At 41.5% G+C, this 117,405-nt stretch overlaps 5 protein-coding genes across 10 annotated transcripts; all 5 read right to left on the bottom strand.

Annotated features, from left to right (window-relative positions):
• Positions 1-5,326: 5,326 nt before the first annotated feature.
• Positions 5,327-19,641, bottom strand: raver1 (ribonucleoprotein, PTB-binding 1). Of its 3 annotated transcripts, XM_033645947.2 has the most exons (15): positions 19,248-19,641; positions 18,175-18,241; positions 16,031-16,500; positions 13,360-13,551; positions 12,795-12,915; positions 12,606-12,706; positions 12,403-12,474; positions 11,928-12,006; positions 10,800-11,002; positions 10,601-10,682; positions 10,334-10,476; positions 10,080-10,151; positions 9,843-9,977; positions 9,598-9,663; positions 5,327-7,124 (listed from the first exon to the last, which is right to left on the bottom strand). In XM_033645947.2, exons 1-15 carry the CDS (start codon positions 19,569-19,571, stop codon positions 6,978-6,980), a joined length of 2,274 nt encoding a protein of 757 aa, XP_033501838.1. In that variant the 5' UTR covers positions 19,572-19,641; the 3' UTR covers positions 5,327-6,977. The 3 variants fall into 3 exon arrangements, with proteins under 3 accessions (XP_033501838.1, XP_033501839.1, XP_033501840.1); XM_033645948.2 differs by lacking the exon at positions 12,403-12,474 and having other exon boundaries at positions 11,928-12,009; positions 19,248-19,640; XM_033645949.2 differs by lacking the exon at positions 12,403-12,474 and having other exon boundaries at positions 19,248-19,640.
• Positions 19,642-25,187: 5,546 nt separating this feature from the next.
• tyk2 (tyrosine kinase 2) lies at positions 25,188-36,672 on the bottom strand. Of its 2 annotated transcripts, none has more exons than XM_033644950.2 (24): positions 36,533-36,672; positions 35,803-36,005; positions 35,583-35,703; positions 35,364-35,496; positions 35,105-35,268; positions 33,843-34,218; positions 33,565-33,750; positions 33,088-33,245; positions 32,873-32,993; positions 32,601-32,784; positions 32,352-32,458; positions 31,629-31,796; positions 31,405-31,492; positions 31,021-31,148; positions 30,495-30,630; positions 29,015-29,166; positions 28,764-28,914; positions 28,593-28,684; positions 28,320-28,509; positions 27,849-27,967; positions 26,286-26,458; positions 26,083-26,200; positions 25,860-25,970; positions 25,188-25,767 (listed from the first exon to the last, which is right to left on the bottom strand). In XM_033644950.2, the coding sequence occupies exons 2-24, from the start codon at positions 35,993-35,995 to the stop codon at positions 25,624-25,626; spliced, it is 3,513 nt and encodes a 1,170-aa protein (XP_033500841.1). In that variant the 5' UTR covers positions 35,996-36,005; positions 36,533-36,672; the 3' UTR covers positions 25,188-25,623. The 2 variants fall into 2 exon arrangements, with proteins under 2 accessions (XP_033500841.1, XP_033500842.1); XM_033644951.2 differs by having other exon boundaries at positions 36,505-36,641.
• A 3,926-nt stretch (positions 36,673-40,598) lies between these two features.
• On the bottom strand, positions 40,599-46,349 carry cdc37 (cell division cycle 37 homolog (S. cerevisiae)). 2 transcript variants are annotated; one of them, XM_033645426.2, is made up of 9 exons: positions 46,258-46,349; positions 45,953-46,147; positions 45,415-45,696; positions 43,672-43,777; positions 43,461-43,576; positions 43,189-43,311; positions 41,957-42,139; positions 41,794-41,865; positions 40,599-41,685 (listed from the first exon to the last, which is right to left on the bottom strand). In XM_033645426.2, exons 2-9 carry the CDS (start codon positions 46,058-46,060, stop codon positions 41,545-41,547), a joined length of 1,131 nt encoding a protein of 376 aa, XP_033501317.1. In that variant the 5' UTR covers positions 46,061-46,147; positions 46,258-46,349; the 3' UTR covers positions 40,599-41,544. The 2 variants fall into 2 exon arrangements, with proteins under 2 accessions (XP_033501317.1, XP_033501316.1); XM_033645425.2 differs by having other exon boundaries at positions 45,953-46,326.
• A 1,563-nt stretch (positions 46,350-47,912) lies between these two features.
• cmc4 (C-x(9)-C motif containing 4 homolog (S. cerevisiae)) lies at positions 47,913-48,687 on the bottom strand. 2 transcript variants are annotated; one of them, XM_033645669.2, is made up of 3 exons: positions 48,565-48,687; positions 48,425-48,484; positions 47,913-48,331 (listed from the first exon to the last, which is right to left on the bottom strand). In XM_033645669.2, exons 2-3 carry the CDS (start codon positions 48,480-48,482, stop codon positions 48,195-48,197), a joined length of 195 nt encoding a protein of 64 aa, XP_033501560.2. In that variant the 5' UTR covers positions 48,483-48,484; positions 48,565-48,687; the 3' UTR covers positions 47,913-48,194. The 2 variants fall into 2 exon arrangements, with proteins under 2 accessions (XP_033501560.2, XP_033501561.2); XM_033645670.2 differs by having other exon boundaries at positions 48,425-48,644.
• A 2,316-nt stretch (positions 48,688-51,003) lies between these two features.
• LOC117268330 (hemicentin-1) lies at positions 51,004-83,766 on the bottom strand. Its single transcript, XM_078161664.1, has 22 exons — positions 83,609-83,766; positions 80,430-80,705; positions 80,029-80,355; positions 78,649-78,885; positions 77,374-77,601; positions 77,025-77,288; positions 73,211-73,477; positions 72,954-73,115; positions 69,806-70,015; positions 69,383-69,625; positions 64,871-65,072; positions 62,766-62,770; positions 60,389-60,487; positions 59,487-59,762; positions 59,034-59,360; positions 58,019-58,282; positions 57,600-57,755; positions 54,515-54,724; positions 53,734-54,000; positions 51,936-52,268; positions 51,561-51,815; positions 51,004-51,480 (listed from the first exon to the last, which is right to left on the bottom strand). Exons 1-22 carry the CDS (start codon positions 83,664-83,666, stop codon positions 51,473-51,475), a joined length of 4,674 nt encoding a protein of 1,557 aa, XP_078017790.1. The 5' UTR covers positions 83,667-83,766; the 3' UTR covers positions 51,004-51,472.
• Between the last annotated feature and the right edge of the window lie 33,639 nt (positions 83,767-117,405).

Here is a 117,405-nt window from a genome sequence, read left to right as displayed (position 1 = left end):
GCGGTGTTGTTTCAGTGCATCAGAACAATAACACTGTGCTGGGAAACATTGCTTTTTATTTCCTCTATAACCAGAAATGGTTATCTTGTTTTGTAGTGCCACAGTGATATACAATTACACAGAGGATCGACTGGAAAAGATGAAAATGAGGAGTGTAACAATACCCAAGCTTATTTCAGGGAGATAAGGCTGGAATTTAAATCCCTACTATAATTTAATCTTGTTTGGGTTTCATGGTTCAGACAGAGTGGTTTTCACCCGCTCCTGAATTAAAGGGACAGTTCACCTCCATTTTTTTTCCCTCCTACCTGTGGTGATATTTTTCAGTATAGGTGGCACTCAGCTTGTGGTGCTCAAACTACCAAAACGGTACAATTGAGAAACTCAACAGCAATGTCTCTTTCCAGATATCATGACCCGGTTACTCAAGGTAATCCACAGACCTTGTTGTGAGCAGTTTCATGTAGGAACTACTTTCTTTCCACTGAATTACACCCGCCAACTGTATCACTGTGCAGAAGGAAGTGTGCATCTACTGTTAGCTCATCTAACACCACGAAGCTGGCTAATGTTTGGGCCCTGACACACCAAGCTGACGGTTGTCTGTCAGTCAATGTTGGGCTGTTTGAGAGCATCTGTCGCCCTAGTTTTGCAGCAGCAGTCCTCAGCCCTTGTCAGCTTTTTATCGGCAAATTCAGCACGTTGAATCGGCGTCAGAGACAGTGGAGCCCATCAGTGAATGAAATCACTCTGATTGGGTTTAGCTCAGTTCATGAGAATAGAAACGTAAGTGAGGAAAGCAAACGAATGGCTAAAGTCAAGAGAGTGTGAAAACGAAACAAAGCAAAAGTCTGTATTGGTCATTCAAAAAAAAAAGAAAAAGAAAACCAGGAGACCAACACAATGGATTCAAGATGCTGGTTAGCAAGCTAGGACATCAACAACACAACCTGATGTTAAGTGAACAAAGTGATAAGATACTTACCGTGTGCTAGCTAACAACAACACAAATGATTACAAACTGTTCCTGCTGAGGAGCTCACTGGCTAAAAAAAATCATGTTATTTTATGTAACAAGTTTGTTTTGATCTCACTCCCTCTTGACTCCAGCCTTTTGTTTACTTTCCTCACTTTCATTTTTCTTCTTATGCTCTGAGCTGAACAGCCAATCAGCCGCTGTTTACGATGCTGATTCAACATGCCAAAAAAAAGTCAACAAGGGCCGGCAAGTGCCAACGGTGCGTGAAAAAATGCAAAAACTAGGGCGACAGATGCTCAACAACGGCCTTGGTGTGTCTGGACCTTTACAGCACAGCTGAGGAGGACGCCATTAATGATTACATCTCGTGCTGTCACAAGCCTCTTGTCCATGAGTAGATGCACGCTTCCCTCTGCGCAGTGGTATGGTTTGTGGGAGTAGTTCAGCAGAAAGAAAATAGCTCCCACATGAACCCACTCACATCAAAGTGTGTGGGTTATCTTGAGTAACAGGGTCATGATCTCTGGAAGGAGACATTGTTGCAGCACAAATGGCCGAGTGCCATCTACCTCCATTATCTTGGAGAGAAGGCAGACATCTCTTCAGCCAATATATCCAACACTCTGCAACTCACACCAGAAAAATCTAGATTGATAAATAGCGCTACAGGTAATACGAAAAAATATGTATTTTTGATTTGGGGGTGAACTGTCCCTTTAAGTGAAAGGCAGACTTGTAGCTTTCTCCAGGGCTATCGTGATGCTCTACTGTTTTATAGACTGTTTGTCACAGAGGGGAGAGGACTGATTTCTATGACTAATCCTGCTATAAACAGCTCCTGTGACATAGGCCTATCCTATTTTGTTACTCTTTGTTGCTGGTATACTGAAATCAAGCCGTAATATATCATGGCACATGTGGATTTAGTGTATATTTTACATGTAGATTACAATGAATCTATATAATTTAACACACTCATTCCTATTAGACGCTCATAGGCAATAAAGTGAGAGGAAGCAGTAACATTTTCAGCACACATAAATGCAAAAGATACATGACTTTCCCTTCATTTGTGCTTTTGTGATTGCTGATAAATGATGCTGCAGTGATCTGCCTTCAGAGCTCTGCCTTCCTCTCCTCTCTGTATTTGGGAAAATCGCAGGTTTCAGCAGCATTCACCAGCAACTGTGCAGGGTGACTGTGTGGGTGGAAATATGAAAGGCAGAAATCTAAATGTGTCTGACACAGCGTCCACCGAGCCTCGGTGGATCCCTCTGAGAACTCTGGGTAGACTGGCTGCAGGTATGAGAACATAATTCAAGGGTGCCTGAAGCATTACAGACAAATATTACAGAAATAAACCCAGCGGCTGGGAGAAACACATTAATATAACGCCAGCAGGTCCAAAAAACAAGCTCGATATTTTTTCACAATGTTCTCATTTCCATTGTCCTTTAAAGATTGATGACAAAGAACAGGAAAGTTTCTCTGTGAGACTTATTTCTAAAGTGATACGCCAGGTCAGAACCAAGCATAAAGTACATTTTTTTGCTCACTGCGAAATGTCAGAAACAATATCAGCGTTAAAAAAGGGAGTTTCATGACCAATTTATTGCAGTCGTGTTTTTGCCCATCAGGGGAAAGCTCCATCAGCTGGAGGCTCGGTGGGTCCATAAGAATAACAGCTAATCAAAACCTTTCATCCTGATGGCTGCTGAGAGGAAAAGGAGCTCTCTTGAGCGCCTCCTGCCCCCGAGCACCTCAGTCTGAATGATGACGGACAGTAATGCAAAGGGCTTAGTGTTGCCACAGAGCCAATCACCTTAAAGCTCACTTTGACCTCCAGGGTCTGCTCAACAGAAAACACAGAGCCTGTAAGAACACAGCTGACATTTAATCCTACTCTTTAGTTTCTTTTTTTAATTAAATCTGAATGTCATCATTCTTTACAGTCTTATCAGAGTGAAATATATTTTCACTCAGGGCTCAGTTTGACACATTCCTTCGGTTGTTTTTATTTCTCGAGCAGCCTGTTATCAGCCCATATGGCTGATAACTGACTGAGTGAGACTGATATTGAATTATTCATTCAGGGAGCACAATTCAACCTCTCAGCAATAACTTGTTTAACATTCATACAGGTCACATTCACAGCTCTGATAAGAGCCTATGGAGCCATGGGTGGATTATGAGACAATTGGGCCTCTGGCCACAGATATGCAAAGGGTCCCACCACCTCTCCTGCACAGGAGCAGAACACACAGACTTCGTGGTGGTTTGGCATCTTGTTATAGTCTCTTTGAGGTAATTCTGTCTCTTATTGAGGTAATTTTGATTCTTCCTGAGGTGATTTTGTGTGTGTTTTTTGGCTGGTATGCATCCCTTAATGGTTGTTTGCCCATTTTTCTAGTTACTTTGCTACTCTCTTCAGTTCCTTTGCATCTCTTTGTGGTCATTTTGAGTCTCTTCCAGGTCAGCATGTGTCTTTTTGAGTGACATTTTGCAAGTAAAGGGCAAGGGTGCTCCTGGGCCTGTGCCCAATAGGCCTGCTGAGTAATCCATCCATATAGGCTATATAGCCACCCAAGGCATCTGCCCAGTAAATGTACAGGAGGTGTCAAAGGCTATGAGGTCATTGTAATGTTATCACTTATAAGAGAATATGTGCATAATGAGTGCATAAGGTATTAGCCTCCAGCTTTATTTCTATGTCAGGCAACAAAACGAGAGCTCTTGCAGACAAGTTTACACGCAAATGTTTGTATGCATCCTCTCCTTTGTTTTACTTCATGCTTTCTTTACGTCGCACCCATTCCTCAAGATCTGTCTGCAAGTGTGCAGAAGCATTAGTTTTATGGTTGGTTGCCAATCCAATAAAGCAAAACATCAGCTGGCTGTGCATGCAATCACTGTTTTTGGGAGGAGGCATATCAGTTCTGGTTCATTACTTGATATGATCACTACTGTGCGCCTCTTCATAGCTCAAAAGCACATTAGTTGGCCAATAAAAAATTTTGTATAGTATTTTTATTACATTGCAATTTTAGGGTTGTACTACTCAAATGTTTTTGATACTGTGAAGCCAGCAGAAAATATTTGACTTTTCCCAATAGGATGCATGCTTAGATTATGAGACAAGGGTCCCCTGGGCACAGACATGCAAAAGGCCTCATCACGTCTCATACACAGGCGCAAGAAAGACTTAATGGTGGTTTTGTTTCCCTCTCTTTTCTTTTTGCATCTCTTTTTAGTTGTTAGGCATTTCTTTGTGGTCGCTGTGTGTTTTTTGGTCATTTTATGTCTCTTTGTGGTTGTTTTGCACCTCTTTGTGGTCATCTCAAGTCTCGCCCTGGTCAGTATGTGGGCGCTTGTGCCTGGTAGGCCAGATCAGTCATGGATGGATTACTTAATGGGGCTCCTGGGGATCAACCTAGGAGCTCAAAATGTCAGGGACCTGCAAAATGTCCCTCAAATTAACACATACCGACCTGGGAAAGACTCAAAATGTCCACAAAGAGACATGAAAAGACCACAGAGATGCAAAGGAACCACAAAGAGGCAAAACCACCACAAAGTTTGTATCTTGCTCCTTTTTAAACGAGCTGGTAGGGCACTTTGCATATCTGTGCCCAGGGGCCCACTGTCTCATAATCCACCCATGTGTTCAATAATCCATGCATGATAAGATGACACAATGACACGACTCTTACTGCTCTAAATAACACATTACGATTTATTTTGCTTTTTAGTATTGACTGTAATTTTCCAATATTTTCAACTGTTGAAAAGGTTCTCCGTGTCTCGATACTTCGTCTTTGATACGAGTTTTCACATTCAACAGAAAAATAATCAGATGCAGCTCTTTTGGCATCCTGGGTTTCAAGGCAGAAATTTAAATCAAATTATGCAAATATGTTAAGAGTCACTTAACTCAGCTCTAAAATTAATTTGAGAACCACAGCCGAAAATTAAAACTCTTAAGGCAGTTTTGCTTTAAGAGCAAATTATGTACTCTTGGAAAGTGCTGAACCTAACACAAGGGCATGCCCCGAGAAACAAGTTATTTGGGTAAAATACAGGAAGGTTTTCAAGTTAGAGGTCCAGTGTGTATGAGGGGGATAGATTGGCAGAAATTAAATATAATAAATATGTTTTCTTTAGTGGATGATCACCTGATAAGTTTTTGTAACCCTAGAATGAGCCGTTAGTATCTACAAGTTTTAGCTGGTTGCAATCCTCACTGCTACATGCCACATAATCCTACAGTTTCTTTAACCCCCAAAATGTCAAAAACAAGTATCACACACCTTCAGTCTACAGCTTTTTTTAAATGATGAGTTCACAACATGAGTTTCAATAACATTTACTTGCTCACGTCACACACATACAGAGACAACCATGGCGGTACAGATGAGAAGATGGCAGTTAGAATCAAATCGATCAAAGCAAATGATCATCATACAGTACGGCTGCATCTCTTGGTCCATACACAACATGAGCGGTCTGCTGTGGCGCCACTCTCGATCACATCAGCTGTCAAGCGTACAAGCAAACGACGAAAACACGGGAGAAGCAGCAAATTCATTCAAAACACCAGACCGGAAGCAGGTATGATTAAAGAAAACAAAAGTTTTGGACTCAGGGAGGGGAAAATGATCAAGCTTAACTATGTACACAGCAAATAAACACAGAAATGGTAAATGTAGATGGAAGCCAACACAGGGCAGGATGATGTCACAGAAAAAGAACACTGTTAAGGCTCAAGTGTAGCTGCATTTCCTAGCAGAAGTCAGAGGTAATGGGTTTTCACAATCAAACTGTCAACCAGATAATCATACAAAAAAAAAAAAAAAAAAAAAAAGAAAAAACAAGGACAGTCATGTCATTGACCAATCACCTGCCACTAGCTTCCATTAGCACCTCCCCAGACTCAAGAGATGGCACACAGTGCATGTCCACCGCCCCACCCACCCAATAAAACCAGAAGTGTGGTGTTTGGACTTTAAGACATTCAAAATTTTAACTTAGCAGACAAAACGCACATAAAACACAAACAATATTCAACTCCTGGACATATATGAGTGAGAGGAGACTCGAAAATGGCATCTCAGAGAGGTGAGTACAGATATTGTGACCTCCAAGTGCATCACTCGACAACCAGTGTAGAGAACAGACTCCTTAAACAAGCTGGAGGGTGCGGATCAAAAGACGAACAACGTGGAAAAGTAAACATGCCAGTATAGTAAAAATCTTCACCTTCATAATACACAGGCAGGTACACACAGCTATCATTGGTGGATGGAAAGCTGCACGTTAACCTATGAGGCGAGGCCTGAATCTGGAAATAGAGCAAAATATACAACCCTGTGGAAGGAGGGAAACAACACCACAACACCATCTCATTACACAAACTACTGAACTTTTTACATGGAGTTAGAGAGGCTCTTAAAAAGTAGAGCCGTTTAAAGTAAAGCTTTTTTAATACTACGCAAGTCCCTTTGCCTGAAATTGTGGACAGCTTCACTTGAGTGGGATGTCAAACAATATAAAAAGCAGCCTATAGCTGCCACTGAAAACTGGCCAAACTATCTGTAGCTCTACACCACACTCAACACGGGAATAAAAAAAATGCTTAAGAGAAAAGACTTCATTTGCTAGTTAACCATTTTTTCTCACTGTACACGTTTTCAACAAGAAATTAAGTTAAATTTAAAAAAAAAAAAAAAGAAAGTAAAAACTTAATTTACCTACACACTAAAATCATATATACACAACAAAAAAAAATACAACCACCAAGAATTCCTATGGAGTGACACAACTGTCCAGATAGCTACAGGCTGCGCTCCCCGGCGCCCTCCAGGGGTCACTCACAGGAGCACACAGGAGACAAATCCAAGGACCACCACGCTATAAAGTTCATTGGAAGAGACCAGAGGAGATGCCACTGTGTCCTGGCTGCTGAATGGCTACTCCTACAGCAAGAAGCCTTCAGCTGTAGTTAGAAAATACGCTTTCGCTTTAGGTAGGAGTCTGCGTAGTGGCCACCGAGGCCCTGGGAGTGCTGGCCCACGTAGCCGCCCTCAGGGCTTGGCTCTGGAGATGGGATCAGCCGGGAGAACACACGCTTGTGGCTACCGATGGGAGTCTATAATTGGAACAAAACAATAAAATTAAATTAATAAAAAGGAGACTGGTCTACAGATAAAGAAAAGAGAACTTGAACATGAGCATGTGTGGCTTGTGATGTCCATCTGTCTGTGGTTAGAGCAAGTGTTCAATCCTTCAGTATCGTCTTTATGTTTAACTATGTGGAGTCATAAAGTTTCACTATGCATTCTGAGAGATTGTGGTGTGACTTGAAATCATATATCGTGGCTCTAGTTCCATCATGAGATCATGAAACCCCTCTCCTGAAATAACAGCAATGAGCCACACATCCTTGCATATAAATTTTGCCCTCCTGGCTGTGATGGAATTTTTATAAGCTCCTGGCGAGGGGCCTGCTGAAGCTAAATGAGCCGACTAGGAGGGAGTCAGATGAGGTCGTGCAATGCTGTCGCTCCACTCGTCTGTGGCAGCTCCACTGGCTCACTTGGGTGGCTAATGTTAGCAGATGACTCAGCAGATTTGTCGTCGAGGAGTAAGACAGTTGCTTTGTACAAAATCGATAAACAGCTTTGTCTGATGATTATGTTTTCATCTATGGTGTTTATTTTAGTTTAGTTTGGTTTATTAAGGATCCCCATTAGCTGGTACCGTAGTAACCAATTAGTCTTCCTGGGGTCCACAAACCCAAAATACCAAATTTACATCAAATACATCAAATTTTGGGTGTAAAGCCCAAAATACCACACACTCCTTTTCAGATGCTTTGGTGTTGCTATTGTCCGTTCACCAAACAATGTTAGCATCTTTGCCTTCAGGAGGGCATGCAACAGGTCGGGCTGACAGTGAAATTTTAGAGCGCCCTCTGCTGGATCACAAGGCAAACTACTTTAAACAGTCCGCTGGCTTATCCACCGTATTCCTAGCCCCCATGATACCTTGCGTGAATTATGGGTTCAACTGCTGGTGCAGAACTAAACTGGTGATTTCTAATAGTAACAGTTTGTTTACAGTGCTCTATTCTTCTTTCCAAGAACAACTGGGAAATAAAACATGGAACACACCACCTGTTAAAGCTCAAACGGGATTATGTGATCATACCTCTGCCATCTCAAAGCAATGTTTTTTTTTTCCTTTTCAACCGAGCACGCTAGCTTTGCATGTTAGCTTGCCTTGCTCTTTAAGATGGCCAGAGCTAGCTTAAGATAACATCTGCTCCTTCTAAAGATGATTTCTGATTTCCGATGACTTATTAAGAGATGCTAACACATTCGGCAAACATTTAACATAATTCAGTATAGACTGTAGCGCTGTGTAAAGTGAATAAATGTGATGTTTCCCAGCTAATCCTCCACTCGTCTACGCCAACAACGCAGTTTACACGTGTTTTTTTTTTTTTTACTTCTGATTTATTAAAAACTGTTCTGAGTGGGGCGTCGGTAGAATAGTGGATAGTGCCGGCGCCCCATGTACAGAGGCGATGCCTCGCTGCAGTGGTTACAGGTTCGACTCCGGCTTGCAACCCTTTGCTGCATGTCAACCCCCACTCTCTCTCTCACCCCATTTCAACCTGTCCTGTCCATTAAAGGCAAAAAAGCCCAAAAAAATAATCGTTATAAAAAAAAAAAAAAACAACTGTTCTGAGTAAAACATGAAGCTGAATTTAGCAGCAGACTTTAATAATAGTAATATAATGTTGTGGTAAAAGAAATAACTTTTGGCATTCATTTCTCCTAATGATAAAGGAAATACAGTAAATCACTAACACATTCTCAGCCCTAATGACTAAATACACATTTCAAAGTATGTTGCTGAGGTTATTCTATAACGAGCAATTTTCTAATGTAGGTTGAAAATGAAGTCAGACGGGGAAAGACAGGGATATCATGTACTAACATTGAGTGACGGAACTGTCAGTCTAGGTGTCATTCTCTTCTGTAAATACTGATTTAATACTTTTACGCCAACTCTTGTGGTTATATTTCTCATATCAATGGTGCCTTTGGCAACAGGAACAATCCCGTTTTGTTCTGGTTACATGTTCACCAAACAGTTGCCGAAGACAAAAATGTAGCTTAGACTGGTTGTTAGTCGTTACAGACACGGACAGTGCAACAGGTACCAGAGCTCCGCAGAGACATTTTAGAAAATGCTATGTTAAGATAAGAAATATTTAAAAAAATAAATCAGTATTTGCTAAACTGAAGGTAAATTACTTTTGAAAAGAACAAGCGTTGGCGGTTAGCCACTAAGAGTAGCCACCAAGACTAACCACAGACAGTCTATGGGACCAACTAGCTTACTACTACTTCCGCTATCTCACAGGAAGTTGCACTCATGATCATTTCTACAGTAGTGCCCTCAGGAATAAGGTGGATAGATGTTAAAAGAAAAAAAAAAAAAACAGCCTGCTGGCGTACAGAGTGTAGATAAATGTTTTTTTTGCTCTTATAGACTACAAATTTTGACCGATCGCTAAAAAAGAGGCAAAGACAAGGAACTGTATATATTACCTTTACAGCATTCCCCAGGCCTGGGGGGTAGTTGGTGGTGTGGCTCACCGGTGGCATTCCCACAGCCTGCGGACAAAACAACAAACCTTCACTGACCTCGGCTTCTTCTATTGAGGGTCGTGCACTCACAACACAACATTAATTATTGACCAGGGGCTTATTCTTGGAACCTTATCTAACCTAACAGTTTCAAACCAGGCCGGAGGTTATTTTCAGAAAAACAAAGTCCAAAGCTTTAGGCTTACCCTGTTCAGATGGGTGGTAGGGAGGCTGCTGTTACTGGACGCCTCGGGCCCTGAGCTGAAGTATGAGGACATGGGTTCACTGGGAGGGTAACTGTAGTGGGAAAACCGCTCGCTGTAGTCAGGGTGACGAGAGAGCTGCAGAGAGAAACTGTGTTACTATAGGACAGTACGCTTTATGTAGTCCAATAACATTAAAAATATGCTCACGCAGTCTTGAAATGGTCGACTGAACAATACCTGCTGACCAAATCCTGCCAAAGCTCCAGTATCAAGGTTCTCCTGCTGTTCATACAAGTGGGCCAGAGGATCCTAAGGAGAAACACCAGATGGGCATCAGACCAGATCACATCAGATATATCTATAGGCTGCTACATGAGCAGCCAGGCATTACACTGTACATTCATCAGGTCATGACATCATGAAGAGAAGCCGCATCTATTCATGTCATACTCTGAAAAATAAGAACAAAGCAGTGGGAACCTGGTGGTTACCTGATGTAGAGGAGTATATTCTGGGCTGTAGGAATCCTGGTAGCGCAGGTTGTAATTAGGCTGTATGCTGTGGTGTGCATGCTGGTTGGACACATTACTTAACGTCGGCCTCTTCCTATAGGGGTGAGGTCTGCAGCTTCCTCCTGGAGTAGGAGAGGGCGGACAGACATTACATGCTGAAATCTATTTACCTGAGTTGATGCGGCAAACAATAACAGACTGCCAAGTAGGAAAATCATACAGTGCATAATGTAAGAGAGATCTCACCTGAGGGAAAAACATTGCTGACACTGAGGAAGCCACTCTGGGGATGGTTCACATCTTTGGGAGGATCTCCTAGTATAGAGACCTGACAGGGAGGGGAAGACGTGATTCATTTTTACCACTGACACTTGGGTGGAGAGCTGAAAATTAAAAAAAAAAAAAAAAAAGAAAAGAAAAAAGAGGAAATGACTGTGGACCTTACCCCTTGTGCTGTGAGGCCATCTGCACCCATCATGCCACCCATCAGGGGCATGGAGATGCCCTGCAGGGTGGGAGAGGAAGTCTGGGGGAAAGTGCATGCTGCTGTGGGGGACTCCTGCTCCCTCGCCAGGGCTCTGCCAAGTGGCATTGGCTTCAGCGGGGCCAGAGGATCTGTCTGAAGACCAAGACCGGGGACTACACCACCTAGGAGAATTATATAGAGGAATGATTATAAATTACTGCAATCTTTAATTTCTGACAAATGTTATCATACCTATGTGTGTTAATATTTTGGGGATTCCAGTACATAACATCAAAGCCTGACTGATGGTCGGGCACTCAACACTTTTTATAAGTGCCGCTCAAGAGAAATTGAACAGTCATACCTTTAGTTTATGATTCAGCAAAAGGTTTTGAGTTGTCTCCATGGTAACGAGACCCCCTGCATTTTTTTCAATCTGAGTCTATTTTTGTTGCATTTAGTGAAGCATAATCTGCACAGACAGCTGTTTATATCACACAAATATCCTGCTGTATATGCGTTTTAACTTACTAGCTGTATTTGCATTTATTGATCGGCTCCCAGTCTGTCTGTGAGCGGTAGATTCCCCTCACTTGCTATGGTGAGTGGGGAAATAAAATCAATTAATCAATAAATAAAAACACTGATGATTTCCTCCCATGGTGCTGACATGAGAAATATTTTGGTTCAGTAAATGTCTGCTGTCAGTTGGCCTGGTGATGGCAGGTTAGTCGGACACTGTCCTCTCAGCTCCGCAGAGACGCTGACTGTGGTTCAGAGTCATTGTGGAATGAAAACTACAATCTACTGAATGACAAAATATGACATTGCCGCGGCATGGCAATTCTCCAGATGCGCAACATGAAAGAAAACTGTTGAGCATAACTTTTTTCTGTTGAGCAACATGCATCAAAAGTGTAGAGTGCCCTGCCATAAATCAGGCATTAGACTTGTCTTGCATGGTGACCAAAATACCATGACCAATGTAAAGACGAGAAACTAAGATTAACAAGCAAAGAGGGGTACAGATGTTTAGCATCATGAGCAAAGCAAAAACATGTAGTATGTGTCTCAAGGAGCTACGGCTGGATTCGGCGGATGCCAAACCTTGGGGCAGGTCTCCGAGCAGATGGACTCCCTGCTGGACAGGCAGAGCAGCCAGAGGATTCTCCCCAATGAGTCCTGCCTGCTGGCCAAAGGAGAGAGCAGAGTTCAGTGTCACAAGAGGGTCACGCAGCCTGGCACAACGCTTGAGCGATGAAACACTGCCGCACTCGACGAGCACACTTAATCAGCAGCACCGAGGCTTACTCACCACATATGAAATTATGTCCTTACAGAGTGGGTATTTACACTTTTTTTGTGTACAATGGAGCACACCTACCACATCACTCAGCACCACTCAAAAGTACACCCCCCCACACACAAAAACAAACCTCACAGCTTCCTAGCGAGAGCTTACCCACCCAGGCATTGCATTTTTCTATCACCAGTCACACAAAAAGAACAGGATCCATCTGGCTTCAGCACCGCCATCACCTCACACACCAGCAGCAAGAACACAAACACCATTATCACTCACACAAGCCACTAGAGGGTTTTCTTTATTGTGCAGCACCTGAGCCCACAGAAGATGATTCCCCAGAAAGGCTTGCTAATGGTAAAGAAGGAAAAGAGCAAAGAGTGGGGAAAAAAAGGGTGAATGAATGAGAGGATGAATCAAAACCAAGCTGAGTGGCAAGGAGGCACATGTCAGGGAAGGCAGAAACAGAAAGGTAGCAATACCTGCTGGGCCTTGGCCTGGTTCTGAAGGAGCAGCTGGAGCAGGGCGGCGGAGAGGGCGGGGTTGGCCAGCAGGGGCATCGCAGGGGCCGCTCCCAGGAGGCCTGCGCACAAAGAGGACATCAGGATCCACTGCACCAGAATAAATCCTCAAATAAAAGCTTTAATTAAGAGCTAGTGAGAACTCCTCACCTTGTTTGGGTCCCTGTGACAGAGGGTTGAGCAGCATCTTGAGGGTGGCAGGGTTATTGAGGCCTGTAAGTATCTGCATGGCTGTGGGATCAGGGAGGAGACCTTTACCCCTATTCACAGCCTTGAAGGGAGGGACAACAAGACAGGCAATCAGCACAAGAGCAATGGCAAACGGGCAACTTTGGACATGTAAATATACAATATAAATTTGACCAAAGGAGTTCTTTGGTTCTCTCAAAATGACCATCTGTATATCAATTATTCAATCCATGACAAACTGTTTTTCTCTCACGCCTCTGGTGAGCGATGTGTCCAAAAATAGAGAAAATTATCGATTAATTTAAGTTTAACAGCAGCAAAACATCTGTCTAGAAACTCACACAACTCGTGCAGTAAAATACAAGTTTCATATATCCAGTCGTGTGCTCAGTACTTCGCAGACAGACGAGAACGAAAAGTGAAACTTATCTAAAAGCATTTTACCTTGCTTCACAAATTTAACATATCATGGGGTGAGTAACTCATACAAATGGTCATTTGGGAGGTGAAGCATTCATTTTAATACCATGGTCTGGGCAGCAATCAGAGCAGCCAACATGCTTCTTCCAGGCGGGCCAGGGGCACAGAAGGACACCCTGATGTGTGTCCCGCCCAGCAGCCTGCCATCAGTGAGTCGCTGCGCCTCTTCGGCCATCTCAGCTGTGGCAAACTCCAACACTGCAAACCGCCGAAAACTTCCATCTTGTCCCTGAGCCAACTGTGGAGAGAGGGAAAAAAAAACAGTCAGTCTAATCTCACAGACACACTCTGCTGCTAATAAATACAGCACACACACAGGGTAAGGGTTGACTGATAGGCTTTTGGTTTCTCACTACACCCTGGACATTGAGCACAAACAAGTGCAACATCTAAAAGCACATTCATGTTGTAAATGTCCTCTAAAACCTCTGAAACACACCAGAATCACTGCTCAAACAGGAAAAGGCTCGTTTCTGGGCTTTGTCTATTGATAATATAGCGACTCGCCTAACAGGTGGCACCATTTTCTAACATATAACTGCCTCTCATTTAATACTCAGATGATTTACTGTTCCTCCAAGTCCAAATAATTAAACCTGCTGAATGCAGCAAGAGAGATGACCATAAATGATGGAGGAATGCCAAAGAACAGGTTTTAGAACACAAACTTTCTACTCATAATTGTGACTCATTCGCAGCCTCCAAACCAGCCATCAACTGAATTTTATTTCGTACCAGATAAGATCAGATCAAATCTGAACATCAAACCATCTGTTGAATGATCACAGTTGCTCATAGACAGGTACTATTCTGACCATTAAGCTTTTAAATTTCATTTTAAAAAAGGGCAACACCACTTAAATTGAGAATTTCAATATGGTTTTTCCTATGGCCTAGGAAAGTACATTTAATATTTGTGAACATGAGCTACTCCCTCTCAAAGCCAGAAACCAAAGTAGTAAGGCCCTGCGTCTACCAAAGCATTTTTTCCCTAGCTGAAAATGGGTGGCGCTCCTTAGCATATGTTCAGCTGTGAGCATTTGAAAGCGCTTTGGAGGGGCAGCGTTTTATTCGGTTGACACGCTTGGGTTGCAAAGATATGGACAATCTGTGGAAGTTAAAATGTCAGCACAAGGTAGAGTGCTGCCTCTGGATGACAGGAAGGCTGCAGCACGTGGAGAGAAGACAGACCCACTAGTCTGTGGGGGCCTGTGAGAGTCAGCGTATTAAAATATATATACACATTTCTCCTCCATTGTTGTTGTTCAGCACTTGTATATGTAAGATGTGAACGTTGGTCTTTGTGGTATTTGTCCCATCTCCACTCTGATTGGATGGCTTGGTAAAGAAGTGGCCGTGACAAGCAATATTTTCCTTCAAGGTGAACATTTTTCCACTCGGTACACAGAAAAAAAACCCACCAAACATGCAGCACTCAGCACAGAGACTCAATCACCCATTTCAGGTAGAGGGAGAAGCTGCAGTGCTGTGCTGCCTCAGGCAGGTAGGACAGGAACACTTTGACAGTGTACTGTGGCGTTTGTAGCAAAGTGTAAAAACACGGTGCTTCCTTTGTTAAGAATTTAAAAAATGCACAGCTCTCAGGAAAAGAAGACCACACACAGTTACTGCTTTAACGTAAGATCTGTAGCCTTCTCCCATCTGTAGCTTACAGTCATGTGTGGATACCCACTATTAAAGTTGATTTCCCACCTGAAGAGCCAATCACCAGGGCTGCGTGTTTGAATGTTTGTTTTCTTTTTTTATACCCAAATGAGCTTTATTCTATTGTAGAGATCTCAGTTCTGAAACAGAAAATGTACCCATACACTCAGAACACTCCCCTATGTGCTCTCAGTGTCATCCATAGTGTCTTTCCCGAGCCATTGTCTACAGAGCAGCTCTAGACTTTATACCCTATGACATCACACAGTTTTAGCACTCATTTTTGGAGAGTTTATTACATTGAGTAATAGTTTTGGACTGTCTCAAACCATAGGGTTAGCATGTATTAATTTTAAAATGGGCTTAGTTTCCCTTTAAGACCCTTTAGTTACCATCAGGCACTGGATGTGGCGTCATGAATGAATACCACCAGGTTTCAACAGTTCACTGAACTATTTCCCTTGAATCATCACAGGGTCTTTAATCATCACTGCCTTTGCCACAATCCTAAAAAACCCTGGAACCAGCAGAAAAGTACCACTATGTGCATCATGCTAAAAAGGACACCCCTCTCTCTCATTCCAGAAAAGCCGGCTGAATGACACCACCTGGGGGAGTCAGCTGGTCATCGCCATAGAAACCAGCAATGCTCATTGCTATAGAAACTTTGAGTGGCCACAGGAAAACTGGGGTAAAGGTGAAAGATACTGAAAAAAAAAAAAAAATCAAATATGGAATACAATTTTACAATAGACTCCTGCCATCTGCCACCCTTTAATGTCAGTGCTACAACTTTCAGATCCACATGGCGGGACATAATGTCTATCAACATAAAAAACCTGGGACAATTAGATGTTTGGCATTTTAATAGTTGCTGATTCATTTAACTCATCTGTTGACCAACTGATTAATAGACTTACTGTTGCAGCTGTAAAGTACTATAACATTCATCTGTGTTGTCATGCAGTATCTGGCTAATGTATCCCTGTGAATCAAACCTGTAGCAGTGTGTGGCAGAAAGTAGCAGTGTGTTTATGTGTGGTGAATTTGACCTGGCAGAAGACTGGCGCATGGGTGTCAGCCAAAGCGTTGCGGAGGTCTTGGGCTGTCAGCAGGCTCGGGGGCAGGCGGTCCACACACAGGCATTTAGAGTGCAGCAGTGGGTATGTGAGGGAGCCCACTTCAGTCCAGTGGACATACAGCATACGGGAGCCCAGCTGTTTCCCTAACAGCTCTGACTTAGCCCTGGCGGCTGAGTCCTTCTTCATGTACTCTACAAAGCCATAGCCCTTGGAGTGCCCCGAGGAGGCGCTGTACACCAGAAAGCAGCGCTCCAGGTTACCAAAGGGTCGCACCAACTCCTCAAACTGCTGCTGGGTGAAAGCGCGGGGCAGGTTGGCGATGCATAGAAGAGCGTCTGTCGGCTGCAGCTGCACAGAGATCTCCCTGTCCCGCAGCACATGCTGGTGGAAGTCTTTGATGGCACACTGTGCCTGTTCCCCATTGAGCAGTGTCACAAATGCTGAGGAAGACAGGGGGGACAGAGGGAGGAAGGGAGACAAACACAATTTGGTTTAAAGTGAGGAAGTGACCTGTGTTCAGTCAACATTAAGAGGAAGATTTTCACACACAGCAGGTCTCGGGGGGCAAACCTTGGCTGTGACACCATTTCTCCTTTAGCAGGTCTGACAAAAGGTAACGCTGGTGGCACAATGTCACCGCACACAGGCTTTTATGTCACTGCAACGTTTCTCTTATTGAGGCTACAGTGGGTGTCACCATGTCTGACAAGAATCAAAGCCACTTTATCTGACTGAGCATCACATTGATACCTAAAAAGGCACATCTAGACCTGTATGAGTTTTAATGTCATTGCCATCAACTCTCAGAATGCCTACCAATGTTGACAGATACACTAGAGCCCCATAGTGCACTATTCCATGCCAAAAAACCCATCCTGTTATCTATGTTTTGGAAGAGAAGCAGAAGGGGAGGATAAAAGATTTTTGCAGTTATGTCTGAAAGCCGCATACCAAAAGGGAATGTCATCTTTTTACCAGGCAACTAGACTTCATACAAAAGCACATCTAAACGTGACTGTTATCTGCCACAACAGTTTGGTAGATACCAGGCATTCCCTGAATTTGCCATCTGGCTCGAGCAATTATCTGGCCCATTATTATCAGCGACTAAGCCAATGTTCCTGTTTTAAAGCTTTTTTAATGTCTGCTCTTCCTGATATAATTGAGACTTCAAATGGAAACCTGATCTTTAATGCACGTAGACAATCGTAAACAGGCAATTGCCCTGAATTGAGACGCAGCTCACATTTTTGGGGCATTCAAGGTTGATTCACCCCCTTAGGATAATTTAAGACTGATTGTTTTTGGTATTTTAATTGCAGAAACTATTTGCCTGGGTGCATACTTTGTGTTGTGACATTGTGACAAGTGAGTTCCACAATCTGTCGACAAAATAGACAGATTGGTAACAGAGGTATATGAACGACTATGCTATGCAAATAAAAGTTTTGCTTGCCTGCCATCTATCAGCATTCTTGGAATATGTCAGGAGTACATTTGTTTACCTTCAATTTCCAATTTTGTCCAACTTGTTCCAGCCACATCAAGCATCACTGATGTAGAAAATGTTCATATAGTCTGGCTTTACAACCCCTCAAAAATTGTACTGAGTAGATTAGTTGCAACATGGCAGCTACAGAATTCACTTGAAGGGAGAGACTCACTGGAAAATGCTGTTAGGGTAGCCAGATGACCTTTCTTGCTAGCAAACTCCCACAACAGCTTGCTGTCTCTGCCAGAGTTAGCACACTGCGGTGTACTATACAGACTACAGTCACACCTCGAATACAAACCAACACAAAACAACTGGAGCATAGTGTAATCTAGTGAAGGACGAATGATTTATTCACCACTGGTGATGAAAAACTGGAGCACATACACCATCTACTTGTCTTTATTGAAGGGGAAAAGTAACTTCAGTTAAAAGCCTTTCCTTTTCATGAGCAAAGACCTTCAAATTGTTAAGGAATTTGTTCTCATCACGGAGAAATCCAGATAACCCAGGTTGTTTGTAAGACTCAGATCTACATGCTGTTATTTTATTAAACATCTATAGATTTCTGTGATAAATCATTTACTCCTTCAAAACATGATGGACAAGCAGTTAGACCAACCTGTGCCCTTGTATTTGTCCACAAAGCAGTACTTCAAGTCATAGTTGCCCAACAGCTCATGGACCTCCTGTATAAAAGAAAGAAAAAGAAGACACTAATTAAATCCAGACATATAAATTAATCAAGGCTCAGTGTGTGGCAACCCTTTACTCAGGGTATCACACAAATCTGACTTTCTAAGTAGTAGATTTAGGCCATCATATAATTGTACATTGCTTAATTGTTTCACATAATTAACTCATTCATATCCATTGGGAACTAGCAACAAGTTGCACCTGTGTGTGTGGGAGGGGGGTGAGAGGTGAATAACTGACTCATTGTTGTAGGAGAAATTGTTCTGCGCTGCTTTTGACCATTCACAAACAAACGGCGATGCTGTCTAGCATTTTCTGAAACGTTTTGTCTCCACACCTTCCACCTTTTGTTATATTGCAACTCACATCTCGAACTGCCACTACTCCCCCCCACCCCTCTGTGAACAATGGTACCGCCCGCAGGCCCACCGCTCCCCACGAGTCAGGCACGTTCCAAAAAAATGTGGCATCATGAGTAAATCACTGGCTGGTCGATGCAACCAAACGCCAGCTTTAACAACAGATGGGCTAATGAAAAAAATAACTCCCAGTGCACCTGTAACCCCTTATGTAGGAAGTATAATCACAGACAGATTGGCTTGGAGGCTTGAACAGTGGAAAACAAAAATCACGAATATCAAAGTTATTAAATTGTTACCTACCAGGCCGGACCTGCAGGTCATACAGGCCACAGATGACCATTATTGACAGTTATCTGACCACCTGGCAGTTAGCCTAACAACCCAAAGAAAATAAAACAGCACTCATAGTGTTCGCTGGCTGCCATTTTAGTGCGTTTTACCTATTAAATAAAGTAGTTGCAGCTTGAATAAAGCAAAAATATCGTAATATTCTAACTTTAAGACAGCTAACGAGTTAAATGGCTATCATGCTAACATAGCTAGCATGACAGGCGTACTGGAGCTAAGCTAACGTTAGCCAAACGACCCCGTCAATCAATCCATCATCCAATGATTGGTAAGTACTTATCAATCATACCTGATTGCTGACGTCGGAGGGCAGATTCTTTATGATTATTTTTCTACGGTTGTAAAACTCCCGGCGAGTCCTCTCCAAGCGGCTCTCAATCTCTTCGGGGCTCAGTGATGTCAAGTCCTCGTCGACCCTCCGCTGACACTCGCGTTCAGACGCTGAGTCCTCCTCGCCCGGTTCGAGTTCGGGGTACCGGCGGTCCCCGGACATCCAGGTTTCGTGGTCCGCGGCGAGGTCGTAGTTTTCGTGAAGCGGACGAGGGGCGAAGCTGAGCCCTGTGTCTGTGCTTTCATCTCTAGCAGCTGTGCTAACAGACACGACGGCCGCCATCACTCAGTTCGGTGGAAGTTTTATCGGTCTGGAAAGTCAGCCTGATTTGAGCAGTTTAAACAATACACACATGTCCCCAGCACCGCTTCTGATTGGACGAGAGGAGGACGCATTTTCCATGGCTACGACGTAATCGAGGGCGGGGGCGGGGCTACGTTTGCTCTGGATCATGACTGCTGCAGATCCGTCAGTGAAGCTAATTTTAGGGATCCACAGATGTCAGCCAAATGACAAACAAACAAATAAATAAAATACACATTTATAATTAACAGTTTTAATTAGAAATAAACTCACAGCTATGAGCAATCTTGCATTTATTGGATCAGATTTAAAGATTTGGATTATAAATATGTTGAAATCTATATTTAAAAGTCTTGGATAACAAATGCTCCCAGTCATATGCACAGTTTTCTTTTTCACGTTGATGCAGTTTGCTGTTTGTTTCGAATTATAATCTTAAAGGGATTGTTAAGATTTTTTTGAAGTGGGGTTGTATGAGGTACTTACCCATAGACAGTGTATAGATGTCGGTTGGCACATCTCCAGGTCGAAGAAGCAGGCTGAAGTCCGACATGGAAGCTAAGCAATGTACTGCTGTGGATGGGGTCCAGCAAACAAACATATTTTAGCCATCTAAAAAAAATCCCCAGCTAAACAAATCTGTAGCACTTGATGTGTATGCATTATTGAGAATATTTTTTGCCTTTTGACCTCTCTGTCAGGGAACCCATTGAAAGAAAGAAGCTGTTAACAACTATGTTTATGTCAAAGCCAACAGACTGACAAAAAACAGTCATTTTAGCTCACTGAACACAGCAGCTGCTGGTCTATCGCTGCCTCCATCATTTAGTTTGTTTGTGTGAAGCCCAGTTTCCTCCAAACACTTTCGGCATAGTACCTTTGGAACCAAAAGTAGTCACTCACTGCTCCATCCAGCACTCACTGTATTTCATCCTTTATTAGGCTGCACCTCGTTTAATGTCCAAAGAACAAGGTTGCATGCTGACATTTTCAGAACAAAATAGAACAGGCTGCAGTGAGAGTCTTTCTCCATGGGATATTTAAAAATAGCAGGTTTGTGCATTCAGTCCTTCTCAGGCAAGCTCAGGGGTTTAGTGTTGTCGGAGCCCACAGGAACAATGCTCTGCAAGGCTTTATTTTTTTTTTTAATTTTAGGTGTGCTAATTCAATTCAATTCAATTCAATTTTATTTATAAAGCCCAATATCACAAATCACAATTTGCCTCACAGGGCTTTACAGCATACGACATCCCTCTGTCCTTATGACCCTCACAGCGGATAAGGAAAAACTCCCCCAAAAAAAACCCTTTAACGGGGAAAAAAAACGGTAGAAACCTCAGGAAGAGCAACTGAGGAGGGATCCCTCTTCCAGGACGGACAGACGTGCAATAGATGTCGTACAGAACAGATCAGCATAATAAATTAACAGTAATCCATATGACACAATGAGACAGAGAGAGAGAGAGAGATGCAGGTAATGACAGTAGCTTACAACAACATTAATGAAAGTAATAATATTATAGTTATAGTTCTGGCTACTGTGGTACAATATGTTGAAAGTATGTATTAATATCTGACAGTATACTTGTGTGACAATAGTCATATGTGTATAATAACAGTAGAAGTATGACTAATGACTAATGATGGCAGCAGGAGCAGGAGGTATCTGGCAGGACCACGGCAGCAGCACAACCACACACGTCACACTGTCCAGGCACCGCTGCGGTATGAGTTAATCTGAGAGACAGTGGAGCACAAAGGCTCCGGAGAAGAAGCCGAGTTAGTGACATCCAGAATGGCCGAGTTAGCAAGATGCAGTAATAGGATGAGAGAGAGAGAGAGAGAGAGAGAGAGAGGGAGAGAGAGGGAGCCCGGTGTATTATAGGGGGGTCCTCCGGCAGACTAGGCCTAAGTCAGCCTAACTAGGGGCTGGTACAGGGCAAGCCTGAGCCAGCCCTAACTATAAGCTTTATCAAAGAGGAAAGTCTTAAGTCTAGTCTTAAATGTGGAGACGGTGTCTGCCTCCCGGACCATAACAGGAAGATGATTCCACAGGAGAGGAGCCTGATAGCTGAAGGCTCTGGCTCCTGATCTGCTTTTGGAGACTTTAGGGACCACGAGTAACCCTGCGTTCTCAGAGCGCAGTGTTCTGGTGGGATAATATGGCACTATGAGCTCTCTAAGATATGACGGAGCTTGACCATTTAGAGCTTTATAAGTTAACAGTAGGATTTTAAATTCAATTCGGGATTTTACAGGGAGCCAGTGCAGAGAAGCTAAAACAGGAGAAATATGATCTCGTTTCTTAGTTTCTGTTAGTACACGTGCTGCTGCATTCTGAATTAGCTGGAGAGTTTTTAAGGACTTACTAGAGCTACCTGATAATAGAGAGTTACAGTAATCCAGCCTTGAGGTAACAAAAGCGTGGACCAATTTTTCTGCATCTTTTCGGGTCAGGATAGGCCTAATTTTTGCAATATTACGCAGATGAAAAAATGCAGTCCGTGAGGTTTGCTTTAAATGAGAATTAAAAGACAAATCTTGATCAAATATTACTCCGAGGTTTCTTACGGTAGTGCTAGAGGCCAGAGCAATGCCATCTAGAGAAACTATGTCATCAGATAAAGAGTCTCTGAGTTGTTTGGGGCCAAGAACAATAACTTCAGTTTTGTCTGAATTTAACATCAGGAAATTGGTGCTCATCCAATTTTTTATGTCTTTAAGGCAGTTATGGAGTTTAGTTAATTGATTACTTTCTTCTGGCTTCATCGATAAATACAACTGTGTATCATCCGCATAACAATGGAAATTTATAGAGTGATTTCTAATGATGTTACCTAAAGGAAGCATATATAGAGTAAATAGGATTGGTCCGAGTACAGAACCTTGCGGAACTCCAAAACAAACTTTGGTACGTAAGGATGATTCATTACGAACGTCAACAAATTGAAAACGATCAGATAAATAAGATTTAAACCAGCTTAGTGCAGAACCTTTTAGGCCAATTAAGTGATCCAGTCTCTGCAGTAGAATTTGATGGTCAATTGTGTCAAACGCCGCACTAAGATCTAATAAAACAAGAACAGAGACGAGTCCTTTGTCTGAAGAAATCAGAAGGTCATTTGTAATTTTAACTAGTGCTGTCTCAGTGCTATGATGCACTCTAAATCCTGACTGAAATTCCTCAAATAAATTATTATCCTGGAGAAAATCACACAGCTGGTCTGCGACTACTTTCTCAAGGATCTTTGACATAAAGGGAAGATTAGATATTGGTCTATAGTTGGCTAACACCTCTGGATCCAGGGTGGGCTTTTTTAGGAGAGGTTTAATTACAGCTACCTTAAAAGACTGTGGTACATAGCCTGTTAATAGGGATATATTGATCATATCTAATATATGAGTGTTAACTAAAGGAAAGACCTCCTTAAGTAGCCTAGTTGGGATGGGGTCTAAGAGACACGTTGATGATTTAGATGAAGAAATCACTGCGCTCAAGTCTTGAAGAGAAATTGGGGAGAAGCAATCTAAATATATATTAGATTCTACAGCTGTGTTTGAGGTTAGATAGGTAGGCCTACCATCTGAGGGCAGGAGGTCATGAATTTTGCCTCTAATAGTTAGAATTTTGTCATTAAAAAAGCTCATAAAATCATTACTGCTAAGGGCTAAAGGAATACTAGGCTCAATAGAGCTTTGACTCTCAGTCAGCCTGGCTACAGTGCTGAAAAGAAACCTGGGGTTGTTCTTGTTTTCTTCTATTAATGCTGAGTAATAGTTTGCTCTGGCATTGCGGAGGCCCCTCTTATAAGTTTTGAGACTGTCTGTCCAGATTAAACGAGATTCTTCCAGTTTGGTTAATCGCCAATTCCTTTCAAATTTTCGCGATATTTGTTTTAACCTACGGGTTTGAGAGTTATACCAAGGAGCAAACTTTCTTTGCTTTGCTAATGGATCCACATTGTAAACTCATGCACTGAGTAACATTACAAGTAAATGTTCCACCTTAATTGTTGCTGGCAGTCTGCCCAGTTAATTATTTTTCAACTGATGCAAGAGGCAGCAAAACATCGTTTCATTTAACAGTTACAGTTTACTAATATGTAAAACTCTCCATGGTATGTACAGTGGTTACATAAGCCTCAAAACCAGCCACAACTCGTGCCTGAGCAAGAGTGACTCTCTGCCATCCTGCAGTGCTCACAGCTCCACCTTTTAGTACCAGATCTAGGCTATGTGTTAGTATCCCACAGACGGGTGACCAAAAATGGGGACGGTACGAAACAGTCCCCATTGGTACAATCCACAACTTGTCACAGTGGAAACGGGAAAAAAAGCATACTCAACTAAACTGTACCATACCGTGCTGCCTAGTGGAAAGGGGCTTTAATGTGTAACTTTCATTGAACTGAACTAAAACTTTTAAATGGCCAAGACACACAGTAACACAAGCAAACTAACTGACAGAGGCAGTGGTAGACCAGCAGCTACCAGCAGTGAAAATACTTTCAATATAGAGTACACGCTATCTGGTAATATTTTTTTAAAGTAGGACAGTGTTTAAAATAAGTACACTTCTTCGCTTCTATGCCAGACTCAAGCCTGCTTCTCCAAACTGGCAGTGTGCTGATTTACACCTACTGTTGGTATGACACCCTATACTAACCTAATTCCAAAAATTTGAACTATCCTTTTAAGATATTGGTGCATGTATTGAAATGTGCTACATTCATGGTTTCCCTGCATAATCTCATTTTTAATACAGTTGGCTGGACAGTTCCTACAATGCACACACAGTCCCAGCTGACGGTGGCCACACTGAGGTCTGTCCAGTGACACATTCCTCACACTAGCCATTGGTCCTTCAAACACATAGTACGACGCTCACAGCAGGTCTGTTATGTTGACAGTGTGGTTGGAACATCACTGGCAAAACAAAAGATCCTTCTGTAGCTGTTAATTTGCATTGAACACGACTGTGGCTGTCTAGACAACTCTGTCCAGTGGATTATGTAGAACAAATGTCTGTAGCAGTGTTAAGGTTGAGACTATGTCCATGCATCAGGTTCTACCTGGTGTATGAGGCTTGGTCTTTCTCAAGCTGTATGCAAAACAGTATAAGTCTGTTGCACTAGGCTGCTCCTAACGTGCAGCCGAACAGGATGGGAGGTGTGTCAGATGGTTCTTTATTGGTCTGTGACGCATCTGTGTAATTTAGCCTGTCTCATTCCCCCTTAGCTCTATGTGGTTAACATTAGAACAAATTAGTCCAGTGTCAGGGCAGCAGTGTTTTTGATGATTTTTGTGTTGCTCTGCAGCAAGATTGTAGGGGCATTATTGCCAAGAACTGCACTGGTGTGTGGCATGTTTTAATCTTTCGCAAGACAACACCACATTAGAACAGACTGTTCCGCAGGTCAGTGACCCGTCTGAAAAAGAAGCTTGTTATAGCACATCTTTTAGCTTATGTGAGCTCTTATGCAACAGACGTAGCCCTGTTTCACATCCTGTACAACAGTTTCATCCACTTTTTGACATGTGCATCAATCTGTTTCAGTCTTTAATAAAAGGGCGTGTGAAAAATGGCTTCGCAGATTTTCAATTTGTTCTTTTGCTTTATACAAAATCAAGAAGGCAAAGGTAACATACACTCAAACAATGTACAAAAAAACATAAAATGAAGGATAGTTATCTCCCAACCTTACAGAAATTCTTAATACTTACTGTGATATATGCAAACCTATAACATTTGAAAGACAAAAGCTGACACTCTGCCCCAGGTATCACCTTTCTTCATAAAGTTTAACTAATCAGTCAAGTAAAAAAACTCACACTGATTGAGTTTATCGTCGTGTTAATATCATACATGAGAGACAGCAGTCTATCAAAAAGAAACCAAAAGTATAAAGATGTCTATGTAAATGGAGACAGTAGGCATTGCACAGCAGGAGTCACATTACTGACTGTAATATATGGTTGTTATAGTGGTGAAGTGATGACACGTACACAAGAAGATTTTCCCGAGTCCCGATCAGCAAATCTGAGCCAAGGAAAAGTTTATATTAGACTGCCAGTTGTATGTTTGGCGAATAGCCTCAAACTTTTCGATGAGGTCGCTGAATGATGGCCGCTGTGCCGGCTCTGTAGCCCAGCACTGCTCCATTAACAGCTTCACCTGGTGGTAAAAGAAAAGAGAAAGTAATTTTGAAAATATCCAGCTACTCATAAAGTCAATAAAATGTCAATAGTATATAATGGGCATGCTACCTCATGCGGGCAGTCTTTGGGACGAGGTAATCGCAGCTGTTTCTCCAGCAGTTTTATGAGTACCATCACAGTCATCTGTCCCTGGGTTGCCTCCATCATTTCAAAGAACTTCTACAACAAAATACAAACAAGTATATTGCACATTTAACTCAGGGATTCAAAGTTGACTTCATTAGTCTCACATGAAAACATGCAGGTTTGAGCTAGAGGAGTGCTGACGTACTATCGGAGGGCTTTGGCGATGTTCACAGCGGGTCAGGATCTCATACAATGTAACGCCGAAGGACCAAATGTCAGAGGAAAAGGAAAACTTGCTCTCCTTCAAGCACTCAATGGCATACCTATACAGTACGGAAAACACAGTTTAACGGCCAAAGTCACAGCACAAAGCATTGAATTACACTGTTAGGTGCTGCATGAACTCACCAGAACACTGGACTGTCCCCGTCCTCACGGACACGATAGTAGATCTCGCCTTCAGGGATGTATTTGGTCAGGCCAAAGTCTCCAATCTTTACCAAATTGTCATTTTCCACTAGAACATTACGGGCGGCCAGGTCTCGATGGATGTATCGCTTCGAGTGCAAGTACTCCATACCCTTTAAAAAAGAGCAAAAGAAATACAAGGTGGATGCAATTACTGAGAGGGTGAGGCAAAATGTGGATTTCAAACCAAAAAAACTGGTAGTCTTCTGAAGTTTCCTCTAGTATATAATTTTTAGCCATTCTAGCAGTTAGCTGTCAGTCGCTCGTTCCACCACTTTGGTCCAGACTGAAACATCTTAACAGCAATTGGACAGATTGACATAACATTTCATGCTGACATTGATGCTCCCTGGATGATGAATCTTACTGACTTTGGTGATCCCCCGTCTTTAACATACCACACTAAGATGGCAAACATGACAAAAACCATACCTTCAAAACACTGTAAGCATTGTCATTGTGAGCATGCTGGCATTCGGATTTATGATGCAGCCCCACAGAGCTGCTAGCATGGCTGCCGGCTCTTATGCTGTGCCGAAATTCGATACTCTCAGGCTATTTATATGCAAAAACAGTTTGTGAGATGTTTTAGTATGTCCAAAACCTTGGTATGAAACCAGTAGTACGTGATTTGCATACTATTTTGGGTGAAATACTACAGTTGACACACACTGGAAACTACACTTGCATAAATATCCCACAGTGCAATGCAGTCAATGAAAATGTTCTTAACAGACCGCTCTGTAATGTCAATAGTGCTTCAATTTGAGTGTAATTGTAAGATTTCATTTTGCTAGACATACTATGTTTTATATTAAATTATCTTTATATTGCCAGTAGAGCTGAGGTTTGCACAGGTTACCATGGTTACACATCTCCAACTGACAGGAAGGCTCTGACGTGGTAATTACAGGTCAATATATCCAAAATGATACATACTACTGTTTATGTACACAACAGTATGTTGACTGATACAGTACACATATTGGGTATGTAGTGCCTCGTATGCAATTTCGGCGCCGCACTTGTCCACTTAATGTCTTCCAAGTTTTATTAAACTTTACATGACAAAGTATAATGTACTCTGTTAAAGGCATTGTTTAATATAAAGTATATTATAAATAATAACATGTAAATTCAATGATAAAATGACAAATTTAAAATGTCAGGGCAGGCTTGAAATTTACTGACTGGCTGACGAGGATGCAGATGATGCGACAATCAACAACATGCTGAGTGATTTCTTTCCTATTTACTGACAGAAAACACAGTTTAACATAATGTGAGTGCAACTAAACTATTCAACGTGAAATGAATTAATGACAATACACCGAAACCTGGAGTGCAACAAAATGAAATTAAATCTAAATGTGGTGCATTATTTACTCATGGCAATTTCAAGTGTACTGTAAACAGCTTCCTCTGAAGGAAGGAGAACATAAACAGACATCTCTGCAGTTTGCACACAGCACCAGGAATATTAAGAAGACCCCCTGAACTCACCTGACAGATCTGCTGAGCAAACATAAGACACTGTTGCATTCCCAGTTTACGTTTGGGAAGGTACTCTCGCAGACTCCCCAGGGGAAGGTACTCCATTATCAGCTGCACCACTTGTCCTCCTGTCAATGGACAATGGAACTGCTTTCATCACCCTATTTCCATTACTTTTCAAAGGCAAGAATGACCTGTTGTCTATCCTGGTGCTGAAAGGGCTGTGGCGCTCAGCCTGCTGTGTATCGAAAACTCAAAATATTGACAAACAAGGGAAACGGTGCTGCACTTCGAATAGATTTTTTCAGTATTTACAGAGGAACAGCAGGAACCAAAAATCGATTCCCTGAATCATCCACTGAACACTCCAAGCTAAAAAAGAACACTGAGCAAGCACTCCTTTGCACATGCAGATGCTGTATGTTGCCGTATATCTCAATAATCATATCTGAGATAGGCAGATGACAGCTGAGGACTCACCCAGCTCAGTACAACAGCCCTTGTACTTGACAATGTTGCAGTGATAGAGGGACTTCAGGATCTCAATCTCCTTCATCCAGCCCTCAGGCACATGACCGTTTTCCTGTTTCAAAGCCTTCACTGCCACACGTTCTCCTGTCCCATCATTGGTCGGGTCATACAAGTAGAGAGTCACCTTCCCAAAGTGTCCCTGCAGACAGAACAATGAGCAGTGGGTTACATTCTAACACGCAGGAGAAAGAAGACAAAAGGTGATGTGGTGTTACAACTCACCTCTCCTAAGTCCCGCATCTTTTTCAGGTACCGTTTATGGAATATGCTAGGGTCTGTGTCAGGGAGAGTTTCGCTGGGGGATATATCAGGATCTGAGTGCAGAAAAAAAACACACATTATCAAATGCACTGAGAAAGGATGAAAGCAAAACAGAAATAAAAGGTGACTCACTCTTGATCATGATTTCGGTGAGCTCCCTGAGCACAGTGCGGAACGAAGGCCTCTCCACGGGCTCGTAGGTCAAACACATGCTGATGAAACTGGCCAGCTCCTGTGAGGATGGCTCAGCTAAACGGCCCTTTTGCTGAAAAAAGCGCTCTTTCTGTTCAGGGTGGAGGGAAAGGTTACGGTGTTACAGTTCGAAGTCAGATGGAAAAAATGGGCAGTTGCAGCTTGTGGCTGAAGAAAAATAAAGAGCTTACTTCAGACAGCGTGCTGCCACTCATGGGAAGATCGCCATTGTTGCAGATTTCAAGCAGGGTGATGCCAAAGCTCCACTGGTCAGCAGCGTTGCCAATGGATGCACCGCTTTCAACACACTCAGGGGCAATCCATGGGATGCGCTCAAGACGCTCTGCAGTACAGAACAGGGATAATTGAAATGATGTTGAAATGATGTATTAACATGTAACATGTTGAGGTGATCTCAGGCTGTGGGTGCTCTGGTTAAACTTTGTTGAGGAAGAACAGTAGAATTTAGTTTGAGGAAACTGAGCAAGTGTTGGAAACTGTTGCTCTGCTTTTATATTGAATGACCTCAGCAGACACAAAAAATTAATGATATCAGGTCACAGACTGCAGAGAAAACTAGTCAGGATGGTTGAAAACACATCTGAGCTTTTTGATGGGGAGTCTTTTTTTCTGACAGCCAAGGGCTACTTTGGTATTTTTCAACCTGGACCCTATTTTGCTATGTTTTGTGTCTAAGTGACTAATGGGAACATCAATTTTTGAAACAGGTCCAGTATTGAGGGAGAGGATTGCAGCCGGCAGCCTCAAAACAAGCACTGGCAGGCTCAGATCATTATATTAGCTTATGGGAAGTATCCATGCAGAGAAACCTTACCTTTTTGTACAAGATTAACATCCTTTTTGTTTAACCAGAAATAGCGCTGAAATCACCATCACCACCTCCACCAGACTACATTTAAATAAACACTTATTAGAGTGTGTATAGAGCCAGCATACTGTCACATCTAAGTGGGTGAAGAAAGTGTTTATTTCTACTAAACCAGAGTTGGTAATTGTTAGAACAGTGGAAATATGTCCCAAGATGGCTTTTTTGAGTGTTAGTTTGTTTCTGTGAATAAGTGACTAAGGAGTGTTTTACTATGATTAAATTACAGTTTATTTAAATGGAGTCTGGTGGGTTTGGCGATAGTGATTTTGAGGCTGTTTCTGGTTAGACCAAAACAACCTTACGCTTTCACAAAAATGTCTATCTCTGTATGGATACTTTATGTATCTTTAAAATAATAATCTGAACATATCACAGGCAAAAACAAGCAGTTTTAGTGGATGTAAATTGATGGTGAAACATGCCCTGAATGGTTACATTGCATCCTGTTTCATCGCTGCCATCTGAAGCTGTCTGGCTCAATACTGGATGTTTAAAAAAATGTTTTTCCCATTAGTCAGTTAGACATAAAACAGAAGAAAATAGGGCCTAGGTTAAAAAATACTGAACCTACTCTTTGAATGACACATTGCGAGATAAAACTGCAAGACAACAGGAAATAAGTCACAGGAAATGGTCTGGTTGAAGTTTCCTGTTTCCTAAATCTGATTAAAATAAGACAGAAGAGAACAGAAAATACAGAACATCTGAAGCTGACTGAGACTGTCTTGTAAATTGAAGTCAATTAAGAGTTTGAGTTAAGTGGTGAAGTTTCTCATACTGACCTTCACGTGAAAGGACGCTCAGGGCGATCCCTGGGTCGCTCAGCTTGACAAAAGGAGTAGTGCCTTGCTCCAGACCACGCCTCGCCACCAGAATGTTCCTGGCACAGACGTTTCCATGAACCAGCCGTTTCGTCTCCTACAATGATGAAAATGGTAATGGCATCAACTCTTTTGGGATGCGGAGTATTAAAATAAAGTTAACACAAACTATTAACGCTGATAGTCATCAAGCAAAAAAGAAATGCACTTGCAGCATGTAACATTTAGTCTGATAAAAGATTATATCATTTCCTGCCTGAGGCTCAGACTTATGAATTGGTGTCCAGTTGGAAAGCTTCTACATGTTTCTCTGACCCACTGGCTTACAGAGGCTGATTGTAAGGTCTAAGACTATCTGGAGATGACTTGTACAACAGTTGTCTTACTTCACTTTAATGTCCACTTTGCTTTGTGGTCAGGGAAGTGAATTGTATTGAATTATAATTTGTGGCATACAACAAAAAAACAAAGTAGGGTTTGAACTCACAAGATAATTGAGGGCACTCGCAAGTTGTTTTGCAACAATGAATTTCCACTGAGGTGTCACTGAGGCCTTTTCTCGGCGAAGGAAAACATCCAAAGGCCCAAACTCCACAAATTCTTCCACCATGATGTCTGTAAAGACAGAAACACATCTGATGGGTCCAATATATGATATAGCAAACAACAAAATGTAAATAGGTAGCACCACTTTTAAAATAGACTGGTTTGAGACTGGTTTTGCATTTGCGTCATGGTTCACTTGGTACAGGAATCATAAATTGGCTGTTGACACAGAACATGTGTGTGATGGGGAAGTAGCAAACGAGGAAGTAACGCAGCTAAAAGTTAAACCTGAGTTTGTGAAGGTGAAAAGTGTTCTTGCTCTTACTTTCAGATCCTTTGACTGACATGCCATGTACAAACACCAGGTGCCTGTGGGACACCTGGCTCATGAGACTTGCGGTTTCCAAAAATCCCTGAGAAAGACAAAAGGAGAGCAAAGATCAGACACATTGAGAGTTAAGATGGTAATAAATGTTAATATACGTGCTACCACTGTTATTATTTTGAGTGTTGGTTACCATTACAGCTATTAAAGATAACAGGGCTTACTATATCAATATCTTTATCACTTTGGTCTAGAATCTTGAGAACCACTTGGATCCCTTTGCGGTCAGCGGAGTTGTTGTTGAACTCGTCATCATCCTCATGTTCTCCACCACGCACCAGCAGACGTCCTGAGTAGATGTTTGTTCTGGTTCCGCGGCCCAGATGCTGTTCCTGCTCATAAACAAAACACTCACTATTCAGTCACAGACCTGCAAACATGAAATTACCTAGAAATTACCCAGGGGAGCTGTACGTGAGAAGGCAGTTGTTGAAATCACTTGGATCAGACATTTAGTAGACTTTATCCTGCCAGCTCCCAAGTACAAAGTCTGTGTACTTTACAATTGAGCCCATGTGTGAATAGAGCAAGTCATTTGCCAGAGAATTTCCAGCAAACGAGTGGGCGTGTTGATGATGTTTCTATCATGCAAAGATCATTTACACAAAGATGGCAACGGAAATGTCTGGAGAGATGACACCAGATTTGGGAGCTTCTGTCAGAAAGTTCCAAAGCAGAAACTGTCAGACAAATTCAAGGAACTGCAAAAGACTAAGTTGTTTATGACCAAATTATGATCCAGCTACGTGACTGCGGTGTAATCAGCGTCATGTCCTGCCTCCTGTATGCTTTGCCCAGGCACCAGCCCTCGCCTTAACATTGTCCAGTGTTCATATGAGAAAATGGCTCTAGTGGGATAAACCAGGTAGAAAGTCGGACTCTATCACCTGTATGATGTCTTTTTCCTTGATCTGGTGAAAGCGTACTTGGGCCATGTTTAGGGACAAGGAGTCTGTGTGAGCACCCTGCCTCATCACCAGAAGGTTGGATAGCTCTACAGCACAGAAACACACATAGACAACCCTATGTTAGGATCTAATTATACCACAACAGTGAGTAACTTCAAAATACACCGGAAGATTTTCACATAAAGCAGCAATATGTGTCTTGAATTAAAAAGCCCGGTGAATACAAACCTGCTTGTTTTGGCAAACAGCATTTTTTGACAGTGAAACTGTCTGGACCAGACTTGAGAACATAGGTCTTGAGGCTTTCTGCCAGCTCCTTCATGCTGGGGAATTCTCGGTCCCATCCCTCCAGAGAGAACATCGAACCCTTGTGGTGTATCCGAAACTGCTTGTGGCTCGGCTTTGATCCATTCTGTGAGCCACAATAAACACAAGTGCACAAGTTTTCACTGTCACTGCATCGCAATAATCTCAACAGCGGAGCGTGGGTGGTGACTTACCCCATTTTTGCTCAGGACAGCCAGGATGATGCGGTGATAGTCCACGGCACTCCAACGTACGAGGAAAGCTCCCTCCTCTGCTGCTGCTTCCTTTTTCAGCTTCAGCAGCACAAAATCATCACTGGAAGCACACCAGAGTTATGATATAACACGCTGTGTTCCTCTATAGCCTGCTCTTGTGTCTGTATGTGCATGTGTATGAGGAGAAAACTCACTGCATAGGTCCATGCAGTCCATTTGCTACACTCAGCACTACCCTTGGGGGAGCCACTTCATGACAAAGATAGTGGTGGGCGAACGCAGTCAGTCGGTTGTATCCATCTAGGAGGGAGATGAAGGAACGGGCCTCCTGGCTGGAGTTCATCTGAACCTCCTACATACACATACACAAACACCACTAGCTTACAATCAGAGCTCCCACCTACAGACACATACAAATTCAAAACATAATAAAAGCCCAAAGCGTACCAAAACCCAAAGCTCTTACAGTCATCAACATATAGAAATGGAGAATATATGAGTACCTAGGCATAAACTGTACAGTATATTCAGACTCTTTATAGACTGAACAATCTGATCAGTGGAATGACTAATAGACAGCATATCAATTGGACTAATGCAGCACAAGCACATTAACCAATTAAATTAATGTACTGCAGCTTTTACATAAAAGGATAAACAAGTACTCTCACCATGCAGTGATTGTCCTGAGTGCTAATGCACACAGTATCTCCGGTGATGGCTATGTGAGTTATTTCAGGGAAATCACAGAAGGAGGTCCATTTATTAGGAGTGTTTGCATTCGGTTGGCTGGACTGTTGTTTTGTTTTCTTCATGTAGTTCATGTAGTCATTCCTGAGGTAACTGTTTGCCTGCGCCTGGGTAAAGAGACTGAATGAACAAAATGTCCACACTAGAAAAATACACAACAAACCAAAGAATTAGACCATCAGAGGCTTGAAATTCTGACCTTCTGAGCGGACACCTTTCTCCACTGAATCCCCTTGGTGCCAGACACCATTATCTCGTGTGTGGCAGGCATTCTGAAGTTATCTTTCGAGGCACCCTCTGCGTGGGTGGTGTTGGAGTAAGAGCTGCTTTCATCCCCGTCCTCTCTCAGTTCCAGGTGGGATACTGGGAAGGTCTCCGTACCAAAACGTGGTGCCAAGTGTTCAAGAGTAGAGATGTACTTATACATGATCTCATGGGCACCTAGTTGTCCCTTGTCCACGGTGTGCTGGAATTTCCGCACAAACTCTGCAAACACCCGCCGCATCCTGATTTTTGTCAGGAAGTTGTCTTTGGAAATCTGTTTGGCAAAAGTCCTCGGTATGCAGTGTGAGAAGCTGAAAGAAAACGAGATATTTAGACGTTACCTGGAAGCAGTAATTAAAGTAGACCAGAAGCTTCGATAATCCAATGGAGAAATTGGATTGTCATGGCAGGAAATAGGACAGAAACAGTACAACAAACAACCTAATTATAATGAGATAAATAAATATATATTATCATCAAAACATATTCTAATTAATATAGGCAATTAACATATTTGTTGATGAATTTACAAATCTATAGACCCACAAAATGCCCATTTATTGATCAGTTATTCATGCTGTGTTACCTTGAATTTGCAAAGAAAACGTGAACGAAGAATCCAAAAACGGCAAACATTGTTGATTAATTGAAGTCAACAGGTTTAACAACAGCAAAACTCTATGAAAACGTATGTTAACAAACTTTAACACAACTCATGCAGTACAATCTAAGTGTCCTTTACCGAGTCTCATGTTCACTGCCTCCAAAACAGGTTGCATTGCCTTGTTTTCAGACCTTTCGGACTGGGACTCATAGTGAAACTTATCTATGCTTTTACTTTTAGTCCTGGTTAGAAAGGGCTGAAGGCAAGGCAATGCAACCTGTTTTGGAAGTACTGAGCATGGGACCAGATAAAGGAGACTTGGATTGTCCTGCACGAGCTGTGTGAGAGATGGTAAACAAATGTTTTGATACAGTTTCGCTGCTGTTTATCCGAGTTCCCGTTTACTTCAATTAATCAACAGTGTTTGACGTTTTTGGATTCTTCGTTAACCAAAATGTTTGCTTCATGAATTCAAGGTAACACAGCATGAATAACTGATCTATAAATGGTCATTTTGTGAGTAAAGTATCTCTTTAAGTGCACATAATCATTATTCACTATTTCATTGTACCATATCCACCCAAAGTAATTACCTGACTTTTTCAGCAACTTCTTGTAAGGTGCAACCTGTTTGCAATGCCTGGTGAGAGAGTTGAAGCACGGCCATCCCCAAGCTTTCATTTTTGAAGCGACTTATATCCTCCACCGACTGAAGGTCTTCCATCTGTATTACTTCGTTCACAAACTCATATTTAGCCTTTTGGAGACATTAGAAGTAAAGAGGTTAGGTACTTAGGTATTGTGAACACAACAAAAAAATGTGCGCTCCATCCATACATGGAAAACACCAACCTGGGAGAATAAGTATTGTAAGGATGCGATTTCAAGCAGTGGGGAGCCGCCCTGATTTGTCCCAGATCTGAGAGAATATCGAGACACAGTTGGCTCCTTCTGATTCAGCCCGTGCCAATTCCGAAAGTAAAACCTAGGTACAAGGAGAGATGACAAATAGTGTGAATGATCCCAGCGTGTTTCCATCTTACTTCCTTCTTGATTCAGCGTTACACTGACCTCATACAGTAGTGAAGAACGAGGCTGGAGTTGTCTGGATTGAAGTCATGGTTTGGACTGTACCAGCACCGTGACTGCGGGTTGTACAGCGCAAACAATACATGGCACAGAGGAGTTATCCCTGTGGGATTAATACACATGGGTGTTACCAAAATACCACATGAAAGTAAACTCCATACTTTCATTTTTGCTGTCTGACGGTCTATTGCTTCACTCTCACCTACTGCCTCTGCCGCTGAGATGCACAAGTCCTCTGCTGTGACTCCTCCGCTTGTGTGAGACAAATATCTTTCACCTTCCTTTGAGCAGAACAAGTAGACATGAATGCCCGGACCCTGAGGGGGGTCGGGCAGGCCTGGGAATGCCCCTTGCCTTGAACGCTTGGACCACCCACTTCTGGACATGGTGGGCATAGCCAAATCACTGACACACACGCACAGAGTAAAGACCCACATATTAGTATAGTGTATGATTGATAGGTTGATGCACTGCATTAAGGCACGTACCCACTAAGGCCTACGTAAACACAAACGTCAGAGCAATTACACAACGACACCTTGCGCTTTTTTGTAGTCACATATTCGGTATTTTCTATATTACACTGTTCAGTTAAAAAAACTAACATGATAGGTTAACAAATGACAACAAATGTAAAACAAAAATCCTAAAAATATGTCAGATAATCAATTTGTTAAAGGGCCTTCCGGGGGTAATTCCTCGTTTTAGTTGTTTACATCACGCAAGACTGCACAGCACCATAAAGCACAACAGCAGATATATTCTTAAATAGAAAATATATAAAACACACACACCGACTGCGTCACAGAGTGTCCCAAACACACACGCGCCCTCACACACAGTGTACCGACACCATTACAGATAAACATGTAAACATGACTATAAACATAACCGTGAAACTTACCAACGTGTGTGACAACGAAGTGTCTTACCGTTTAACGTCGAGCTTTTGACGGAGTTGCGTAAAACCCTAAGGCGGTGACACGAAGTGAGAGTCAGGCTTCATTATCTTGTGGACGTATTTCCCCCTTCGCCTCCTACTCTTGAGTTCTAGTGAACTGCGAGCGACGACAGACCGACAGACCGCTGGTTTCCTGAAACCAACATGGTCACTCCCTGCAGCGGGCATGCGCGCGCGCGCACGCACCCATGGGCTGATCTTTCAAAATAAACGCCTGCAATAAGAGTGTTGACATGTATGGTGATACAATGATGCCTCGTCAGCTGGGACTATGCTATAAAGGTGGAGGAAGTACTGCAGCTATTTACTGAAGTAGGCTACCAGTAGCACAGTGGAGAAGCAGCCTGCTGTGTTATTCACAGGGGCGTAATTTACGGGGGGGGGACTGCTTATGCTCCTCCACTTTTTACAGTCCAAAAACTAATAATGATAATGATAATGATACATTTGCCACCTTCCAAAGCGCCCACGGTCACCTTACAGAGCATGAGATAACATACAGAGCAAAGGATGTGAATTAGGCACACATGTAAGCCTCGTTTCCACTGAGCAATATTCAGTTTTAGTTCAGTTCAGTCAGTTTAGTGCGCTTTTTTGCTGTTTCCACTGTGAAAAGTTGTGGATAGTACCAATGGAACCGTGCTGTACCGTCCCCATTTTTGGTCACCCCTCTGTTGGGGTACCTAGCACACAGATCTGGTACTAAAAGGTGGAGGTGTGAACACTGCAATCCGTCAACACACCTTAAATTTCACTGTGAGAACTTTGACCATTACTTTAGTTTTTATATGACATACACTTTTAGTAATGAGTGGATCATCAAGAGTTTATGTATGTCAATTTGGACAGGGTTATGTGAACGGTATATATCTCAATCCTCATTCGGAGAAAAAGAAAGCGTCCCGGAGTGTCATTGCTGTGTTCCTTTGTTTTGAAAATGTTGCGTGCAGCCTTGTTCTGTGGACGGTAAACAAGGCGCAGACTTCCATCTGTGTCACCAGTAATGAGGAAATACAGTGAGTGCTGGACGGAGCAGTGGGTGACAACAACCCCGTCCATGTGTAAGAGTACTGTTTGTGGTTAATACACTAGGGTCTAGGTACTATGTCTAAAGGGTTATTTTGGGTTCCGCAGGTACCATACCGAAAGTATTTGGTGGAAATGGGGCTATAATGTTGCTCCATGAGTGAGGGTAGAATGGAGCGTGAGATGGAAAGGCGGTTTAGTGCAGTGTCTGCAGTAATGCGGGCGCTGTGGTGAAGAGCTTGGACATCCAGACAGAGCTCGGAGTAGAGCCGCTGCTCCTTCGCGTTGAAAGGGGTTAGTTGTGGTGGTACGGGCATCTGATCAGTATGCCTCCTGGGTGCCTCCCGTTGGAGGTGTTGCTGGCACGTCCCACTGGTAGGTAGCCCCCGGAGCAGACCAAGAACATGCTGGAGCGATTACATATTTCGTTTGGCCTGGGAACACCCAGGAAGTGCTGGACCTGGACATCTGAAATGCTTTGTTGGCCTGCCCCTGCGACAAGGCCCTGGATAAGCAGATAAAAATGGATGGATGGACACAATGTTGTAACCTTCCCAATGCTAAAAATTACCTAGAGAATGAATGGAGACTATGTGAATGAGAATAACTTGAAGACTCAAAAGAATTTTAAATTTGTTTGAAATCAGTAAAAATGTAAACAGTAGCCTATCTATTATAGTGGAGCTTGGAGTGTCTGGTTTAAATGTTGTAAGAGGAGATACACATTGAAATCTTGAGTTCCACGGAGTTTATTGGGGTTGAAATTTTGTTTTTGATATATTTCCAAAAGTAAAAAGAGACAAGATTATTGTATTATTTTTGCATACTTTGTTACACATTACCATGAAAAATATACATTTAACTCCTTACTTAACACATTTTGTTTTATTGCACAAGTTTTATTGTTTTGTGCAAAGCATATTAATTGACGTGATGGTCTGAACTGTGCCAACATACCATATATTACCTTGGTAAAAGTAACTTTATTTTAAGGAGGCATCTGTGTGAAATTTCTGCCTGTGACATCTTTGTATTTAAAAGCCCAAAGGCTCTAGTTTTATACATACATTGATATTCATATTGCTCTGACATGTAGGGCAGATATCAGAGCAGACATTAGTGCAAAGTTGAACTAAATCCAAGCAATAGGTGAAAAATTACATGAGATTACATACCTGTACCATCTCTAGAGTGGTTTTAGTCTGCACTTTTTCACTTACTAAACTAAAGTCCTTTTGAGGAGTTGTCTCTGTGCTAACATGTTTCAATGGTGTGGATTTCTGCAGCTCCTATTCTCATATTTTACTCATGCCTCAACCTGCAAATTCCACAATTCCACTCTGTATCCTACATTTTTTAAACTGTGTGTACAGTCCAAAAAATACTGACTCAAATCCAACATCAAGAAGGCATCACAAAGTATCGACTCACATGTTTACAGCGATGGAAAGTAACTAATAAATACATGATTTTTGTGCTGTACTTATGCACATTTTTGTGTCAGGTATTGTACTTTTTAGCTCACTCCATTTATTTGACAGCTAAATACCAGTTCTGTAGATTAATATTACAATAAAAAAACATACATTATATGATACATTTATAAAATTGTTACATATTCAACTACTCTTTACACTTTAATAGGGGCCAAATAGATACTTTTATTTTTAACTTAATAATACTTGTGAAACCAGGACTACTTGTAATACAATATTTTACATGTGAGTATTTTTATTTGAGTAAAGGACCAAGTACTTCCTCCACCACCGAATGTTTATCATCCATCATATATCATACAATGGATATGTATTGTAGTTGTGTCTGATTTTGTTCTGTCCAGCCCAATTTCCTTAAAACTACTATTTCAGGATTAAACCAACACTGTGTCAACAAAAATTAAATATTACTAGCCTCACATTTTTATTTCTGGCTGTAGTTTCGAACTGAATTAGACTGTGAAGGTGTACAGGCGCTATTTTGATGTATTGTAGGGCACAGGTGTAATAAAAACCATAAATGACTCTTAAATGGCATGAGGTCATAATTAATGATGTCATTACACCTGTGCTTACCCTGCAGTGACAGGTCTGCTGGGAAAGGTCTACAATGCTTACTATTATAATTTTTCATCAGCCATTAAATAAGCAAAGTCAATACAAACACATCAATCTATAGTAGACAGGTTTATCCAATTTTCCCGTCATGGTGTGGGTCCACTATTCATCACTAGGTGTCATGATTTTATCATTTCAACTTGCCTTTTTTTTCCATAAACGTTTGTTGTTTGATGTGTAAGGTGCACCTGCCTGTCAGAAGCCTCACCCCCACCTCCACACAGTGGCTATTTCAGGACACCTGCAGCCACCTTTGTCTTCCTGTTGTCAAATGTTGATGGTATGTTGTTTTGTCTTGTCTTTTGTCAGACAACAAGGAGGTTCAGCTGCCTCTCATCATTCACTTTGTTTGCAAAGTAAGGCAGTCCTGGTAACACAACCAGGTGTCTCCAGATTTTTATCACAATTACCTCATACTAAAGCAGAGAAACAGGTTATTTTTTTTCTAACAATAGCTCCTACATAAACATCGAGCAGTCTTAAGAGGACTTAAGCAGTATTAAGTGACAGTAAAATGATGCCTTTCTATGTGCTGTTTCATTTTGTATTTATTTGTAAAATGCAAAAGCAGTCTGACCTTCAAAATAAAAGCATTGAAAGTGAAAGTTTGTTTAATATTAGTTGCTGTCTTAATGTCTAATGTATACTGTGATGTACTGAAGGCCACAGCACATCCATCTATTGATCCACAGTGCCAATAAATCACTATGTAGAGCCAACGTCATTTGTAAATGCCAGTTCATTATGAAACCTGTGCACAGATGCAGTACCTCCTCATCAAAAAGCAGTGGTTACCATGGCTACCGGGCTCGCAAATGGATTATTTTCTTGTAAGTCTCTCATGACTCACACTTTTGACCTCTAGCTATGAATTGAAAAGCATGTCACCCACACCTGTTTTTTTGAAGAGTTGGATATAATTAAACCTTTACTTAAGCAAGTTTGTAGAAAATGTCACTTTGGGGGAAATGGCCATCTGAATACATCAGTTGCTCAAGCCCTAAAAGTCTAACAAAAACTCTTCCATTTGGAAATGACAAAAAAAAATCATCCTTTCAATTCACTGTATGCACAACCTGAAAATGTATAGAAGGTTTTTTAACTATACAACAGCACAAACAAAGCAGGCAGGCATGTGTGCACATACACTCCCACGTAATTTGACAGGTGTATACAAATAAATGTCAGAACACAGCCGAAGTCCAAACGAATAAAAGACCTAAACATGGGCAGCAGTTTCTGTTCAAAGCAGGAGTTACTGACGCAACGTAGTGCAGGTAAGTGAGCGCTAATCCCTTAGAGGAATACGTCACCCGCAGAATGACCATTTGTGTATCAGTTACTCGCGCTGTGTCTCAATGAATTCTGAAGAAAACTTTATTTGGCATGCCTCAACAGTGAACGAAGAATCCAAAAACCGCCCGCATTTGTAATAAACTGAAGTAAAAGGGGGCCGTATCAACATCCATTTACTTGTGAAGATTAATCCAAGTCTCATTTATCCAGTTGTTTGATCAGTATATATGATATCGTTTTGCTGTTGTTAAAGGAATCCCGTTTACTCCATTTCATCAAGAATTTTCTCAGTTTTTGGATTCTTCGTTCACTCCAGAGGCATATGAGAGACGAAATTGTTCATCATGAATTCAAGGTAACATGGAGTGAGTCACTGATACACAAATGATACTTCTGTGGGTGGTGTATTCCTTAAAATCTCAGCCAAGTATTTTACAGACGTTATCTCTTTGATCCATTATTGGCAAACTAGTCATACACATAGTGGAGTCGCAATACAGTGGGTAAGTACATTTGCAGAAACAACACATCACGGGATCAATGTTGGTCATTCCTTCTTAGCTTCTTCCGGCTCGTGTTTCACCTCTTCATAGGTAGCATCTTCCTCTTTTTCATCCCCATCGTCCGTCTTGGAGTTGGGGACCCACAGCCCTGAGTCTATGCACCTCTTCATGTGAGCCTTTGCCTCCTAAATCAAAACAAAACAATCAGAGGTACAAAAACACACCTAGACATTTACATTACTGAAATAAGATTTTCAGTAGACTTCACTATAAGCTTTAAATACAAAACCTACCGTTGGGTCCATTTTGCTGATAACATCTTGCAACATTTGGATGTCCTTATCATCAAAGCATTTCTGCATCTCCTGCAATCGAGAACAAACTTTGTAAGGCGCTTTAAACTAACATCAAGATAAAAGGGGAGCACTAATGTTTCTTGAAAACTAAAGAACTTACAGCTGGCAGTGTCTCATACACTTCAACAGGATCTAGCCCCCCAGGTCCCAAACGCTTTTGTCGCTCCTCTTCCTCATATTCCTTTAGGGCCTTCTCGATGCGGATCTTCGCTCTGCCCCGAACCCGCTCCTTAAATGACTCCAGCTCGTCGTTGAAAGCATCCTGGTATTGCTGATCCGCTGTCTGTGAGGGAACACATTATTCAGTGTGTTAATGGCCATACAAAGAAGCATTTAGTTGAATACTTCAAATACTATTTGCATTTATTGTGGTGTTTGCAACACAGGAATCTTTTGAGTAACTTGACACACCTTGAAAATCTTGCTTTTGCTGACCTCCAGTGGTTGAACGTCTCACCTTGCTGCAGGGATGTACAGGTGTACTGCAGTACCCCTTGACATCACTGCTGGATATGTTTTGAGGTGAAACAGGCTTGAGAGAGCAACAAAATGCTGCTTTACAACCTGGTGGTAACTTAGTTGTTAACCTGCGTTTCGACTAGAGGAACTACAGACTAAATTTAGTTTCTGGACGAACGTTCTAAGGGTGCTTTCAGACCTAGAGTTCTCTTGCTTTGGTCTGAATCAGGGACTAATTCTGATACAAAGCTGCATAATTGCCTAGAGTTGGTTTGTGTTCTCACAGCGGCACTTACAAGTGGACCAGATAAAATGTCTGAGTGAGAAAGCTGCTCTTGATGGGTCAGAATTTCCATGTGGGAAAAATCCAGGAAGTGAACAAAACGTTGAAGAAGAGCACACTTGCAAGATAAATGTGACACTTCCTAATGTCACAATGGAGGGACAACTACGCAGGTTGATTTTAGAGCTGGTCATCGTGGACTATATTGCTGTCATTGTTCATTTTAGTCAAACCATACAGTTTGAAAACGAGGCGCGGCTCCAACTGGGAAACAATGTTACGGTGCATTGGATGTGCTGAATGTGCATATTAAGGCAGTACAGGAGGAGGTGCACATTAATAATCCTCCAGGACTGTAACATGCTCATGTTTAACCCAAACAATGTGTCATGTGACTGCAGTTTGTTCGGATCGAGGTCGGAACACTCACGAACAAACCGCACCAGAGTTTGTTTAGAACCGGACCGAGACCACCTCTTCAAGAAGGTCTCTGTCCAATTGCTGTGTTCACTCCTGCCCAAACGAAATCGCACTTAGAGGGCAAACAAACTTTAACTTTGTTAGGTTTTCTAACATTCAAACATAGTCACCTTAATTTTGGCGAAGAATTGACGAAAGCAGCCGCGGGGGTCCACCTTGAGGCTTTTTGCCAGCTCTAGAATAAACTGCATGACGATGGTCTGATGCGCCACTTGCTCCATCAATGCATGTTTCTACAAAAAAAAGGAAGCATTTTTAGATTAATGCACATATTTTGTGTATGGAATTTGTAGCATGTGACGAGGATCCCACAGTTACAGCCTATAAATCTTAATAAAGTTCTCTTAGAACAAAATGTTAAAAAACAAATTCTGCTCTGTACCTCCTCTACTTCAAGGTCGATGCACATGATGACCAGGTAGTTGGCAGTCTCTTCACATACTAGATGAGGGTTGTCAGAGAGGTACTTCTGGCTGTCATCCCAACGTCGCAACATGCCTGTAGTAAAGACAGCAATGAAGTATCATCTCTACTTTCATATAAAACCAATATCCCGTAACATGTCTGGATGAATAGATGTCACTAGTCCTTACCAAAATGTTTGATCTCCTTCTCATATTTCTCCACAAAGGTTTTATGCTTGCGCTCCTTCTCTTCTTCGGTCTCTTCGGAAGAATCAGGTTTGACATTAACAATGCTCTGTGGAGGACAAACAGAGGCAGAAAATCATCATTACAGACTGTGTCTCTGATATCTGTAGAGAAAATGCCACATCATCACTGAAAACTAGGATGTAAACACATGTTTGAGAAAATCGCAGTAGGAGTCAGAGATATGTACATGACACAGGCACAGACACAGAGGCAACAACTGAAGCAAGACCAGGAGCCCATACAGTGTTTTAAAAATATATGAATGGATAACACAGAGTCTGGAATATAGACTATATAAAAGACGTGAATGTAGCCTGCATCTTTGGTCAGCAGGAGATCCAACTGTGTTAAAGTCTATGAGAAAATGAGCCTACCTCTCACTTGATTTATTACCTCAGTAAACTTTTCCTGAGTTAATGGTGTCAATTGCTAGTTTCAAGTTTTTTTCAATACAACATGATGTTCAGTTGGTAAATTATGGACCCATTTAGAGTAAATAGACACTAAAGCACTGTATGCTTTAGGGCGTGGCAACCTTGTGACTGACAAGGCATTGTCACAGTGACTTGTCAATCAGGGCAGAGGCATAGTAATGCATACCTTCCACATCTCAACCCTCTTGTCCACATATGGTCACTTCTGGCAACAATAAACCAAGATAGTGACAGTCAAAATGCCAAACTGGGTGACGTCACGCTGCCTTTGCACACTTCTAGGCTCACTAACTAGGGCTGTGACGATATGGATTTTTTCTTACAGCAATGAAAAAGCAATGTATCAGCATGGTTTGGCTGTTGACCGAATTATTATACTGGCTCAAAACAAAAAAAAGAAAAACAAAAAAAAAAAAAACAAGCGGTGATCATGGTGATGACCTAATCACCACAGCAGCATCATTGCAGTAGAGCAGTTATTGTCACAGCCCTATCTGGAAATTGAAATTTGAACTGCAGCCCATCAGACTGTTTGTAGCATGGACCATGCATATAAACACTAATATAATCATCTGAGAGGGCTCAATGCCCACCTAATGTACTGTTATTCTGCTATTGAGAATGTATACCTTGCGAGACGTCATGTATGAACCTTTGATAATCATTAGATCAAAACCAACACTCGTTGTATCCAAAAAAAGATTGACTTTGTTGCCAAAGTCTGATATAGTCATATATTTCTCAGTACTATAGAACTCCACTGTCATCCAAAAACTGTTGGTATATGAACTGGATGGTATATTCCTTCATCAGAATGAACACAGCCACTACAGTATATTCTTCTCAGTAGGGTCAACATAAAACTGCCTCCCACCCTGAGCCACACAAAGCTACTCTCGAGATATTGTAAATGCAATGTTGTAAACTGACCATGTTCATTTTAATCAAGAAATATGTGGCTCAGCTCCACAGAAATGGGGCCTACATTGGTGATACCTGTTACCAGAATACACTGATTGTTGGTTCTGTTCTCTTTGGGGAACTGGCTGATGATAAAAAATAATAAAATAATGCCAGTGTTATGTTTATTATTAATGGATTTGCCTTTTACTATTGTATTATAGCAATCTACTAAACCACTCTCTCATTGTATTGAAATAGTGGCTGGTGATACAGATTCAAAGACTGGCTTTAAGTTATGTTTTATAAGGTGTGTGAACTATCTGGAAACACCCTCTATGTGTCTAACCTTGCTGAAACCCTCCTTGCTGAGCGTGTCCACGTTCCATGGCATCTTCTTCTCCTCCCGGCTATGTTCGGCCACCTTCTTCTCCCAGTCCCGCTCCTCCTTTTTCAGTTTCTTCTCCTCAGCCTGGACCTTGCTCAGCTCTGCTTTGGCGTCGTCCGTTGAAGAGATGTTCAGCTCTTGCATTTTCTTCTGTGTCTCTGCAAGCTTACGCCGGCATTCATTGAGTGACTTGTTTAGTTCTTCACCTTTCTTCTGAAACTCCTCCATCCTCTCCACACGTGCCTAAAACACAAATTTTTCAACAGTCACAAATCAGTCCACAGATTCAAGGAGTCAATGCTCTCTTTGAGGAGATGGTGGTTCATCTCTCAGATCTAGGGCTTATACAATAAGTTACAACCTAACAGTTACTCCAGTGTAATCATTTTCTATTGTATACAGCATCATAGTAAGCACAGGAAGCATTTAACCTTACCAGCTAACAGTTACAGTGTAACGTGAACCTGTTACAGTGAATACAACATCTTTAAATCTGTACCTGGTGTCTCCATCTGAAGAGGCTGGGTGTGTCGATGTTCGGGTGGGTGTCATCTTCGTCGTCTGACACCTCAATGTGGTCCCACACGCTGTAGTCTATCCTCGACATGATGCCAGAAACAACCGAACGCAAACAGCGTTAGCTTCGGATATGACTCGGCTAAGTTCGTGGGCTAAACGGAGCTAACCCGAATCTCTGGTCAAAAAGCAGATAAAACAAAACACTTAACAGTTGTAAGAAATATGTGTTTATATTCAAAGTAGCTGCTGGCTGTGTTTTGCCAAGATAAACTTAGGGAGACCTACCTAGCGCGGGCTAGCATGAAACTGCCACAAATTTCTAGAAAGAATTGCTGCTGCAAATTTCCGTTTGACGTCAGCGCGTCACTGCGTCTCCAGGACGTAGGAAGACGCTGTCGTGTGCGCGCGGGGCCGCGGGAGCGAGCACACATACAGTGAAGTTGGATTCATATTTTACACCTTGATTTCACTTAAGCAGGTCTAAATCACAGAATAGCTAAATGTACTAAATGTATATTATTTGTTAAAGTATTGCTGTTTCATCTACAAGGTTTTGCAACGTAAAACATGGCTCTCATACTAAAATAAACGCTTTTATTCATCAGTATGTGTTAACAATTCCATATAATTAATTGCACTGAATTGAGAATGTTTAAAACCAAGGTTTTTCCTCGTAAAGCACCTTTTTTTCATCATAATTTGACAATTTACCACGTGGTCTTGGTCTGTCTACCCCTGGGTATTGTACTAAATGATTCTTAACCCCCTCTCCTTAAAGGGCATGTACATCATCATCATCACCATCATCATACTGATAATAGTATAATTAACAGTCTCTGCCCACCAATAAAGTAGGCTTGTTTTATTCTTTGCAAACTTCAGATCATACCCAATAACCCAGCTGAATATGGAGAAGATTCTTCTTAGGGGGACACAAATTCTTTCAGACTGCATTTTCAACCTGCAACAAAATATATCCCCTCTCTGCAAAAGTCCCCCCTCAATAATGCACAGACGTAGCCTTACCTAAGTATTTTATATTGTGTCTGCCTGATAACTCTGGTGAATATTGTGAAGTTTATTCTGCCCTAGCAGGACTGATAAGGGAATACAAATTCCTTCAGACAGCATTTTTGGTCAGCCACAAAGTATCCTCCTCTATAATGCACGGTCCCTGCCGTACCATCAAGTTTTTCTTTTTCTTTTCTGTATTAGATCATGCTTAATAATCTTAATAATGTGGAGAGGTTTCCGTTTATGTGTGAGAAAAAAACTTTTGTCTTCGTCTGTGAGGGACTTGCAGTTGAACTGCTTCAGAGTACAGCAGTAAAAGACTGTTCATACTATGTGGAGTGTATTCTGATTGGCCATTCATGCAATGAATATTTATTGTACATGATGTAACAATCCATGGTGCTGGAGTTATGGTGGTGGCACTTGAATTTCTTTTAAGTTGTTTGTTTGACGTCTGCAGACATACTGGAGTATCAAAAAACTTTTCTAAACTTTTCTAACAAAATGCCTCATTTATTTGATTTATAATAAGGAGATCATGTAGTGCAAATCAGCGTAAGTATTTAAGGTGTTTTTCAACTATCGTAAAATGTAAGATCTTTGTTATGGGTTAAGATGTGCTGAGCTTCCTCATAATGATGTGTGGTCATCTATGCACAAATGAGCAACACATTTTAACAGGATGGTCAGAGAGGTGTCAGTGAGGCACAGTCTGCACACTCACACTGTCCTGGGAAGAGGTATATCATCTTTAAATGTGGGTCTGATCACCCAAAATGAATCGTAGCTGGGTTTACTAGACTATTAGTGTGCAGGGCGTTGAGCAGATCAGACTTGCAATATGACAGTAGCTCAGTGCTGACATGCACAAACATGTGCCTCATTCTAGATGACTGGGTGTGGACACAATGACACGGAGAGCCACCTACAGAAAATAATTTCCTTTAATAACTTAAGACAGCATGTTCAACCTTACTATGCCAGAGGGGTGTGACATTTTGACGTGTCAAACACAGGTGTGATAACATTAATATTCCAGTACCCATGATGCTTTTCTGCAATGACATGTCAAAATATTTGCTATTGTATGACAAAAAAATCAGATAGTAAAGGCAATTGAACTCAGCACACATATAAAGTTACAGTCAAAAACATTGATGCAATGTTCCCTTCCACTATATTTCGCGTCCAAAGCTTCATACAGTAAGCTACGTGTTACTTTTGCTCTCCGTTGGTTTTGAGTCCTTGAAGCCGGAGCAGCAGATGGAGTTTGCAGCATGAATCTCACAGCAGCGCCGCATCTCCCTTATCACATCCTCACACATGCTCTCCACGTATTTGTTTGCTGCAGCAGGAGGAGGAAAGAGTTAGCTAAACGATAATGTGATATAGCCATTCAACTGAGTGTTAGCTTCCATGTAGCTAGCTGTTATGTTACCTTGTAAACAGTGCTGAATTGCACACGCTTGTTTTTGACACGGGTCTTTCTGCGGCATGCCTGAGAGGGAACAGAACGGGACAGTTTATAGTAGCTGTAAGTATATATCAAACACCGCATTACAAAGTACTGACGTCCACCTTTATCAAACAGTAGAAAGGTCGTTTGCTAGCGTTAGCCGCTAAGCTAACTCCACTTCCTTCTGCTACTGCGGGGCAATGTTTTGATCACGTGACGCGTTGACAGCCAATGAAATCATCTCTTTAAAGAGAGCAGCAGCGACCCCTGGCGGTCCGAGGTTAATATACAACAGATGACAGATGACATATTTCACTTAAACTACCTGTGCTGGTGGAAAATGATAATAAATAACACAAGTTAATATATAATTGCTTCACACATGATTTGTTAAAGGTAGTTTTTAATCTAAAAGACTAATGGCATGATGAGAAACTGCAACATTTAAGTATTGTAATGCTCTCACAGCCTCCTGAAACCTTTTGTTTGGTGTGCATTTTTAATTTCTCCTAGCTATTTGGGATCAGTAGGATAAGTACCAAAAACTGAACATTGTCAAAGATAATTAAGTCCCATTGTCCTCAAATGAGATGACAATAAAGCCTCAACACCTTCAAACGAGTGTCTTAGCTTGTTACTGTTGCTAAAATTGGTCAAATTTGTTGCCGTATCAAACTAAAAACATTATTAATCATAAATAAACAAGTTTCAAACATAAAATGTGATCAGGTTTCGGACCTTGTCCACTTTTGTGTCAGGATCTGCTGCAGACTGACTTGGCAGAGATGGCTGCCATCTTGTTTTTACATGAATAGTGTATAATGGTTTTGCTACCACTAGATGCCAATAGGTGTCCATGAACAAGGACAACAGGTCTGAGCTAAGTAGAATGAAATATAAGGTCAGTTAAACCCAAAATGTGATGTCCTTATATAAGGACACAGGGTTCTTTTATGATAGCTGTGTAGCCATCAGTAAGTAACTTCATAGATTTACTTATTCTATACTATATATTTCAAGCCCATTTTCATCCAGCTTATTTGCTTTTACCTTACAATTTATTACAAAGAATTACAACCAATACATTCACAGTATGATAAAAAATAGATACATTAAATACAATAACTGTACAGTTACAGTCTTCCATCTTATAAGCCACCTTTTCTCAAACACATCCTCCCTATTCCTGAGTGTGAGTCACTCTCCATGAATTGTACTTCTTGAATCATACATTTCCATGTTATGAAATCTGGGGGGTTGGTTTTTCCCACCCGTTGGTTAGCTGTTTCAGTGCTGTGATTCTCAAGATTCTGAATAGGTACTTTTCATCTTGACTAAGAGTAGCTGGGGGTTTTCTCAAAATGACACGCTCTGCTTTTGAAGACAGAGATCTTCCATCGACATAAACAGTTTCAACCATTGTGTATTTATTACTCCAGCATTGAGAGCTTGATCTTGTATATTTTGAGAGAATCTCTGGGGTCAGGCAGTATCTCATCTCTCTAAAACTTCAGTAAACACCTGTCTCCATTCTGTATATTATTTGTATTTTCAACTCTTCTTCCAATTTGCATAATATTGGTTGTGTATTCTGTGTACCTTGTAGAATTTCATATACTCTACACATTGTGTTTTTGTGTTTTCCATTATAGCAACTCATAATTTACTTAAATACTGACTTAAGTGTAGTTTTCCCCCCATTTCTGCTAGTTTATACATCTACTCCATTTTATATTGGAGGCAAATATGGCCCTTTTATTCCACTACATTTATTTATTATCTTTAGTTTGGCTGCTAGTTACTTTTCATATTTATATTATTGATGCAAAAATATCAATAGGCAGCTACACGTTTAAAGTGATGTACACATTAATGCATCAATAATTAAAATCCAGTGATATATGAGTATGAAATGGGCCTTTCTGCATGATGAGTGCTTTCACTTTTGCTATTTGTTTTTGTTCTTTTACTCAAGCAAGATTTGAATGCAAGACTTGTAACAGAGTATTTCTACACTGTAGTATTACTTTTACTTAAGTAAAAAATCAGAATATCTTTTCCAGCATCGGTAGCCTTCACACCCAACATTTGGATCCTGATTTGGGCCACTCTAAACTCAAACTATACTTATGCAGTCATTAATAATTCGGTCCTTCCTGTTCTATGGTGCTAATTATGTATTGCAGTTTGTGTCTTGAATTTTTCTGTCTTTTTTTTTTTTTTTGCTGGGTCTGTTGTATCTTAATGCCCAGCTAGCTAGGGACGGACATTGTAAAGTAGCTTAGGCTGTAAATACAGTGGTGTGTGGCATTTATGTATGCTACATACTGGTCCCTATATGAACAAAATAGAATAAAATAAAGTTAAAAAAAAGAAAAAAAAAGAAACACAATAAAATAAAATAGAATAAAATAAAGTAAAATAAAATAAAATAAAATAAAATAAAATAAAATAAAACAATACAAAATGGACTAAAATAAAATACCATTAATGCTAATACAATATCTTGTTGTAGTAGGCATAATATAAATAAGTGGAAAAACAATGTCTTAATTTTTCACTTTTATTCAAATAGGCAAATTAAGAAACAATATTTACAGTAATGGCCTGCTGATCTTTAACATTGTGTATTAAATTTCCAGCATGCATTAATAATAATGTAGTCATCATCACTATATCAAGAGTAGTGGTTACAAGATAATTTCATTAATACGAAAATAAGTCTAGCAAATAATATAAATTAGAGTAAGGGTATCACATGGGAAGCATAAAAAGTGACCTACATCCTAAACCACCGCTCTACCTCACAGAATACATTCATGTTAAAATACTGACAAATTAAATGACAACATAGTATATTCAGATCTATTAAATGAGATCTAATTCTGCCTGATAGCAAGATCGTCATAAATATCTGTTGAGTCATGAATGTCATTTCTGTCTCCAAAGCAGCAACAGTAAAATCCCCTTAGCTGAATTCTCCTTGTGTGTCCAATGTGGTCATCTGATCCCGTCTCAAGATCTCTTGTTTCAAACACCTAAAGTAAAAGTGAAAGAAGATGCTGGTTAAGATGCAGGGTAAAGAGACACCATGTGCACTTCAGAGTCCCCCTTATACCTTTGGTCTTGGCCTTGACAATGAACTGCTTGCTCCTCTTCTCCAGTGGATTGGAGGCAGTGCAGGTGTAGGTCCCTGGCTGCAGTGAGGAGGAGGTAAGAACTGCTTCATCCTCCATCCTCTCCTGAATGGGATTGGAGGATTGCCAGCTGTACATGGGTGTGGGGTTTCCTATGGCAGTGCAGTTTAAGGTCAGTTCGGCACCTGCTATAAGGTCCAAGACCTCTGGCTCGGGACTGGGGAACGTTGGGGCAACTAGAGCAAAGACCACAGAGATTAGATGCACCATCTTTAAAGCTGTAGTTGGTCACTTTTATAAACATAACTCAGGAAAAAACATACAAAAGAACTCTGTCAGATAGCGTCATGACTTACAGTACACAGAGGCATTAAGAGGCTCCGAGGTTACAGTAGGAGGTGGTTGTGGTCCCTCTGGTCCGAGCTCCAGCTCCGCTACGCACCTGTACTGTGCTCCGTTCTCGGCTTTGGTTGGCGTGACCATGAGGATAGAGGACACTTGTACAGGTGAGGGAGATGTGAGGTCGGAGAAGGAGTGGTTATAGACCTCCGTCTGCTCCTTGTACCACCTCAGGGTGAGGTACTGAACAGGTGCAATATTCTGCACCTCGCAGAGCAGCTGGTACTCTTTCCCTTCAACCATGGGGCCGGTGTGGTTCACAGGCCTGATCGAAACGCTGTCTGGAGTTTCTAAATAAATGATAATACACAAAGCACATGTCAAACAGGTTTATGTCAGTCATCCATGTCTACACTGTGTAAGCATAGGTGGATTATGAGACAATGTGCCCTGGGTATGCAAAGGGTGCAAACATCAGTCCTGCACAGGAGCAAGACACACAGACTTTGTGGTGGTTTTGCTTGTCTTCTTAGTAATTATGCATGTTTTTGTGGGGTTTTTTTGTCTCCTTGTTGTTATTTTGTGTCTCTTTGTGGTTGTTTTGAGTCTTTGTGTAGCCATTTGGGTCACTTTTCAGGTAAATTTCTGTCTTTTGTGGTATTTTTTAGTCAATTTCTGTCATATTGTGGTAATTTTGTGTCTCCTTGTGGTTGTTTTCTGTCTCCTTGTGGTTGTTTTGTGTCTTTTTGCAGTGATTTTGGTTACTTAAAGATACATTTCTGTCTTATTGAGGTCATTTTGTGTCTTTTTTAGTCATTTTGAGTCACTTCATAGTCATTTTGTGTCTCCGTGTGGTTGTTTAGTGTCTTTTTGTAATCATTTGGGTCACTTTAAGGTAAATTTCTGTCTCATTGAGGTCATTATGTTTCTTTTTTGGTAATTTTGAGTCACTTCATAGTCATTTTGTTTCTCCTTGTTGTTATTTTGTGTCTATTTTTGGTCATTTTGTGTCTCATTGTGCTTGTTTTGTTTCTTTTTGTAGTCATTTAAGTCACTTTGAGGTATTTTTCTGTCTTATTGCGGTGATTTTGAGTCTTTTTGTGGTATTTTTTTGTCAATTGGTGTTTTTTTTTTGTAGTCATTTTGTGTCTTCTTGTGGTTGCTTTGTGTCTTTTTGTAGTCATTTGGATCACTTTGAGGTCATTTTCTGTCTTACTTAAGTGATTTTGTGTCTTCTGGTGGTATGTTTTGTATTTTGTTTGCACAATTTCTTTCATTTTGTCGTCATTTTGTGTCTCCTTGTGGTTGTTTTGTTTCTTTTTGTAGTCATTTGGGTCACTTTAAAGTAAATTTCTGTCTATTTCTGTCTTGCTGAGGTTATTTTGTGTCTTTTTGTGGTATTTCTTTGATCAATTTCTGTCACTTTGCAGTCATTTTGTGTCTCCTTGTGATTGTTTTGTTTCTTTTTGTAGACAGTTAGGTCACTTTGAGGTAATTTTCTGTCTTATTGAGGTGATTTTGTGTCTTTCTTTGGTATGTTTGTATTTTATTTGCTCAATTCCTGACACTTTGTTGTCATTTTGTGTATCTTTGTGGTTGTGTTGTTCATTTTGTAGTTATTTTCCATTTCTTTGTATCTCTTTCTGGTCTTTTCGTGTCTCTATATGGTCATGTTGAGTCTCTCTCTAGTCAGCACGTGATAATTTCAGTGACATTTTGCAAGTGAAGGCCAGGGAGGGGGCCCTGACACTCAGGGCCCTTGGGCCTGTGCCCTGTAGTATCGTGTGTAGGCTCATAAAACAGCAGTTAACTTACTGTAGAGGACGAGGTTGAGTTTTTCCTCACACTGTCTCGGAGCTGTGAAAAACACACCATAGCAGATCGGCTCCTCTATCCAGTCAATGAGACTGTCCACCTTCCACTGGACGGACAGGTCCTGCTGAGTGTGCGCGGCGCTGATGGCCGACTCCCAGCCCAGGACGCGCACCGGGCGAGCGGCCTCGCAGCTGACCGACACCGGCTCCCCAAAACCCACCACGACCCTGGAGGGCTTGAGGATGAGGGAGCAGCCTTCACCTGACACTGAGACACACAGCAGCAGTCATTATAGCAGCAGGTGCCACCACCACTACCACCAGCTTCTTTCCACTTGGAGCACTTTCATTTTTACGCAGGCTGTGGCGATTATGTAACCCTGTTCTAACACACAGGGAAGCCACAAGAAATACATCGGGGATTGGCTTTATTTCTAAAATACTCCTGTCTATAATAATGAACATAAATATGTTTAACTCGCAACAGGATGTGTACTTTACAGGCCCATGTTTAACTCCTATCACGTTATAATTTTGGTTGCGGAATATAGTGTCGCCATTCAAACACAAACAAACATATTTTTAGGCTACAAAAATCTATAACACACCACAGTCTTTAAAATGAAAAACAAACCAATGCTTTATCTTGTTGTTGCACTGTTAATCGCTCCCACATTCATATTATCACCGACTAGAGGTCATAGTTTGCCTGCTGCACCACTATTTTCATAAGACAATTACCGCACCAAACTCAGCAAGTGAGAAAAAACACTACTTCTTACCTGAGTAAAACATGCAAAGCGTCAGAATCCATTTGAGAAACTTGTTCTCCATGTTATTTCCTGCACCGAGCCGTCGATTAACGGGCGAGAGCGAGCAAAAATTCCAACTTGAACAAGCTTGGCAACTCTGCAGGGAACTATGTTGGAACAAAAGGGCCCCCTTTCTCCCAGCTGACTTTGGGGGTGGGGGGTAAAAGGGAAAGAGGGAAATTTAACAGGTGGCAGGCCTCTGAAAAACATAGTTCAATCCTTTGTACTGCATTGATCTTGTGAGCATTTTAACAGGAAATCAAACACCACAGTGAGTGTCCCACCAGGAGGAATGTGGATATACAACAGGCCTGCCACATGAGCATGTTTACAGTGTGGAGATAACATTGTGCTCAAGATACAAGAGAACTCAAGCTTCCATTTTCATGTTTGGTTTATTAGAATTTATGCAGAGACAAATGTGGTTGTCACTTTCATGTTTACATCTCCAAAACATTTACAATAACTGAGAGACCATCCAGCTCCTGCAGCCTTTTCCTCTCTAAACTGACAGAATAACCTTTGACTCCAGAAAAAATAGACATAAATCTAAACTAGACATTTATTATATTGAGTAAAGGGTATGTTTTATCCTCTCTACATTCCAGTCTTGGGTATGATCATGTTTCAAACCAAAGATTTTTATCTTGATTCACCGTCTTGTCATGACTGGCTGTGAACAAAACCATGTTCTCAGTTCGGCTTGTACACTTGTCTCCATTTGCCTCTGAACTCCCAAGGCTTTGTGAAATCCCAGCAGGCAGGCAGTGTTGGTGCAGCATGTAGCTTGTAAGTCTCACACTGTGACTAGAATGCAACACAGCGTATCCGCTCTGACCGCAAATGCAAAGTGCAAGTGAGCGAGTAATCGGATGCTTCTCGGTGTATTCATGGGGAGCGCAGCTGGGAATCTCAATGTACAGATTACAGCTCACGCTCGCTTCACTTCAGATACACTCCTCTCTCTTCTAGTTCTCCGGAGAAATATGTAGCTTGTATCTGTGTCTATAATAAAACTTTTTTTTTTAACTCCATGACAAATTGGGCAACATCCTCTCTGCCAGGTTGTCATGGCAACACAGTCAGGCATACACAAACAGTGCTTTCTGGCAGAGCCCTCAGTGGGAATGACAGGGACTGAACATAAAGAACATGGTGTCAGAAAAAAAGGCTTATATTGGCAACCGTGGGCAGGATAGCAAATGCTCTCCTTTACATTCACTTTGTGCAGTGCTAATTAGTATGGCAGCCTGAGCACTGTATAATGTAAGCCCGACTGAAAGAGAGGGAGAAAGTTGGAGAGAGGTCCAAGATGTTGACAAAAGGTGGCAGTGAAAACATAGTCATGAAAGACACTGGTTTGACTTTGCCTCGATCAGTATTCTGCCTAAGGATGTCACTGACGGAGGAGTCGACTAGAATTTAACAACCAAAGCATAAGCACAAAATGTATTCACATTTTAAGTTATACCCTTTTTCCAATTGATTCAACTCGCATAAAAAAGACTACACATGGAAATCAGCTTCTTTCTCTTTTTTTTTACTGGCAAATTACACAAACTGTCCAATACATAATTGACTGGCTCATGTTTGGGCAATTAAAAAAAAAAAAGCATCTAATTGTCTCTAGCAAATGAAATTGATGGTACACAATAGAAATGGCATGGTCAGTATTCTCAGTGCAAACATAATTCAACATTCCAGAGCTGTACCAGCGCGTAAAAAAAATATCATTTGGTAAAAAATTATCTTGCAGAACATGAAATGAGTAGAATTCATCCATACAATAACAATAAAAACCTAGCACTATCAACACTGTGCCCAGCTGCAGTTGTCAGAGCACACTCAAGTAATTACTGGAGCTGTATCGTTGTGTCTAGAAAGTATGTCGTATAAAATTAAACAGCTAAATATACCTGAGTGGATGAAAATGCCGTTTGGATCTATTGTGCTGTTTGTAGAATCAAAAAATGAGTACCAAAGCAAGCAATGCAAAAAACAAACAATGGCTGCTGAATCAGTACTGTTTAGACACATTCAAGCATGAATAACCATGATTATGACTTACTAGACATATTCAGTAATAAAAACAGGAGTGCAGCTACTGACTGACCAAAGGCATAACCCAAGTGTTAGTTTTTTGGCCACATGCAGGCAGAACTTTCCAACAAGCTGTCAAACCCACTGTCCTTACCTATAATGTGCTTATAAATGTATTGTATCCACTCTCATGTCTTTCCATGTTCAGATTTCATTAGTTGCTTGGGAGCTGGAAAGGCAGCATACAGTGGGTTTTGCTGGAAACCACTTCCTGCTGGTGGCTGATGAGAGCAGCTCAGATTGACCCATGCAGCAAATTTGCTGGCCACAAAACAAAAACAGCTTAAAGAGCTAATTAGAGGTTTGCATTAATGCTCCTGGGTCCCGCAGTAATTTGATTCAGTCAGTGTTTGCATGCACCCATGTAACCAGATTAAAGTCAGCTTTTTATATTTGCACAGTTAGGACACAGATTTCAGACAGCGAAAGCGCACTGCTGTGACACCACAGTGGCACAATCAAAGGAGAGTACAAAATAATACCATCTTAAGTCAGACTAAAACTGAAACTCAAACAAAGTAGCCTGTAGAAGTCTAAATGCGGGGCGAAGCAGTCAGGAAGCAGCATCATTACAAAACTTAAAATAAGTGAGTTATGCTTCCAGATATTATTTTGGGGCTGTGCTGCAGGAATACACACATTTACAGTAACCAGGCTACTGCAGTGTATGTTAATGTGCTCTCATTATCTGTGTATCCTGTTTTTTTTCCTAAATAACATAATAACTTGTTAGTAAAACAATATTGATGAGTGGCACTTCAAAGACAGTTCATAGAATTATGCATTCTTAAAGCTGCAGCGGCCAGGCGCGAGCAGAAGTCTGCCAACTGAGCACGCAGAGCAGATCATGCTCACACGCCTTAAAGAAGTGATATCCAAGCACAAAAAAAAACATTAAAAAAGGCACCATGTTCATCAAAGCCATGCTAAATTTAATTTAAAAAAAGTCGTCCTCATACAGGTCCCGATGAGGTAGGCTGTCCTTTGAGATAGCTGCCTTTGTTGCAAGAAAACGTTCCTTCAGGTGTCACAAAAAAAACACCGCTGATGAGGAGCAGGACTCCCAGGGCCGTAAATCCTCCAACCAAGGCTGCGAAGGTTGTGCGATCCCCTGTGGGAGACGGGAGTTTTTGTTACATTCTCTCTCTCAGCTCATCTGACACTCTGCTCTTGCAGCAAAAGTGTGCCTTTTTGTTTGCGATAAACCACACATGCCAAAATAAAGATTAGAGCAAGGAACACAGCCATTAAAATCCCAGCAGTGGTTCCAGCGTGACTACCTGATGGAGAACATGGAGGGGTTATAGAATAATTAACACTGCAAGACAATGATGGAGTAAAACAAGCTGATAAACTTTGGTGATGATATCTTACTTGGACCTTCGACGACAGTGAAATATTTGGTCTTGGTGCCCTGGGTGTTTGACGCTGTGCAGTGGTAGGTCCCTGGAAGCTCAAAGGATGGGGTCAGAATGGCTTGACTCTCATCTTGCTTTGTATTTGTCCGTTGTACTGAATGTGGGAAATGCCAGCTGTATACCGGCGTTGGGTTTCCTGTAGCAGTGCAATCTAAAATGATTTTAGTACCATCTGAGATTTCCAGCGTCTCATTTTCAGGCTGGGTGAAGGCGGGGGAATCTGAGGAAATACATGAAATTTGAATACAGACAGAGAGAGACAAACAAATAGAAATGAATACACAATCAGAGAAGGGCAAAACACACCCAATACTATCTTACAAATCCAACAACTGTGCACTTGCCGAATTCGAGCTCATAGATCACATGATTCCTTTCTATGCAACTACTGGCGAATCTCATTCAGGGAGCCCTATTTAAACTGCCCTGGTCTGCCTCCTGTTGCTGCTTCCTCTGCAAGCCGCTTTGCAACCCACCTCCACCCCAGCTCCTCCTTTTCATGCTGTGTCTGACTTATCAGTGTCATTTCTGTTTGTCATTGATGCTGCTCTGTTCTGTTCCTGGGGGTCTTTGCTGCTGCTCTCCCTGCCTTAGGCTTTTCATGTAGGCGCATGGAAGGGCAGGGAGGTTTGCTCTCCATACCTCAGGCTTTCCTCATTTGCAAGTGGAAAGGCAGACAGGTGTGCACTCTCTGCCTTAGGTGTTCCACGTAGGCACGTGGAAGAGGCTTTCTGCGTAGGCCTGAGGAAAGGCAGAGAGGCCCCAGAACAGCGCCATACCGTCAAATATAACACTGCAAATGGAAATAAAGTTTACTTTGACCAAAGTTTTCCTGACTGAAATGCTGCCTAGGACAGAGAGGAGAGAGCTACAGGAGGAGGGTGTATTTTCAAATCCTGCCATTTTCTTTTTGTCCTTTGCCAGATTTCTGCCTACCCCAGTTTTAAATCAAGATGGCATTAAAAACTTACACAGTACAGTCACTTCTTGTGGCTTTGATTGGACCGTGGGCATATTTGGTACTGATGGCGAAAGGTCCAGCTTTGCTTCACACCAGAACTCAGTTCCATTGTCTCCTCTTTGGGCGGTCAGATCGAAGGCAGATGATATATTGACTGGAAATTGACTGGACCCCTCACGTTTCTCCGTATAGATGATCTGACCCCCTTTATACCAGTGCACAGAGACATTTGCTACTGGTGCAACATTAACAATGTGACACCACATGCGATACTTCTCTCCCTCGATCATGGGGCCCAACTGACCCGGCTGAGTCATCGACACACTGTCTGGCATTTCTGTATTTAAAAAAAACAAAAGTGTAAAGATGTTCAACGAAAAGCATTCAACATCAAAAGTACTGAACGGTCAAAAACGACAAGGAGCATGTTCGGCAATTTCAGATAAAGTAAAGGGCCACTTACTGTACACAGTGACTGGTAGGGAGTCTACACACTGAGTACCATCATGGAGATTGATGAAGCACATTGGTCCAACATCCCAATGTGCCACAGAGTCTACTTTGAAGAGAACAGATGACACCCCTTCTTGAAGTCCTGCTGTTTCGTATATGGACTCCCAGCCCATTGATGCTGTCTGGTTGGATGATGAGCTGCAGCTGGCTGAGAGGGGATCTCCAAATCTCACCACAGCACTTGAAGGGCTCATCTCGACTGTGCAGGAGGGACTCACAATCGTTCCTAGAATTACAAAGTATGAATTTAATCTTATATTACAAGCAGCCATGTACAAAACAGTGTTTTATAAATCATTCTAGTTTGGATTTTGACCAAGCAAAGGCTCATGAGACACAGTGAATGAGTTGCAGAGTGATCACCAGGTGAAAAAACAGTAGTTCTTGTCAGATAAATGATCTTACAGATGATTTAAAACGAACTGTCAACAATGTAAATGCATGTTTTAAGTGTAAAACTGTATTTACACTAAATGGGATCCTGCTTTGTCTGGTGTTTGACATTCAGCCCAAGTGTTCACAACAATGTTCACAGAAATCAAACACGTTTTTTGTTAGGTAGGTTTACAAATCCATGTCCTGCATGCTGCTGCCATCTTGCACAACAATGGGATTTTGCAAAATAAAGTTTTCCCCCAAACAAAGTTGCACAAAGACTTAGTAAAGGTCTAAGAAAGCACGGTTAAACTTTAATCCCCGACCATAAATAACAAACCGATGAGCAGACTGATTAAACAATGGGCGTAGGCCACCCAGAGGACTCGACGCTGTAACACTATCGACACGCAAAATGGGACTTAACATGTAACGCTGATGAATAAAAGGCAAACAAACACGACAGACAGTAGTTACCTGTAAGCGATATTAGGGCGCTTAACACGAGGAGCCACTTCATGGTTTCGCCGGTGCGCCGAGCAGAAACACTGTACCACGAAATCAAATATAAAAAAGCTCAAGCAGGTAAACTTCTTTCCAAATCCGTGTCCCTCGTAGATATGCGCTGTGCTTTTCCTTTCACCTGTGACTGAGATCATCGACAGTCCCGAATACAGCACTACCCTGTGGTGCATTAACGTGCTCCTCGTAAAGTCCTACAGGCTGTGGAGTGATGTCGTCTGCAGTGTGATGTGGTCTGCAGTGTGGTCGCTGCTGATTGTGGGACTGTTCTTTACTTGTCAGGGGAGAATTGTGGCTGGGGTGTTTTTTTTCTCCCTGATGCTACAGATATTTTCCCTTAAACCTCCCTGAGTGACTGGCAAAATGCACGACCCTCCCTCCACCATAAATTAGTAGTTACATTTTAAAACCCTACCCTTTGATGTTTGAAAGTTAAGTGTAAGAAGACGACGATATCCTGAAGGTGGCCTCGCTTTTTTAACTTTTGTCATGCATAAATTGATTTTGGATTATAATGTAAAATGATCGAAATCTAAAAGAATTGAGGATTATAATTTAGAGCGGTGGTTCCCAACCGGGGGGACGTGACCCCCTCAGGAGGGTGCCAAAGAGCCACAGGGGGGGTCAGGAAGCCCTCTTAATTTTAACCCTCTGGAGTCGATGAACACGCCAGTGCTTCCAAATCACATGATTGATTTAAGATGACGTAGCAGCAAGACGCAGCCTCCTTTCAACTTGTGTCGAAACTTCAAACTATGTACCAGTTTTAAATCATGTTGATTGGCAAAGTAAAACCAGACTTATAATAAATAATTTACACTGTGCTTTTTCCTGAATATTGTCGTCACGTTTGGTGCAGGGAGAACCAGTAAAAATGAGAAGAAAAAAAACATGACACCCCCTTTCCTATTGGTGGTGTGTGTAAACCCATCAATAATTTCTGTTTTTACAGTTTCTGGCTGTAAATGATGAATGACACACCTTCAAAAATTACATAAATTCAAAATACAGCCATTTAAAGTTGTGTGCCCATTCCCTAAACCACAATAAAAAAAACATGACACCCTCCCCAGTGCTTAAAAATGATTTGTCAACAACCAGCAGGGCAATAAAGTGAATTCATGTTTCAGTAAACTGTTAACTAACCTTTTTCTACTACATAAATTATACAGCCACACGACTCCCACACACTCCCTACGCCGACAAGGTCACATCCGGCTATTCAGGTGTGAAAATCCCCCTCTTTCCAAGAAGGAAGTAGTTCAGGGATAATTTCTGTAATTGCTGTTTTTCCGACAGCACCGGAAGGCAGCACGGGCAGAGTTCAGCCCGGACAATCCCGCTGGATGCAGTTTAGGCTACAGCACCCCCCTGAGGAATAGGTCCACCAAAACGAAACGATCTGGACTAGTTTTTTCTTTCCTTGTGTGTTGCACAATCGCCAAACACACCCTCAGTGCTCGGGATTTCCACAGATTTGTTCAACAAAGAAAAAACCTGTCTGCTGGAAAGTACAGTAGTGTCCGTGCTGCCCAGGGAAATAAAGATACATGCCTCCTCTGGGTTGGCTTTAAAGGGGAACTACGTCAGTTTTCAAAATTCATACATGTTTTTCCTATTGTCTAAAACAGTCCAAAAATGTTAGTAAACATGAACAACTCTCTCCCAAAAAAACTAACTAAACTCAAATATATGATGTCATGAAGAAAATTCAACCTTTATACTTAATGCAGGGTCTCCACACATTTTCATGGACAACATTTCAAAACTATTCCATGACTTATCAAGGACCCAAAATATATATTTTTCTTGCTGCACTTGCCCGTTATTTTTCAAACATATCAGATTCAAACCCAAATTTCAGCTAACTGGCATACATGAAGGGAGAGACAGAGCACAAGGAGAAAATGAATAAGGGTAAACAAAACTTTGTCACACATTGACGCATCCTGAGACTCAAACTTTTGTTTGGTATGCTTTTTTTAATTTCTCCCAGCTATTTGGGATCAGTAGGACCCAAAAAGTATAAAATACTAAACATTGTCTACAATAATTAAGTCCCAGTGTCCTCAAACGTGATGATAATAAAGTCCCAATGTCTTCACACAAGTTCTTCCTAATTAACAGCGTCTGATCATGTTACTCTTGCTAAAATTGGTCAAATTTGTTGCCATATCAAACTACAAACATTATTAATCATAAATAAACAAGTTTCAACCATTAAGTGTGATCAGGTTTTGGGCTTTGTTCACTTTTGTCTCGTAATCAGCTGCAGAATGACTTGGCAGAGATGGCTGCCATCTTGTTTTTACATAGTGTATTGTGGTCTTACTGCTACTAGATGGCACATAAGTGTCCACAAATGAGGACTACAGGTCCAAGAAAAGTAGAATAAAGTATAAGGTCCAGTAAACCCAAAATGTGATGTCCTCATATGAAGACACAGGGTCTCAGGAGGTTGTCCACGGAGATTAGTGTAACAATTTCATTACACAAAAAGTACATGACTTTTCCAAAACGATTAATTATGTTTGCTTATTCCATGACTTTTCCTGGCCTGGAAAATGTGATTGTGAAATTCCATGACTTTTCCAGGTTTTCCATGACCATGGGAACCCTGTTAATGCCATAAGAAGTTTGAGACATACTTCTCTGGTGTCTAACTTTAAGAGAGAGTAGCTCATGTTTTCAAATACTGATTAAACTTCCCTAGGCCATTAAATAACATATTGGAATTCTTCTTTTAGGTGGTGTTCCCATTTAATAACTATTTAGATATTAACTCCTTGAGATCCCTTTCCCTCTGTCCACCAATTCAGTTTGGCTTTTTTGGCCGATTTTAACTATTGCACAGTGCTATCATAGTTTGAAAACACAACAAAATGAGTCTTGCGTTTCTGATCATAGATTTGTGCATACCAGATATTTTCAGTAAGATTTCAATAATGAAACAGTCTGTTCAAAAAGCCACATTTTTAATATCAAAATACAGTTTTACATCAATGAAATATTTACAGCCGTATTCACAAATGTGTTACAATGTCTTCATGTCCCCATCATCACAGGTCCTTAACCTGAACCCCACAAACTCTTTAAACATTTGCAAAGTTCACATATCTGTCTGCAGTCCATTTTCAATACTCAATTGTTCCATGTTTGCTTTTTCTCGTAAATAAATATGTTTTGAAATTACATAAAATATCATCCTAAATATACAGTTCTGATAGGCATTAGGCTACAACGCCTGCAGTCATTTATACAAAAAAAGCACTCAACTGTGGAACAAGAAAATTTGTCCCTTAAGGCCAGAGCCTGACACAGTATGGCGCAACAAAGCGCCAGGCACAGAGAAGACTACAGAAACAAGTGCAGAGTGGCTTGAGGGGGGGCAATGGGCGCAATGGAAAAAAATGCATAAGCAAAAGTGTTTCCAAATTTAGCAGGGCTCGTCTCGTTTTCACAGATTCAATGTCACACCTTAAGAGAGGCCAGATATTGCGCCCTTCCTGTTATGCTTTGTTCACACTACCAGCGACACAACAACACACCACAATTGACTTTTAACGCTATAAGCTGAGACCCAACATCTGTTGTATGTTTTTGTTACTAGCTGTGTAGTTTAGCTGATGCTATGCTTCTGTGGACTGTGGTGCACACAGGGATGCAATGGGGCGGTGAAATGTGATGTTAAAATGGGGCTCAGATATTGACCAAAACATGGATACTTTTATGACTAAATTCAAACTTTGGATGACGTTAAGTCAAAGTGCATTGTTGCAAGTATTTGACACACCTGAGCCTGTGGCACCGAAACTACATAGCGAGCGCTTGAACAAAACTTTCACGGCAAGTGCGATATTCTAGCTGGTCGCGCTGATACGTTTTCGCTCCTGGTGTGAACACAACATTGGTGTGACTGTTAAAACCACAGCAGCTTCAGGGGTCACCACTTTTGATATGCATGTTCACTTTCTAAAAATATAGATTAAGTGGGGCATATTAAAAAAATCAGGCATTAGTGAAACCAAGGCAAACAAAAAAAACATTCATTATAAACATTATATTCCCTTTGTGCTCATGAAAAAATATAAAAAAAAATATCAATACCTCTGATAAGTCAGAGTCAGATTCTGAGTCCTTACTCCTCTTCTTCTTTCTGTCCAGTGAAAACAGGTAAAATCCAGTAGTAAATATAAAATTATACATCTCAAGCCAAGGTTGCTCAGTCTTATAATTAGACTTCTCCACGAAGGGTAAAATACTCTCTTATGTGAGAAAAATAGATGTGAGGATGACAGAGTGTGTGATCAGTCCAGTGTGAGCCTGCAGGCTGAGTGGTACTCAGGCTTTCATACACTGTAGTTTGTGGTGGCAGAGAGATGCGGCTCATTCAGAGTGGTCAGACTATCCGTCCTGTGCTATCCACAGATGTACTGCTAAGACAGTTTGGTCATAGGAAACTGCATGTCCCAGCCGTTGTGGGCTACGTTGTCACTGTGGGTGTCAAGTTTGGGGTTTTTAAGACTGTAACGGCGCATCTTGGTGTTCTTGTAGTAGATTGAGTAGATGAACAGGAAGACGATGGAGATGGCAACGACTGTGACGGCCACAAATCCGGCTATGAGGGGAAGGTAGTCCTCTGGAATGAAATCAAACAGGCAACATATTAATGTTTGAGAACTTCACAATAAACTACTGTATAAATACATTTCCATCATGCGACACAACATATTCACTACATCTCTGTGAACTTTTATTTCTATAAAATTTTTATTTTTTACCACAGGAAGGTTGAAGATGCACTTCACCATTGGGATGCACATGCACAAATAAAAATGATGAAAAGGATGCGGCTTATCTGCTTATAATGTTATCATATGACCTGCGCTTAGACAGGAAGATAAGGCTGTACTTGTACGATTACTGTGAAAACAGGAAGGCCCTTCTGATGAAAACATCTGACAACAGAAAACAAGTCATATACAAAGAAGCTTAAAGGGAAACGCACATATTTTTGAACCTAGACCATATTTTTCCCATGTTTGTGTCTAAGTGACTAATGGAGAAAACTATTTTTGAAATTTGTCCAGTATTGAGAGAGACTGCTGCAGCTGCAGCAGATAAACAGGCTCGAATGTAATCTCTACAGGCAATTTCACACCTGTAATTTATGACTACTGAAAGTGCTTGCTTTGCCACTGACAGTGTTTGACAACATCACAGAATTGACCCTATAGAGAAATAAGACACTTTTACTTTCTTTTCACTGATCTGTTTGTCAGTGTGTGTAACCAAGTCACGCTCAAGAAGAAATCTCGTTCTGAAATCTCACAGACTTTTCCACACTGTTGAAATCAGCCAAATCTTCAGCCATGACACTGAAAATCTTTTAGATAACACTAAGCTACACTTTGTATACTCTAACACAACACACTCTTCAGTCCACTCCTCTCTCCAACTCTCACTAACATTTCTACCCTTGTTTTTCCTGCAACAATCACCTCTCATGAGATTTCAGAACAACACTTCTCCTTGAGTCAGACTTGGTCACAATTGCCCTTTTTACACAGAGATCAGGCCGCTACAACGTCCCTTTGTAGGGGCCGTACACATGCCGCCTTTTTTGTGCCCTCAAATTCGCTGTTTTCAATGTAGACTTGCGGCAAGCATCGCCAGGAAGAAGATCAGGGGTCCGTTTCACAAAGCAGGTTTAGTGAAAACTCAGAGTCTGTTAACCCTGAAATGAGGGAAACTCTGAGTTTTCCATTTCAAAAAGGGAGGTAACTCAAACCAGAGAAAGAGGGGTAACTCTAGCCTGTTTCAGAGAGAGAGGTAACTTAAGCTCTCGGTCAGTTACCGTAGTAACAGACTCTATGAACCTAACCTGGTCGGGACCAGGTTTTTCTCAATGAACCTCGAGTTTCTCTCTGTCTCCGCCCTCTTTCAGAGCCACACACTCCATTTGATTTCCTCATTCATTCAGTCAGCAGGTGAGTTTTGGCGTAGCCTAGTTCTGCCGTCTGTCATTTAAAAAAATCATTTAAAAAATCAGAGTAAGTATATTAGAAGTCCATTAGGCACAGTAGGTGGCGACTTTTTTCACTAACATGGCATGTCCTTTTGATAACGATCCAGTGGATGAAGGTGCAGCATTACTGCGCAGAGAATTAAATATTCGTCAGGAGATGGTTATCAGACCGCGCATAGATGTTTTAGCATTTCCACACAATTATCTTTTTGAGCGGTACTGTTTCACGTCACAGTCCATCATCTACACAACCTAATCCGTCCTTATTTGCAACATTACCAATCGTAGTCATGCTCTCACATCCCAGCAGATATTGTGTGTTGCGCTCATAGACTGTATAAAAATGCGCTGTGTTTCTTTGCAAATGGAAGTTTTTTGTACAATGTTGGAGACGCTGAGCACTTGAGTAAGGCAACTGTATGCAGGGCGGTCAGAAAAGTGTGCTCGTTTTACGGGCATCTGCCTTCTTTCTGTTGGCTGAGTAGAAGTCTGTGTTAGTTTAAATGGGCTTAATTATTTAACAGAACATGATATAGATGAGAAGACATTTATGTGTGTGAAAACAGCATTATGTTGGGGATAAAACAACTGCACAGCCAAACAGCCACTTAATATTTACTTTACAATGTAAAACATTATCAAAATGAAGTACCCCCATGAGATTATGCCGAGGTCTTACCTGTTTGAACAATGTTTATATATTTCATCCTAAACTGCTGCCAAGTACGCTTCGTCCCGCGGGATTGCACCTAAATGAAATAAATTAATAGGCTACCATTCAAGCAGTTTTCCCCTGTAATATTATTGTGATTGCAAAGGACTACATTTAAACTTATGCATTCTCCCACGCCGTCTCCCTCTCTTTTGCAGCTGCAGCGGTGTTGCACTTCTTTTTGAAAACATGTTCAAACTCGCAGTATGAGCGCATTAAGATTTCTAATTCTAGTGGGGTGAAAAACGCCCTCCCCGTCCCCATTGCCATGGTGACTCGTCGAATCGGGGCTCCATTGATGCTGGCTATTTATAGTTGTGGTGCACGCGCTTAACTCCAGGTGAAACTACTCTGAGTTGATTAAACTGATTCAAATCAGCTGTTCTGGAACCGGAAACTCAGAGTTTCCTATCTCAGAGTAGATCAACTCAGAGTTCAGAATTAGACTCAGAGTTCGTTGAACCTGCTTTGTGAAACGGACCCCAGCTCTGCACTCAGGATTGCAGGTAAACAGACGATGATGAACCTAAGACGAAACCTGCCACTGTGCTCTTGAAAGCTGGCTCAAAAAAGGCACAAAAGTAGCGCCCTGCACCCTACCTCGCATTTTCCAGGCACTTTAAGACGCGGCATGTGTTTGGCCCCTTCAGCTTTTGGAACACAGCAGCACACACCTCGTGTCATGTGACAAGGACCAACCAATCACAGGCAACCGATATCATTCCCTTCTTCCGTAAATAATATGGAAATAATATGGTGAAGGGCCACCAAAGCTTTTCATCTGTCCCACAGACGATAGGCCTACACACATATTAACAGCGAATGAAAGAAGATCAGCTCTGCACTCAGAGGTAAATAGGATCTGATACAGTGCTTGTTAAGGTTGCTTACCAACCTCAGACAGCGCTCGTCATTTCCCAGGTGGTTAAAGATGCGGCATGTGTAGGGCCCCTTATGCCTTCTTTGTATTTTTACACAGAACCAAACAACAGTGGCATCTTTCCTCTCCATTTTGTTATTTTAGACAGCATGCCGGCATTGCAGGATCGAAGAAGGCGTGATGGGCATGACATGTAACACAACAGCATCGGCCTCTATCGTGACATATAACATTAGCATCAGCAGTGCTGTACAAACAATAACAATGGCAGAACATGCCAATAACAATCATTGACCTTCTCTGTTAAATGGCAGCTAATCTTGTCCTCTGCTCGGCAGATAGGGAGCTCCCGGACCTCACTGATTTTAGACTTTGCTTACATTTTCAGCCACTGTTTCTCTTCTTTGAGTTAGCTGCTAACTGCTAACAGCTGCTTTTTAAATCTCCGGTGGCGGGTCGCACGTATAACATGTTGTCAAAACATCACATGCTGGCTTTTCAGTTTATACAGGAATCATTTCGGCACTGTAACAACCTCCGTTCTTGGTTCAGAGGTGAGAACTCTGTCTCCCAATTCCTGGATCGTACCTTTTATACTGAACAGCAAAGCGGAATAACGGCATGATATTCCCGCCTTGAGTGTAAAAGGGGCTAATATCAAACAGAGCAGCGAAAGATGAGGAAAAAGTTTAATTTCTCTGTCTTTCTTGTAATGTTGTCAGGCACTTTGAATAACAATGTGAGCAAAATTAAACACTGTTAATAGACCTACATTGACAGCACAGTTGTCCTAGGGATTGCATTGCAACCTGTTTTATAGCTGTGGCTGGAGCAGTCCAATACTGGAGCATTTTTAAAAACTGTTGTCTCCATTAGTCACTTAGACCCAAAACCATGGGAAACCATGGTCCAGGTTGAAAAATACCAACGTTTTCCTTTAACATTTTCAACAGCACTTACCGAAACCTCCGATCATCCCACCAGCCTTCTGCCTTTTTGTTTCTGTCTTTGTACCGAAACCGCTCAAAGAAATCTCATGGCGCTATTTTGAAATAAATCTATATGGCTGGACAGAATCCTCCTTGAAGCTGTATGTGTTTTGTTGTGCTACTTAAGGTTAAGTTCTACTTATAAAATGTCCAGAGCATGGTTATATCTTTGCAGATGCAAAGTAAAATACAGTTTTGAGCAACAAAAACCCATGAAAGTTCTCACACAGTCTGTATATAGGGAGGGAAAGTTGAGTTGATGTTACACATAAAATATTTGAACCCCCTGCCAGAGATTTGGTTTCACTACTTTACAGTGGAGTTCAGATTGAGTTGTTACCTTTTAAAATCACTTCGACCTCATGGTACGTGGAATCGACTTCGTTAGTGGCACAGCAGTTGTAGATGCCTGCTTCAGATACAATGAGTCTGTTTCCAGACACATGGGGCACTTTGTCGGGGCTGAAGAACCACTGGATCTTTGGAGGTGGGTGGCCGTCAGCTTCACAAACCAGCTCTTCAGGATAACCGCTGAACACTGGGATCGTCTTTGGAAGCTTCGTGGTATTAATTTTGGGCTTATCTGTTGAGAAATAACAGCCAATCCATCAGTGTGAGTATGCACTTTTACAATTCCTTAACGTCAGGAAAACAATCAGCTCTTGTGTTTTATTGTATTAAAAAATCTAAATGAGTGGAAGTATGCTATCGCTAGTGTTGTATTTGTGATAATACTGAGCAGCAAATGTAAGTATGATCTCACAGTAGACGGTGAAGTTGAGAGGACTGGACATCATGGTTGGAGGAGACTTCGATCCAAGATCCAATTTAGCCTCACATCTGAACTCTACTCCGGTGTGGTTTCTGTCCACAGTGACGTTGATAGTTGATGACACGTTTAGCGGGGATTGGATCACACTGATGTCGCAGTTTGTGTTGTTCTCAGTCAGGCAGCCAGTCACTTGCACTGAGCCTGGTGGACGAAGGAGCATTTGGGGAAAAATAAAGTAAGAAACTTCAAATCGTAGATTAACTTTAATTCATTCTGTCTAATGTCTCATTGCATTTTCACTCTGATGGACTCTTAAATAAACACTAGTAAGGGCCCTTGTTAAACCATCTATAGCGCTTAGCCTAAAGGGCACGGCATAAGTGCATTTAGGGGGTGTCCAACTCCAATTATGCTCGTTAAATAACATTATCTGGGCGCAAAGTGAGGCGCAAGGGGCAAAGGGGTTATATTTGGTCCCTTTATCAACCATAGGTGTGTTTTGGGTGTAACATGAATTCAACCAATCAGAATGGCATCTCGCATTCCCTTTAAAAACATGGTGCACTACTATTTACCTGACAGATTCTGCAAATTGGAGAAGCAATGCTGTGAGAGAAGCAATGTCACAGCAACAATTATCCTGAGACACTTTAGCAGCAAACTTAAAAACGAACTTGAAAGGAAAGGGAACTAGACTTTTAGCTTCTGAAATTATCAATAAAGTTACTATCTATGCCTCACTTTGTGTAACAAGCACACATTGTGAACCCAGCTATGTAGGCGCAGCTTACTATCTGAATAATGCACCTTTTAAATAGCAGGAAAATATTGTGATAATGACTTTAAACCAGGCTTTTGTTGGTCAGGTTCGTTTAATATCAATATGTTTGCTTTTTTTTCATGTAGGCATGGGAGAAAAGTAATGTTTTTTTCAGAAATACAAGGTAACACAGTGTTATAAAAATTATGATCACGCTGTGTATGTACGCTGTGTACCGGTCAGTAGGATACTGTTTCTGTTTTGTACTTAAACACCACAACATTTGCAGATTCATCAGCTCTGTATCTGTAAGGGAGGCTCGGATCGGAGACAAGTCAAGGACAGGCCATTTTGGCTGGCCAGACAGGCAGGGTATTGTTCCAACAGAGAGACTGAAGATGATTGTGACGTTATCTACAAGTGTGTACTTGATGGAGAACTAAAACATCGGAGCTTACCCGCCCACTTGTGCTGTATATTAGCTGATAGCAAATGCTCCTCCAGCGAGCCTTTTTCTCTGTAACCTCACCTTGTGTGTTGCACTGTGAAACGCTCCTTCTTGTACAAGAAAATAAAACTTTGTTAAATTTTGGTACTTCGGCTCCGATCTCTGTTGCTTTAAAAGTCATTACAAAGAAATTCTTTTGACGCACAGCATGACTGATTAATACATATTAGTACAAATGGTCGTTTTGTGGTTTGTGACGATCCTCCTCTCATACTCTAGATGGCTCTCTTGCTGGTTCTCTTTTGTTGTGTTGCAGGAGCTGAGAGGAGGGTCTATGGTTGATGGAGCCACACCTGGGCCCAGTGTGTGCTCCAGCACAAATACTCCCTCTGTCATTAGTTTTGCTTTCTCTCACGGGCCTGAAGACAGCCCTGGGTTTTACACACACACACATACACACACATACCACCAAGCACCAACATATGCACCTCGTTACTGATTACTGACTATACACATTGTGTTGTTTAATTTAACTTATATTTTTGTAAATAAATCATCATTATTGTCAGTCAGCTCGTTTGTCTCCCGTTTTTGTCCTAACTTTTTGGCTGTATTCCTTTGAGATCTACTCGCCAATGGGCGCTCAGATGGGTGCGAGTACATTTGCTACTTACAAAACGTGGGTGCTGGCTGTGAAAATTTCATCTGCGCCAGTCTGAAACCAGCAATGGCAGCTGTGCTGCGCTGTGGCACTTTGCGCTGGGTTTAAGATAAGGTCGTAAAACTTGTTACAGAGACAATGTGTGCAGTTCTCTCTATTTTAAATCAAAAAGAAGTGCATTTGTTGCCCTTATGTTGACAAGCACAGTCACACAAACCAAAAAGGGATTTCCTGAAGTTTAGAGTATCTTGAAATGAGTCACTAGCCCTTTTTAAATAGGAATTGTGCAAATTTGCAGGAAAGCCCAATCAGTCTTCTTTCAGCATTGGCAGTATAAAAACAAAATCGGGGGGTGCAGCAAAATGCCGCCTACCTACTTTTGTTTATACAGAATGCGCCTTTTTTGGGGCAATGGGGGGCGTGAGCAAGTAACAAAACGTGTAGCTCAGCGTGTGACGTAAACAGTGACGTGGGAGGGAAGCCGCGGTTAGTCAGTCCTTCGGCGATTCTTGCATAAGTTGGCCCGTCCTTCACCGTCCCCGTCACTTGATGGTTAATAGCCTCTTCATTTGCGAGAGCAAGGAGGGCGCGCAATTCCTTGTCTCCCCAGTTGCTCATCTTTACAGTGTCTGTCAGGTTTGTGTTTCCCTCTTGCTACTAGCTGCTCATTCCTGCTATCAGCTGTTTCCTGTTTATCCACCGCCAGTGGGTCGCCAAAAAGGTTCCGCCAATATGTCTACCCTATGAGGTGGAAAATTGGGCACCTCGGATCAACTCGCCAATCCGGCTCTGTGTGTCTAAAAATGCTTGCAGCTTGCCGGCAAAACGGCTCAACATTCGCCTACAATCTGGCAGTGTAAAAGGGCCGAAACACTGATTTCTTTTTTTTTAAACTGAAATGTTGCAGTCATTCTTTTGGATGTCATATCATGTCTGTCACAAATTCATCATTTCCACAACCTTTCCTCACAGTACACTAATTATGAAAATACTCACCTACTCATCATTCTGGTTGTTTTATGAACAAGAAAATAAAACATTGCAACATTAGGGGAACTAAATGTTGACTTCAAATGTTTGCACTTCATTTTAACTCATCTACAGAGTGCACTTCAGAGCTGTGCCGGATCTGCAGTCATTACTTCGGTGCATACATGTTTCAAATTGTCTCCATGACAGTTTTTATGACTTGCTCTGAGCTACACTAGCACTGGTAGGTTCCCTGGGCCTCACAGACAAGTTAAGACTTATGTAGAGAAAGATCCCCCACCTTTGCTAAGTGGTCTGAAGGTTTCATTCCCTTTGTACCACTGTATGGTGAGGCTTCGTGCAGGAGCAACGTTGGTGATGTCACACTGCAGCTGGATCTCTTTCCCTTCCCTCGCCGAGATCAAGTTATCCACAGGACGGATGGTGACACTGTCTGGCATTTCTAAGAAGACAAAAAAATCATTGGGATAGTTCCAACATCTTACAGACGTTTCTAAAAGTGATGACAGGGCAAGTACAAAAGTTACAAATACATACTGTAGAGTGTGATGTTTAGCTGTTTCTGGCATGATCCTGTTACATGAAACGTCGCTACACAAACAGGCCTTGGGTCCCAGTCTGTATCGGCGTCAACGAACCAGGTTGTGCTGTTAGTCCTGGCGCCCTGCATATCTTGCCAGTATATTTCTTTGACATGTTGGGAGGCGCTGGGTGTTGGCTCGCATGTTGCATTCTGGCCTCTGTCTTGGTATTGTACAACCATCCTGTCCGGGGATATTTCAATAGGGCACTCTGGCCTGGCACCTGTGGAATGTAGAGTTGAGGGGGAGAGATGTTATTCCACGTCCAAGTGTATACACACACATTATCTTAAGACAACATTTCCACATCCAGCGCTGTGATGAAATGCTGTGGACAAGCCTGTAATACAAAAGCAGTGTCTCATGGGGGGAACAGGAAAAGGCTCAGGAAGGATATTCCCCTCCCTTAGGAAAGTCTGCACTTGCTGCCCAACATTCTTTGTCCTGGACTATACTGTGGTATCAAAATCTCACATCAATGCACATTCCACCCAGCCCATATTAATATAACAGTTATCATAACTTAAAAGACACTATTTTATCAGAATACTATAATATACACAGGATGTGAAAAGAGGCTTTAAACATTTGATTAGATAGACAAAAGGTCACAGTGCTTACTAACAGTCACAAAGTAGGCTATTTACACTGATTTTCCAGTTTGTCCCCATTCAAAGGATAATTACTAGTTTCCAACTAACTTTTCCAGACCTCAGAGTGTTGCTGTAAGTCAGTTCCTCATCACACACTACATAAATAGACTCACACAATCCCGTTTTTTGTTCCTTATAAGTCTATTAACAGTCAGTCATTTCAGCCTCGACACAAACTCAGCGCTCAACTTACTCGGTCCTATCCCGTTACAAAGCGACAGTAACTCCACAGTCAAAATGACTGAAAGGAGACGAAGACAGTTTAAATCATCCATGAGTATAAAGTTTGTCCAGCAGCTGTCGACCCTCCTCTGTAACACCGGGTGCCTCTGAGCTTTCTGCTGCTTCCTCTCTGCCAGCGGCGGCTTGTTGACTTTTTGGGAGAAGGCTAAGCTAAGCTATGGCTGCAGCTACAACATCACCGGAGAGGAAACTGAGAAACAGCCCTCCCCCCAGCACAGTGGGCGCGCGCACACACACACACACACACACACACACACACACTGCAAGCCCTCACACCCACCGTGTCTATAAATGTAACCGTATCTGTGCCAGTTGCTAGTTAGACTTTGGTTGGCCAAACTTCAGAGCACATACGGGTTAATACAAACTCAAAAAAAAAACATAAATAATTGTATGGTTACTGAGGCACACAGTCTTATAGTTACCGTATGTTTAAAAAAATATGGCTCTAACACTAAAAGCAGTGACACTCAACATATGGCCCGCGGGCCAAATCTGGCCCACAATCGAGTGCTGGGTGGGCCGCCAACCATTTTCTAATACACAATGGCAATAAATTGATTCACACAGGGATTTTGTTGTGTGTGTGTGTATACTTTGAATGTAAATTTTGAAAAAAAAAAAACCCCACCCCAAAAGAGCTTCAGTATTAAAAAACAAATAAACAAAGTAGTCGAGGCTAATGCAGGATTTATACTTCTGTCGAATCGTACGGCGTAGGCTCTGTATCGACACAGAGAACACCATACCCTAAAACGCCTGACGTGTACCTTCCTAAAAATGTAACTACACATCACGGCATCGCAGACCTCCTGTTTATTATTGTAAGCTGAAACCATTTCCCTCAGTGGAAACGTAGCTTTTATTTACTTTAATTTCACAGCTAAGAAACAATAAATTGTGAAGATGATTAAGCCTCCACAAAAATAGCATTTTAAGTCTTGTGTGTAATTTATCCGTCAGGGATTTTTACTTCGGGATTTATCCAGGTTTCAAATCTCCACTCGTCACTAGGCTAATTTATACAATGTAAAATGCCATAGGCTTGTGCTAATAACGATAGCATCTTATATTTGTTTGGAAAACATGTTTAATATTAGACAGTAGTTTTGTCGGTGAACCTTGTGAGTTGTAATAGAGTCGAATTTTGTAACGTTACCTTTGTTAAATGTTGCTGTTGTCCCAGGCTTCATATGAGTAGAGGAAAAGATCGCCAGCCGCTAGGCTAATTTATACAATGCAAAATACTATAGGCTTGAGCTAATTACGTTAGCATGTTGTATTTGTGGGGAAAATGTGTCCAGCAACAGAAAAATGCTTTGTCTGTGAATGCTGCGAGTTATAGTGAAGCTGATTTGTGTACTTGTGTTTGAAATTGTCTCTATTAAGCCATGTTTAATGTGTGTTTAATGTGTGTTTTGAATCAACTAAACTTTACAGCACTTCACAGAAACCCTGCCACAGGCTAGTGTTTTGGAGGTGTAACTGCAGAGTCACACACACACACCATCGCACAAGTATAAATGCTCACAACGGCATAGGCCATGCACGTAGGCTACGGCACAGGCTGCGAATTGAGCTGATGCACAAGTATAAATTCCGCTTAACCTGTGACTGGACTGAGTGAGGACAATAAATATAAAAAATGTGAGAACAACAGGCAATTCATTAATTATATACTGATATATATTATTAATGTTTGTTTATTAACTGGCCCCTGGCCTCCTGTCATTTTGCAAAAGTGGCCCCTAGGCAAAGCAAATTGAGTATCCCTGCTGTAATGTTGATATGTCAAAATACAGTGTCTGCATGTGCCAAAGAGTGCTTGCTCAGTATTCTGTTTAAGCTTGCAGTACTCAGTGGACGATTCAAGGAATTGATTTTTGGTTCCTGCTGTTCCTCTGTAAATAATGAAAAAATCTATCCGAAGTGCAGCACTGTTTCCCTTATTTGTCAATGTATTTTGAGTTTTTTTTTTTTTTTTTTTTTTTTAACACATAGCATGCTGACTGGGCACCACAACCCCTTCAGCACCAGGATAGACAACAGGTCATTCTTGCTTGTGAAAAGTAATGGAAATAGGATGATAATGGCTGATAATGGAGTACCTTCCCCTGGGGGGTCTGCGAGAGTACCGTCTGTCTGCTCAGCACATCTGTGAGGTGAGTATGGGTGGTTTTGTGCTTATCATCTTCATTGGCTATATTGGCAGAAATGGAATATAATATAATATAATAAGTATGTCTTCTTCAGTGTATAATCACCTGAAAATAAGAATCTTTGTGTTTTTGTTTTCTTAGAATGAGCCGTTTATATCTACATAAGAGAGAGTCTGCCATGTCTCTCTAGTAGCCCAGAATGGACAAACTAAACATGGCTCTAGATAGGGACATTCACGTTTTTGCATTGGCCACCTTAGTTAGCAGCCCTTCCACGATGAGCAGCATTGAAAGACACATAGATTTTTTTATGCGAAATTACTTTGTTCAGTGTTTTTACCGGTTTCAATCACCGGGTCTGTTTGTTTTGGAGATGAAAAGACTTTGCTATAATTCAGCTCCCGGTAAAAACGTCCTGAACTATGAACACTGAAGGAATCCTCAATAGAAGTGCATGCTTGGCACATGGGAGACGTCTCAGCTAGTTGCAATCTGCAATCCCCGCCACTAGATGCCACTAAATCCTATGAATCCTACACAGTGCTCTTTTAATCAATGCTTGCTACATGACTATATGACTATATTAGGAGTAAGGTCATATTTAAATATAAATAATAATGTCATGAGCAGGCTACCAATGAAAAACAAACTCTATAAATTATTGCATTAGCCCACTGATTACATTAAAGTGACAGATACATCATACTGAACCTACCTTTTACAGAGACTTTGACAGTTTTAGAGACATTTCCTCTGTCATTCCAGGCGTGACATGTGTAGAGGCCCATGTTGTATACAGTAGCATTGTGGATGAGCAGACGGGACACTCCATCATCATTTTCCTCAATCACATTGGCGGTTCGGTAATAATTCCAGAAATATGTGGGCCGTGGGTTGCCCATAGAGGAGCACTTCAGCCACACAGTAGAACCAATGTTGACTTCAGAGTGTTCAAGCTCAACTATCTCCGATGGCGGGTCTAGAGGAAGCCATTGAAACAAAGTCAGAGAAAAAGCAGAAGACTTGTGCAAATAGATGCTTAGGTTTCCATCAAAATAACTTACATATAACATTAATGTCCACTGTGAAGTTTACACTTGACTGATTGTTGGAAGCTGTGATCACGTACTGCCCCGTGTCACGTCTTGTTAGTTTCTCTGGAAGATCCACCTCCTCACCATCTTTAGACCAGGTGATCTCAGGTTTAGGATAGCCCTCCACAGTGCAGGTCAGGTTGTGAGAAGTGTATTCCAGTGCTGTGTAATTGCTTGGACACATCAATTCTGGTCCATCTGAAAGTAAAACACTTGACAATTCATCAACTAGCCAGTGGTGGCAGTACTGTACTTAAGTATGGCTTTGAGATCCTTGTAATTTACATGAATATTACATGAATATTTCTATTATTTGAAGCCAGAAAATTTACTTGTAATGGAGTTACTTATCTTGTAGTATTGATTTTTCTACTTAAAGGAGCTGTGTGTACGAATTAGGGGGATTTAGTGGCATCTAGTGGTGAGAATTGCAGATTGCAACCAGCTGAAAATTTCTCCTAATTAGAATTCCTTCAGTGTTCATTGTTTGGTAGGGTTTTCCCAACAGCCGAATTACCCGCTGAGGTCTCTTTCATCCCAAAACAAATGGACCAGGTGATTGAAATTGGTGAAATCATTGGATAAAGCAGTTTCACATTACAAAGCAGTGTCTCTGAATAATCCACTCTTTGCAAGCAAATAGACCCAGTGATTTAAACTGTCAAAAACACTGAATAAAGACGTTTTACATTAAAAGAATCTGTGTTTTTCCGATGCTGCTCATCACGGAGGGCCTGCTAACTACAGTGGCCGACACAAAAACACAAATGGCCCTATCTAGAGCCAGTGTTTGGTTTGTGCGTTCTGGGCTACTGTAGAACAACATGGCAAAATCCATGGAAGATTACCTGCTCCGTATGTAGGTATAAACGGCTCATTCTAAAATAACAAAACACAACACTTCTTATTTTCTGGTGATTATAAACTAATGAAAACATAGTTGTGAATATTATATACAATTTCTGTCAGTAGATGCCTCTTATTCCTACACTGGAACTTTGAGTAAAAAATCTGAGTACTTCTTCCACCTTACATCTACTGTAACACCCTAATAGCAGCTAGACCTAAGTTTGTTTGTGCGTTAAATTGCAAATATAAATACTACAAAAAAAAAGACAATATTACAGAAAAATCCTTGCAGTAGGACAACAATGAAAAGCAGAACCCAGAGAGTCTCTGTGTAGATGTGTGTGCAGGATGTTAGAAATAGGGCTGTTTGTGCTGATGACTGGATGTGACACTCACACAATATAAGAACCCGGAGCTCCTTTTTGACCTCTGTGACACCATCAGCTGTAATGGTGTACAGGCCTGCATTCTTCCTGCTCAGAGGGACACCTGGGTCTGTGGGCTGTCCATCTTTCAGCCATTGGACAATAGGGGTGGGATTTCCCGACACAGAACATCGCTCTTCCAACGTTTCTCCTTCCAGCAACTCCAGTTTGTCCAGTAAAAGACCAGGACACTGTACATCTGGTCCAACTAAACAGAAGCAAACACAGCAACCGATTATACTATTTTCTTTCAATTAACAGATGAAAAGATCTTTGTTTTAGTTATGGCTTAGATGAGGGAACATTCCTACACTCTGCTTGGCAGTGCCCTAAACTTCAGGCGTTTTGGCAGGAGGTATTCATGTTGTTGTCTTACCATTGGACCCACAGATTTGTTAACTGGGTAACTAACGCCAATCTTACAAATCTTTTAAAAAGCCATGCTAGAAGGCTCACAGGAATTTTGCTGGCCATTGCTAAAAAATCTATTGTGTTAAAATGGAAATTAGATGCCTCCCTTCCAAATGGAATTATTCATTCATTATCTGTAGCCGCTTATCCTATTCTGGGTCACAGGGGGCTGAAGCCTATCCCGGCTGACACTGTATAAGGACCGTCTTTATCATATGATACTCAAGAATAAACGCAGGTGTTCTTGAAGAAAAGGGTCAGCACATGGGAAGAAAAAATCAACTTCAGGCACTCATGTGTGGAACAGGAACAGATGCATTTGAATTAAGTTAAAAAGCCTTTATAATCTTATACGCATAAGTGCCCGAAGTTCATTTTTTTCTTCCCTAAAAATGATTATAATTTTAATTATCGAATAATGTGATGATTACTGTCTCAATTAATCGTTTTTATGAAGTGAAAAGTTTTCAAGTTTATCAACAGTCTAACACCCGAAGATACTTAGTGTACTCGGTAAGAAAAGAAAAAGTAGCACATCCTCACAATTTAAAGCTGAAGTTGTTAAATGTGTGGGTGGGACTCATATGAAATGGGAGGCGTGGGTCTTCCTCCAGAAAATTCTGAGCATCAAACAATTTCCTGCATTCTGTTGATTTTTATGCACCAGTTTGTGCCTTTTCTGCATCAATTTGTGTTGTAAATGTCTTTAATTTTGCCAAATAAAAGACTTCTGCTACTTTCACGTTTTAATTGGGGGGACGTGTCCCCTGTTGATCAACTAACCACTTGACTGAATAATAATTGCAGCTCTACTGAAAATAGTATTATAAAAAGTATTTGCAAACTCCAAATAACATAAAGTACCAGTTTTAATGACCTATACAGCCTAAATATGCCTTTAGGTACATTTCAGATTGGTGAGTACACAGGATATACTTACAGTGAACTGTGATATTAAGCTCCCGAGAAGATACATTTAAATGGGGCCCTTCTGGTGACAGGTCCAAATGTGCCTCGCATCTGAACGTCACTCCGTCGTCTTGTCTGGTCGGTGTAAAGCTGTAGACAGCTGACTGATCCACTGGTTTAACACGAGGATTGTCAAAAGTGTCTGTAAAGACTACTGCATCTCCTTTATACCACCATACGGTGAGATTTTGAACAGGTGCTACATTGTTGATGTTACACGTGAAGTCATATTTCTCCCCTTCATCCATCACACCACTTGGGCCACTGCTGGAGCTGATACTGATTGTTTCTGGGAATGCTGGAGAAAAAGTAGACGTTATCAGACACAGTCGTAGTTTCACTCTGATTCTGCGCAAAATAAGCAGGACTTACTGTAAAGTACAACTTTGGGGCTCTCGAGGCACTGTTTAAAATGACTCTCATTTGTGGGGTTGATGAAGCACAAGGGAGAGACACCCCATTCTTTGAGATTCTCCACAGTCCAGACCACATGGTTGACCTTCTCAAGACTTTTGCCTCCTTGTGTAGCCTCCCAACCCATTCCTTGAAACAGGACCTCCGATGTGCTGCAGTTGATTGAGACCGAGTCGCCATATTTCACCACAACACTGGGGGGGCTCAACTCAATGGGACAGGAGGCGTGTGCACCTACAGCATGGGAGAATATGACATGTCATATTTGCATAACTGCCACAAGAGAAACATTTCATTGCAATGTTTGCCTCACACTGCATGCTCACTGTTTGTCAAAGACTTGCAGAAGGTATATGAGGTGGAAAAAAAATCTAAAATATATATTTGCATGTATGTTTGTACTTTGTCAGGTTATAAAAAGTTGTATCTCAGTTTGACCCAGGTTAGAGGTTGGTATAGTGTTGTTTCTATTTGGTTACTTAGTGGAGTATATAGTTAAAGTTGTTTCTTTAAAGGGACAGTTCACCCAAAAAACAAAAATACATATTTTTTTCTTTCTCTTGGGACTATTTCTTTCTACCAAACTACACCCTCCAGCTGCATCACTGTGCAGAGGGAAGCGAACATCTACTCATTGACGTAAGGCTCGTACTCCCGACTTTGCAATGTGAACATTAATGGTGTCCTCTTTGGCTGAGCTGTAACATTTAGCTAGCTCAGTGCTGCTAGGTGCGCTAGCAGTAGATGCACTCTTCCCTCTGCACAGTGATACGGCTGATGGGTGTAGTTCAGGAGAAAGAAAATAGCTCCTACATGAAACTGCTCACAACAAGGTCTGTGGATCATCTTGAGTAACCTGGTCATGATTTCTGGAGAGACATTGCTGTTGCCGAGTGCCATCTAGTCCCAAAGACTAGGCAGTGCCTTAGCAGAGGTGTTCCACCAACATCGTTTTAAGATAGAAGTCTGATACAGATTCTTTTGTACTGACGCAGCTGATTGACAATATTTTGCACAGTGCTCGGTATCTTTAAATTTGAACATAAATATACCTTGTTTTTTCTCAGAGGATTGTATTCTGTACAGGGTGGAAAACCCTCTGAAGCAGCATTTTACATGAAGGCTACTCACTGTTTAACTCCCTCATGAAGCCTGACACCTCTTTGCCTTCACAAGTGTATCGATATTAGGTATGCAAAGTCATTCAGTCGGCCGGATCGGACCCTTAAGTGGGTCACCCCTGATCTAGAGTGATGAATAGCACGACAGGTAAGATAGAAAATATATATTTTTGATTTTGGGGTGAACTGTCCCTTTATGCAAACTCAATGCCACCACTGTTGTGCGTTGAGTCTGTTTCCTGATACTGATATTGTAAATAAATGCATTCATTGTAAGACAAAGGAAGACCGAGAGTGTTTTTCATTCACCAAAATAGAGGCTGACCTGAAAGTACTTTTTTTTCCATCACTGTACTAAAATGGAAAAAAAATTGACAAATTCCAATTTAGTTAACTGGAGTTAAATTCAATTTAGCAATATTTTGTGAAACCCATCATCACTATAATACAGATTTTTCCTGATGTGTTGATGAGTTGAAGAGCACCCATCGTCTTCCAGCACATTCTGTTTCCAATTGAGAGGACACATCCAATAAAAAAACAAAATGACTTTCACTTTTTATTTTAAGAAGCCAAAGCAGGTACGCACTTCCATGTCCTGCCATTGTCGCTGCCCCTAAATTGTCCCAATTAGCCACCAAAGCTTTTCACTTCCTTCCTACTATGCCACAAAAAACTACCCTCCCTATTAACAGAAGCAAACAACAGTCAAACATAGCTTTAACAATAGCATGGAAAGTACACAATGGCAAACTATCTGACCGCTGCGACAGATCTGAAAGTGAGAAAGATGCTGACTATGTACAGACTCAGTGACCACAGCCTAGCCATAGAGACTGGCAGACACAGGCAGAAGACAGGCTGTGTCAGCTCTGTTCCTCAGAGACAGGTGGAGACAGAGCAATATTTCCTGCTACAGCACATATGAAGACTCTCTGACCAGACTAAAATTGCTGCTTGGAGATAACGGTGTCAGCGCCATAGATGCAGCAGGATAATGTCAGTGCATGTCACAGCCTGAAAGACAACCAACACAACCACATATAGTTCATCTCATCATAGATCACACTCTGCCTTTTTATTTACTCCTTCACTTAATAGGTTTTCCTTTAAAATGTATGTCTATGCTTTTATAATAATACATTGTAGTCAACTGTTTTTGAATTTTCACTGTCTTAAATTGCAATTGTGCCTTGGCAACACATACGTAATGCCATGCCAATAAAGCTTATTGAATTGAAATTGAAAAGTGTGTATCAGATTGATATATTACATAATATAATAGCTAAGGTATAACATTTTTTATTTGGTTTATGCTTTCAGAGAGTTGCCATGGTGACATACTTACACAAAAATACCCCCGACATGGAGGAAGGGGAGGTTTGCAATTCAGGTAGGCAAGATATCTAATTACACATTCTTCAAAACCTTTCCATATAGCTCACAGTGAAAATTCAAAGATGTAAAATAAATGCTCTTCGGCTCTCTCTCAAGCTCTAACCATTGTGCCAATGCCAGTAAATTGGGCAACACTGTTACCGAAACAGTAATCTTGTGAGGAATAAATGACTGTTACTTAACACTATTAATTCTGGGTAATTAAATTTTGCTCCCTCCTGATACCTGCTGGACTCAAAGGTTTTTAATGCTCTCTTCAGATTTATTGAGGGATTATGAACATGTGATTTTCTAACAGCCTTGGACATGTGAAACTTTGCTTGCTCTCGGTGCACAGTGAGTTGACAGTCCCTTTCTTTCCATATGATACTGCTCCCTTCTGGTTAAAACAAAGTTCTGCAGCCACATATGGCGTGTGACACTTTTACCTGCCGCTATTTTTTTGAATGAATGACGCCTGAGTACATTCAGTGTATCATTAAAACACGTTTTCTGTGGAGTGACAATATAAAAATGTAGACCCACAGCTGATGGCTTTATAATGTGTATCATGATAATATACATAACAAAGCCTAAATAAAGAGCATCATTTCAGCAGAGAAAGTGAGAAGCACCTACCTGTCACACTGAGCAGGAACCCCACAAAGAGTCGAACAAATGATGTGCTCTCACTCATTGGATTTGTTTACTCATTGGATGTGAACAATGTCCCTTCTGTCGTTTATTACAGCTCTGCTCGGCTCCCCTTCTGAGACTGCACTGTTCAGACCCGTAGGAAAGCAATGGAGCACATTCAGAGGAGGAGGAGGGAGAGGGAAATGCTCTCTCTCTCTCTCTCTCTCTCTCTCTCTCTCTCTCGCTCTCTCTCTCTCTCTCTCTCTCAGCACACACACACACACACTCACACACTTTGACTGTACAGTCGCTGGAGGTTTCTATTTCTGTTATTCATGAGTCAGACGTTGTTACTCAGCCTGGCAATTCTGCTGTTCTGATGGGGGTTTTTTTTAACACATTCACACTGATATGTTTATTTGTGTGGCACATTTTAATGACAGGGCAAGTCAAAGTGCATAAAACATATTAGCCACAGAGGACAGAGTTCATCTTAAGCCACTTTACACTTCCTAAAATTCTCTACAACAGCTCAGCAAACTGTCAGCTACTATTTAATTGTTTTGAAATGTCAAATTTGAAAATACCATAACACCTTAATTGACCTTTTGCCAAGCCCCGCCCTTTTGTGATGGTCCCACAGGCTGTCAGAGTAAGCATGGAACCCACACTGTAACTAACTGCACTGCCTGAAGAAATGTTATCATATTTTTGGAAAAATGAAACAGTGATTCCAGAGAGAAGCAGGCAGAGGGGTCTACAGTCTGTGTTTGAAGGATATATCCAGGATGTCAAACTGACTCTGCAACAACAACAGGTTAAAAAGACAAAGATAATTAGAAGCTAAAGCCGAACTATAGGCTACAGATCACAGTGTAAAAGTGAACCACCACATCACTGCTGATCGCCACAGAAGACAATGAATATGAAGGGAAAATTTGCTGATATTGAACCAGCTGTGTGGCATCGCAGTGTGTGCAGATGAACGGTGCCACCACCAGCACCCTGACCTCTGCTGCAGGACGGGCAGGGATCACACACACCGCAATGACACACAGCTGGTTGAATATCAGCAAAGTTTCCCTGCTTCCCTTCACTGGTTTCACTGTTATAATCATTAAAAAGCAAAAGCAGCACGTGTATACATTCAGTAGGCTATATCTTCAGTAGCTAGCTAACCCTACACTTTTCAGGGTTTGATTTTGGTTTTGGAACAGGGAAGAAATGTTTATCTTTTCCAACCTCTCCAGGTAACGAGTATCATTAATACATGACGTGCCCCAGGCACAACATTGCAGAGAGAGTGAGTTACAACACTCAAGGATTACGGCACCTGGCATACCAACACAACACCACTTTATCCTGTTTAAACAACACTCACAACTTGGAATAATTTTTATGAAAAACCCTTTTGAGGCTTTTGATCTGAGGACCCTTACAGACTAAAGGAATATGAATAACTTACAGGACAATCAAGGAATGAACATATAAGTTGAGGTAGCCAACATTACACATCTGAATAACTTATATAAAAAAAAGAGCTACTTGTCAACCAGACCAGCAGCTTAACACATACGATGCTTACTTTGCAAGAAAATGAGAAGTGTACTTAAAAAAACCCAAGAACTGAAAGATTAAAACTTGAAGTATGCTCTTATCAGATTTAGCAGCTGTTGCATTTTAATTAATTGTTTTCTGTGTGTTGATTTCAGTTCCTTATTTTGTTGATCATCTATGATAGGTCCCCTGTTAGTGTGTATGTTATGTTTCAGAAAAGACCAGTTCTTGACCGAAAGATGCACGAGGAAGTGCAAGGGTTCAACTTGTTTGTTGAAGGCATTCTGCTTTCTATGAAAATAGCGAGACCCTTCTGTTGTCCTCTTGTGTGTATGCCAGAATGCTCTCTGCAGGCCTGCTCAACAAAGAATCGCTTCACTGAAGCATTAATCTGTGTACCCTGATCCCTTCATTTTTGCCACAGTAAACACTCCACTTGCATCACTGCAAACTTAAACAGTGGGAAGATTTTCCATACACCACTGAGGTTTCATTTAAAACTGCTGATCTACAGTTTTTTAAAAAGAAATAGCACATTTTGACAATAAAGTTATTCAAAGTGCATGAAACAGAATAACCCATAGAAAATAAAGGTTATGTTGTGCCAGTTTACACTTCCTCTGTTCTCAATAACAGCTCAGCAAAAAACCGGAAACATCTGTCCTTTTATAATGATTATATGAAATTTAACTAAATGTGCATATTCAAGTATTTTTATGGGTTTCCGCTGACTGTAGCTAAAGATACAGGTCTGTTTTACTGCTGTGATTTTAAAGCTGATTTTGTGGTTTCAAACAATATTTTTCCTCCAAAGAAAAAAAAAACAGTAATATAAAAAGCATATTGTAATTGGACCAATGTATCTCAAACAAAATCTCTAAAATATATGAAAACAGAACAAATGAAAAAAACATAAAGAAAATAAAATACTCACTACTCTACTATAAAACTATCTGTGCATTCCAATTCCCATACTATCACTCTATGTTGTATGCAAGATAAAGATTTAGTATGTCCCAACACACAGTATGTCAAATGCAGTATGCCAAAAATACCAGGATGTTCTACTACATCTGGTCAGATTTTGCAGTTTGCAAGCAAGCATGTTTTTCTGCCTGTTCTGACCCACAATCCTCTGCACAGTGGACGATACATAACATCGACTAAGCCACAAACAGATGACAGCTCATTGACGGCTGATTGACAGCTGTCAGAAGTCACAGTGACAGCGCATTCAAGAAACTGATGACCAGTTGTAATATTAATTGTTTAAGTAACCAAAATAAATGTCACAAACTTCAATAGGACATAGCTAAGGAAATGAAAATGACAGAGAACTGCAGATGTAATTTCACTGTCGCAAATATAATACGTTAGAATCCACACAGCAGAGCTCTCCAGGCTGATCTCTGTCTCTGGTTAACGGATATAAAAGCAAGAGGGTCAAAGTTCAGGGCATAATGCTATGAGAAGGTAGTATGTCCCGGTTGTGTGCATACTGCATGCAACAGTACATACTTTTCAAGGGCAGCTGCAGTACCTACTAAAAGTAAAAAGAAAACAGATGCGATTCTCTGCTATACTCAAAGATGAGAAACTGTGACCTGGTCACCGTGTTGGAAACAATCAAGCTGAACTCAGCACTGCCCACAGGCTGTAGCAAACTCTCAATTTACAGCTAAACAGTACACTAAGGACACATTCACACTGGTGCTATTTGGTCTGCTTTGAACGAACCCTGTTCCACTTCCACAGGTAGTTCGGTTCGTTTTTGAGTGGTGTGACCGCTCATTCAAACTCTGGTGCAGACCAAACAAGTGAACCCTGGTCCACTTGAAAACTGGGGGTCTCGGTTCACTTGCAAGTGAACTCTGGTGCGGTTCGCTTACAGTGGGAAATGCATACTGACTATCCAGGGAACCAAAGAGAGGAAGTGAACCAAAGAGAGGAAGTGACATAGAGCGTAGTGCATTTTGGGTAGGAAAAAAAACAAAGCCAACAGCGTGAACTGGGAGAAGCAGAGGTAAAAAAAGAAAAAGTTGGAAAATGTCTTGACGGACATAGACGTGGAGTAGTGAGGAGGTGCAGGTGCTTACTGATATATGGTCAGAGGACTATATATCGCAGTTCCTTGTGGCTACCCACAATGGATTTCCGTTTTCGGGCCTGGCCAATCGATGAGCCGGGTTTTCTTCTTCGTCATGCTTTTTTTCTTCCTGGTCAGTGGTCGTTTCGGGCAATACCGCCCCCAAACGAGCAGCTGTAACTGTGTGACGTTGTCCAGGCAGTTTGGTTGGCTTTAAGAAGCGGAGTGTAAAAGTGAACCGAACTAAATGGAGCTGTAACATTTTTCAGCATTCCCCACCCAAGCGAACCGAGTCCCCCAGACTATCCTGTTGTGAATGTGCCCTAAATTATGTTTCTGAAAACACTTTAGGTGAGTAATAGACAATGCAGTAGTGATGCACGATGGGTACCTTAAAGGGATAGTGCACCCAAAAATGAAAATTCACCTATTATCTACTTACCCATATGCCGATGGAGGCTCAGGTAAACTTTTAGAGTCCTCACAACACTTGCGGAGATCCAAGGGGAGAGGGGGTAGCAACACAACTCCACCTAATGGAGGCTTACGGTGCGCACACGTGAGCGCAGTGCACAGAGAGGCAGTTAGAGCTGCAGGCTACAATGAGGCTAAAAACAGAGTTCAAATGACGTTTTTTCCAAACAACTTTTTATGTCGGGGCTTCAGGACACTTGGATCACTATGGACGAGCAGTATGGAGATATTTTGTGGTTTCAAGTATGTGTTTTTGGATGTGTGAATCTGGGGCGCCGTCAGACTGCATTAGGTGGAGTTGTGCTGCTACCCCTTCTCCCCTTGGATCTCCGCAAGTGATGTGAGGACTCTAAAACTTCACCTGAGCCTCCATTGGCATATGGGTGAATAGATAATGGCTGAATTTTCATTTTTGGGTGCACTATCCCTTTAAGAGTAACGTCAGTACTTTTAATTTTTAAGTACTGCATATGAATACTGTATAAAATTGAAATTGTTCAAACAGACATATTTATTCCACAGTGCAACTGACACCGATATTTACATTATATATTGCTTTACTGCTTGAAAAAGCCACACTAGAAAGGAACAAATTTGATGACAGTGAAGGCATCGTGTTCATTTTCTCAATCAGGCATCCAAAATGTTGCATGCTGGAAGGCTTCATTATGCCCACACTTCTTAAGGTCACCAGCGCAGAGATTCACACCCACACACCCACATTTCCAAGTCAGTCTGAGTGTTTGCAGCTCTACCAACACCGTGTTTGCATATTCAGACCATTTTTAGACCACTTTAGGCTGTTTTTAAACCAAAATCTGACATTTATCACTTCTGGATCATTTTTAATATAATAATGATTCAGAAATCATTCAAGTTTTTATTAAGATCATAACCAGTGTCCATAAATAGGGCTTTGTAATAAAATAAATATGTTGTATTGTTTCCTGAGAACATTGTTGCGTCAAGATGGCATCATTCACTTTCACAAAGAAGCTAATATGATCTGTGGAATTTCCATGCTACACAGCATGCAGTCACATCCTGTTTTTACTTGTTTCAGATTTCAGAAGTACAGGATATTCCAACAGGATATGAATTCCTTGAAATGGGGAAAACTTTGCCTTAGTGTGGATATGATGAGTTGTAATTTGTAATAAATAACATATCTAGAGGCTGAGACAGATTTTTTTAAGGAAGGCATAGAGCATGCCATGTAATCGCATCCTCCCTGAGCCCTTGTGACCCATTGGAATGATGAATAGAAACCAGAACAATGTGTTTGCGGTTGAAATAGGGAAAGTAAGAATGCTGAGAATAAACAGCCGCACTCAGTAAGACGTCTTTAATCCAGTCAGGGTCAAAGGTGATTAGGGCAGTTCATCAGATGGGAGCAGGAGGAGATGACAGACAAAGATATTCAACAGGGGAGGCCATGGAAGACAAACAGGGTGCTTCACTTGAGAAAACAAGCATTGAGATTCCAGTCATGTTGCTGAAATACTCCCTATTCACAAAAACTACACACAGGCATCACACGCACTAGTCTCCACTCTCATTCCTGGAGGTTTATACACACAGTAATATCAGGCTCAGGAGGTGGGTATCATTAAACCCTCAACAGATTGTTATTGGACATATGCCAGTAGTAAGCTTTAATCTCTTGACAAGGGGTCGTTGTTTCCCAGCAACAAAGCCAGAGGTTCTGAAAACAAAACAAAGATCACTGCCAAAACTGAACTGAAATGTGCAAACGAGTGTTTGACTCTCTTAAATGTTATCAAGTCCGCAATGTGATCACTTCTTGTTCATGTCCACAAGACATGTAGGGAATGACTTCAGAGAGCCCTGTCAGCTGCCTGTGGAGCGTTTCCAGCTCATTTGGATTAACTGTGCTCAGATGTTTACGCAACTGAGTCACTTAATGGTTAATGGTGTGAAAAGCAACAGTTCCTGTACAGGATTTTTTATCTCATGATAAGGGGTTTCTTCTACATGGTAATGACATGACAATGTTGATCCATTTCCAGCATTACAGTAGGTCATTTTAGGCAGGGGCGGATTGTGAGACAATGGGTCCTTGGGCACAGATATGCAAAAGGCCCCACCACCTCTCCTACACAGGAGCAAGACACACACTTTATAGTTTAACTTAATTTTGCATCAGTTTTGTTATGTGGTGTGGAGAACGTGGACCCAAACTCAGGAGACAGCAGACCACAGGAGCACAAAAAGATCACCCTTCACTCCAGGAAACAGAACAACCGAACATCACACAACCAAATCAAGGATCCACCAAAAACTGAACTGAAAACGAGGTCTTAAATACAAACTAGTGTGATAAGGGGATAAAGTGCAGGTGCAGAAAAAGGGCGGAGAAGCGCAGGTGAGGAGAATAAAGTGATGAATCAGAAGAACAGGCAGGGAGCTGATAGGCTGGGAAAAACTCAGGTGCAGGGAAGGAGTCATGAGGCTAACGCAGGGCCGGTGTGTTGCTGGGTAAACTCTCACTCTAACCTTGTCACATATTGGCATACTTGGTCATAGACTTTTCACATCCACATGTGACGTGAAAGGTACCCTGGGTGCGTTGTGCCTGTTACATGCACTGTCTTCTTTCAAGATACACTTCTGTTTTTACAGGACATTTAACGTTTAGGGCCTGTCCCAATACCCCCCTTATCCCTACCCCTTGGCCCTACCCCTACATTTGCGAGTTCCCGTGAGGGGTAGCTGTGTCCCAATTCCTTTTTGCATGTAGGGGTAGGGGGCATAACGAGGGGTAGTGGGTATGAAACTAGCCCTTCTGAGTGAGGAATTTCAGATGCTGACTTGCCAGCGAGGGGTAGACGTCGCCATGGCTACCACCGAGCAAGAGACGGGGAAAAAGTTCATGCATAGATAACGTTACCGTCGTCAGGTTGCTTGTTAGCTAGCTCACACTTTCTGGCGTCTGTCATCTGTCCTGTTCAACAAAATTGTTGGATTTTTCACATTACGATAACATGCCAGCTAGTATAACTATGCTGCCTTGTAATGTTAGCTTGCTAGCTAGCTAGCAGAAATCCCCTGTCGTCTGTCGTTCATCAAACGAAGCATGATGAATACAACAAACGCGATAGGTAGGATGAACTCAACCGAGATTCCATTGTAGATGCCGGTTGGAAATGTAGCTTCCTGTTTAAAATAGTTGCGTATGCGTGAACGTAACCGATGCAGTGACGTAGTGAGTGGTGTCCCAATTCCTAGGGAAAGATTTCAACCCCTACCCCTCGTTGCTTCATTTCGTGGGCTAAGGGGTAGTGGGCAATGGCTAGGGGTAGGACCAAGGGCTAAGGGGTAGTGGACAAGGGGGAGTATTGGGATTGGGCCTTAGTCTCTTAAACACACTATGACAGCACAACAACCCAAACTGCTGTTTTTTTTCCTTCAACAAAAAAGACACATGGTCAGGTTTAGCCAACAAAAGCACATGGTTAGGTTTAGGAAAAAATAACAGGATTGGGCTTTAGAATTTTACGGGACACAAACACAGCTCTCTCGGTTGAAGGCCGATGTTTGTTGGACCCATCCACCACACATCCCACCCACCCCACTCAGACTTTTGCTCAACTTTCATCCTTTTTCCGCTGCGTTTACCCCTGACGCCGCCAGGTGCTGTAAAACTATAACAGCAACCAGCTGTGTATCATGCCGACGTGAAAGGATGCCTTTTTCGTTGATTTCTGATGCCGCAAGTCACTGCCCAAGCGCCGGATTTCGATGTCTTCGGAGTGAGACCGGGCTCGAAACCCACCAACTGGGGGAGTAAGAACAGGTAAGTAAAACTAATCAGGGAGGGGCTGACAAAGACTACGGTGGGGATACACACAAAGACAGGAAATAAAAGCAGACATGACACATGAGGAGTGAATGTACAAAAACAAACAAAAAACCCAACTGACAAAATCTTGTGCTTGGTAGGTCTGTTCAGTAAACCTTTCATCTTTTTAGGTTTGAGCTGTTTATTCAGAGGCGATACCAACACAAAGACATCTAACAGAAAATAATAACAACAATAATTTACTTATTTATTTAGCACCTTTCATACAAGAAATGCGGTACAATGTGCTTTACAATAAGAGGATTATATGCACAGAGTGCTTCACATGAACATAGAGAGAATAAACAAAAAGGGCATTTAAATACAGATTAAAAGCAAATGATGAGATAAAATCTGTCATAGTCTGTGTCTTTCCTTCATTCCTCATGTGTCAGCCTCCCTTTGTTACTTGTGGTTCCTTGTTTGTGTCTGTGGCTGTGTGTCTGGGCTCAGCTCTCATCAGTCCTGCTGCCAGTCTGCCCACCTGAAAGCCATCCACTAATCAACCCCAGCACTACAATACTCTAACTCTGCAGTCCAGTCTCCAGATCATTTAGTTTACCTTTGTAATACTAATTACGGCCTATTTATTGCTTTTTGCTTTTTTCCTCTTGGATTTGTTTTGCCTAAGCCTTGTGTCTCTGTGCCTCAGATCCACACTCATCGGTCACCCCGTTTGCCTCCCACTCCGGCCTGCCAACCTGTTTCCAGCCCTGCTCAGCATTCCTGCCCTGTTTCCCCCGCCTGCCCTGGATGAACCCAAGACAGCCCTTCTGGCTTTATTGAAAATAAATCCACTTTAAACTAAACAGCTGTCTGAGTCGTGCTTTTGGATCCAAAAAAAAATCAAGATACATTTTAAAAGAACTGCAGCAGCGTGAGACGTATAAGGAAAGAGTTTCAGGTCTGTGTCAGGAATGTCATAGCTAATTAAAGGTGAAAGTGAAAAGATGTGTTTTTATCTTACATATTTAATGTGTTAAACAAACAAACTTGCCTCCCCTATCTATAGGAAGTATGTTTCATAGCTTTGGGGCATAACTAACAAGGGCTGCATCCCTGATGTTCTCCTTGCTGCTGCTGGGAACTTCCAGTAAACCAGCAGTGGGTGAACACAATGTTCTTAAAGGCAAACGTTAAACAACAGAGTTGTTAAACATGTAGCTTGGTCCTTGCCCATTTGGGGCTTTGTATTTAAGAAGGAGGACCCTGAAATCAATTCTGAATGTAACAGAAAACTGGACTGATGTGCTCTTGGTTTGTTGAATAGCTGAGCTGAAGCCTCTTAATGTTTTTTTTTTCAAGGGACCAGCAATGGAAGTGTAAACACATGACTCAGTTCACCTTTAAATGAGTTTCTCCATCATCCAGATATCATTGTTTTGTATCAAGTTTATCCTTCCACTATAAGACAAAACAGAGAGGTGGCATTTAAATGGCAATCCCCCACGAATAATAATAATAATAATAAAAAAAAAAACGGGAATGGATGGAATAAAAGATTAGGAAGAAAAAGGAAAGCAGCCACTTCATGAGAAAAACCCAAAATGTCACTTAAGTCATTCAGTGGTGCTGGTTACTTATCTACATGCTCTCTGTGGACATTCCAGGGTAACACGATAACAGCGAGTGGGGAAATTGATGGGCTGAGCTGTCCAGTAAAGGATCTAAGGGACTCCAGGAGAACACACTATACCTCTTTAAAGGCTTTTCCTGTGACAAAGAGGAAAAAGCTGTTAAAATATGACAATGACAAGGGCAAGGAAAACATGTGTAAACGAGAGAATGCAGTGCGAGCACCATCCATAGACTAATCACTTGTCGGGACACTGATAAAAAAGTTGACCTTGTGCTGTTCGAGAGAAACCAGCTGTAATGACCAGATGCTTTTTTCTCACCCTCTCTGTATCTGTGTTATGAAACTGAGCGGGGATTTAATGTTCAACCAGCAGATCTGTGAAAACAGAGAATAACACAAGAGTTGTCACTATGCAACAATATGAGTGTTGTCCATTTACTCACTGAGGCGAAGCTTACTGTAATGTGATCATGGAAAATGCAAGAGTCTAACAGAGGTCCCTCTGTCTCCGCAGATTCCTTGTGTCTCTGCTGGCATTTTGCAGCCATTTTCTTTATCTTGTGCGAGAGAAACGATGCCAGGGTCGGGGTGGTTGGACAGACTGTGGAGAAGGATTTCCTAAAATGGCTTTTGACACATGGTTCAACATAGATATTCCTCTGTCCTTCGCACAGCATAATCTTATCTTGCCTGCTGGAAAACTGGCATAATAAGTCAAACATCAGAGGTTGTGCTTACTCATCTGGTTTCCTGAGAAGTTGCAGATAATACACCTCCAGAGTTCATAAGAAGCTCCAGTGAATTTCAGAGTACACCACAATTTGTCATCTAAATCTAATACACTTGTTATGCAATTGCCAACATCATTTTGCATTTACAGTAATGAATAATAACAAAAAATCATTCTGAATTTAGTTTGAATTTAGTTTGAACACTCTTTTTTTCCCGTAGAGACCTCACAGTGCACTGACTAAGAGTTAAGACTCTACATACCACAACATTGAGCAAGATAAATTTCCCTGCCAAGGACCGCATTTTTTCCCTTGATCATTAAAATGAGCAGAGGTCATTGCTGGAATGCATGTGTGCTTTTTGGGAAGGACACGGTAAATATGTACATTATATCTGAGCTCATGCAAACTCTCTTGGACGGAGTCCCAGAAGTTGTAATCTTCCAGATGCAAACCTACTTCATCATTCTTTTGCAGTCAGGGCCCCTCGTGCTAACTGTCTGAGGATCTGAGATTTGCAGAATTAGTGACACCCTTTAATAACTTCTTTAAATTCATCTTTTTGTTAAAAATAGATTGCTATCAATGCGATTACATCATCTTATTCTCAATGTGCCTTATCCTTTTAATGTTTTTCTAATCCAAGGTATTGTCTAGGCTAGCACATTATCAGATTTTCACTGAACAATTAGATGACGGTGCAGTGGTTAGCATTGTTGGGTTCCTGGTTTAAAGTTTGCATGTTCCCCCGTGTCATTAATTGATGAATCTAAATTGGCTGTAGGTGTCAATGTGAGCGTGAATTGTTGTCTGTCTCTGTGTGTCAGCCCGATCTGTCCAGGGTACCCTTTCTATCGCCCTGTGTCAGCTGGGATAGGCTCCAGCCCCCCGCGACTGGATGAGTGGTAACGGAAAATGAATGTATGAATGAACTGAACAATTATCTTGGCCTAAAGAGTTCAAGATAACAATATTATCATGGTCTCAGTAGAAAAGTTGACAGAAAAAAAAATACAATGTTTTTTACTTTGTTTATTGTGCATTTTGTCTCTTTTTTGTCAAAGGAATTACACTCAAAATACAAATGAGTGACATCAGGCTAGCTACGTCCAGTATTTTTACAGTCTATGATATTAACACACACTCAATCGTAACCTTACCAAATGTACTTTTGTATTTTTGTAGGGTTGTACATAATTTATACAATCACATAACAATATTGGCCTCTGAACCGACAAAAACAGGACTAAAGCCGTGTTATACTTCTGCATTGAATCAACCCCGTACCTACGGCATAGGCTGTGTGTCAACGCATGCCTTACACCTCCCCAGAAAAATGACTACACATCGCAGCGACGCAGACCTCTTGAAGACAATAAAGCCTCCACAAAATAGCATTGTGTGATTTATCCTGCAGGGATTTATATTTCGGGATTTATCCTGGCTTTGTATGAGCATATTATACATTTATACATTTTCAAATGCTATAGGCTTGTGCTAATAACGTTAGCATGTTATATTTGTTTGGAAAAGTTTTGTTTTGTTAGTCAACCTAATGGACCTGAATTTTGTAACGTTACCTTTGTTAAATGTTGCTGTTGTCCCTGGTTTCATATGAGTTGAGAAAAAGTCTGCTAGCTGCTAGGCTAATTTATACAGTGTAAAATGCCATAGGCTTATGCTAAAAACATTACCATGTTGTATTTTTGGAGAAATTTTGTCCAGCAAAAGACAAGTGCTTTGTCTGTGAATGCTGTGAATTATAGTGAAGCCGATCTGTGTACTTGTGTTTGAAATTGTTGCTATTAAGCCATGTTTAATGTGTGTTTAATGTGTGTTTTGAATCAACTAAATTTTACAGCACTTCACAGAAACCCCACCGCTGACCAGTGGTTTAAAGGTGTAACACAATGGCGTAGGCCACGTACGTAGGCATAGAGCTAATGCACAAGTATAAATCCCGCTTAAGGGGCTACAGCTAGCACTCAGTGAGACTGTACTCAGACATACATCAGCATGTTGACAATCACAGTGCTAACATGCTGACAGACCTGAACAAATCCCGCTGACAAATTGAAACGTCAGGGGATTAGCAAACTGATTACAATTGATCCTGGGGGGGGCATGAACATTGGGCATGTTGCTGTGACATTTCACACAAAACCACAAATGTAAACCTCATGATCACGGTAAAGGAAAGGTTAGGGGATCATCAAAGAAATTAGGATCCATTGTGTAGGAAGCATTAATGTTTATAACTTTTTTTTTTTTCAATCCACTGAGTAGATGTTGAGGTGTATGTCACAGGATAAGCGACAGCTTTGACCTGCTGGTGGATTCATCCTCAGGCTACTATGAATGTGCTAAGCTTGGTACTAACAGTAGCTCCGCAGGGCTTTTATTATAAACTGAAATGACTTACTGTAATTTGCTGGCCTTCTCTTGTAAATACCTAAACATGAACTCACAACGTTCTCTGTGACAAAACAAACTTTGTCAGTCAATTAAATTGAAAAAAGCCTGACACATGTTTAAATAGTTCATAATAGAAGAGGGAAAGTGTATTGTATGCAGGAACCAGATAACAAACAGGAAATATCCAATTTACTGCGGACAATTCCAGTGCGTCCACAAAAGACAGGAAAAGTGTTTAAAAATCTGAGAAGAGGCGGAGCCGTGAAAAAGATCGAGACTGGAAGACTCTTTTCCTGATCTCATTTCTTATCAGATGACCTACTGTTCTGGACGCCATAAGTAGTGAATCCCCTTCCTCTTTGAAATTCCTGTCCCCTCTGTCCTTGGGATCCCGATTGCACAATATCACCTTATTTGAAATAATGAAACTGTTCCATTGTGTCACCCTCTCCTTCAACTTTGCTTATTAACAATGGCAACACATCCTGAGTACACTGGGATCAGTTGCTGGCCTATATCCCCCTCTTGTCTTGACTCATTTGTTAGTATGTACCCCACCCCCTTCCTTTCCACCATTGCTCCTTTCTCTTGTCTCCTTTTAAATGCAGCAGCTCTCTTCAGTTGGAAATGAAGGGGTATTAGTCTTTTGGATATTGGGAGTCTCAGCTGAGACTGAAAGCCTCCTTTCACAGTAATTACATTGTTTTGTTTTATTGTTTCGTAAAGGGAGGCTCACTCCTGTCCCGCTGAGTCATATGAGAATGCTTCTCCAAGAACAACCTGCCCCTTCCAGGGCCCCCCTTTGGCTCATCTGTGTGCTGACAACAATCCGATTCTTACAGAGACTCCCAGTTTAGCAGGGGAGGATGAGTCAGTACTGCCAAATGGTCCGCTGATTATAACTGTGGAAGAGCATATAAGATAAAACAGGATACATTTTAGATTTGGACAATGCTGCAAACATTTGAGAGAGAACACAGGCCCTCAGGCCATCAGGCTGACGAATAGCCGACCCATCTCACGCCGACCAGCTGCAGCTTAACTTGTAAATCTTATCTGTGAACACCTTTTTTATGACTTCAGATCACTGCTGTTTTATCGGTTCACTATATTATTTTCACTTTTGTAACTTGCACTCATATATCTTAGACATGCAGGCTCAGGGACTGTGTTTTGTGTAAGGATGATTCTTCAACTATTGGAATTTTTCTGTCGGATAGAAGAAAAATAAAAACACATTTCTTATTTCATTTATGCCACACTTACTTTACACCAACATGGACACATAAAACTTAAATAATAGCACTGTCACTATTTTAATTTTATAAAAACAGGCCTTTTATGTGTGGTTTCTGGTATATTTCCTTTGTCCCTGAGCCAGATTTGGACATTCAACCTTGCTTAATTTTGAATTTAATATTGGTCCACTATTAAATTCAATTACAGCCACAAGCGAGTCGAAGCAGATTGCAGAATTTAATTACTTTTTCCTTTTTTAATTTACAAGACGCAAACATTTCTTTAAAAAAATATTCATGGTGGTCATCACGATATGCTGATGCTCTTTTGACGTACATAAATCTACTTTTAGACACATCTGATGTGGCCCATGAAAAGGTGTTTCACATGACTACATTTGTATTTAAGATCTAAAATGTATCCCACGTCTATTAATTTATACACAAATGGTGCTACTATGTGAAAAGTGTCAAAAGTTGTCACGGAAAATGCAAGGATTTGACCACCTGCAGGACTTTTAACTCTTAACCTCACCACCAAACTACTGATCAGTTCAGCAACTCATTAAATGTCATAGTAGGTTTTGACAGGATGAATTATAAGTTCTTTTTACTTGAACTGAATATATTTGTTAGAGGGGATTGGGGAATTTTAATTCGGAAATTAATAAAGTAGCAGAGGAGTTCACAGAAATGTGAGATCTGCCCAGGTGCAGGTACTTTTCTGACGTCCTCTTCAGCTCCTCCCACCGGCAACAAAACTTAAGTTATTCACAACAATTTAACTGTTGGGGATCCAATCCTGAAAATGTCACACATCAACCTGCTTTTGTCAGGTGTATTATCAAAGACTTGTAATTGCCCACCTGGGAGTTTAAACCTCGGACCTCCTTTGTGATTGTCTTGAGTCTCTTCCTGTTCAGTATACATTAATTTGAGTGACATTGTAGTAGGATGCATTAGTATTTTATGTCTAATTTTTTTTATGTCTAACTCCCTTGGAGTTATTGTTGTCTCCACCCCACTGTACCAAATGTAAAGTCAGGGATGTTTTCTTTTCAAGTTTATGAACTTGGTGACCACAGCAATAGTCATGTGAGAGGAGAGCACATGGCTGGAGGTCAGTTAGTGTCATGGAGGGAAGTGAAATGTGAAGAAATCCAGGTAACTTTTACGTAATGAAGAACATGTTTGCTGGCACTCATTTCCAAACAGCTCATATTTGGTTAATTTGAATGTACAAATACTATAAAAACAACATTTTCTATTGAGTTTTTTGTGTATATTTAATGCTTTTTTTATGTGACAAAATCTCGTCCACCACTTTACTGTGATGGAAACGACATACGGTAATGGAAATAAAAATGCCCCTGTTATATCACTGAAAATATTGTATCAATACATCTCTCTAAATGTGTGTTTTCTAAAAGTTTCCAAAGCAAAATGCACTGTAGTTGAAGAGTTACCCATAGATGTTTGCACTCTTGCATATAGTGTTATTTGTTTATGCCAGAGAAACATTCTCATTCTGCAGTGCACAGATATGTGTGATAAAATGACAATAAACTGGACTGACTGAATAAAAACAATTGAAAACAATGCATGACTTGTTTCCATTGGGAGAATTGATTTCAGAGAAGCTTAAAAGAACACCCTTAAACCGATCTTGCACAGGAATATTTCAGCAGGGCAGATGCTTGCTGACAGGAGGTTTACAGGTCCTCCGGTTGAGGGAGGGTCTGACTTCCCTATCTGACCCTGATGGTCCCGGGAGAGGATCACTGCTCTGCAACGTAAAGCATGACATCATAGCCATATGGGAATGTTTAGGGGCTGCGTGATGGGGAACAGACAAAGAGCTCAGACAGAAGCTCATTCAGCTTCGTCATTTCTTTTTTATTTCCAATAGAACTGAAACAGGAAAAAAATCTGTCATTAATAATGAATTGGATCTGGAATAGCCTCCATTTGATTAGTTTTATCAGTAGAAGGGGAGAAAACTGGGTTTAGGAGGGGCATGTGCTGTGTAAAGAGGTTGTGAAGGATGATGTCATGCATTTTGGGAGCCATAAACTGTAAATATTTTTCCAGTTGAACGACAAAGACCCTCCTACATCATCTGGGGAGAACGCTCTGAGGAGAAGTCCAACAAAACCCTTTGCATGATATCCTCCAAACCTACACTGACATCTGTTTATGATGTTAAAAAGCTTCCACGGGGAGAAAAAAGAGACACATATGTGAATGTTTTATCTGATAGCTCTTTGTTCTGCTCAGGGGGTTACATTAGTACTTGCACTGCAGAAGCCACTGCACAGACGTCACTGATCTCTGGCTCCCCCATGTGTTGAATTCAACAAAGTGATCCTGAAGTAAATCACAGTTCAGAAACGTCTTCACTTTGAGATCACTGTTTAAAATTTTTAATTTGTCATGTTAATGTAGGCAAAGCAACATTTAAGTGGCAGTGCTTCCCCTTTGTTTAACAGTATTATATTTAAGCATATAACACCATAGCTGCCCCTGATTACTGTCAGTCACCACTAGATAGCAGCATAGTGTCACATCAAACAACACAACTCTCACACACTCTCTTTAACCTTGATACAAATGTGAGTGCCTCTCCCCGTGCAGAGGTTTGTGGGCCAGACAAGGCTTTCCGTAGAGGTGGAGGAGGGGGCTGCTGCAAACACTTGGATATCGTATGGATTTGGGAAACCTCAGCAGTGGTAACCACAGCGACCGCATACACTCACTCTGAGGCCATAACAAAGCTGCTGGGAAAACCTAATTAGCAAGGTCAAACCCAGCTGAGTTGAAAAGTGGAACTCCTGTTAGTCAGATTTAAGTTGAATTAATCATTAGTTGTGACAGATAGGGGAGTACCGTGTGCTCAGAGGCCTCCTTGTTTTATTCATCTTGACTGTTAAACTGCTAATGTTACAAGATGATCTTTAACCACACTTTAGCAGGAAATGTGTTTCAAAGGTTGATTTCATGTGAACTCAGGTCGCGGGTTTAACAATCTGCAAACTTTGGTCTGGCGTCTTGTTTTGTTTTATCTCTAAGGAACAGACTTATATTAGATTATCTTTATTACACCATGCACTGTGTTTTTAAGTGCTTGGTAGTAATGAACAAGGAGCATATTGCCACAATTGTTATCAAAGCTGTAGTTGGTCATATTTGCAGGAACTGTCACCAGATCCATGCAGCAGTACATGAGACAGATAAAAAAAAATCGTGTGCAAAATCTTTGTGAAGTTTGTGACTCGGCTGCCATGTTCAAAACAGCTGAGCAAATACAAACACCACTCACTAGCCAGAGCAACTAAACAACTAAACAGAACATTAAAATATGTTTCATTTAAGATGAGAAATAGGTAATGCAGTAACAGAATCTTGATTCATACTTAATCAGCGCTGCTTAGATTGACAGTCTGGCCGCAGTTGACGAGCAGTGGCTGACATGATTGACAGCTGCATGGTGGATTCTAGCAAATGCCATCAGAAGCACTATGAAGAGGAGGGGGAACATGATTTTTTTTTTTTTACAGACCATAGCCTGTTCCCATCGCATGAAAACCCACTAAAACCCACTGACATCTGGCTTTTGTAGTTAACAGGAAAGGTTACAACTGGCATTCACTCCCACGACAAATCAGATCTGGCTCCGATCGGCATTGATCGGCAGTGATGGAAATGCAACAGCTGGGAGGACATGCTAATTTTAGCCCTTTAGCGAGATGCAATGATACACCGTCACAAGATACTGCAATCTCCATTCCAGCAGTGCTCGAATACCACTCAAAATTTAGTAAGCACTTAGGCCATGTTTACACGAAAACGATCCACTGAAAACAGAATCGTTTCTCATTTTCGTTTTGAAAAAAGTTCTGCGTTTAGATGACAACGTTTTGATAACAATCGCCGTGCATACGGATACGCAGAAATGACCAAAAACACTGCAGTATACATGCCAGGCCAGTAGTTGGTGGTGTGACGTTTATGCTTCCTTCTACAGAGCGGCGATGTATAAACAAACAAAATGGCAACCGCACGAACGTTTGTCTGGACAGACGATGAAGTGGAGTTGCTACAGTAAATCTACACTATGATGGGGAAGCGTTGATAAATTCAATAGGGTGAGCAGCACAAGCAGAGCTCGGGAGTCCGCCATTGTTATTGTGATGGTCGACTTTCTTGTGCATGCCTAGTGACTGGAAGTGTAATGCGCATGTGCGAAAAGTCTCCGTTTTCAGAGGACCTGCATATTGCAAGTTTACATGACAACGGAGACGATGCCGTTTCCAAAAAATTGCACTCTGGAACCCGTTTTCAAAACGTTGCATTTTCAGGCATCCAAAACGCTGCTGTCGTGTAAACCATGGGCCAAAACACAACTAAAGTTGACCGTTTTCAGTTGAAATTGTTGTCGTAAACGGGACCTTAGTCTGCAGAGAGACTTAATCAGTAAGAGATTTAAAAAAGAAGTAACATGGCCTCCAGACTGCTTTCTACTGTTTACCAACCTGTTTTCCGGCCTGTCCGTGACATTAACTGTGAGACATCAGGAAAAAAAGAATCCTTGCATTTCAGTAGGGTCCTCGTACTGCATGGTGCTTGGGCCCTAAAAAACAGAAAGGCATACTCATCTGTTGCAGAGCCATGTACACAACTTTGGTCTGCTGGCAGCGGGAAAGCAGTGTATCGCCTATTTTTAATGACTTTTCCCACATTTAAAAAAACTGCCAGTGTAACTAGTGTTTGGATATGGAGACAGTTGCAGCAAATATGTCCAAAAGTTGTTGTCATAAAAGTGTAGATATGCTGCTGATTCCACCCTGAAGTGTTTTATCATAAGTGGAACACATCACCTTGTTAGAAACATTAAAAGGTGAGTGTCAGATGAAGTCATATTTCATAACAAAGTTTTTCCACCAAGTGGTTTTATGATATCACCGAAAAATGTTGTACATACCATTGCATTTAGTTAAGTGTGGGGATGAGTACCGCTATAAGGAAGATGAATATCTAAAGATAAAAGTTCTTAAACATCCTACACATCACTTACGCAACTTTCTTGATGGCACCTGCGAGAATTTTTAGAACATTCTCTTCCAAACTCTCATCTGCAATCTTTCCTTCTCTCTGTGGCGAACAGCTGTGCCTCAGCCAGCGGTGTAGCTGTTACATAGATTATTGGTTGTATTGTGGTGGGATAAACCACAAAAACTGACAATTTCTCAGACCTTTGAAATGGTAACACGGTAATCCTCTGTTTGTAGGAACTTTAAACACAGAGATTGGCTGTCTTTCTGTGGTTTAATTTTAACTTGTTTGTTTTGGGTTGTCTCCAACTTGTGCTGCAGATGGACACTTTCTCACAGAGCTCCTCAGTCCGGAGCTTTTTCCTACCCTCTCCAGCTCTCTCTCTCTCTTCTTTGGCTTTGAGTCTGGGGCTCACCCATGGCTTCAGTGGATCCACTGGCCAGCCAAAATGTTATTGTGTCGTTACGCTTCTTGTGCCTTTGCCCCAGCCATGCAAGTATATGTCAAATAGTCTGTCCTTGCTGTGCTGCTGGTTGCAAAAAATAACAGAGAAACACCCCAAAACCAGCTTTGGAAGCAGTCCTGTTACTGACAGTTGCATTTCGTCATCCAACCACCACAAAACTCCATAGCAAATGAGCATGAATAAATAACAGCAGCCAGATGAGCTCCATCGCTGGCTTTAAAGAGCGCTTAGCATTTTAAAAAACATGGCCCGAGGGACTGTGGCTGTCTTTGTCTCTGGGTGTTTTAGTGTCCATACTGAGAAACAGATAGGGCCCTAATGATCGGCCTTTTACAGACCAATAGAGCTCGGGCTGGAACATGGTATGGAACATAAATCTGAAACTGTGACACAAGATCATTTGGTGAGGGTCACGAGGAGGCAAGATGGTAACACAAGCTAGCTCTTGAGGGTAACCATTGATTTTTTACGCTAGAAGCTAACAGGACTAAACCGAGAAGATGAAAGAGGAGAAACACTGGTGGGACTGTAATAAGTTGATGAGGAGAACTTGACACATGACACCCAAAGGCCCAACCCGTGGATGCAGACAAATGTAACCTAATAGTATTTACCACCACTACCCATCTGGATGGTGAACAGCTGCGTAGGACTTTGTTATTCTGTTTGTAAGCACACCTTCTTTTCTCAAATGTTACCAGGACGTCTTTTCAAACCACACCCATGCTCCTCATGCAGCTTTTCATTTGAAAGCCTGCTGATCGGCGCAAAGAGAGGACAGATAAGTGATTACCCTGTGAAAGGGAAAGGATGCTGAGGTCCTTTTGTAGGATCAGTAGGAGCTTGAGAGGTCTTGTGACAACCCCCCCCCATTCAGAGGCCTCCTGGGCACCATTAACACCATGAGAGAGCGGCACTGACTTCCAAGGTTCGGTAAGACTTGAGAGCTCAGCATCTCAACATCTGGAAGGCATTAAACTGCCCGAGGGTGAAACACAGGGAGACGGTGACGGGGGAGTGAGTGTGTGTGTGTTTTGACCAAGCTGTGTGTGTTTTGCCGAGAATGACTTAATTGCATTGTTTTGTGAGAGTTCGGTAATGAAGCTGTGATCTCTTGAGATTTACTTAGAGTTGAATGAGGGTGGCATCAGGAAGTCAAAACACAGATGAGGGCAGATGGTGAAATACAGTGTGCGCTTTCTGTGTGTGTTGGGGGGTGGTGGTGTGTGGGTGCTCATGCACACAGCCTGTATGGCTCTTTGTTCATGCAACTTGTTTGAAGACTGGGTCTTTCACTGGGCGGCAGGATGTGGCGCTCTGGACCTTTGGCAACATCGCTGCTCCATCTGAGCCTGGTCTGAAACAAGATGGCTTTGTATGTGCAATCACCATCCTGCTCCTCCCTTCCTTCCCCTAACCCCTACCTATAGGGCCGCAGCCTCAGGCATCACGCACCAGGTGCTCCCCCCTCATTAGCCTCACAGCAGCTCGGGCCCTGCTGCTTATAGGGAGCAGAAGTTACCTCATAGTAACCTGACCTTCAGTGGGACCAAAGGCAGCCCGCTCTTTAATCAAGAGTGCTCTGACATGAGCTGGGAGCCGGCGAGAGGCAGGCCAGCTGACAAGGAGCAGCATGTGATACCACATGTTAGATGTTCCTTATACCATAAATAGTGTAACACTCTTCCCTTTTGTGCAATAGTTGTGACAGCAGGACAGTTGTAAAAGCTCAACAGACAATCATCTGGCTCGTTGGTCATAAATGAGGCCAGCCTCAGGGTGAAGCCAATCTGAACCCACAGATAATCACATTAAGTTAGATTTTGGGTCTGTGCACTGCTACTCGGATAGCAACTACTAACTGACACATATGTGATTAATGAAAAGCAGAGAGTTTTGTCAGACGGGAACATTCTCAGCCATTTTGTGAGATTTTCCTGGCTGTGTAGCTTTCAACACCCCCACCCCCTTAGTCTCATTTTTTTTTAAAAGAGAGAGCCGAGTCCTCTCCATGAACACATGCTGTGCTCCGCCAAGTGCCTCAGGCTCACCAGAGACAGGCACTGGACGGACTTTCCCCCCCTCCTCCTCCTCTTCTTCCACCCCCACATCAACCTGTCATCTACCCCTCGATCCTGGCTGCATGTCCCATTCCTCCTTTTTATCCCTCCTCCCTCTCCCGCCGTGCCCTGCCGTCAGTCGGCTGTTATTGAGCAGGCATTTCACAGACACTCCCACTGAGACCAGTGACCTCATCAGCGAGCAGGAAGTCAGAGGGTTCAAGTTCCTCCTGTGAGAGTAATCCCACACATCTCTGTGTATGTGATTCAGGAGAGGGGAGAGCGTCGAGGGGCCACGGGGGTGTGGAGTCCCCACGCTTAATAGTTTCTCACTATCAGACCATGCCACATCATCATTGTCATCACATGGCCATAGATTTTGGCCCGGCTACTCTGGTATGAGTGGAAAACTAGCAAGATCCAGGTGTCTCGACTTCCCCCGGCTCCAAACGGTTGCAACGTGGCAGTGGAACAATGTGGAGGAAGAGATCAGATTTAGAAAAGAAAGGAGCAAAGAGGAAGGAGCTTTTAACAAATAACGAAAGACTATTTGTACGAGTGTGTATATGTGACCATTAATAGACAAAGGCTGCTCTGTTCCCTCGTACATCAGGGATTGATTGGTGGCTTTTTCCCTGCAGTGGGTCAGTGACCCTGAGTGTTTGTCAGTCCCTTCCTGCCAAAGTTCTGTTGCTTCAACAAATGACATCAGTGGGAATATAAACCAAAGCTGATTCATCTCCTGGCTCGACACACCCACCTGGTCTTATCAAGGATAGCATGTAATTTCTTTGCGGTCATGGTGCAAGATTTAAAGAAGTTAATTGGGATTGTAAAGGCAGGTAAAGCCACACGTTACTACAGTGTAACAACATGTGAAGACATATAAACTCAGAGAAGTTCTTCTTGGTCATGTCATCTTTATGTCAAACTGCTGGATGTGTTGTTCAGAGTTTTCTGTGCTACTGTATTGATCCGTTTCCATTTCATCCATCAAAAACTGTGACATGTGAGCACATGTTTGCAGGGGATCAATGGAGCACCAATTTAATGTGTCCTGGAGCTATATCACGTCAACACGGAGGCTCACAAATGCACGCGCCCAAAAGCGCAAACAGATAGTATATAGGCTACATTAGTCCACATATATCATATTACCAAGCACTCAGTTGTAAACACACTTTTTGACTCATTTCTTTCACATCCCAAACACACCTCCCACTCCTAACCTCTTCCACGGAGCCAGAAGTGACTGAGTTGCAACACGTTTGTTACCGGCAGGTCTCAATTTGTGCTGACTCTGCAGAAAAACACTTCAGTTCCAGAGGGTTGCGTCTCAGCTTGGCCACTCCCGACATGCACGGCACAAAGACACAAGCACTGCCAGAAAGCCAATAGCAAAGAGAAATACAGAGCACCTCAGAGGAGCACACAAGACCGGGCAAAAATCGAATGTAGGGGGGGGCTGTGAGCTGGGCAGCAACTCACTCAGCTCATCACAGATCTTTGCCTACGGGAACATTGACAGGTTTGTGCCCAGATGTGTGGGAGGGAGACAGAGCTGAACAGTCATATCCAGTGTTTGTGAGCTCGTTCCAACTCTTTAGACACGGTCCATTCTCCTCAATAAATCTGCCGTACTTCCAGGCACTTGGCGTCAGTGACTCGATCACTGGTTCCAGCATGCACAAATAATGAGCTTTTCTGGCCTTGAGAACTTTACTCTCATGCATGCTTACTTGGACTTCTATACACCTGTGGGCCAAACGTAAAAAATGGGTTCAAATTTCTAGCTGATATGTTTATGTTGTAATATTGTTATAATGTTTGGCTCACTTTCCTCACATTTAGGTTGTTTCCTTCACATGTGAAACAACATGATGTATCTAACTGTAAACAATATGTTTATAAGTAAATAAAAGTTAAATGTGAATGTTAAACTTAAATGTCAAATCTAAATTTAAATGTTAGATCTATATCTAAATGTCATATCTAAATCTGAATGTCAAAATCTAAATTTAAATGTTAAATCTAAATCTAAATGTCAAATCTAAATGTTAAATCTAGATCTTAATGTCAAATTTAAATCTAAATGTTAAATCTGGACCAAAATGTCAAATCTAAATCTAAATATTAATGTTAAATACAAATCTAAATCTTAAATCCCAGTGTTAAATTTAGAACATCTAGATCTAAATGGTAAATCTAACTCTAAATGTTAAACCTAGATCTAAATGTTACATCTAAATCTGAATGTTTAGAAAAAATTCAAATAGCCTGTGCTGTATTTCTCATTTTTCCAACCCACTTTAGATGAAACAATTCCCATTTTCATTTGATGAAAGTATACTTCAGCTAGCTAATGCACCCCACAGTCCCTCCACCTCACTTCCCACAACTACGACACTACTTCCCCGGAAGGAGAGCGGGCAACAGCTCAGGCGACAGGCCTTCAGTTAACAGATGTAGCTCAAACCCCAGCGCCATGGGCCTGCTCCCAAACTGCCCCAATTTCCTGCCACATCAGCAGTCTTTCTGTTGCTGTGGTTACACAGGTTAAACTCAGCACTGCTGCTGGCCATCAGTGTTGGGAAGGTTACTTGTGAAATATCATGGGTAACACATTACTAGTTACCCTGTTAAAAATATGATAAGTAGTGTAACTATTTAATTTATCAAAGTAATGTTATATGTGTTGTAACCAACATTTTGTTCCATAATTTTTTAAGTAACTGTAACTGAGTACATTTACATTAATTTTGTATTTTACATGTAACTAGTTACTCCCCAACACTGCTGGTCACCAGCCTGCTGTGACCCCCGGTGCTGGGGTTTACACTGGCTGAATTAAAGTTGCTACACCTGTTAACTCCTAGCTCTCCTAGCTGCGGGGAGTGAGGCAGAGGGGTGCACTACCTTGCTAAGGTATACTTTCATCATAGAGAGGTGTGCGTGGTATCATCTAAAGTAGGTTGGAAAAATGATAGACACAACTTGGGTGATTTATGTGTTTTCTAAGCATAAAAATTTAAAATTTGAAATTTAGACTGAATATTTATATTTAAATTTAACATTTAACATTTAAATACAGATTTGGCATTTAGATTTAACTTTTAACATTTGGATTTAACATTTATTTTTTACATATAACATGTTGTTTTACATACATTTCTGTCTCAAATGTGGGGAAAATGAGCTCAAAATGAGAAAAGTGAACTAAAGTTTCAAAATACACCAGCTAGAACATCGGAACTGAATGTATGCATTCAGCGTCCTGTACAAACCAGGGTTGCTCAGTAAAAAGCAGAAGGAAGCATTAACATGTATTTTTATCTTAGACTTATCGCTCAGGAAAAAGAATGCAGTGATAAAGTGATGCAGTTTAAGCAACACCACATGTCCGTGAGGCCCGCTGTCACCAGGCTGTATCACAATCAGCCCTCTCTGCATCAGACGTGAAGTCAATGTGGAAGCTCCATGTGTTTTAAGAGCCTTTTCTCCCCTCCGTCTGACTCTGTGCCAGTATTCATACTTTAGTGAGACAGAACATTCAGATAGAGACAGCAGTGAGACTGGGAGGACATTCACTGATAAACTCTGAACCCTCACAATGAGAGCATTCAGACTTTGTAGCCAGGGATGAGCTGCTCTTACTCAGCAACCAGCTGCTCATCGTGGTGCCGCCAGTCCTGAAGCACAGATTAGAGATGCTTTTGTCAGCTGCGATCTAAATATGTTCTAAGGAAGGAAAGGAAGGAAAGTACCTTTTACTGTCATATGAAACTGGGTCAAAAAATACATTTAACTGGAGATATATGGATTGGACCGTAAAAGAAAAGGTCGTCAGTATCAACATGAGTCAATGGAAAGCTTTGTGTGTACATGTGTGTCGTTATAGATGGAGGGAAGGAGAGAGGGAGAGCGGAGGAGTGATAGAGAAAGCATGTGAAAGTGAGAGAAAGTGTGGCCGTGGAGATAAGTGCGGGTCACTGGAGTCTGGCTGCTCGGGGGTCAAGAAGGTCAGCGCTGATGTAGGATCCTGGAACGTCATGAGCCGTTGCTGTGTGGGAAAGCTGGGGAATATTTTCAGGTCTGTTTGGGATAATTGAAGTGCGTCCTTCAGCTGGAGTGTGTGTCGGCGGGGCGCTGGTCATACAGAGAGAGGGGGAGGGGAGGGGAGAAGAAGAGAAGGGAAAGGGATTTGGTCCTGGAGCAGGTCTGGTTCCCATTAGACCAGAGGCCCGGGGTCGGTTTGTTTGTACAGGCAGAACGTCCCAAAGGGGAACAGCCTGATGTTGCTCCTCCCAACCGAGCCGCCATAGAGGGAGTATCAGCTGCAGTGCTTAAGTCTCTTGCCCCTCCTGTCCCTGTCCCCTTTCTTCATCCCTCCTTCCAACCCGCCCACCCTTGTGGAACAAAGTCCAAGCGGGTCTTCTAAACTGTTTACGGATGTTCTCTGTTTACGTGCTATTCATGAGAGCCGTGTCGAGAGTTCCTGTCCTAGCCCTTGGCCCTACTGTCCCAGAAACAGAGCCATGTGATGGATATGTCATTCATATGTGAACCTAACCCTGTGTATTAATCAACTCTCCTGAGTCTAAAGGGCATGCAGAGACAGGTCTATCACTCATATGGGTTGGGCTACAGCACTGCACTCACACGCTCCTTTTCAGCATAAACACAGGCCAATCAATAAAAAGCTTTTCCACCAGTAGTGTAAAACACTGATTGTGTAACACATTTTTTTCCATTAGTGTGTCGTGTCATGGAATATTTTCCCAACGTAAATTTGCAGCTCTGTCCTTTTAAGTGATTTGTATGATTTTTGCAACGTGAGCTTGCCTCCAGCAAATCCCCCTGCAGGGATTTTTTTGTTGTTGTGCTAACTATAAAAACACAGTTAGGAGATAGAAGTCAGTCAGACTTGACTGGCACCGTTGTGGATTGTGGGCAATAAAAGCCTAACGACACCACGACCACATGCAGAAACACTAACAGGTAAATAAAGTGGGGAGACTGATTTAAGCAGCATGACTTTGACGCCACTGTGGTGTGACAGACAAGGTCGTAAAGATCTGAGTGCACAGTGAGTGGCTCAAAGTGAAACAGAGACCTGTTGAGGTTGTGGTAAAATGGTGAGGAAGTTCTCATCTTCTGCTCTACGCAGCATTAAAACGGTCCTAGGAGGGGGTTCGGAGCTGAAGGGGGTCGGGGGAAAGGGAAGGGGATGATGTTTCTCCCTCAGTGCTCTGCAGGGAGCGGCTGGAGAGTGGAACTGAGATTTATGGAAGCCAGAACTTCACTGCATCTTTTCCTGGAATTCAGGGCTGTGCTGAGGGGACGGGGGGGTCGGCTGAGGAAGGGGTTAGGGGGCAAGAGTGGTCCGAGGCCAGGATAAGAGCAATATTTCACTGAAGCCGTTAAATCAATTCACCTTCAGAGGGAGCTGAGCTGGAGAGCTAAAGAACACTCTGTCTTTTACTTTTACAAGTTGCTTTGACCTAAAACCTCGACAGGCCCCTGGAGGTTAAAGGGGCTGTTTTTCTAAGTTGGAGAGCCACAGTTTAGTCATGTTATTGGAACTGGTTGAAGTCAGCCATGCAAATTATTAGGTAACTAGCATTCACCCAAAGTACAAAGTTAAAGACGAACTGAAGGGGTTTTTCAAAACAGTTATGAAAGTCCCACAGTTAGTACAGGGACTCTCCTGCTGTTTTCCACTGGGAGTGTCATTGAAAAATGAGATCAACATGATTTAAAAAGTGCCACCTCAACAATATTTTGATATTTTTTTTATTTATCATTATTGCATCATGCATTAACAATATGCCCAGCCAAATAGGCGTATGCGGAATTTATACTTCTGTGTTGAATTGATGCTGTACGCTACGACGTAGGATCTGTGTCAATATGGAGCCAACACCGTAACCTACACCATGCACCTCCCCAAAAATGTAACTACACGTTGCAGCAACACAGACCTCCTGTCTATTTTTTTTAAGCTGAAACCATTTCTCTCAGTGGAAATTAAGTTTTTATTTACTTTAATTTTACAGATAAGAAACAATAAATTGTGAAGACAATAAAGCCTCCACAAAAATAGCATTTTAAGTCTTGTGTGTGATTTATCCTTCAGGGATTTATCTTTGCTTCATATGAGTAGAAGAAATCTCAGCTCATCGCTAGGCTAATTTATACAATGTAAAATGCCATAGGCTTGGGCTAATAACATTAGCATGTTGTATTTGTCTGGAAAGCGGGTTAAGTATAACGGTTGTTTTGTCAGTGAACCTTGTGAGTTGTAATGGGGCCGAATTATGTGACGTTACCTTTGTTAAATGTTGCTGTTGTCCCTGGTTTTATATGAGCAGAGGAAAAGTCTGCTAGCTGCTAGGTTAAATTATACAATGTAAAATGCCATAGGCTTGTGCTAAAAACATTAGCATGCTGTATTTGTGGGGAAAATGTGTCCAGATAAAGACCAGTGCTTTGTCTGTGAATGCTGCAAGTTACAGTGAAGCTGATTTGTGTACTTGTGTTTGAAATTGTCTCTATTAAGCCATGTTTAATGTGTGTTTAATGTGTGTTTTGGGTGTATGTAAGTATGAATGCTCAAAACGGCGTAGGCGACATGTGTAGACTGCGGTGTAGGGACTGTCGCATGAGTAAAAATCCTGCTTTACGAGACACCAGTACATAGAAAAAGAGCAGAAACCAGAGAGGAACATAAATTACAAATAACATTTAACAAATAAACCCTCCTGACATTTTTTTCAAGCTTTAGAAATAGAGAATTTATAAGCATTGAAATTAAACATCCATAAGAACAATACAGAAGACAATATGATTAATACTTGACTACCTAATTGGCATAAATATCAACTTCAAGGGCCAGAAGAAGGATTTCTACTCTGTTAAACTAAAGAAATGGAAAGATATTAAAGTATTTTTAAAAGGATTATAAATAACTGAAAGTCTTGGTTTATAAACTGGGTTGGATTAGTAGGCCTATTCCAAAAAATATGACTGATGCTGATTTTGTGTGTGTGCGGGACATCAGAGAGCAATCTTGGGTCTAGATTAGTGACACCATTCCAATTTAGAAAAAGTGTGGTCCTGTTGCAGCTTTACTATAAGAACAAATGTCTAATTCAATCTGTTTTAGGTTAGTGAGATTACTGCCAGTCAATGTAGAATTCGTGTGAGCTGTTAATTAAAGCCACATTTCTCTTTTTGTTATCCAGCAGCGATATTCAGTCAGTTTTATGGAGCATTCTCTGTGGCAGCTGTGATGTTGCCAAATTCTGCGTTTTAGGGCTGAACACCCGAGCACTTCCGCTCAGTCACGCACACATGCAGAAACACATGCACACCTCTGACTTTGTATTTCCCATCATCCACCCCCAATCGCCTGAAGGAATGATTCTTTATGTGTTCTTCGCAGCGGATGTTAGCCCTATCAAACCTGCAGTCTGATTAGCTAATGATGCAGCAGGCTCTCTGTTCCGCCAGGCAGACTTTAGGCTCTGAAAGCATGACTCACAAATCTACAAGCAGAACCAGCCCAGCTGGCAAGCAGCAGCATGAGCTAACAGTCATCATCACGTAAAAGAAACCTCACTCACAGATGTGTGAATCCAGGGCCGACAGATCCACTGACGTTAGGCCTCCCCGAAATCTATCCAGTGAGAAATCTAATAGAGGGCGGCGCGCTTTAGTCATTATGTCTCATCGTGGACTTCAGTGAGGGAAAAAGTGACGACTGGATGTCATTAACGAGCAGGGTGATTATTTTGTGATGGGATATTGTACATGGGATGGGTTGCAGGCTCTTGAGCAAGTCTGTGGAATCTGGAGCTGCAGTTAATTATCTTTTAGTATTGTTTATATTGTGCCTCCACAGCGGCGCTTTTAATGTGTATGAAAGGATTGACTTGCAATTTGGTTCTGGTGACTTTTCCTTAATTGTCGAGGTTATTACAGATCTGGCTGTGGGTGATAAATAATTTTGAACTTGAGTGGATGTGGCCAGTGAGGTCATTGTGCAATGAAAGTACAGCTGTATCAATATCACCAGTCTCTCTTGGCCAGGACATCATTTTCCTTCTCCACCTTCTATATCTAAACTGATCCCCCGTACTGAAAGCACTTGGAAAGTTGCACTTTTTTAAGCAATTTTAAGTGCAAGCAACTGTTGTCCAGCTATTGTTAAATCCCTGCCTGGTTGTTAAGGTTATATGTTCTTGTTTTTCTTTTTTTCAGTTACCAATTCCTGTTTTATATCGATACTCACCTGTGTGTCTTCTTTCACTTCCTGCTGTTGTGTGTTTCCCACCTGTGTGATTACCTGCCCCACCCTGATTAGTTTCACCTGTCCTTCATTGACATATTCCCTTGCTGTCCTTCCCTTTGTCTAAAGTTTTCCAAGTGTTTTTTGACTGTTCCTCTGTATTTTGATTTGGTCTCTTGCCTGGCATTTTTTGAAACCTTTGCCTTGACTTTTGCACTGACTATTGTCTTAGATCATTAATTAAATACATTAACTTTTCATTGTGTCTGTGAATCATGCTTTTGAGTCCCTCCATTGCTGATTGCCAGAGCTACCTGACAGGTAATAATAAACTATTGGTGCAGTTTGGGATTTACATTTCTATTTGTTGCTTCATAGCGGTGATCAAACCTTCACTGCATGCAGGACTTTTAATTTGAAAGTGCGGCTCTGTCACACAGGATTGCCAATAGCTAAAAAAAGCTCATGGCTTAATGTGGGATGACTCAGATAAAGTGACAGGAGCACTTCTCTGTCAACAAACACAGACAATAGATGAGTGTATACTTGTTTGTTTTTGCACCACTGTACTATTGTTTCCAAAGAACCTGTGAAACTGAATGCGCAATAAATGTGTAAAGCCAGCCCTTCTTTCTTTCTTTCTTTCTTTCTTTCTTTCTTTCTTTCTTTCTTATGCACTTTCCCAATTTTGTACTTTCTTTCTTTCTGTCTCCTTTTTTCACACTTTCTTTCGCACTTTCCCAATTTCTTTCTTTCTTTGTTTTGCACTTTCTTTTGCACTCTCTGTCTTCAGCACTTTCTGTCTTTCTGTCTCTCAGGTTCTGTCTTTCTTTCAATCTTTTTTTCTTTTTGTTGCTCTTTCCGTATTTTGCACTTTCTTTTGCACTTTCCTGTGCACTTTCCTTTGCACCCTCTTTCGCACTTTCTTTCACAGTTTCTGTCTATAGCATGTTCTTTCGCACTTTTGCACTTTTTTTTACACTCTCTTTTTTGGCACTTTTGCATTGTCTTTCACACTTTTTTCCTTATTTTGCACTCTCTTTCTTTCACACTTTCTTTCGCATTTTCTTTCACACTTACTGTCTTTGGCACCTTTGCATTGTCTTTTGCACGTTCTGTCTTTCACACTTTCTTTCCTTCTTTTGCACTTTCCATCTTTTGCACTTTCTTTCACACATTATTTTTTTGGCACTTTTGCATTGTCTATCACACTTTCTTTGCATTTTCTTTCACACTTTTGCACTTTCTTTCACACTTACTGTCTTTGGCACCTTCGCCTTGTCTTTTGCACTTTCTGTCTTTCACACTTTCTTTCCTTCTTTTGCACTCTCCATCTTTTGCACTTTCTTTCACACTTGTTTTTTTTTAAAACACTTTCGCATTGTTTTTAGCACTTTCTGGTTTTAACACTTTCACATTTTCTTTCCTTCATTTGCACTCTCTTTCTTTTGCACTTTCTTTCACTGGCACTTTGCATTGTCTTTCACACTTTCTGTCTTTCGCACTTTCTTTCCCTCTTTTGCACTCTGTCTTTTGCATTTTCTTTTGCACTTTCTTTCTCACTTTTGCACTTTCCATCGTTTGCACTTTCTTTCACACTTTATTTTTTAGCACATTTGCATTGTCTTTCGCATTTTCTGTCTTTGACACTTTCTTTCCTTCTTTTGCACTCTCTTTTGCACTTTCTTTCTCATTTTCACACTTTCTGTCTTCAGCACTTTCTTTTGCACTTTCTATCAAACTTTCTTTCATTGGCACTTTACATTGTTTTTCACACTTTCTGTCTTTTACACTTTTGCACTCTTTCTTTCGCACTTTCTTTTACACTTTCCTTCTTTTGCTCTCTCTTTCTTTTGCACTTTTCTTTCTTTTTCTTTCACAGTTTTGCACCTTCTTTTGCACCTTCTTTCTTGTGTGCTTTCTTTCTTCTTTGTTCTTTCTCACATTTTTCCCACTTACTTTCACATATTCTTTCTTTTGCACTTTTTTCTTTCTTTAGCTCTCTGTTTGTGTTGCACTTAAAAATTCATTCATTTGATAACTGAATAGCATACGTTTCATGCATGTTTATAAATTACATTGATATGTGTATTTGATTACTCTTTATAAAAGAGAAGTGGTTCAAATTTGAGCTGCACCACCATCATCTTCCACACACAGAGGGGTCAGATGTCATGGAACAAAAGAAGAGAGCAGTTGCAGCTTGATAAAATGTTATTTAACAGAGAAGAAAGGGGACGAAATCATCTCCCATGACATGTAATGTATTGACAATGATCATTCAACCAAAGAGACAGCGTGTGCACAAAGACCAGCTCAGGGACTTTGTGACGCGCAGAAATGCTAACATACACTAACACGAGTTGAAGTCAAACAGAGGTGGGCTGTTCCTGCTTTGTGCAGTGGGATTTTGTCAGCGCGACCTTGGTGGAGTGAGGTCTGAGTGACTGGAGGTGTTCCAGCTGCAGCCAATAATAAACACCGGGGAGGGAAGTGAGATGATGATGGGAAGAATGTGTGCAGTGTGCTGATCAAAGCGACACTTCCCGGGTGGCGTGTGGAGCTTGACCACTGGGGAGGCAACACCACGCAGTCAATAAACGTGGGCGGGTTTGTCTCCAGTTCATAGAGGTTAGAGCAAGACAATAAAATGCACTATAAAACACAAAATAATACTGTCCTTTTTTTAATGATTTACATTATATCACTACTTGTTAGCTGGAACATAATCTCATAAAACATTTCTGTTATAGTTAGTTGGAAAGGGTGAATACTTTTGTTGTCCTGGCAACAAATAAAATAACATATTTGCACATTTTAATAGTTATGATCCCTGCTGAAAATTTGGTCTCCCATTCCATATCCCTGTGACTGTCTGAGCCACATCTGGGCCAGGTCTGGGTCATGCTCAGTGTGTGTGATCAGCTTTAAAGACAGAAGGGCTTCAGGCTGTATCAGGAGAGTGTGAGATTTAGACCCCCGATGTCCTGCTGCCATCTCTCCTCACACTCTTTGTCTTTTTCTTCTGTACATTTTACCACTTTGACAACATGCCTTGGTTCTGTGAACACTCACATTTAACTGAGAGCATCCAAAGGAGTGCGGGTCATGTGAGAGGCTGGTCTGAACGCCTGGATTAAAGTAATGGCCTGACCCTGATCCTTCTTATCTGATGACCCCCAGCACTGACCCCGGCAGGCAAGTGCCAACTTCCCTTTGGGAAAACACAGGACAAGTTCTGCTTGAGGAGAGAAATGTGCACATTTTGACACGTGTTTGCACAAACACTCTTTTGTAGACACACTTTTACAAACAAATGCTAGGCGTTCTGCCTCAAGCAAAAACACACAGAGATCAGCTCACTGAGCTCGGCCTCCCTGTCTCAGCTGTACAACAACGTGCAGACTTCTCCAGGCAAGATACCAATAGGTGCATGCTTGACCTGGTTACTGAAAGCTTATTTTACCCTCTATTGACCAACTTCACTTCACTTCCTTTCCTCCACTTTACACACATCCATTCCTTTTCTATTTCCTTTTTTCAACTCCTTTACCACACCGCCCCACTGGCTCCTTCTTCCCCCTTTCCCCTTCAGAGATGTTCCGCATGAGCGGACAGGGAAGGACAGGTTTGTTTTTGCTGTTGTGCTGAGTGATTGCTGTGCAACATCTGTGCACTAATTCTCTCTGTTACCTCGACAGGCACGTAGCACTCCCTGAAACCCGCAGAAGTGAGGTCAAAGAACGAGAGCAGATGTTGTATAGCTATTACAGATGTGACAGGATAGCAAACAGAATCTTGTGACTCTCTCTGTGTCGATGTAAAGTGAGAAAACGTGACTGATTCTTGCTAATGAGTTCCACTTTGGTTCCTTGTCTTGCTCTGCATTGTACCACTAACACACACACGCACACACACACACACACACACACGTGCACATGCAAACCTTTGACTAACCCTTTTGAACTTACTTTCTGGTCAATGAATTAG

Source organism: Epinephelus lanceolatus, chromosome 18 (assembly GCF_041903045.1).
Source record: "Epinephelus lanceolatus isolate andai-2023 chromosome 18, ASM4190304v1, whole genome shotgun sequence".
NCBI lineage: Eukaryota > Metazoa > Chordata > Actinopteri > Perciformes > Serranidae > Epinephelus > Epinephelus lanceolatus.
The sequence above is the reverse complement of the archived record's forward strand: the minus strand, read 5'-3'. Positions and strand labels throughout refer to the sequence as shown.

Coding starts and splice junctions, on each gene's coding strand:
- cdc37 (XM_033645426.2), bottom strand. CDS start 46,060: ATGTCGAGGATAGACTACAGCGTGTGGGACCACATTGAGGTGTCAGAC. Junction 43,312..43,460: donor TCGACCTTGAAGTAGAGGAG/GTACAGAGCAGA, acceptor TTTTTTTTGTAG/AAACATGCATTGATGGAGCA. Junction 41,686..41,793: donor TCAGCAAAATGGACCCAACG/GTAGGTTTTGTA, acceptor GTTTTGATTTAG/GAGGCAAAGGCTCACATGAA.
- tyk2 (XM_033644950.2), bottom strand. CDS start 35,995: ATGCCCACCATGTCCAGAAGTGGGTGGTCCAAGCGTTCAAGGCAAGGG. Junction 32,459..32,600: donor CTGTTTGCCAAAACAAGCAG/GTTTGTATTCAC, acceptor TCTGTGCTGTAG/AGCTATCCAACCTTCTGGTG. Junction 31,797..32,351: donor AGGAAAAAGACATCATACAG/GTGATAGAGTCC, acceptor GTTTATGAGCAG/GAACAGCATCTGGGCCGCGG.
- raver1 (XM_033645947.2), bottom strand. CDS start 19,571: ATGGCGGCCGTCGTGTCTGTTAGCACAGCTGCTAGAGATGAAAGCACA. Junction 9,664..9,842: donor CTACCACCCATCTGAACAGG/GTAAGCCTAAAG, acceptor TTTTGTCCGCAG/GCTGTGGGAATGCCACCGGT. Junction 7,125..9,597: donor GCCTGGGGAATGCTGTAAAG/GTAATATATACA, acceptor TTCCAATTATAG/ACTCCCATCGGTAGCCACAA.
- cmc4 (XM_033645669.2), bottom strand. CDS start 48,482: ATGCCGCAGAAAGACCCGTGTCAAAAACAAGCGTGTGCAATTCAGCAC. Junction 48,332..48,424: donor AATTCAGCACTGTTTACAAG/GTAACATAACAG, acceptor CTCCTGCTGCAG/CAAACAAATACGTGGAGAGC.
- LOC117268330 (XM_078161664.1), bottom strand. CDS start 83,666: ATGAGTGAGAGCACATCATTTGTTCGACTCTTTGTGGGGTTCCTGCTC. Junction 69,626..69,805: donor TCTCAACTTCACCGTCTACT/GTGAGATCATAC, acceptor ATTTCTCAACAG/ATAAGCCCAAAATTAATACC. Junction 54,725..57,599: donor TACCTCATCGGGACCTGTAT/GAGGACGACTTT, acceptor CCACCTGTTAAA/TTTCCCTCTTTCCCTTTTAC.